General features: G+C 41.5%; 4 protein-coding genes across 8 annotated transcripts; 1 reads left to right on the top strand and 3 right to left on the bottom strand.

Moving 5' to 3' along the window:
- Positions 1-16,904: 16,904 nt before the first annotated feature.
- C4BPA (complement component 4 binding protein alpha) lies at positions 16,905-53,744 on the bottom strand. The gene is made up of 12 exons (XM_087437369.1): positions 53,674-53,744; positions 45,420-45,586; positions 44,287-44,469; positions 43,098-43,194; positions 35,484-35,569; positions 35,118-35,312; positions 32,995-33,177; positions 27,630-27,830; positions 25,405-25,593; positions 19,089-19,259; positions 17,865-18,040; positions 16,905-17,305 (listed from the first exon to the last, which is right to left on the bottom strand). The coding sequence occupies exons 2-12, from the start codon at positions 45,580-45,582 to the stop codon at positions 17,132-17,134; spliced, it is 1,818 nt and encodes a 605-aa protein (XP_087293495.1). The 5' UTR covers positions 45,583-45,586; positions 53,674-53,744; the 3' UTR covers positions 16,905-17,131.
- Positions 53,745-58,991: 5,247 nt separating this feature from the next.
- On the bottom strand, positions 58,992-68,633 carry C4BPB (complement component 4 binding protein beta). The gene is made up of 6 exons (XM_087418254.1): positions 68,576-68,633; positions 67,848-68,021; positions 66,510-66,686; positions 60,813-60,906; positions 59,733-59,859; positions 58,992-59,161 (listed from the first exon to the last, which is right to left on the bottom strand). The coding sequence occupies exons 1-6, from the start codon at positions 68,631-68,633 to the stop codon at positions 59,018-59,020; spliced, it is 774 nt and encodes a 257-aa protein (XP_087274380.1). The 3' UTR covers positions 58,992-59,017.
- A 14,530-nt stretch (positions 68,634-83,163) lies between these two features.
- Positions 83,164-108,704, bottom strand: PFKFB2 (6-phosphofructo-2-kinase/fructose-2,6-biphosphatase 2). 4 transcript variants are annotated; one of them, XM_087437345.1, is made up of 17 exons: positions 108,624-108,704; positions 107,505-107,615; positions 101,139-101,264; positions 100,531-100,627; positions 100,036-100,102; positions 99,825-99,899; positions 99,404-99,460; positions 98,366-98,490; positions 96,382-96,589; positions 95,800-95,946; positions 94,936-95,040; positions 94,036-94,165; positions 93,203-93,265; positions 92,875-92,939; positions 92,084-92,263; positions 85,913-85,921; positions 83,164-85,226 (listed from the first exon to the last, which is right to left on the bottom strand). In XM_087437345.1, exons 2-17 carry the CDS (start codon positions 107,593-107,595, stop codon positions 85,170-85,172), a joined length of 1,602 nt encoding a protein of 533 aa, XP_087293471.1. In that variant the 5' UTR covers positions 107,596-107,615; positions 108,624-108,704; the 3' UTR covers positions 83,164-85,169. The 4 variants fall into 4 exon arrangements, with proteins under 4 accessions (XP_087293471.1, XP_014638948.1, XP_004425142.1 ...); XM_014783462.2 differs by lacking the exons at positions 85,913-85,921; positions 92,084-92,263 and having other exon boundaries at positions 83,164-85,232; XM_004425085.3 differs by lacking the exons at positions 83,164-85,226; positions 85,913-85,921 and having other exon boundaries at positions 86,799-92,263.
- Positions 108,705-109,051: 347 nt separating this feature from the next.
- On the top strand, positions 109,052-118,071 carry YOD1 (YOD1 deubiquitinase). Of its 2 annotated transcripts, XM_087437360.1 has the most exons (4): positions 109,052-109,455; positions 109,915-109,999; positions 110,790-110,949; positions 111,989-118,071. In XM_087437360.1, the coding sequence occupies exons 2-4, from the start codon at positions 109,991-109,993 to the stop codon at positions 112,690-112,692; spliced, it is 873 nt and encodes a 290-aa protein (XP_087293486.1). In that variant the 5' UTR covers positions 109,052-109,455; positions 109,915-109,990; the 3' UTR covers positions 112,693-118,071. The 2 variants fall into 2 exon arrangements, with proteins under 2 accessions (XP_087293486.1, XP_087293479.1); XM_087437353.1 differs by lacking the exons at positions 109,052-109,455; positions 109,915-109,999 and having other exon boundaries at positions 110,497-110,949.
- Positions 118,072-118,597: the final 526 nt, after the last annotated feature.

Here is a 118,597-nt window from a genome sequence, read left to right as displayed (position 1 = left end):
TTCTGGTCTAATTCTGACTTGAACTATAGCTAAAGTCTAAACTCTGTCTTTCCCCTAAACCACAAACTCCTTGAAGTGAGAGGGTGGATTTTTATTTATCTCTGCCTTGCACAGAGAGGTGCTCAATAAAGGATTCCTGAATTTAAATTCAAAAGTATCCAGTGAAAATATGTTTTAAAGAAAAAAAAGTTTCATGTGCATCTCTCTCTTTGTACTGTTGTAAGTGTGTGTGTGTGTGTCTATATGTGAAGGTCAAATTTTACTTGTTATAAAGAAAGGTGCATCTTTAATAAGAAACTGACGTGATTTTGCTGTAGGCACCAAGATCCCCCTTCCCCACCTTTAACCTGAGTCATTACATCATCAACAAGTCAGTGGAGGGTAGTGGAACAAGACCAGTAAAAGGAGGGTGGGAGAGAGAGTAAAACATGTTCTCTCTTGACAGGTCGCAGCTGGGTAATGAGGGCGATGAAAGTCAGCCACACCTGCTCTGTGGTGAGGAAATTGTCACTCCTTTTCCTCAACCTCACAGGCCACAGCCAGAGGGCCATCCACAGAGGAGGACAGTATGTGGCCAGGACCTGGGCATGGGCTCTGGAGTCAGAGCCAGGCTGTGTGGGTTTGAATCCTGGTTCCACTACATGGCCTGTGTGCCCCTGGGCCAGATACTCAGTTCCTCTAAGCCCCCATTTCCTCTTTTATAAGGTAAGAATGATAACTGCACTTGTCTCTAAGAATCATTGAGAGAATTAAATAAGAATAGTCTCTGTACAGGGCTTGGCATGGTGCCTGAAACATGGTAAACATTAAAAAAAAAAAAAATGTTGGCAATTGTTAACTCCAGGGAAGAGAGAATTAGAATTGAAATTAGCATGGGATTCTGCTAGAAGCAGAACTCCTAGAGTCAAAACATCGTCATAATAATGACATCAAATAATAATGACTGCATCACCAAGGGACTTGAATGAAGCCCCGGTGCAGAGGAAAGCCCACTGGACTTGGGCCAGAAGCCCTTGGTCGGGTCTTCCCCGTAGCCCTTGGCGCTAGTGAGACCCAGTGCCCACCCTGAGCAGAGACTCTGTTGTCCACGGGGCTGTCCTGGGGCTTCTTCCTCCCTCACCCTTCGCTGTCTTCCTGGGAAGAACTCATCGACTCCCATGACTTTGACCATCATCCATGACTCACAGACCTCCGGGCCCAATTATCTCCTGTAGGTGCAAAACTTACATGCTCCATAAACTCAATTGTTATTAAAAATCTTATTCTGCCCTATTCCCTCCCACTGGTATTTTATAAAAGCTTTATTGAGATATAATTCACATACCATAAATTTTATCTACTTAAAGTGCACAATTCAGTGGTTTTTAGTATATTCACAGAGTTGTGTAACCATCACCACTGTCTAATTTTAGAATATTTTTATCACCCCCAAAAGAAACCCTGTACTCATTAGCAGTCATTCCCCATTTCCACCTCCCCCAGGTTCTGGCAAATACTAATTTACTTTCTGTCTCTGTGGATTTGCCTATTGTAGACATTTCATATAAGTAGAATCATACAGCATGTAGTCTTTTGTGACTAGCTTCTTTCACTTAGCATAGCGTTTTCAAGGTTCACCAATATCGTAGTACTTCATTCCTTTTTATGACTGAATAATATTCTATTGTATGTATATCCCACATTTTGTTTAACTGTTTTTCAGCTGATGGACCAAATGGGTTGTTTCCACTTGTGAGCTATCATGAATCATGCTGCTCTGCACATTCATGTACATTTTTTTGTGTGGACACATATTTTTGTTTTTTCTTGGGTATATACCTAGGAGTGGAATTGCTGGATCATACGGTAACTATGTTTAACATTTTGAGGAGCAGCTACACTGTTTTCTGAAGTGACTGCATCATTTTACATTCCCACCAGCAATGTATGAGGGTTCCAATTTCTCTACATTCTCCCTCAACACCTGTAATTGTCTGCCTTTTTAAATTTAGGCATCCTAGTGAGCATGCCATACTTCATCTTTTGATTTACATTTCTTTAATAACTAACGAAGTTGAGCATCTTTTTATGTGCTTATTAGCCATATGTATATCTTCTTTAGAAAAATGTCTATTCAAATCATTTACTTATTTATAATTGGGTTAATAGTCTTTTTTTTGTGAGGAAGATCGGCCCTGAGCTAACATCTGCCAATCCTCCTCTTTTTGCTGAGGAAGACTGGCCTTGGGCTAACATCCGTGCCCATCTTCCTCTACTTTATATGGGATGTGGCCGCAGCATGGCTTGACAAGTGGTGCATCGGTGCCTGCCCGGGATCCGAAGCGGCGAACCCCGGACCACCGCAGCGGAGCGCGTGCACTTAACCGCTTGCGCCACCGGACTGGCCCCAGGTTAATTGTCTTTTTATTGTTGAGTTGTAGGTATTCTTTATATATTCTGGATACAAGTCACTTGTCATTCTGTGGGCTGTCTATTCATTCTTGATAGAGTCCTTTGAAGCCCAGAAGTTTTCTCTTTGTTTTTTTTCCTGAGGAAGATTCACCCTGAGCTAACATCTGCTGCCAATCTTCCTCTTTTTGTATGTGAACCGCTGCTACAGCATGGTCACTGACAGACAAGTGGTGTAGGTCCATCCCCGGGAACTGAACCGAGGTCGCCAAAGTGAAACACGCTGAACTTAACCAGGAGGCCGCTGGGGCTGGCCCCCACAAGTTTTTAATTTTAATGAAATCCAATTTATCTATTTTTTATTTTGTTGCTTACCTATCTAGGAAATCATTGCCTGACCTAATGTCATGAACATTTACTCTTATGTTTTCTTCTAAGTGTTTTATACTTTTAGCTCTTACATTTAGGTATAAGATTTATTTTGAATTAATTTTTTATGCTTTTGCTTATTCTAACTACTTTACTTTTCACTCTCCTTTTACTACCAGTTTAGGTCAGAACGAGGGTCAGCCAAAGAAAGAAGTAGTTGAACGAATGAATTGACAACCAAAATAGTGTTATGTCGTGCTCAACCAGGGGAGAATAGAATTTCAAGAAAGAAGAGAATAATGCTAAATTTGGAAAGCAGGAGAGAAAAGAGGTGAAGAGGATTGTAGCTTCTTGCTTGAAAGACTGAATGGAGGGTGCCCAGTATCCCATTATTAATCAATAAAGATTCATGGTAGGTGGATGAAGTCTCCAAGGAGAAATTTAACAATTTTGCTGAATTTAGACTGAAAACCAGGTCTCCTGTATCCCACTTTCTCACTGAACCATCCCCTTCTGGGAAACCTGGCTTACTTACTTCTTCTACTCCCACATGTGAGAAGTGGGCAGAAAAACTAACCAACACACTTATATTCCAGACTCAGTAAAAACAACAACACCTTACCCTTCCAATCTACTTTTCACAATTCATTTCATTGGTAGGCATTATTATTCCCTCATCTATAGGTAAACAATTAAGTCTTCAAAAAGACTTCAAGTCACACAACCCCTTTTCTTTCTACCACAAAATATAGTAATCCTAAAAGGGTTTCTGATGAACAGACACTTGAGTTTATCTGTCGGCCTTATCCTTTGAATCCTGCACTCCTGGAAGCAACACAATACCAGCCTTTGCCCAAGGTAATCAGAGTGTTTAGTAAATCACTGACCTGCAGGTGTCTGAGCAAGCAGTAGAAGACTCTGTAGTGTTGTCTTGAGTTGTTTCCTCCAGGATGAAGTGCCTTTGATATCAGATATCCTTAGCCCCTCTCTACAACAGAATATACCATAACATCCTTACCTTAGAAGCAAACGCTCAACTGAAAACCCTTTGAGTTCCAGCAATGTGGTTAGTGGTCGGCTGGTCAGGTGAGGATGGGCGGGAATGGATAAGAAGTAGCAGTTAACTGTCCCTGCAAATACTTAACTTCAGAAGAGCTGCAGAATATATTTAATTTCCTCCTCCCTCTTGGCTGGTCCTCAAATTTGATAGCATATCCTAATAGTTTTTTTCTCTTTTGCCTACTGATAAATAAATGGCAAGCAATAGGATATATCAGAGCATATGAGGAAGCCATTTGTTGTAAAACTAATTCGGCCTGACCTTGTTTTTCCAAAAAGGACCTGTAGCCTCCAAATATTCATTGTAGGTCTGCTTTAAGCAATTAACATGTCCCAAAGAGAGCAAATGCCCTTAAGATAAGGATACAACTTCCCCCACACTGGCATTTCCTTAAGGATAAACATTTCTCCCTAGGCTAGGATTTGAATGCTGTGCTCATCCAGCCCCGCCCATAAGACAGCAGACCTGATACCTGCTGTGTCCATCAATAGCTATGCTGACAGGGCAATCTGGCAGGGCAATCTTGTGACTATTGTCATTGTGACATTGCAATCATATGTGATACGTGTTCTTTGGCGGTATATAACCGCTCTGTACACCCCACTTCTTTGGTGCCCTTCCTTCCTTAGGGAAGGAAGGCCCCAGACTATATGGTCCTCAAAAGTTAGCTCATAATAAACTCACCCCAATTTTGATTTATAGATTGGTTATGGATTCTTCGCATCAACACTACCCTTATGTGTGAGGGACAACTGGAAGGATGGTTCTACTGCCCTATCCAAAAAGGAACACAGTGTTCCTTCCACAAAAGTGTAGAACTGGAGGCTGGGAAAGCTGGGTCTGTGAGATCTTCATGTCCTGGAGCCTTGACCTTTTTTGCTGAAAAATGAAAGCGTAAAAACTTGCTACTCGTAACTCATCAGAATGTGCGAGAGTTGAAAGAGCTAGCTCTTATAATTGAGTTTAAACAATGAGTAAATGATCTCCACATTTAATATAATCTCACCAGCAGTGAACAGTGAATTTTAGGTGGGCCACAATTTTAGAGAGTAATAAGAAAGAAATTTCTTAAATTTATGCCACTTACTCACTTGTACTTGGGTATCTCCGGGCACAGGTTTTGTTTAGTGAGTAATGAGTGTTTGGCTGAGATCCAAACACTCAATTGCAGTGAATGATGGCAGTTTCCAGGCCAACACTCTGGTTTCAGGCACAGAGATATGTTAGAAATCTATTTTTGAGCATCTTATGACATGCAGGAAAAGATATCAAAAGAGGGAGAGAAATACTAAATACAAATTATACGTGGGTACTACAGATTATTCTCTCCATCCATTCTTTTTATAACAATAATATTAATAATGATAATAACAGTTTCTGAGCATGTCTATATGGTAACCTGTATGTACAACTTTGATTTGCTGACTCTCTGAGGTAGGTACTATCATTCTTTCCATTCCAAAAGAAATCAGACACAATGTAATACATATTGCATGATCCTATTTATGAAAAGAAATAACAAGTCAGCACTAAGCTAGTAATTAGGGCTGCATGCTTATTTTGTAAAACTATAAATAACAGAAAGGAAGTGATCACTACACATCAGGAGAGTGGTGATATTTGAAAAAAAGTAACAGTGCAGTGAGGGTGTAAGGCATGAGGGAACAGCTTCTGTAACAGGATGTTGTGACAGACTGGGGACTGGAATCTTTCCAGAGTAAATTAGAGATATACGTTGGAGGCGGATAGAAACTGAATAGCTGGATAAGATAAGATATGCTATAGTATTGAACCATAGTTTCCCACACGCTGAGTCATAACATATCTGTTATAGTTCCAAACACTCTTGAAAGACTTGGGTTCAGAAGTGAGACTTGATTAACACCAAGCACGTAGGTATATCAATTGTCCTCTAAAACCAAAGGCGTTGCTGGCAATTAAAGCCTGATACAAATTTTATCATTAAATATGTTTCCCCAGATACTAACCACAACAAAAGTGTTCTGACCGTAAGTGGCCTCTTGCTGGAGTCAGATCCTCTCAGGGGTTTGCAATTCAAAAGCGAGGGTAGTTATGCATTTGCTGATGAGATTTCCAGTATCTTCTTTCTAACAGGACTTCAGAAGTAGGGGTAAGCACCCCCCATCTGCTCACTGACCCTCACTTTGTCCTTGTGTCATTCCTTTGCTATCTACCCTCTGGCACTTCCTCCTCCATTGATCTCATTCTAGGCAATCCTCGAGGATTTGCTTTTACCTACTGGTCTTGTGTTTCAATAAGTCCCTTGGGAGACTCTTAATATCCATGAAGAGTCATATACTTTGGGAGTATAATGCTTTTAAGCTTGTAAAAGCTTTTAAAGCTTTTAAGCATTACATCAAAGGTGGAAACACAAAAAGGGAAAAAATCTTTAATGTGAATATATATATATATATATATTTTTTTTTCTGAGGAAGATTCACCCTGAGCTAACATCTGTGCCAATCTTCCTCTATTTTGTATGTGGGTCGCTGCCACAGCATGGCCGCCAACAAGTGGTGTAGGTCCACACCCAGGAACCGAACCCAGGCCGCTGAAGCGGAGTGCGTGGAACTTAACCACTAGGTCATGGGGCCGGCCCCTGAATATAATTTTTTACATTGCTCATATATCAAACACTATTAAGTAAATAGAAAGAATAATAAAAAGCTATTAAAAATAGTTAAAACATATATAACAATTAAGATTTAATGTCCAAAATAAAAGACTTCTTTACAAATCATTCAATAAATAGAACTATCAAATAAAAACATAAGCAAAGAACAAGAACAAGTAAATCAACAAACAAGAAATACAAATGCTCAGTGAACACTTCACAGGTTAGGTTACCTGTGAAACAGACTCTGCGGTGGAGGTTAGCCTGCAGGTGGTTCACTGAGGAGTCCTTTCAGGAACGACACCCATAAAGGAATGAGGGCAGGAGGATTGGGCAGAGGGAAGAGCTCAACTGGGAAGCAGTTGCATCAGAAGCTGCAGCAGATCCACAGGGCACGCTAAAGCTGGGATGGCCCTTCACAGATGTCCAGGATTGAGTCCCGGGAGCGGGGCCTTGGAGCAACTGTATCAACCTATCAACAGACGTGGGCTGCCCCCAGGGAGAGATCGCAATCTTGGGTGAGGCGGTTCCCGGAAAATGCCTTGTGTTTGTTAAAAATGCAGATTCCCAGGCCCCATGCCCTAATCAAATACATCTGGTAAGGCTGCAAGGATCTGGATTATTTTTTAAAAGCCCCAGGTGATTCTCATATGCAACAAATTGGGGCGCCACTAGTCTAACAGAGATGCTATTCGTTTATTTCTCTATCTGTTCCATGGTCTACCTTTTTTCAGAATAGGGCTTTAGTAGCTAGGTGTCTGGACATCAGCAGTTTAACTCCTTGCAAAAGCATCAGTCTCAACTTATGTTTTAGCAGATTAGCTCAGTTCTTAGGAAAGGCTGATGCATTTGGCTAGTGGAAGAACAGCTCTACAGTTGGTGATGGCGTTATTCACTCTTGCTTATGAAATAACCCAGGAGATAAATTTTAATCTTCTACTTTAACATTACCTATTTTAATAAGAGTAAATAAGGTCCTCTTTCAAAACTATGTTTTGTTTTATCAACTAGTAGGAAATGTATAATCATTGTATTTCCCATTTTTTTCCTTGACTGAAAATAAACTCAAACAAAATTACTATATAAATCTAAAGTTTTAGTGAATTTTCTGCTACTCTTCCAGCCTTTCCTCCTCCATAGATCGAACTCCAAGCAACCCTTGAGTGGTTTTGACTTTGATTTTTATTTTAGCAACTTTAAGTTATACACGCTGTGCCAGTTATCACTGTATTGCCTTTTGGCTCCAAATTCACCATTCATTACAGCACAGTGATGATGGACAGAATTCCTGCAGACATTTCTGCTTTGCAGTCAGCATGATGGTAAGCTTTCTCAACAGAGGGTGCTGGAGGACCATTGTGGGAAGGAAGAACTCTCCTGCTCTTTCCTGCTGCTTCAGGGAGGGTTAGCAGTGTGACTATGAGGATAGCCAGTGGCACTCCGCCTCAGCCGTTTGCCCAGAATGCACAGTCCCATGGCCACCTTGCAGCTCTGAACTGGCCTGGCTGTCACATTCCTGTGGTTCTCCTGACAAGGGAGCTATTCCAGGCCTCTTGCCAGAGGAGCATTCTGTCTACAAGCCCTTACACCTGGCCACCAGCTTGCTTGCCTCCCCTCTCTGCCTTGTAGGCTTGCCGGTGGATTCCCTATCACTGTGCACACCTGCGCACCTGGCCACCGTCCACAGTTCCTCTTGCAGACACGGAATGCGCCACTGCCCCTGTGCCAGCTGCAGGCCCACCTGCGTAGTTGCCAGCTGCAGCCCACTTATGCTTTGCCTGCATTCTGGAGGGCTGGTTTTGGCAGACCAGCTCTGGTCCAGGCAACTAGGGAACTTCTCTGGGGTCTTTGTTGTAGTTCCATTGAATCAATTCCAACTCCTAGTGACCCTGTGTACAGCAGAGCAGGACCCTGCCTGGTCTTTTTGCACCATCCTCTCACCTTCTGGCACTATATCAGACCAGTGCTCTGCTGCTGTTCACAGGGTATATATATTTTTTTAATAGGTTTCCTCTTTTTTTTTTTTTTTTTGAGAGGAAGATCAACCCTGAGCTAACATCCATGCCAATCCTCCTCTTTTTGCTGAGGAAGACCAGCCCAGAGCTAAGATCCATGCCCATCTTCCTCCACTTTATGTGGGACGCCGCCACTACATGGCCTGACAAGTGGTGCATGGGTGCGCGCCCAGGATCTGAACCTGGGACGCCAGCAGCAGAGCATGCGCATTTAACCACTGTGCCACGGGCCGGCCCCTGTTCACAGAGTTTTCATGGCCATTTTTTTTAGAAGTGGGTGGCCAGGTCCTTCTTCCTAGTCTGTCTTATTCTGGAAGTTCCACTGAAATTTGTCCATCATGAGTGAATCTGCTGGTATTTGAAATACCGTTGACAGAGCTTTCAGCAACATAGTGATAGGTAGCCACCACAGTATGACAGATGGTAGTGTGGTTCCCTGACCAGGAAATGAACCCAGGCCACGGTGGTGAGAGCACAGGATCTTAACCACTAGAGCACCAGGGCTGGCTCTCTGGCATCAAGAGGGTTGCAAATACACCTTTTCCAGTGAGGTCTAAACCCCAGGCTTGGGAAGGGACCCCCTTTGAAGTTTGTCCTTCATTGAGTGACTTCCCTCAGCCCTAGGGTACCATGTAGAGTTTCTGTATATTCTATAGTTACTCTTTTAACACGGTTTAATAATTCTTTATATTAAACTTCCCCTATTTAAATTATTGTGTAGTTTCTACTTCCTAACTGGGCCCAGAATGGTACACGCACGTTTTGGTGTACCTTAAAGATAGAGATAATCTAAAACTTGTAATACTCAAGCTTCTGCTTGGTATTGAGCTAGATGACATCACAGATGTCTAAGAAAAAATTGTTTCTTAAAACAAAGTTTTTTAAATTACATAAATTCATTCAGAGTGTTTAAATATATATATATATATATTTTGTGTGTGTGAGGAAGATCAGCCCCGAGCTAACATCTGTTGCCAATCTTCCTCTTTTTGCTGAGGAAGACTGGCCCTGGGCTAACATCTGTGCCCATCTTCCTCTACTTTATACAGGACGCCACCACAGCACGGCTTGACAAGCAGCGTGTTGGTGCGTGCCTGGGATCCAAGCCTGCGAACCCCGGGCCAACGAAGCAGAGTGTGCGAACTTAAATGCTACGCCACCGGGCCAGCCCCTAAATATATTTTTAATAAAGGAGAATTCTTCATATCTTTAAATCTGCAAATAGGCTTATTATCAGTATGAGAAAGTTGATTATTTGCCTTTAAATTGGTGAAAACATAGGACTAGGAACAGTAACTCCTGGATTCAGAGAAACTTTAGAAAATAACATGTCCCTTTTTAGCTGCCATAAATACAAAGTGGCAATTTGATCAACACAGTCTCCTCAGTTAAATTTTTTTTGTGTGTGTGAGGAAGATCAGCCCTGAGCTAACATCCGTGCTAATCCTCCTCTTTTTGCTGAGGAAGACCGGCTCTGAGCTAACATCCACTGCCAATCCTCCTCCTTTTCTCCCCCAAAGCCCCAGTAGATAGTTGTATGTCATAGTTGCACATCCTTCTAGTTGCTGTATGTGGGACACGGCCTCAGCATGGCCCGAGAAGCGGTGCGTCGGGGCGCTCCCGGGATCCGAATCCGGGCCGCCAGTAGCGAAGCGCGCGCACTTAACCGCTAAGCCACAGGGAGGCCCCAGTTAAAATTTTTAATGGCAGAGCATCTAGTTTACTAATTTCTTTCTCTCCATGGTTGTTAAACCTAGAATAGAAACAGTTTACTTAGTTGTAATTTATTTTCCTGTAGTCAGAGAATATTTGACAGCAGAGGGTTTGTAGTTGACTTCTCTTAGGCTGAACTAAACTTTAGAACCAAATTGACATTTCATATAACTTTATATGTTTTTTACTCATGGTATAATTATTTAGCAGTGCTGTGGGCAAACCTCTGAGGGAAATTAGTCATAGTGGAAGGTAAAACATTTCACTTAAAACAAGGAGGTGAATGCAAATGCTCTGCCTTCCAGGCATGGGAGCAATTATTTCCGGAAAGAATAAAAATTCTCTCAATGTCAATAGAGCAAAAGTAATGTGGTGGTGGAAATAGGCTAAGGAGTGAAGGGAGAAAATGTAAATCAAAGAGAATATAGAAGCAGTAACCTCCTCATCATGCATGGTAGAAATTCAGGTTGTAAACAAGCAGGCAAAAGACCGGAGGATCTTTCTCTAGAGAAACTGGACAGCAAAGGAGAAGACAATAATAAGCATGAGTGTTTGGAGAGTCCCCCCCGCCTTATGTGTCAGGAGATAGGACAGCCAAAAACTCAGCGACTCAAATCAGGTAGAACTTTATTTTTCTTTTATGAAAGAAGAGGCATGGGGCATTTAGGGTGGTCAGCAGTTCTGCCCAACATGGCCAACCAGCGACCAGGTTCCTTCCTCCTCGTTGCTTCAACCTCCTGTGGGGTGCTGTCTCCCTCGGCGTGGCAGAAGTTGGCCCACCAGCACCCTGGCAGCATTTCAGCCCTCAGCACGGGTGAAGAGGAGGGGGAGAGCAGCAGCTGCTTTATCAAGAAGGTGACTAGAAGTCACACCCATTGGGAGCTTGCTTCAAGGGAGGCTCTGGGTGAAGAGCTGTGTGTCCTGCTGATGTTTAAAGTGATGGAAGTGGCTCTGTTCCTTAAAATGAAAAAGGAGGTTAATATAGGAAAACAATTAGCAGTCTCTGTTATACCACAATTTAAGTAAAAATGCCTCACTGTCCCATCAGACTGCAAGTACGCCCACTGTCAGCAAAGCTCGTTCAGGTACACAGAACTTTAAATGAGATTCTTCAGGCCTCACTCTTAATAAAGAACAACTGACCAATGATCATTAACAAAGGTTTGCAGGGAGCAAAATAACACTTCTCTATTACAAATAGCTCCATGGAGACAAGAATGAATCCAGGTGGAAAGAACACAATACTATTTAAAACAAAAACAAAAACAAAAAAAGAAAGAAAGAAAAAGAAAAGAATAAAAATCTTTTGGAAAATGTTATAAAATGTTCTTAAAAAATTGAAAAATTCAACAAATTTTGGAATATAAAGCCAAAAAAGTGTGTGGAGATTTGGGGGTAAGAATGAATACAGAAAACCTAACAGAAGTAGATAGTCAACAAGGAGATCTAATATCAGACTAGTAGGATCTCCATGAAGATAAAACAGTGAAGAAACATTACCAAAGAAATTATATAAGAAAATTTCTCAGAACAGAAGAACATGAATTTATAGATGGAAAGGGCTCATCAAGAACTGGCATAATTGGGGCCGGCCCCGTGGCGTAGTGGTTAAGTGCGCGCGCTCCGCTGCTGGTGGCCTGGGTTTGGATCCTGGGCCCGCACTGACACACCCCTTGTCAGGCCATGCTGTGGCAGCGTCCCACATAAAGTGGAGGAAGATTGGCACGGATGTTAGCTCAGGGCCAGTCTTCCTCAGCAAAAAGAGGAGGATTGGCATGGATGTTAGCTCAGGGCTGATCTTCCACACACACACACAAAAAAAAGAACAGGCATAATGACTGAAAAGATAAAATAGAGCAATGTACATCAACATGATATTTTAGAACATCATGGGTAATGACTGTATCCTAAAAGTTTCCAGAATGGAGGGAAAAATCGAGTCAGAAGTTGGGATGTCCTCTGATTTCTCAATAGCTATACTGGAAGTAATAAGACAATGAGAAATTCCTTTAAAATGAAAGAGAAAATTATTTTTAACCCAGCCTTCTAAACCCAGCCAAACTGTCAATCAGGTGTGAAAATGAAGACAGTTTCAAATACGCTAGGACCCAAAATTTTGCTCTCTATACATCATTTCTCAGGCAGTTCCTCAAGGATGGGCTCTAGTAAAATGAAAAATCAAGAAAAAGGAAAGCATGGATTCAAGAACCAGAGAAAGTCACAAAGCGAGTCTGCAGATGTGAGAGCATCTGGTGCATTTAAAGTGTAGCAGACACTGTCCAGTGTCCTGTCATGTCACTAGGGCCCTACCACTTCAGCACAGTCTGGACAACTTCCAACTGCCAGTTCTGCTACCTTTTGCCCAGACTTTCTCCAGAACCATTTAAAGCTACTCCAATATTCACTTAGTAGGACAAATGGGAGGTAATTAACACCTCCAGAAGCAGATCTCAATTAACAGTTGTTGTGTTAATACCCCAGCTCCCTCGCCTTAGGTGATCACTCTGAGTGATCTTTACCAGTTTCCACTGGGATTAGGCTCTGGTCATCCTAACTGGCTAGATAATATATCCCTTACTGGCTGCCTTCCCTTCCCTGTCTCACTGCCCTACTCAATCCCGGTGTCTCCTGCATCTCCCAAACAAACTACTGACACTTTAATTCTTGTTTCAAGGTCTGCTTCTGGTGGAACCCCAACTAAAACCAAGTGGGAAGGTAGAGGGCTTTGGCAGAAAGGCCCACGAGGACAAGAGCGGAGTTAATAAGTATTTGATGTCTCTGAACGTTGGAACGATTTGAGTAGACTGAAAAATCTCTTGGAGTATTTAAGAGGAATTGGAAATAGAAACATAGAAAACTAAGGAAGCGAGCAAACAGCAGCACTAAAAAGGGCACTACCAACACCAAAATAAAATGAAAGAAAGCTGTAAGGAAAGGCAACATGCTCACAGAACACTACTGGGTTTACTGGTCATAACATGTAAAAGTTATCACTGTTTTAATAATAACTATTGTTTGTGCAATAACTACTTTGGAAGAAAGAGGGAGGAAAAGCAGATGAGTAAATTAGACGATAATTGAATCTTTCTTTGTACTCAATAGATAAATGGATAATCCATGGAAAAAGAAGAAAAAAATATGTTATCTAAAAATATGGAGATAAATACCAGGAAAAAAATGCTACAAGAGATGACAGTGGTTCTCTGGGACTAAAGAAAAGGAACTTTGCAGATCCAAATAGTACACTAGTTTGTTAAATGTACATATAATTTAAATTAATTTTAAATAAAGTTAATAGGTCAAGAAATAGTTGCACTTGTAATATGGTTTATAGTTTATAGAGCTATGTACAAAAATTAAAATTTCAAATGTGAAATTTAAATTTAAAGTGTTAAGAGAGAGAGTAGTGGAGTCGAGCTATTTATAACCACCTTTATTGTTTCCATATTTGTTTGCATATACATGAATTTATTTTAGATAATTTTTGAAAGGCATTTAAATAAGAGAATAAATTAAAGAATGAAGGAATAATTCATATCGGTGTGAAGATAAGTCTCTGCGCTGCTACTTAATACTCACAGAGGATGGTAAGGAAGGAAACAGGAAGGACTGACATTTAAAAGCCTCAGCCATTCCTTCTGTATAGCTAAAGAATGCAGCTTGAGGTAGATAATTCTTTATCTGAGCACATTAATAATATGAAAATACAGGGCCGGCCCCGTGGCTTAGCGGTTAGGTGCGCGCGCTCTGCTGCTGGCAGCCGGGGTTCGGATCCCGAGCGCACACTGAGACACTGCTTCTCCCCCCATGCTGAGGCCACGTCCCACATACAGCAACTAGAAGGATGTGCAGCTATGGCATACAGCTATCTACTGGGGCTTTGGGGGGGAAAAAAATAAATAAAATCTTTAAAAAAAAAAATGAAAATATAAGCTATTCAATTCTAATCCACTAGTAAAATGCTGTGGAAGGTGACTTTTCAGATAGTGGGAATCTTAATTTCATTTCTGAAAATGGGAAAAATTATTCTTTCCCAGCGCATCCCAATATCCAAACCAATTTCTCAGTATTCATAAAACATTCTTAAACACAGCTACAAAAATCTACCAAGGATGTCTATGTATGTAATGCATTTAAAACATCTACTATTTAATTATCTAATAATTAGTGAACTCCTTACTGAGTATAATTGCATACAGTATACAATGATACTATACAGTATCAAATTCAAATTGGTTTTTATTCTATTCTAAAGAAAACATGTACTATAGTAAAAAAAACAATAAAATATCATGATATAAATAATAAAATAGAAAATTAATTCAACTAGCATGTAACAAAATAAAATAAACAAGCAAAGTCATGTTTTAAAATTATTACGCAATGAATGAAGACTTTTCTGAGTGAGGTTTGGTGGCAAGGGAGGGAGATGAGGGTGCGTAGTCACTCTTGCTGGTGGGAGAAGGTAAGTGAGAACTCCTAAGAGCCAGTGAGTGAAACAGAAATTGCCAGATATTCATCCACATGCAACCCCAAGGAACTGGTCAACGTCCTCTCCTCCAGGCGCGTTGGTGTTGGGAGTAGATGGAGAACCACCGCAGGAGACACAGACATAAACACAACGGGCACCTGTTTGGGTTTCCTTTGCTTATGATTACACAGCTCCTGCTAACATCAGACAATGCTGGCAAATCATTTTTTTTGAAATGAAACATCTGCCCCCCTTCTTCATAAGGCAATGGCAATTATTTTTCCATATGTTCTAAAACATATTTAAAATTTTTCTTATAAGATATCCAGGTTCCTTTCCTTCCTCTCACTCAAACCCTCAATGAGCATCAGGATGAACAAGTTCCTCTCTTGTAAATCCTTCTAATATGGCTTTCCTAAGCCTCCTCAGCTCACCCGCATTCCAGACGGTATCTTCCACTTCCTCAGATCATATTTTTCGTGAATAATGTGGAGATGGTAGTTATAATACACAAGACATTTAAACAGTGAGAGCAGATGGCGATGCAATCCTAGTCACAGAATGTTGAGGCACCACTGGGGCTTGTGCTGCATCCTCATACTCCGAACCAAAAAGGGGAGCATCGGTATTTGTGATAGTGGACTGTTGACTTCTTGGTGAATTTCAGTTGTTTTCTAGGCAGTAGTAGAAAATATTTGATTTGTGAGAATTCAGATAGTAAGAGATACCAGAATAGGAACAGAGCCCAATGGGAGATGGAAAACTAAACAGCTCACTCTAAAAAAATGAGGGGAATTGCGTTAGGGGCAGCAAAAAGCAAACTGTTGCTGGGGTCTGATAAAGGGACGTGAGAGATTCGAGTAGGGAAAGAGTGATAGACTAGAACAGTGTGTCAACAGAGAGCCACAGAGAAAAGGCAACTGCAGAAGAGGCCATGTGTGCTCTGCCCATATCTCTGCCCCGGAGGTTACCGCAAGCAGCCCCATAGTGCATTGGCTACCAGTGTCTCTGCCTGAGGGTGATCCCAGCCCTCAGGAGCCTGCTCAGCTGGCCCGCAGTGTGAGTCAGATGTGCTTGGGAGTCAATGCTGCTGGAGCGAGTCTTCATCAACGAGAGGAGGGATTGGTAGATAAATACCCCAGGTCCTTGTCCTGGGAAGGACAAGTCCAAATTGTGTTCCATGTACTCTCAGAGGGTGGTCAGCATGATTGAGTGTCTGTTAGCAACAGCAATGACCTCCTTGATAATATTCCCTATTTAGTCACTCCTCCCTTTCCCATCTTACTATCCTACCCAGTCATAGTGCTTTCTGGGACCACCTCCCAAGGAAACTAGTTACCCACAAATCTTTGTCTCAGGAGAAACCCAAAATAAACATCAACCAAAAGGAACTCCTAGAGCAGGAGCAGGCAAATGGCTTTTAAGACCATAGATAGATATCTTTTGTGTTAAGTAGGTTTCTCTAACAGTTCAAGCCCCTCTGTTATATCTACAGTTCAGTGAAAGCCTGCTATACACCATTGCTTCATTAGAGGATGTTTGGACAAATTAAATGAAAGAGGCCAATATTCCCCATAGGGTTCTGTGCACAAAAGAGAGATGAGACAACCAAAGGAGCTGAGATATGAGTGAGAGAGAGATTTCAGAGGGTGCAAGAGTTGGAGGAAGTGATGAGTGGAAGGAATAAAAGCCTCCAGAATATCCCGAGATGTAAATGTGAGTGATATCGGGTTTCTCCTTATGTGTGGGATAGTTGCTTGAGCCATTTTACTTTGTTATTGAGGAAAATGAGGACCAAATCAGATGGAGGACTTGGGATGCACACGTGGCTGCTGTGTGGGCTTCACGTTCATCAGTCTTTCAGAGTTCAGTCTGGCAGGATGGAACAAGGGGGTCAGACACAAACATAAATCCCCTTCCTGTAAGGCAAAAGTCAAGAGGTAGCAGTAGTGAGGCGGAGGCCCAGCGCATGGGAGTTTAGAAAAGGGCCCAACTCCCTTCAAACGGGAGGAAATGGACAAGGCTTTCAGGGTGTGATGACATTTAATCCAAATACTGAGGATCAGAGTGATTTGCACATGTGGAGTAAAGGCAATCCAGGGCAATGTATCGGTGAAAACCCAAATCCATATTTCCAAGTACGGACTAGAGTAAAATAAATGTATTAACTTTATGTAATGGGTTTGTTTAGGGACCTCATTTCATGGAGTCCTAATGACCACGAAGACAAAACAGTTTTTGATATGTAAATTTTTTAATTGAAAAATATGTGCACTTTGTGTCCAGGAAAGCAAAAGCATGAGCCACACAGATGATCGATAATTCTACAATCTCAAAGCATAAACATTAACCAATTATCCTTTCTAGATATTTATTACCAGGAATGATGGCGCAAAAGAGATGGCAAAGTTGATAAACTGAAGGGATCCATGTTGTATTGAAGGCGGCAAGGCACGTTCTGCTCCCTCTTTTGGGAAAAATTACAGTGGCGACTTCAGAGTGAATTTCTCTTCCTTGCCTAACTGTTGTTGTAGTAGTTCAATCTCCAGATACAGCTTATACAGCTCCAGGGCCATTTTCACGTCCTCCGGGCTTGGGAGACACTTCATGAGTTTTCTGCCTATGACCACTTGCTCACAGCCTTCAGGGACCTCCTAAAAGAGACACAGGTGGTGAGTGTGGTTGAGTGGCTTCTCCCTAAACTGTGAAGCAGAGTGGGGGGTGCATTCTGACAATGGCAGGACCACAGGATCAGAACCAAGACCAACCCCAGGACTGGTGGGTGAGTGGGAAAAGCAGAAAACACTTTGGGGCCCACCATAGTCTTCCCCAGAGGGATATAGATCTGTTCTGAGACAGCTTCCCAGAAGGCCTCTATGGGGACAGAGGCTATTTCTGCTGACCATCCAGAAACAGAACACAGTACACTGTATAGTTTAGAAGAAGCAAAGTTCTGAGTCAGTACTCCCAGGTCTCTGAGACTCTCCTCACCCTAAGGCGCTCAGTTTTTCCTGTTCTCAAGTGAGAGCCAGAAAACTCACCGCTCCTGACTCCCCAGAGCGCTTCAAGTCAAAAAAGAGAGTTCCTCTGAATGCCACAGAAATGAACCCTGACAAGTCAGATCTCACCGTTGCTGGCGGGGACAGTGCTTTGGGGGAGGCACCATTTTTAGGGTCTGATAGCACAGGAACTTCCTTGAATTGTGCCACTTACCCACTCACACTTGGGTACCTCGGGGTACCAGGTTCTGTCCTCTGAGCAAGTGATACTTTGGGGACCAACCAAACCATAGCCAGAGTCACACTGGACGGTGACATTTTCAGGTGTAATATACTGATCCTTAACCACAAGGAGCTGTCCATGCTCTATCCGCGGTTTTAGACACAGAGCTACGATGGAAACACAATTTTAAGTAATCTGCAAATCTAAGAAAAAAGACATGACGACAGGCTAGGATTATAAGAATGAACTATAGTAGATGTTGCTAATCGTTTTATCTTTTTTTTTCATTTTGATAACAATAATATTAGTTAACATTTTTATTGAGCCTTGGCTACACATCAGATTTGAATTGAGCATTTTCTGTAACCATCTCATTTAAGTCTCATTCAGCTCTATAAAGTGAGTACTGTTGTTATTTCCGTTTTATCTAGGAGAAAGTAGAGATACAGACAGGTTAAGAAACTTGTCCAAGGTCACGGTCATAATGTTTCTAAATAAACATGACAGGATATAAAAAGGGCATGTGACCCCAGATTCTCAGCTAACAAAGCAAATATCCCTCGTATCTTGATGCCTGCAAGACACTGGGTATGAACTTTTCCCTCTTGCCTATCATCCTCCTGTGTGCAATGGAGACAATGGTGTCAAATCATCCCTGGAGTTGTTGAGGGCAAGGTGATATTAAACCTGTGTGTATATAAAAATCAGACCCGATCTTGCCTTCTCCTGATCCCACAACAGGGTGGCAAACTAGAAGTCCCCCACTACACACCTACATCAAGGCAAGTGGTGCCCTGCACAAGGCTCTGATAGATAAACCTCTCATTTATGATGTTTGGAATTAGCCCACAAGAGCCTACATTCATGCTAGAGTAAGCTTCTGTGAAAATTTTGCTATGGGCCACAGTTACACTCAGATAAAATGTGCCACTTATAGGATATTTCTGGAAACATATGAGAAACTAGGAATAGGGGCTGCCTCAAGGAGGCTGAATTTTGTGACTGGGAAAAAGAAGTAGGGGAGAGATTATTGCTTCTGCACGTCCCTTATACTTTTTTGCATTGGGTACCATCTGATTATAGTAATTATTTAAAATAAATCAAATCAAATCAAATGTTTTCATGCTGCCTCTGGCCGAGAAGAAACCTTACTCTGAATTCTATCATGACAGTTCCACCCACTTAGCAATGATCTGAAAAGGGACCTGAAGTTACCTTTACATTGAGGAGCTGCAGATGACCACTGTGACAAACGGCAGGAGAGTCTGGCCTGTCCAACCAGAGTGTATCCTTCGTCACATTCATATATAAACTCATATGTGAAAAGACTGTATGCATCAACTTCTTTATGACGTCCGTGGTCAATGGTAGGAGGAAAATTGCAATCTTGATGGTGGGACATAAAAGTGAGAGAGCATGAGCTTGTAGAATATATACAATAACACACCCCAGAACCTGTGTGGTTTGTAGGCTTCATTCTGTCCTGTCATCTTCTCTGCCCACAGGATCACTTAGCCAAACCCAAGACCTGTGCTGCCCTCCTGTAAGCCTCAGGCTGAGGAATCATTGTGGCTCTCCTATTAGACCACTCGGTGGGTTGTTGGCCCAATCCCCATACTGGGTCCTTGGCCTATGGGGTAAGAGCTATCATATCCAGGAAGGCCAAGTAGAAGCCATTGATACTGCCCACACCCCTCCCCCTTGAAGCAAAGAAAGTAAATTTAAAAAATATATCATGTACCAAGGAGTAGGGGGGAAGGGGGAAATTAGCGCAACTCTTAAAGATCTAAAGATGCATGAGTGGTCATCCCCATCGTATTCCCATTTACTTCACCAGTTTGTCTACTACAAAAACTAGGATTCTGGAGAATTACAGTAGACTGTTGAAAACTCAACAAGATTTTAGCTCTTATTGCAGCTACTGCACCAGATGTGGTATCTTTGTTAGAACAGATAAATGTATCTTCCGGTAAATGAGGCCACTGATTTAGCAGAGGCCTTCTTTTCCATCTCTATCAGAAAAGGTCATGGGCTGGCCCCGTGGCTTAGTGGTTAAGTGCACGCGCTCCGCTACTGGCAGCCTGGGTTCGGATCCTGGGCGTGCACCGACGCACCGCTTCTCTGGCCATGCTGAGGCCGCGTCCCACATACAGCAACTAGAAGGATGTGCAATTATGACATACGACTATCTACTGAGGCTTTGGGGAAAAAAAATGAGGAGGATTGGCAATAGATGTTAGCTCAGAGCCAGTCTTCCTCAGCAAAAAGAGGAGGATTAGCGTGGATGTTAGCTCAGGGCTGATCTTCCTCACAAAAAAAAAAAAGAAAAGAAAAGAAAAGAAAAGAAGATCAGAAACAGTTTGCATACACATGATGTATTTGCAGGTTTAACTCCGGGCTGTGGTAACTCACCTGCCCCTGTCATAATAGAGTCTAAAGATATCATGACCATCTGGACATCCACATAATATCACACTGATCCAGTATATCAATGGCATCATGTTAATTCTACTTAATGAGCAAGAAGAAGCTAGCATGATGTGAGATCATAGGAAAAAAAAATGTATACATTGGTCTCTGCTCCGATTCCTGGCATAGAGCTCCTAAAACCCGTGTAAATTCCTAAGTGCTAAGAGGACTAGGAGTATCTTTTGTTCTCTTGAGGTGACTCTGGGTGGGCTCCTGGATGGGGGCTGGTCCCCAGAAAGAACAAGCCATCATTAGAAGCTTGGAATTTTCAATCCCACCCTCCCCCATCCTCCAGAGAGGGGAGAGGGGCTAGAAACAGAGTTAATAATTGATCATGCCTACATAAGGAAGCCTCCATAAAATCCCCATAGTACAGATTTCAGAGAGCTTCCAGGTTAGTGAAGGAGAGTGATGCAACTCTACTCCACGGGGACAGAAGCTCCTGCACTAGGGACCCCCCCATACCTCATTCTATGTATCTTTTCATCTGGATGTTTACCTGCCTCCTTTATCATATCCTTTAATAAACTGGTAAACATAAGTAAGTGTTTCCCTGAGTTCTGTGAGCTGTTCTAGCAAATTAATAGAACCTGAGAAGGGGTCGTGGGAACCTCTGATTTGTAGCCAAGTCGAACAGAAGTTGTGGGTAACTTGGGGACCTACTACTTGCGACTGGCATCTGGAGTGGGGTGGCAGTCTTGTGGGACCAAGCCCTTAACCTGCGGGATCTGATACTATCTCCAGGTAGGTAGTGTCATAATTGAGTTAAATTGTAGGACATCCAGCTGTGTTGTGGAGAATTCTTTGGTGCGGGGGGAGAAACCCCATATATTTGGTCACCAGAAAAGTTGTGAGTGTTCTGAATGAGTAGTAAAAGAGACACACAGGAGAAACAGGATGTGGAGGGAAGGACTGGGTTTTTCCAATTTGCATGATGATGCTCCAGAGTATAGAAGGTAAAGAGTCAGGCATTTGCCACATCAGTAAAATTTTTAGAGGTTCAGGGGTCAGGACTTGCTAGGCTATCCCATCCAAACTGAAGTCAAATTATTGCAAATTGCACATCCCATCACGAAGAAGAAAGCACAATGCCTTGTAGACCTTTTCAGATTCTAGATGCAGTGTATTCCATACTTGGGAATATTATTCCAATCCATATGCTAGGTGACACAGAAGACAGCCAGGTTTGAGTGGGGCCATGCTGGCAAAGGACTGAGCGGCAGATCCAGTCTGCAGTGAAAGCATCCCTGTTGCTTGGAGCTTAGGACCCTACAGAGCCTGCTGTACTGATGGTGGCTATAGTAGCAAAACGTGCAAATGCCATAGACCCTCGACATCCTGACCTACACCATGCACTGCTGCAGAAAATTAGGTGCTTTTTGAAATATGACACTTGGCGTGTTACGTGGTCCTGACAGTAACAGCTCCTGACCTTGGGTCATCAAGTGACCATGTGCCAGAATCACTCATCATGAGGTTGGTCTACCAGACTCATCAAATTGTAAGGCCAGGCAGGCAACAATCCATTATAAAATGGAAGTGGTGCATCTGGGATTGAGCATGAGCAGGACCAGATGACACAAGCAAGCTATACAAACAGGGAGCTCAGATGCTCCTTGTGCCCATCAACTGTTGGACAAGTGCCTCTTCCTTCGCTCACACTTATGGCTATATGGGGTATCCATTATAGCCAACTGGCAGAACAGAGGAAAGCCTGAGCCTGCTTCACAGAGAAGTATTTTTGGTACATGTGTGCAAGCTAAAATGGATGGAAGCTGCATGAGAGTCCAATCAGGGGTGGTCTTAAAGACAGTAGTAAGGGGAAATCTTCCTCATAGGCAGAGCTTTAGGTGGTACCTCTGGTCGTTCTCTTTGTCGGAAAAAGAAGTGGCCTAAGGATACATTAAATTAGAATTCATGGCCTGGAATGAATGGCTTGTCTGTCAGAGCCCTTGAGGACAAAGATGGGAAGATTGGGCACGAGGAGATCTGGAGTAGAAGTAGGTGACTGGACATATGGGAGTGACTGGGAAATGTGAAGTTTTTATTTGGCATGTTAAAACCAGCAGACCATCCCCAATGGAAGAGGCGTTAAATAACCAAGTAGAAAAAAACATCTCAGCCAGTGGAAGTCAGCCATCCTCTGACATTGGCCTCACCAGCACTGTCATGAGAGGAAGAGGAGCAAAGCGGCTGTGGAGGTGTAAAATATGAAACAAAACAGAGTCACTTATGTCTAAGGGCTTTAACATGGAGCTAGGAGGCTATTAAGGAAGTGGGTCTTATGCACATCCTCATCGGGGACTTTTGAGCTGAGTCAAGGCACAAATATTGAGAGATCGCTGCAAGAAATCGGCAACTCACCACGCGGATGGGACTTTTGCCTCCCTCTAGCTGTAGCCTTAGCAATCAATTGTGTTTACCCAAGATTAGCTTTCCACAGTCAACCCCAATTAACATTCTTTGTAATCAAACCTCCCCCTTTTGCCTTTAAAAGCCCCTGCCTCTTACTCCCTAGTGGGACACTATTTGGGTTGCTACCTAAATCTATGTACCCCAAATTGCATGATCCCAAATTAAATGCCTCTCTGCTTCTCATTTTGGCTCTTTACTTTTAGGTTAACAGTGGTGTGGGGGATCAGAATTGGCCACTCTGAAATGTGTCTCTTTGCCTTGCCTTGATTATTTTTGAAAACAAAAAACTCTGAAAAGACCTTCGACTTCCCCCTAACTGCCTAAAAGAATTTAAGATAGAAGGCCTGTCCCCAGGGTAGGCCATCACCATAGACAACTCTGGGTATTGATAAACTGGGAGGGTCCTTGCTAAGCCCATCCTTATCAAAGTTCTGTTTACCAAACATTTGCTTTTCCATCTCCATGTGAATTGCCTTCCTCCCCTTTGAAGTCCTAAACCACTACCCCCAACACCTTCCTTTGTCTTTAGCTAAAAGTGCTATTTCAAGTGGCAGCTTTGGCCATTCTGGCTGAATTACCCAGTTTTCCTGGGTTTCTCCCATGTATACATGTTATAAAGCTTTGTTTGATTTTCTCCTGTTATTCTGTCTCATGTCAATTTAATTCATAGACCAGCCAGAAGGACACAGAGTGGGTAGAGGAATTCTCTTCCTCCCCTACAGTGGCGTGGATGGAGGATAAGCATGGGCCCAACAGCATGGATTCCCACTTACTAGGGCTGCGGTCACTGCTTCTCCATTCCGCCAGCAACAATGCCAAGTCCCTGATATGATACCATCCCTTGAGACAACCAAAAAGCCACTTGGTAACACGTTGACTATATTGGACCCTCTTCCACCTGGAAGGAAGAGATATCTGTTCTGACAGAAATAAACAACTATCCAGGTATGGGTTGGCCTTTCCTTCCTTCAGGACTTCAGTTGCACTGTTATCTGAAGGATTATAGAGTGTTTAAACAATTGACATAGGATCCCACTACATGCAACTAGAAGACTCACTCACAGCAAAAGAGATGTGGCAGTGGGACCACGGCCGTGGAATGTACTACTCATATTATAGACTGCATCACCCAGTACCTGCAGACCTGTTAGAACACTGGAGTGGCCTGTTAAAGGCATAGTTGAAGTGCCAGTTGAGAGGCAATACTTTACAATGATGGGACTTTACAATATTACTTTACATTATCTTCCAGAATGCAGTATTCACTTTAAATCAGAGATTGACCTTTATATGGTATTCAGTCCCCAGTAAAATAAAATAAAATGCATGGGTCCAAGAGATGGAAGCATGAGTGGCCCCACTTACCCTCATTCTAAGTGAGCTACTTGGGAAAATTGTGCTTCTCATCCCTGAAACTCTGGGATCTACAGATTGAAAAGTCCTGGTTGGCAAAGTGGGAACACTTCTACCAGGGGACATAAGAACAATTCCATTGATTTCTAAACTGCAACTAGTGCCTGGCCCCTTTGGGAGAATAATGGGAGAAGGGAGGGTTGTGTTTAGCATTTAAGTGCTCTTGGTGAGGGAGAGGTAGGCATTTCACATTGGGGAAAGTCTGAAGGAGGACCTGGAGGCAGCGGAAGAAAGGAAGCAAGTTCAGAAAGGCAGGTTCAAATAGATTTGGAGGGGTCTTGTACTGCAGGTTAAGGCATATGGACCAGAAGGAAGAGAAGAAAAGAGAATAAACACCAAGAAACAGAAGGCAATAATTCAAAAGTCTAGCTGATCTATTAGATGTGGCCTATTTTCACTGATTCAGAAAAGAAAAGAAAGCCAGGAAAGTCAAGACAATGGGGACAACCACTGGAGGAAAAAAGAGAACATTGTGGGGCCAGCCTCCTGGTGTAGTAGTTAAGTTTGGCACATTCCGCTTCAGCGGCCTGGGTTCACAGGTTCAGATCCTGGGCATGGACCTACACCACTTGTCAGCCATGCTGTGGTGTAAAGTAGAAGAAGATTGGCACAGATGTTAGTTCAGGGCTAATCTTCCTCAAGCAAAAAATGAGGAAGATTGGCAATAAATGTTAGCTAAGGGCTAATCTTCCTCAGCAAAATGAGGAAGATTGGGAACAGATGTTAGCTCAGGGCTAAGCTTCCTCAGCAAAAAAAAAAAAAAGAGAGAGAGAGAGAAAGTTGGGTGGGGCGCACAGGGGGGCACAGTGCACAGTGTTTTTTAACAAATTTATCCACTCCAAGAATCATGCAGGGTATATAAATTCTTTTACCTAATTTAAAACCTTCCCTTGGGGGCCAGCCTGGTGGTGCATGCCGTTAAGTGCGCGTGCTCCGCTGCGGCAGCCCAGGGTTCACCGGTTCGGATCCTGGGCGCGCACCGACCACCGCTTATCAAGCCATGCTGTGGTGGCGTCCCATATAAAGTGAAGGAAGATGGGCACGGATGTTAGCCCAGGGCCGGTCTTCCTCGGCAAAAGAGGAGGATTGGCAGATGTTAGCTCAGGGCTGATCTTCCTCACCAAAAACAAAACAAAACAAAACAAAAAAACAAAAAAAACACACTTCTCTTAATAATCTCCATCACTTTGATATGAAGAAACTTCTAAAATAAGATAATTCCATTAGCTCTTACCGTAATCACAAAAAGGTGTTTTGGGATGCCACATGCCATCTCCTTGGCAAGTAGCGGAAAACTTTTTTTTCTCAAAACATGAGTATGTAACCGTGTCTCCGTAGAAATAGCCACAGCTGTTGACCCTACTACCTTTTCTGTGTTCAAGGATTTTGCCATTCTTCAGCTCTGGTTCTGGGCAACATACCTCTAAAAAATAAAAAGGGAGGCTAATGGTTAGTAAAATCGCCCTGAGGAGGCTCCTACGGCTGACTCCCTCAGTTCCACCTTTGGAAGATCTCACCACTGAGGAGAGACTGGGGAAAGAGAAAAGGGTACTTGAGCCACTGGAGTCTGTTCTCCAGTCCCTGACATGCTAAAGACACCAACCCAGTCATCTCCCTCCAACTAAATATTTTCATTAGGAGGCTCCAAAATGAGAAGTTGGGTTAAACCTGTATGAAAATGTAAATTTTCAGAATTTTTCAAGAGCAATGACAAATAACATCCATCTCCTTACGGCTTCATTAGGGTTACATCATCATTAAGTTCTTTAATGGCTTGCACTTCCCCAGTTATAGGAGGAAGAATGTTCTCAAAAGTTTATATCTACCTGACAGCTACTGCGTAGATATAAATTTAAATTACTGCTTATGGCCAGGATTTTTCTTTTTTGGTGCCAAATTTAAGGGAAATAGCTATTCAAATTCATTCATTTTTAATGCAGTAAGAGTTGATATAGGGATATAATTTTTTATTAGTAGAAATACTTTCAGATAGAACTTGATATTGTTTGATGTAAGAGAAAACATCAGAACAGAATAAAATGCTCTATTCCCTTATCAGAAGGTTGGCCAGCACCACAGTGGGGTCTTGCAGGGATACTCAAATACTCTCAGTGCTCATCTGTTTATGAATTATCATAAAAATACTCAACATTTATATCATTTCTAAATTGTATCAATAATATTTATGTAATGCTTTGTTGTAGAAAACACTTTTAAATGTTTGTCATAAGTCCAAATTCATATTTAATCAGATTTTATGATAAGTTGGATAAATATCATTTCACTTCTACTTTTTAAATGGTTAAAAAAATATCCTTGATTAAATAATTAAGTCAATAAGACCATAATGGGTAAAATACATATAATTCAAAAATAGGTTTTTAAACATGTATAAACATTCATTTATATTAAAAAAATTAGTGTATTAATTACATGTCATTGCTTTTTATTCATTAAAGAGGATCCTCAAAGGCTTGCACTTATCAACATATTTAATTGGTGGCAATAATTTTTGTTAAATATATTTTTAATTCAGTCACTTTTTTAAAATCATTCATTCTATTTCCCCAAAATGAGTCTGAATAACTGCAATTAAACTTTAAGTCCTAAGGTGAAGTGAATAATCTTGCAATAGGTCAATCTAAACTACTATTTTTCATTATTTGTGCATTTCACATACTTTTCAAATTCTACTCTGTAGAATAAAGTTCCCTATATTCAGATCCTCAGTGTCTTTATCTCTAAAATGGCAAGGTTCTGACAGATGTGTGGAAGGAAGCATTTTCTCCCTCTGTTGTCAGTTCTACCTAGGCCCATAAAATTGCATCCACCTGTCTCTCAGCCCCTCACTTATTCTCGCAAAAAGAGAAGGGACGTCTCCTACCAGTAAGACTGCAGAAAGTCTCCTTTCTATCCTACTGAGGCAAGAACACTGGGTCAGGGGTCAGGATCTGTCTTCTAGAGGCAGGTCACAAGACCCAGGTGACGAGATCCAGCTCTTTCAGCCCGCAGTCCCATGGCTCAAGAGATCTGCGACACAAGTCACCTTGCAGCTGGTTGAGTTCAGGACTGTTTCACAGACTTTCCTTCTACCAAGGGCCCCAGAGTCTACAGTGAGGAGGAAAGGGCTGTGCTGGGAGTCTGACTCTGGCTATAGTTGAGCCGTATTCTCCATTCTACCTTTACCTGTAATGAAGCTCATACTTAATCTGCGTAATGTTTGACTTGTGTGTCTACATCTCATTTGATTCTGAATGGGGATAAGGAAAGGCTATAATTTCTCAGCTCCTCAAACTCCAAGACCTTTATGGTCCCTTCTGGCAATGAGTTCACTATTCTATTGAATTAATACAATTTTAAACTTATCTTGAGAGATAAAATTATATTCATTTAAGGTAGAAAATCCTAGTACATGCTGGACAGTGAATATATAAAAAGATTTCAAAAACAGAAACTCACCCTCACATTTTATGTATGGAGTCCACCTGAAATTTTCCTGACAAATCACAGTTGTAGGTTCATCTGAAGCAGGTTTATAGCCACGCTGGCAGTGGTACTTCAACACAGTCCCAACATCATACAGGTCCTCTTTTGTTGGCTGGTGATACCTAAATGGTTCCCAGGAGGCATGTGGGATGTCTGGTAAGTTAGTACAAGCATCTGCTCATAAACGAAGAACAAGAGAAAAGGACCCTGTTACTAGCAATGCATCGGCGCTCAATGGCCTGTCCTATCAAAGGGTGTCATGTGTTCTTCCAGCCAGGAACCAGCCTGCCACGGCTGATGAATCAGCCACACCAGAAAACACACATGAATGTCTGCCCAAATGTGTGCGGCACCAGAGAGGGTCTTACTAAGGGCGCTACCAAGTGGTTTCTGTGTGTTGTGCCAACTATCCAAAATGTTGATTCTCCTTCCTCTTCATTGTACTTCAGAAAGTTTAGTTTCTGAATTGAAGCATTAGGCTTGGTAGGTAGATACATTGGAGAACTGTTGCAGACAAATGAATGTAACTTGCTTGTTTCCTGACTGATTGGGGAAAATAAACAAGAGTCATTCCTCTTATCCAGATGACACCAGGAACTTTGTCATTTAAGGGCCTGACAAGAACAAACCAAGCACCAAGCATCTTTTGAGCCTAGACCCTGTGTCTTGTCCTCTTCACTCTTTTCTCATTCTACTGGTTCATATGTTATGGGAATATAATAAAAACATCTGCCAAGTTGGATGTTTATTACATTTTATCTTCAAACATTTAAAATGCTATATAGAGTAATATTCTTTTTTAACAGTTTTATTGAGACACAAGTCACATATCATAAAATTTACCCATTTAAAATATACAATTCAATGGTTTTTAGTATATTCACAGAGTTGTGCAACCATCACCCTATCCAACTTTACAATATTTTTACCAACCCAAAAAGAAATTCTGTACTCATTAGCAGTCGCTCCCTATTCCTACCTGCCCCCAGGCCCTGGAAAACACTAATCTACTTTCTCTCAATGTGGATTTGCCTATTCTGGACATTTCAAATAAGTGGACTTATGCAACATGTGTAACTGGCTTTTTTCACTTAGTATGATGTTTCAAGTTTCCTTCATGTGGTAGCAGGTATCAATACTTCATTCATTTCTATTTCCAAATGATAGTCCATTGCATGGATATACCACTTTTTGCTTATCTGTTTTTTAGTTGATGGGCATTTGGGTTGTTTGGCTATTAAGAATAATGCTCCTATGAACATTCACATAAGTTTTTTTTGTGTCGACAACTGTTTTAATTTCTCTTGGGTAGATACTTAGGAGGGTAATTGTTGAGGTATACATAGAGTATGGTAACTCCATGCTTAAACTTTTGAGGAACTGCCAAAACTCTTTTCCAAAATGATTACACCATTTTACATTCCCACCAGCAATGTATGAGGGTTCCATTTTTTCCACATCTCCATGTCTGATAACATTTGTTATCGTCTATCTTTCTTATTATAGCCATACTGATGGGTGTGAAGTGGTATCTTATTATTGCGAGACAACCACCTTCAAAGAAATACTAAAGGAACTTCTTCAGGCTGAAAGCAAGTGACACCAGACAGTAATTTGAATCCACACAGAAAAACAATGAGCACCAGCAAAAGTAATTATGTAGGTAATTAAAAAGGCAGTATAATTGTATATTTCTTTTTCTCTTAACTAATTTAAGCAGCAATTGCTTAAAACAATATGTATATGTGTTGCATTATTAAGGCTATAACACATAAAAATGTAATATATTTGACAATAGGAACACAAAGGAGGTAGGTGAGAACAAAACTGTATTGGAGTATGGAAATGATACCAGATGGTAACTTGAATCCACAGGAAGAAATGAAGAGAACCAGAAATGGTAAAAAGGGGGCCGGCCCGGTGGTATAGCGGTTCAGTGTGCGTGCTCCGCTTCGGCGGCCCAGGGTTCGCAGGTTTGGATCCTGGGTGCGCACAGACACACCGCTTGTCAAGCCTTGCGGTGGTGGCGTCCCATATAAAGTGGAGGAAGATAGGCACAGATGTTAGCCCAGGCCAGTCTTCCTCAGCAAAAAGAGGAAGATTAGCAATGATGTTAGCTCAGGGCTAGTCCTCCTCAACAACAAAAAAAGAAATTGTAGAAAGAAGATTAATATAATAAACTCTATAAATATATATTTGCTCTCCTTTATTCTCTCAGCTACTTTAAGAGACATGAAACATAAAATCGTATAAAGCAATAGTTATAACAATCTATTGTTTTGTTGGATTCTTGGGTGACTTTTTGTTTCTTCACTTTGATTATGTCATCTCATTGCCCTCTGGCCTACATTGTTTCTGCTGAGAAGTGAGATGTTAATCTTACTGGGTTTTCATTGTACATGATGTGTTGCTTTTCTCTTGCTGCTTTCAACATTTTCTCTTTATCTCTGGCTTTCAACATTTTGACTATGATGTCTTCTGGTGTGGATCTTTTTGTATTTATCCTACTTTGAGTTTAGTGACCTTCTTGGATCTGTAAATTAATGTGTTTTTCAGTCAAATTTGGGAAGTTTTCATCCGTTATTTCCTGATTGGTTTCTTGATACTTTCTCTCTCTCTTCTCCTTCTGGAACACGTGTTTGTTGAGCCATCTAGTGGTGTCCCATATTTCTCTGAGGCTCTCTTCATTTTTCTTCATTCTTTTTTCTCTCTGTACTTCAGATTGCATAATCTCAATCAATCTATTTTCAAATTCACCAATTCTTTCTTCTGCCAAATCAAATCTACTGTTGAGCTCCTCTTGTGAATTTTTCAATTCACTGTTGTGCTTCTCAATTCCAGAATTTCCATTTTTTGTATGTAATTTCTATCTTTATTGATATTCCCTATTTAATGAGACATTGTTATAATACCATTCTGTAATTCTTTATATACTGTTTTCTTTTGTTCTTTAAACATATTTATAATAGCTGCTTTGAACTTCTTTTCTGCTAAGTCTAACATCTGGGCCCCTTCAAAAGGCAATTTCTATTATCAGGTTTTCCTCTTTGTATGGATCGTTCCTTCCTGTTTCTTTGCATGTCTGATAATTTTTTGTTGAAAACTGGACATGTTAGATAGTATATTGTAGTAACTTAGGGTATTGATTCCCCTTCCTCACCTCTAGGGCCAGTTGTTGTTGTTGTTTCCTTGTTTGCTTGTTTATTTCTTTAGTGACTTGACTGAACTAGTGCTGTTAAGTCTATTTCCCCCAAATTGTGCAGCCTGTAATGGTGCTCCCAAGAGAGCACAGCCTTGGGCGTGCACACAGTCTTTCTACTACCAGGGATGACTATGGTTTTTTCTTTGTCTCTTTCCCATTAAGCTTTTGGTTGGTCTGCCTCTATTGGTGTTACTTACAGCTGTTAGTCTCCATTAATTGTTAGCTGATTGCTCTATTGTTTTTGACAACTCCCTGGGGCATAAATGGTTTCACAGTCTGATCCAATTAAAGTCAGGTCCCTTGGCAGGGGCAGGGCATTGGTAGTCTTTGAGGCTTGCTCCAAATCTCCCCTGGCAGAACTTTTGTGCTATGGATCAGGAGCTGGGGGAAACTGGGGAACTAATTCTTCACCAGCTGCCCCACCAGAATCCTTCCTATGGTATAGGAGCTGTGGGAAGGAGATAAGGGGGGGGGGGTAGGAACTGGTACTGCCACCAGGCTATGCCCACCACCAAAATAGATATTTCACAGCCTAGAGCCAGGAAGAATGAGATTTGCCAATGTTCACTGGCTGTCAAATTTACCCACAATAGTTCTTCCACTTTAGGAAGCTGGGGAAGATGGGAGGTGCCACTTGGCTGCTGAGCTCACCAGAGCAGCCCTACTGCAACAGAGGGCTATGCAGGAAAGGACTGAATTCTTTAACAGATGTCCTACTTGGATCTTCCTTGTATAATGGGAGTTGGGGTGGAGGAACAGACACTAATGTCTGGCTGCTACCACCTGAAGCATGGAGCTATGGCAAATGCTATTGCAAGATGTTCACTGGCTGCCAAATCCACTCCAAATAGCTCTTCACCCCAGGAAGCTGGGGGAGATGGGAATTGCCACTTGTGAGCCCACTGAAACAGTTCTCCCATACGGCTATTGGGGGCCGAGTACAGATCCTAGCTCTAATGTAATGGCCTCCCATGGTTTGCTCCAAGTCTCCATAGATTTTTTTGAATAACTGCTTATCAATTTCTTGTAAGTCCTTTGATCAATCTGGAGACTTTGAATGGTTTTCTTTGCTAATTTTGACCAGTTTAATAGATATCTCTCCAGGAGAGAGATTTCCCCAAGCTTTTTGCACCCCTATTCCAGAAGTCCCCTGGGTAAGGTTCTTGACATTTCATGAGGGTAGAAGTAAGAGCAAAAGGCATTAGTGGCTTCCTCCCATTTCCAGTTGTACGACCTTGTGCAAGTCACTTAACCTCTGTGAATGGGTTCTTAATCTATAAAATGAGGATAATAATAGTGCCTACAATTCTTGGAAGGATTCATTGAGTTAATTCTTGTTAGGTACCTAGACTAGCGCCAAGCTATCATTGTTACTATTAACATTATTTTTAATGATCTGCGTGAGTTTATAATTTCTGAGTGTTAGAATCATAGTTAGTCCATACAATACTTTTGTGCAAGTTAGAAAAAGACATTTTTTCCTCAGGACACTTTGCTATTTATCTTTCAAAATAATTATTGTAATATAATGATTTTGTTAGAACAAAATTTTCTATCAACTGTAGGAAAATTGTTGAAATAAATAGACTAATCCACAATGTCTACAACGTTAATGTCTCCTCTTAGGGATGGAGTGTGAACAATCTGCACGACTGTATGGAGTAGCCTTTCGTGATGTTATGTGACCTTGCACAACATATTGTATTGTTTTCTTTTCTTTTTTTTTTTAATATGAGGAGGACTAGCCCTGAGCTAACATCTGATACCAATCCTCCCCTTTTTTCTTGAGGAAGACTGGCCCTGGGCTAGCATCCGTGCCCATCTTCCTCTACTTTATATGGGACGCCACCACAGCAGGGCTTAACAAGCGGTGTGTCGGTGCATGCCTGGGCTCCGAACCTGTGAACCCTGGGCCGCCACAGGGGAGCGTGCTCACTTAACCACTGCACCACTGGTCTGGCCCTGCACAGTATAATGTAATTAGTCTTTTTTCCAAGAAAAAAAATAAAAGAAATTACTGATCTAAATTTAAGATTTACTGTGATTCAAGTGGGCTTAGGCCTACAAGTATCCCCCCCCAACATTTCTGGGTATCTTTAGATGCCAAATATGGAAACTACTTCAGTCCATACTCACTGAGCTCACAAATGGGAGGAGGAGGATCCCAGTTGTTATCAGCTTCACAGTGGATTAAACTGCTGCCGTTGAGGATATAGCCTTTCTTGCAATCAAACACAATAGAGTCTTTGTAAGAATAGAGGGGTCCAAATCCAGAGACAAAGATTCCATTTGGAACCTGTGGCTGACGACAGACAATGTCTAAAGAAGCATAAGAAAAGACATCTCAGTTACAAAAGAGAAATGGCAATAAGGATGTGACTGCTATTGTTGGTATGGTTCCAAGGAAGACCTACTACAAGTACATATCAAAGAGATACAAAGAAAACACTTTAGAGCTTAATATATATCCTTTCAGTTCCTAGGGACCTCAGCAAATTGAGGTCCCATCATGCTAGTTGTTGTGGATAAAGTCCTACAACTTTCTTGTCAAAAAAACCCTAGCAACATAGATGCAGAGAACAGATTGGTGGTTGCCAGAGGCGGGGCTTAGGGGATGAGTGGAATGGGTGAAGGTGGTCAGAAGGTACAAATTTCTAGTCATAAAACAAATAAGTCACGGGGATGTAAAGTACTGCATGGTGACTACGGTTAATAATACTGTATTGTCTATTTGAAAGTTGCTAAGAGAGCAGATCTTAAAAGCTCTTATCACAAGAAAAAAAATTTTGTAACTATGTATGGTGATGGATGTTAACTAGACTTATTGTGGTGTTCATTTTGCAATATATACAAATATTGAATCATTATGTTGTACACCTGAAACTAATATAATGTTATATGTCAATTGTATCTCAATTTAAAAAACCCCTAACAATATCTAACCCCCAAAGCCTGAATCCCAAAGTCCAATCTTCCCCTTATAATGGTCTACTTTCCTGGGTGATTTTAGTGTTGGGTCAGCGGCCAGTGGTAATGATGTGGTGTTCATGATGAAGAGGCAGCCAAGACATCAGAGCTCTGTGCCCTCACAAGCAAAGAACAAACTGCCCCTCCCCCAGCTTTCAGTCATCAAGTCCTGTGAGTCCTACACTTTAATTCCTTTTCAATCCCTCAACTTCTCTCCAGGCCCACTGCCATGACTGTAGTTGGAGCCACCTTCACTACCTGGCCGGATGGCTGCAGTAGGTGCCTGTGGGTGAAGCTTTGTCCCACCTCAAATTGTTGTCCGTGCTGCAGCCAGAATTCTCTTTCTAAAACGTAGCACATTTACTTCCCTGGTTAAAGCCTTTCAATGTCTCCCCTCACCTTCGTTTTGAACTCCTGAGAATGACACACGAGGCCCTTCATAACCTGGCCCTGCTAACTTTCCAGCCTCAGTCTCTGCCATTTCCACCTCTCGCAGTCTAGAGTCCAGGCATTTTGAACTGTTTGCAGTATCATGCTCTCTCAACTCCTGATTAGACTGTGTCCTGTGGTGAGTCAGAATAGTAAGTGATACTCTGTAGGCACTTAGTAGCAAAAGAAGATACTGTAGATTAGCAAACTAACAATATCACAATATTTCTTGTAGCTCAATTACTGCTTGCTTTGTCCTGTTGACCTTTTGGTGTTTAGTTGGTTCTGCTTGCCCTGTAGGCAATATGTGGTTGACATTACAATTGCTAACCAATATTTCCAGTTCTACTTCCTGAACAGACAAAAGATGATATTCCCCAGTTCCCCTAGAGTTAGGGTCTATACCTTACTACTTTTGGACAAAAGGCTGCAATGTAAAGTGATATGTGGTCACTTCCAGGCCAAAGTTCTTAAAAGCCAGGGCAGTTTGCTTTTCTTTCTTCCTCTACTGAAGAGATTGTGAAAGCACGGATACAGAGATGCCACAAGATCAAAGCAACCTGCATTGCTGAGCTGGTTGCTAAACTAACACCTAGACTACAGCTGCCCTAGAGAGTCTCCTGGGCATGCAGCAGACTCAGTATGAATGAGAATCAACTTTTACTTGGCAAAGCCAATGAGATATTGGTGCTGCTTGTTACTATATGCTGGTACAGCATACATAAGTATCAGTTGACCAAATAAATGACCACGTCACTGCAATAATTAATTTGTCTTTGAATCATTCCATTTCCCCCAATAAATATACCTTCCTTTTTCTTTTAAACAAACAACTCAAACCAGAATTCATCATTGTGACTTACTTTTACAAGTGGGAGGGCTTGGCCTCCAGACGCCTATTGTTTTATTCTCCACTGTGCAGGAAATGGAGGCTTTGCCTATCATTGAGAAGTCAGGGTCACAGCTGTAGGTGACAGAAGAGCCATATGTGTAGCTGTCTTCATCATCGCCACTGTGCTTCCCATTGCTGATGGCTGGAGGCGGCTCACACGTGGCAACTGGGACGAGCGAGTGAAGAGGAAAAAATAGTCAGGGAAGGCATCCTTACAAATCTAACGTTCACGATGCAAATTCTACTGGAGGGTACAAGAAGCAGCAAAGATGCGCAGGAGTTTTACGACCTAACACAGTTTAGGTTTATAGTCAAGTCAGAAAATATCTTTACTTACTTACACATACTGGGAGAGGATCACTCCAGTCAACTCCTTTGTCTTGGATGTCACAATGACTACTGGTTGAGCCAATTAAGATATATCTGAATAAGATAGGTCAGAGATTTTAGTGGAATTCATCTTACTCTAAACATAAATTGCCAATGAGGTTTGGACAAATGGAATTTTTATTCAACATTTAAAAACAAAAAAATAGTGCTCTCTTGATTACTAATTATCCTTTGGGCCAATTTGGAGCTAAATTTCATGACATCAAGGAGAAAGGCTAATTTGTTTATTTTTTCTTTTATTCACTCATTCATTTAAACCACAATATTAAGCTTTTTAGGATCAAAGATTTTAATGGAATTCTTCCTACTCTAAATTAAATTGTAGGCCGGCCCTGTGGCTTGGTGGTTAAGTGCGCGCGCTGCAATGCTGGTGGCCCGGGTTCGGATCCCGGGTGCGCATCGAGGCACCACTTCTCCGTCCATCCTGAGGCCGAGTCCCACATACAGCAACTGGAAGGATGTGCAGCTATGACATACAACTATCTACTGGGGCTTTGGGGGAAAAAAAAAAAATTAAATTGTATAAAGGGATCTGAACAAATAGAATTGTAACTCAATATTAAAAATGAAGCAATGTTTTCTCAGATACCACTTTCCATTGAGTACTCCATTCATTAAAATTGCATCACCACAATGAGGTGTGTGCTTGTACATCTGTTCTTTTACCTTGTAATCTATTATTGAGCACCTGCTAGATCAGGCATGGAGTTCATCCAGAGCTCAGGCAGAACAATGCAGGATAAAAGACTCTTTTCAGTGTGTTCTGCAGTTTTCTTTGGATGAGAGCACCAGCTAGATTACTGGCTCCCAAATCTCATGCCCTCTGGTTTGCAGCCTCCTTCTGACTTCCAGATGCTTGCCCTCTTCCCTACACCATTAACTGCCTGTTCACGACCCCCATTTTTACGGCTCTTGACAAGTCCTAAGCTTTCTTCAGTTTCTCTTACTGCCCTCTGTGTATTATGGTAACAGAAAAAAAAGAAAAAAACAGAAAAACAGCATTGTTAATATGATATCAAATTGTACTATCACCAAGGAATAAACCTACAGTGTGATTGGACACTAATGCAAATGTTCCCTTCAACAATTTAAGAGCCCCTGAAAATTATTTAATAATAACTTACAGAAAAATGAATCTTTGAATAAGATAAAATATGATCATTAAGCATTTTTTTATTTTTAAATTTCTTAAAAATGTAATTTTTCTAATCTAGCCAGGAAAAAAAATGAAAAGTATTGTCTCTGGTTATTCCAATAGGACACCCTAGTGTTCCAACAGCACCTTAGTTCTGAATCTTCTCACTTTCCCTCTTGGGAGCTGTACACAATAAGGCAAACAAGGGAAACATGAAAAAAATCAAACAAAATGAAACAACAACAAGAAAGATTAGAGAAAAAATGTTAGATATAAATGACAAGCAAAGGAAAATCAACACGTATTTAATTGGAGAAACTGAAGAAGGAACACAAAACAGAACAAAATATCTATTTTAAAATGTATTTCAAGTAAATGTTATGGACATAAAATACTACTTAGTCTACATTTTAAAATTGCACATCACATAGCAGCAAAAAATTGAACCAAATAGTCCATATCAAAACAGCTAAGAGTAGGATTATTAGATTTCAAAGATAAAGAATAATATCTTTAGAGAGGCAAACAAAGACCAAGTCCCATCTAAGAGTAAAAACTCCGGGTTGACACCAGAGTTCTGCACAGCAACATCCACCAGCAAAAGGTATGCAGCAATATCTACGAGATGGTCGAGAAGAGAAAGGATGAGCCAAGAACTTTATTCCCAGCCACATTATTTTTTAAGTATCAAGGCCTCGGACATTATTTGAACTTGTAAGAACTTGAGGAATAATTTTCACTGGGAGTTTTTTTTTTAGAAATCACCAGAGGACAAATTATAGCCAACCAAGAGATGACAGGAAAACTTTAGCAAAAACAAAACAAAAACCTAACAAATAAAAAACTGGTAGTGAACATTGAACATGTCGATCTAAGACAAAAGCAAAGGTGGAATTAAGAGTGACTGAATGAAATATAAGTGTTAATGAAATAAAAATATAGATGTTTGGCACTACTCTGACAGTGCTGAAATGATATAACAAAAAAGAGGAGATGAGGGAGAGAGTGGAAAAGAAAATGAACTCCCTCATTGCCTCATCTGCAAGAGTTGCAATTGAACTCAAGCTACAGACACATATGAGGATTTAATGTTAAATACAAAATAAACAATAAGATAATACAAATGACAGAAACTTACTGGTAGAAAAGATAGAGGAGGTGGGGAGGGGAGGGGGAGGGGAGGATACAAGATAAGTTTACTGTTGCTCATAACAAGGAACAAATTTAAACTGCCTAGAGATAAAGGGGAATAATGATATTATACAAATGTAAATGTATAAAGGTAACCATTAGAACCAAATTTTGAACCTTCCTAAATATAATATATATATAAAAATATATAAATAGCACACACATACACATACAGTCATGCATCGTTTAACAATGCAGATATGTACATTCTGAGAAATGTGTCGTCAGGTGATTTCATCATTGTGTGAATATTGTAGAGTGCATTTACACAAACCTAGATGGTGCAACCTACTACAGAACTAGGCTACATTGTAGTAATCTTCCAGGACCACTGTCGTATATGCTGCCCACTGCTGACTGAAATGTTGTTATGTGGTGCACGACTGTGTATACATATAGTACAAAATATGAAATAATATAACAAAACCATGTCTATGGATATCACTCATATCAATAAATGTAATTGGACTTAAGTTTCCTGTTGAAAGACAAAGAGATTTTAACTGGAACAAAATTCAACTCTATGTTGTACACAGGAGACAGACCTAAAAGTGTCTCAGATAGATTAGAAACAAGAGGAAGAGGGGCCAGCCTGGTGTCACAGTGGTTAAGTTTGCGCGCTCCGCCTCAGTGGCCTGGGGTTCGCAGGTTGGCACCCCCGGCACAGACCCACACACCGCTTATCAAGCCATCTTGTGGCAAGTGTCCCACACATAAAGTAGAGGAAGATGGGCCCAGGGCCAATCTCCACAGCAAAAAAGAGGAGGATTAGCAACAGACATTAGCTCAGGTCTAATCTTCCTCACCAAAAAAAAAAAAAAAAAAGGAAGAGCAAAGTTATATCAAGCAAATGCAACCCAAAAGAAAAGCAGGGATGATGATGTTGATATTCCAGAAACTGGACATCAGAACCAAGATTATTAAATTACACAAAGATGGGCATATTATAGTGTTAAAGGTTTGATTTGCAGTGAAGAGCTATAAATACTTATGTACCAAAAATGTAGCAGCAATTTTAACAACAGCAAAAAAATACATGGGACATAAGAAAAAAATCAAAATGTGCTGTTCATTATTTGTCAATAATTTGTGATATTTAAAATAATTATGAAATTGTTAATTTACTTAATTCTTATCTTTAAGCTTAAGACATATAAATTAAGGATTCAAAAGAGCTAATCAATAATAAAGTAGATTTGATGTGTATATATCAAACTCTGTATGCTACTAATAAATAATATACCTTCATTTCAAGTGCCTATGGAATATCAATGAAATTAATCATATATTATGGTGTATCCTAAAACCTCAATAAATTCTAAAAAGTAGAAATAAAACAAGTAATATTCTCTGTTGGTCGAAAAGTCTTAGCCACCAATGGAGGAATGCTTCTACCTTGGGACACAACAAGAGTTCTATTAAATTAAAGTTACCAAATTTAGCAAATTAAAATACCTAGGATAAATAACCAGGATGCCTAGTTAAACGTGAATTTCAGGTAAACAATAAATATCTTTTTTTAGTGTAAATGTGACCCAAATATTGCACGGGACATACTTATACTAGAATTAAACTGGCAATCCTGTATTTTGGCAACCCCAAATTGAACTTGTAGACTCATCAAGTCTGGGCCCTCATACAAATGAATGAACAGGCAAAGAAAGGGGTTACTCTCACGACTGCTGTGATTAACCCTGATTATCCAGGGGAAATTGCGTTGCTTCAATGCAATGGTAGTGAGGATGAGTATGTCTGGATGCAGAAGATCCCAGGGCACCTCTTTGTACTACTCTCATGTCCTCTAATTGAAGTCAATGAAAACTATGACAACCCAATACAGGCAGGAACGCTAATGGCCCAGACCCCTCAAGAATAAAGGTTTAGGTGATCCCATCAGGCAAGGAACCACCATCAGATGAAATACTTGCTGAGGGCAAAGTGAATATGGAACGAATACTAGAAGCGGGTACTTATAAATACCAGCTACAGCCACATGACCAATGGTAGAAACAAAGTCCATGAGAGTTATGCATATTTCTTTCTTGTTTTGATATATATATCAGTTAGAATATATAATGGAAGAAAAGATCCATTTGAAATAGCAAAAATGAAATGCCTAGGTTTAAACACTTCAAGAAATGCAAAATCTATGTGAAGAAAACTTGGAAACACTCCTGAAGAAACAAGAGAAACAGACTAAAATGAATGGAGCAGAACATGCCATCCCAAAACGTGCCGCTTTGGAATAAGGATTACTTTGAGCTAAACACACTTGAAAACAGTAGATGCAAGAAGGGCATTCTGACTTTTCCTTTCCTTCTTGAAAGCAGGAGTTCAAACTTTCACGTGAAGGATGCCCTTCCTTAGATCAGAAGGAGAAAACACTCTTATCGCCAGAGAGGGGGAGTTGAGACCAAGAGAAATCTGAACCGACAGGCCTTGTTGAAAATAACCCTTACCCTCCTTTAGCCTCTCCTCTATATATTTTACTTACTATTTTCCACAATTACTACTCTTTGTTCAATCTAATATATAGCACTTAGGCCTAACTGCTTTTTGGGTCTTCATTTTCCTGTGAAGGTGCCCATGTACATGTAAAAATAAAATTTGTATGCTTTTCTCCTATCAATTTGTCTTATGTCAACTTAATTCTCAGGCCCAGCCAGAGACCCTAAGAGGGTAGAGGAAAAGTTTTGTCTCCTCTACAGTAACATATTCTTGTCTAGGGAGACTCAACATAGAAAAAAAAAAAAATCTATTCTCCTAAAATTAAGTTAAAAACTAATCCAACACTGATTCAAAAATATGCCTAATATTAAAGTTCATATAGAAAAATAAACAGATAAATGTTGCCAGGAAAATTCCCAAAAAGATGAGCAATAAGGTAGATCTACCCATATTGGCTATTAAAACATATTATAAAGCCTCAATAAGTAGATGACCGAGAAATGTGTATACGAATATATAGGCAAAACAATGGCATTTCATAGAAAGTCCAAAAGTAGACCCAGAGACATATGAGAATTCAGTATAATATCCAAAAGCACTCTCAAATCAGTAGATTGAAGATAGATTTTTAAATAAATGATGCTGGGATAACAGGAAAGCCATATGGAAAAATATAGACTAAGATGAGTACCTCATTTGTTGTTTTAGTGCCTTGAGTCCACCCTGACTCTTAGTGCCCCTGTGTACAGCAGAGCAGAAGCCTGTCCTGTCTTTTTGCACCATTCTTTCACCTTCTGGGTGCTATATCAGACACTGCTCCACTGCTATTCCAAGTTTTTTGGAAGTGGGTGGCCAAGTCCTTCTTCCTAGTCTGTCTTAGTCTGGAAGCTCTACTGAAATCTGTCCACCATGGGTGACCCTGCTGGTATGTGAAATCCTGGTGGCAGAGCTTTCAGCATCATAGCAACATGTAGGCGTCACAGTATGACAACCGACAGATGGGTGGAAACAAACCCCCCACCCCACCCCGGGCAGCGAGAGCGCAGCATCTTAACCACTAGACCACTATCTACCTCATACTGTATACTATATATATTGACTCCAAATGGATCAAAGCTTTAAACATCAAAAAACATGAAAACAAGGAGCTTGCCCGGTGGGGTAGTGGTTAAGTTTGTGTGCTCTGCTTCTGTGGCCCGGAGTTTGTAGGTTTGGATCCTGGGCATGGACCTATGCACTGCTTATCAAGCCGTGCTGAGATAGGTGTCCCACATATACAGTGGAGGAAGATGGGCACGGATATTAGCCCAGGGCCAGTCTTCCTCAGCAAAAAGAGGAAGATTGGCAACAGGTGTTAGCTCAGGGCTAATTTTCCTCACATATACACACACACACACACACACACAAATATATATATATATGAAAAACTAAAAGTGGTAGAAGAAATCTAGGCAAATACGTGGTTTAAAATCTTGTACTGGGGAAGACCTTTCAAATTAAGACCTAAAATGTAGAAGCCATTTTTAAAAAGGAGATTGATAAATTTGACAGCATAAAAAACAGTTTGTCCTTGAGAAGAAAAAAAATGTACCAATAGCCAAGTCAAAAGAAAAATGATATACTTGGGGGAAAAGTTGCAGCTCATATCAGAAACAAGGGCTAACCCCTAATATGCCTAGGCTCATGTGTATGTCCTTATGTATATATCCTAGAAATTAAGAATAACAAGTTCAAGTTAATAGAAAAAAATCGGCAAAGGACATGCCAAACAGTTCACAAATAAATAAAACATCTCTTGAGCATATAAAAATATGCTCAACTTCACTTATAACAAGAGAAAAATACATTGAAACTATAATGAAATTTCATTTTTACCTCTTAAATTGGAAAAATTTCAAAAATTTGACAAGTTTTCAAAAGTTTGACAATATACTTAGTAGGAAAGTTTACAGAAAGAGACATTTACATACTTTGTAAAACCATGTAAACCCTAGGGAGAGCAATTTGGCAAGATTTTAAAAATTTTCAAATATATGTACTCTTTGATCCAGAAATCTCACTCTGGGAATTTACAGATACAAGTATATATGTACAAAATGATATATGTACAAGGTAATGCATCAGATCACTGTTCAGAATAGCAAAAGATGGGAAATATCCATGGATCCGTCAGAGACTGTTAATCTATGGAAGTCACACAATAAAATTCTACCCAGTTGTAAAAGGAAATTAATGAGGAACCTCTCTATGCACAAACATGTAAATATCTCCAGTATATATTGATAAGTAAAAAATAAAGCAAGATTCAAAACTACTTTTGTTATTGGAAAGGTGCAAAATAAACATATATACTAATTTGTTAGCTTGTATTTGGAAAGGAAAGACTAGAAAGATACGTAAGAAACCAATAAAAGCAGATCCCTGTTTAAGGACAGGAAGGAATGGGGTGGATGGTGATAGAGTGGAGGTGAGAATTCTCAGTGTATATCTTTTTACATCATTTTCACTTTTGAAATATATGAACACAGTAGCTATTTTTTTTTGTGAGGAAGATCAGGCCTGGGCTAACATCTGTGCGCATTTTCCTCTACTTTATATGGGACGCCGCCACAGCATGGCTTGACAAGCAGTGTGTCGGTGCGCGCTGGGGATCCGAACCTGCGAACCCTGGGCTGCCGAAGCAGAGCATGTGAACTTAACCGCTGCGCCACTGTGCCGGCCCCCACATTAGCTACTTTTTAAGATTAATTTAAAAAAAGGATCGTTTCTAGATGGCCTCACACTCACCCTTCTGAACAGCTGAATTCTATTCGTGATCCGAAATAGAGATCTGTCTTACTTATTTGCCCATTATGTAATTCTCCTGGGTTTCTGCAGCGTTTCTCTGAGAGAAAAATTAAAATGATGATTAGTGATTCCAAGTACTCACAGATATGGCGTCAGAAAAGAAGACTGATTGATTAGCTTCAACCTCTGCTTCCAGAAAGACCCAGGGTTCAGATTCGAACTTATTTCTTATATTGACTCATTGAATTTTTATTTTGGAGGAAAAATGAATACAAAGTTTGCTCTCATCTTTTTCTGGTACTTTTTACCAGTAGAGAAAAATGCTCAGTTAAATCACTTTGGTAATGGAGTCTACAGTCCAGGATTTAAGACACTGACCAGGGAGCCACCTCCATTCTATGTCTGTGGCATGTACGTTGAACTTAGGCCGCTCAAAAATGCATGTCTTTGGTCATAAAGGGAATAGAAAAAGATTATAGATTGATACCTTACAACTGGAAAAACATCCTACAATGTATTCTCAACTGAGAGTTTGAATCATAGCATCTTCTTCCAACACAGCAGATATTTGGGTGAGGTTTCTTTGGAAACTGCATTACCACTTTCTAGCCACGTAACTTTTTATAATTTTGTAGAGAGGGAGTCTGGTTTTCAATATATTAAAATTGAATTTGTAGTTCATTTCTGAAAGAAATGTGTACTGAATTACATTGTAAAGGATAGACTTATTTTTCAATGCAATTAGGTAGCTCTTAATCTTTCTCTTTATTTATTTATTTGTATGTTTGTTTATGTTTTTCAAAAAGTGGCACACGTGTACATTGAAATCAGTAACTGACAAACTGGATGGTTTCTTAGTGACCACAGATTCTTATTTGCATTCAGAAAGCTTAGTTCCTAAGACAACTTGGCAAAGAAAGAAAATGCTCAAATAAGAAAAATAAATGTTGGGCCGGCCCCGTGGCTTAGCAGTTAAGTGCGCGCGCTCCGCTGCTGGTGGCCCGGGTTCGGATCCCGGGTGCACACCATTGCACCACTTCTCCGGCCATGCTGAGGCCGTGTCCCACGTACAGCAACTAGAAGGATGTGCAGCTATGACATACAACTATCTACTGGGGCTTTGGGGGGAAAAATAAATAAATAACATCTTTAAAAAAAAAGAAAAAGAAAAAGAAATGTTGATACTTACTGGTACAGAAGTTACTGTATTGCCACATGCCTCTGGGTTGACAGGTAATCTGAGTCCTTGAACTTATTTTACTGTAGCCAGGGCGGCAGGCGTATTTCAGAACAGTTCCAGTTTCAAAGTTTGTCTCGTTCAACTCATTTATTGGAGAAGCAAAGTATAGAGTGGGTGGGGGCCCGCAATCACCTGGACACCAACATGACAAAGAGCACTGAAGGTTACAGCCTGGACGCAGCGTCTTAGTGTTTCAGTAGCATGACTTTTACAGCAGGAACCGTTCTTTTTTCCTCTAATCAAGAAAAATAACAACTTCTATTAGCCCCACTGTTCAATGAATCCAGGGAGTGATCAGTAATCCATGTTTGTCGATAAATGATAATGATAAAAGGCAGAAATGTTTCTACTCTACTATCATATGAGATAACCTATCTTAAAAAGATGGCAGGCATGATTACATCAGCCTATTAGGTTCCTCATATCTTCTGAATCAGATGTATCTGGACAAAGCCAGAAGTCCCTACAATTTCCTTCAACAGAAACATCATTTCATTAATAATAACATTATGTATTGGCTGCCTCAGGGAAGGGAAACTGAAGGACTGGGAGATGGGCAAGTACAACGTCTTTAATTTGCACTTTTTTGCACCTTTTGGATTTTGAATGATACGAGGGAAGAAGCATGGAGCCCTTGAAATGTAAACATCTTAATCCTGCTTTCCTTGCAAGAATTAAAGATAGGACCAATTTACATTTTAGGAGCCCCAGGAGAAGTATACGCTTCCCTTCTCCATTCTGGGTAAAGCCACAGGCAGGGACAATTGTTCAGTCAGGCTGATAGATAATATGGATTTTTTCAATTCATGCTTGGGAGACTGATTGTTTTGGAAATTCCTGGAGAAGAAATTCTAGAGGGAAGTGTCTAGAAAACTGTCTCTTTTATGGGTAAAGCAAATCCCCCGAAGTTCCAAATAATTCTAAATCCCCTTATTTTCCAAGTTCCTGGTCAAATAAACTCTTTGTTGCTGAAGCCAGATTTCTGCTAAAAGCTTAGTCATCTCTTTGTTAGTCTTAAAAGTGAGTGAGCAGATGATCTTGTATGTTTGTTGCCAATCTGAACTTGTCTCCCCGTTACTCACCAAGAACAGTAGCCAATAGAGCAGTGACCATGGTCATTTGGAACAGAGTTGGATCAGAGACTCTCCACAGCCTGGAGAAGAGCCAGGCTGCCATTTTCTCCTTTCTATGAAGGGTCCCATTTGGAGCTCTTGGGGGTTGCATGACCTGATGCTTCTCCCACATTTTTCTGCTGAAAGAACTCAATTTAATAAACAGTCATTGAATTCCTACTTGTCATAAAGCACTAGGATAAATGGTATGGGATCCACTTCTTCAAGGATATTACAGCCTAAAGTGGAAGAAAAGACGTGCACAAATGTTACAACACAAGACAGTGAGTTTTAGCCTCTGTGGAAACATCCTGTTCAGGGAGAGATTAATTCCAAGTGGAGAGATGGGAGGTGGCTGTATCTGAGTTAGGTATGCTGTAAAAGTTAGAGAATGCATGCAGGGCAAATTGGGGGAACAGTAGATAATACCTCAGTTTGGCTGGAAAGTAAGGTGTCTGAGATGGGGATATGGTAGTTAAGGAGGGGGCAACCTATAGGTGTGTCTGAACGGGATGTCAGAGTCAAGTTTGGGAATTTACAGACACTACCCTTTGGGGAATAAAGAGCCATTGTTTTTTCGTTTGGGATTTTTTTTTTTTTTTTTTTTTTTTGGTGAGGAAGATCAGCCCTGAACTAACATCTGCCAATTCTCCTCTTTTTGCTGAGGAAGACTGGCCCTGGACTAACATCCATGCCCATCTTCCTCCACTTTATATGGCACGTCACCACAGCATGGCTTGACAAGCGGTGCGCGCCAGGCATCTGAACTGGCGAATCCTGGGCCGCCACAGCGGAGCGCGTGCACTTAACCGCTTGCACCACCGGGCCGGCCCCCTGGATTTTGTTTTTGGTTGTTCGTTTTTATGCTAAGGAATGACACATTATTGTGCTTTAGGAAGAACACCATGGCAGATGTGTACATGATAGTATGACGTGAACAGAGAGAAGAAAGAGGGAGGCTGATTAAGAGGACTATTGCAGTTGGCCAGGTGAGCCACAGTTAATATGTGACCAGGGAAATGGCAGAGGAGTTAGAAAAGAGGGAACAAATGTAAAACAAAACAAAACAAAAAGGCAGGAAAGTGATGAGTTAGAGAAAAGGAGTTGGACCCATATACATAGTTTTGGGAGTTCCTCATGGCAACCGTCAACCAAGGCAATCAACCATCATGCAATTTGCAGTTTTGAAAAAAGAGTTTTGTATATAGAGATGTACATGCATCTATATATGTAGATACATATAAATATATAAAGAAAAAGAACAATACATGTGACAAATGTTCCTTCATTATTTAATCAGATTATTTAAAGACTTATTTAAAGCAAAATCATGAGGGACATTTTTCTCTTCACCTCCACTCCCATTCTCTTTGGAAAAAATGGTATATCTTAAATTCACATTAGCAGGGGCCAGCCCGGTGGCGCAAGCGGTTAAGTGCGCACGTTCCGCTGCGGCGGCCCGGGGTTCGCCGGTTCGGATCCCGGGTGCACACTGACGCACCGCTTGTTAGGCCATGCTGTGGCGGCGTCCCATATAAAGTGGAAGAAGATGGGCATAGATGTTAGCCCAGGGCCAGTCTTCCTCAGCAAAAAAGAGGAGTATTGGCATTGGATGTTAGCTCAGGGCTGGTCCTCCTCACAAAAAAAAAAAAAAAAAAAAAAAAAAAGAAATAGTCCTCATTCTCAGAGGAATATGTGAAAACTCCCAACGAAATATTGAATTTCATCTTTCATTCTGATACCTCTGTTAGATCCAACTGATTCTACATGCCCTATGTGTCCATAATTCATACTAAGCACACATCCATTTACATAAAGGGAGTCCCCTCAATATTTTCCTCAAAGATGTTTCTGTCCCACATTATAGGGGGGAAAAAAGTTTATAGTGGCCTTTCATGCTATGTGGAGGGGCATAACTTCTCCATTGATTAATGACCGATATAATCTTATCCTTCCAAAATTCAGCTCTGAGGAAGCCATTCCTCTACCTGCGGTCAGTTGTGAGCAACTCCATCTCACACATATCCTATCTCATGAGCTCTGCACATGGCTGCTAGGACAGTTCTGCCAAAAAATAAATTCAACCTAATGAAAAACTTATCAAATGTGTTCACATACTAAGAACATGTTTACAGAATTTGTACTAAATGAATGGAAGTGCTCTAAAGAGGTTGAGAGGAGCCAGGACCAGTGTTTTGGGCCTTCACATATCCCCTTTCATTTTTGTTTCCCCGTCTCTCTTTTCCTAGGCCCTCCTGGTCTCTAGTCTCTCCTCTGTCTGCTGGAGCGATCTGATGAGGCTGGAGGCAGCTGGGGGTGAGGCAAGTTCCACATGATGAGACCAGTCCACTAAGTCATCCACGAAATGTACCAAATATGATCAATTTCTCCCACCCAATAAAAACTGTTATGAACTATAAAAACTATAGGAATGAGTTTAATTTTTGTTAAGTCTGTAGATCTGGTATATTTATTGAATTTCAGTGAAATTGAAGAAAGAGATTTTAAAATACCAATATGTTGGCAAAACAGAATTTGAGTACAAAAAATCAAGAGGATAGTAGTGTAAAGTGCACATTTCCCATATGAATTGTTGCAGTTGTTATGATAGTCACAAGAAAAATACATACATTGAATATACTCGGGAAAATATTCATGAATATACTAATAAAAATACAGCCATAAGATTAAATCTTTACCTTTAAGAAATTGAATAAAAATACTTAAAATGCTGCTACAAAGAACTTATTCACTAGCCATGTTCAAAAAGAATATATTTATAATCACTGAGTATATTCAAAATGAATATTTCTTAAAGCAATGTTCAGTAAATTGATAATTTGATAAATTCAGCAAATTGATTGCAGTGAACTGATCCTTCAAGAATCTGCTTCTGGTGATGAGGTTTTCAGAGTCAGGTCTGAGCCCCGTGCTCTGGCTGGACCTGCATCCCTGACAGTTCGAAACACTTTCTAGCTCCTGCCCCTGCCCATGTCATCTGCGCTCTCACCCTTCACTCTTCAATTCCTGCTCATTCTGTCGGTTTCTTCTCCAGTGCCCCCTCCCGTTCTCCAGGCCAGTCTCCATATTCTGGTTACAACCTAGATTCTGGCTTGGCTTCTCACTGACATCTGAGGTCTATCTTCCCCAAGACCACAAGGTCCTTGAGGTCACAGGGAAGGTCCTGATTCATCTCTGCCCTACATGGTACCTAGCACTGCCTCACACAGCTAAAGTGCTCCGTAAAAGCTTGCTGGATTTACATTAAAAAGCACCTAGTGATAAAATATGTTTTAAAGAAAAATAATACGGTTCCATGTCCACATCTCTCTTATAGTGTTCATTTTTATCAAAGTCAGATTTTAACTGATTTTAAAGCAAGGCACACTTGTATCTTGAGGAAAACAGACCCCAGCGATTTTGCTCTAGGCTCTTCCCCATCGTTAACCCTAAGTCATCATATCATCAACCATTCCACAGAGGACATTAAGGAGGGAAGCGGTAAAGAAAAACTAGTTCTCCTCTCTCCATAGCTTATGACAGGAGATAAAAGGCAGCCACACATACAGACCCTACACTGTGGTGAGGAATCTGTATCTCTCAGCCTCACACCGATGCCAAAGACACAGTGCTGGGGACACAGGACAACAATATGTGGCTAGGCTCCAGGGCATGGGCTCTGGAATCAGATCCAGGCCATCTGAGTTGAATCCTGTTTACACCTCATGGGATCTGTGTGCCCGTGGGCAAGATACTCAGCTCCTCTAAGCTCCTCTAAGCTTCAATTTCCTTTTTATAAAGTAAGAATGATAACTAGACATGTCTCTCGGAATCACTGAGAGGTAGCTTCGCTTGGTGCTTGGATGGCACATAGTAAACATTCAAAAGAAACGTTAGGGAAGAGAGTGATAGAATTGGTGCTGGAATGTGACTCTGACAGGACCAGAACTCCTAGAGTCACAACATCGACATAATAATGACATAAAATTATAGTGACGGCTGCATCCCTGAGGGACTTGAATGAAGCCCCGGCGCAGAGGAAAGCCCACTGGACTTGGGCCAGAAGCCCTTGGTCGGGTCTTCCCTGTGGCCCTTGGCGCTAGTGAGACCCAGTGCCCACCCTGAGCAGAGACTCTGGTGCCCACGGGGCTGTCCTCCCTCACCCTTCGCTGTTTTCCTGGGAAGAACTCATCAACTCCCATGGCTTTGACCATCATCCATGACTCACAGATCTCCAGGCCCAGTTATCTCCTGTAGGTGCAAAACTTACATGTTCCGGAAACTCAGTTGTTAATAAAAATCTTATTCTGCCCTATTTCGTCTCATATGTAAATTCTGAGTCATTCAGACCTGCCTCCTTTACACTTGTGGCTAACTGGTGGAATTCTAGTGCTTAGCCTTAAAACTGTGGACCTGTCTAAAAGCTGGTGAAAGAAATCTCAGCAAGATGAGGAGGAGATATTTTCTCTTCCCCTGCAGCTGCAGAAAAGGAGATATCTGCATCATAAAACTGACCTTGCAAATGTTATTTCTAACTAAGGAGTAGTTCCTGGACTTTAGAGATTATTGCTTTGCTACTTGAATGTGACATTTAACCCTAGAAAAGTCTATAATTCTGACTGGTTATCTTAGCAAATTGTTTTTTGTCTGGGATAATATTTAAGTTAACGTTTCTGTTTTTGAAAGTTAGAGACACTTGAGTTTTCTTTGCAAATCTGGAAATAAATTATTACACATTTGTCTTCACTTGCAATCCTGAAAGTCAAGTAAAACTTTTGGATCTGTTAGATTTCCTTTTTTTTAATTTCAGCTTTATTGGGGTATAAGTGACTAAATTTTAAGATATTTAAAGTGTACATCGTGGTAATTTGACACGCGTACACATTGTGAAAGGACTTCCTCTCACCATCTAGTTAATTAACGTATCCATCACTTCACGTATTTATCCTCTTTCTTTGGCAAGATTATTTAAGTTCTACTCTTTCAGCAAATTTCAATAATTCAATATGGGGTTATCAATATAGTCATCATGTTTTACATTAGATCCTCAAAACTTGTTCTTATAGCTGAAAGTTCGTACCCTTTTGCCAACCTCTGTTGACTTCTCTTACCACCACCCTGCACCTCCCCCCACCCACCACCCCTGGCAACCACTTGTTAGATTTCTTATTTAAGCAAAAACCTTCTTTAAAAAAATGTAAGTTATAATTTCCATTATAACTTAATCCCAGATCAGTATTTCCAGCTGCTTCATTTGTATCTCTCAGGCACTTGGAATCCAACATACCCCAAACTGAACGCGCTGTCTTCCTTCCAACACTACTTGACCTCTGTGTTTTGGCCTAGCTAAGCAAACAATCTCCACTCAGCTCCCTAGACTAGAAACCTGAGTCATCCTAGCCTCCTCTCTGATCCCTTTTCCATATTCAGTCACTAAGTCCTGTCACGTTGGCCATCGAAACACTAGCATCTGTCACTCTCCTACACCCCACTTCCATAGTCCAGGTTTAGGTTCTCATATTTCCCTTCACCCTACCCTAGACCACTGCAAAAGGTTCCAAACATTTTGTAAGCCGGCTTCCAGGTCGATGCTGTTATATTCCTAAAAAGGAATTTACTTAAAAAGAACAATGGTCCCCAAACCTCTCCCAACTCGCCCTCTGCTTCTGCTTACTTAAAGCGCTGAGCTTCAACCTCATGAAGGTGCTTACCCTTCCCAAAGCACATCCTGGAATTTTTTAAAATACCTGCAAGCATTTGCATATAATGTCTCTTGTGCATGAATGCTCTTACCTCCATCCTCCCCTTGATGCACTATCCAGTCAAATGTCACCTCCTTGGTGAAGAATTGCCCAATGCCACCAAGAAATATCAGTCTCTTCTATGCTCCCCTAGTATTTTGACAATAACTTAATTGTAACAGCACATTGTATGGTAACTATCTATTCACTTTTGCCTCCTAAAATACACTGTAGGTCCCTTGAAGACAAAACAGGTATGTATTCAACTTTCTAGTTCTAACCTCATATTGTAACTGGCATATAATAGTTATCCAATAAATGTGAAATAAATGAAACTCAATTTAGTTTTATCTTCAGAGTGAGAAGTACTAACTGCCTTACTGAGGACCAAATGAAATATTGTGTGGGAGGTGCTTTGTCAATTTTGAAGAGACGATACAGTGATTCAACTCTTTTTGCTAGTTCTCAGGATGTGTGGTGGTTCAGTGGGCCAGCTGTAGCATTTGCAGTTCACCATCACTACTCCCTGCGGTCCCCGAGCAGAACCTTCACAGGACTCGGAAGACCACATAGTATGGAGATGGAGGACAAGCCTTGTAAGTTGAGGAGACCTGAGTTTGAGTCAGCAGTATAGCAATCTAATTCTGTGATCTTGAAGAAGCTACATCAGCTCCTTGGATCTCAGTTTCTCGTCTCTAAAAGCATGACATTAAACTTAGGTCATCTTTCTATTCCCTACAAAGTCTAGAATTGTGTAACTGCCACTGAAAAGCTCAGACTTCCTTAGCAAATGCCCTCATATTTCAATGACATCATCACCTTTAAAATTCCTATAGAAATAAAACCAGCTCAAGAATTATAGTCACAATTTTTTTTTTTTCATGAGAAAGATCAGCCCTGAGCTAACATCTATGCCAATCCTCCTCTTTTTGCTGAGGAAGACTGGCCCTGGGCTAACATCTATGCACATCTTCCTCCACTTTATGTGGGACGCCACCACAGCATGGTCTGACAAGCGGTGCATTGGTGTGCGCCCGGGATCTGAATCCTGGCTGCCAGCCGCGGAGCACGCGCACCTAACCGCTATGCCATGGGGCTGGCCTCAAAAGGTCAGATTTTTTTTTTTTTTTTTTTTTGCTGGGGAAGATTTGCCCTGAACTAACATCTGTGCCAATCTTCCTCTATTTTTTTGTTTTTTTGTGAGGAAGACCAGCCCTGAGCTAAAATCTGATGCCAATCCTCCCCGTTTTTTGCTGAGGAAGATTGGCCCTGTGCTAACATCCATGCCCATCCTCCTCTACTTTATATGGGATGCTGCCACAGCATGGCTCGATAATCAAGAACTATAGTCAACATGGAGGGTCTCTTGTGAAAATACTGTTGGCACTTGTCAGTGCAGTACACTTGGGGAGGCGCTGGGAAAATCCTCAGCCTCCAAATTTCTCCTTCCATTAGGCATTACTTTTAAGTTAGTGTATTTATTTTGTCTAAACTTCCCCTTTTAAAATTCAGATACCTCTGGAAAGGATAATATTTCTCTCCAGCCTCAGGTGGAGTGTCTCCTTGCTTACATGTGCACTTTCAACCACATCACTTTCAGACTCCAGAAAGAATTTGCTTCCACACTTTCCCCTCCCATCCTAGAACGTCTTTATCTCTCTATCAGCTCCTTCCTTCTGTGCTCATATTACATTCAAATGCATCTCTACACTTAATAGAAACCCTCGTTGATGCTTCCTCCTCTCCTGGATACTCTCCTTTTCATTCTCCTTGTACAAACTATGTTTAGAGACAGAACAGCGGTCAGCAAAGAGAAGAGTGGTTGAAGAATTGAAATGAGGACCAGAATGGTACTACGTCCTGCTCAACCAAGGGACAGGGGAGTTTCAAGAAGGAAGACTAATCAGCATTGCCAGATTCAGAAAGTGAGGGAGAGAAAGGAGCTGAGGACAGCAAAGGCTTCCAGCTTCGGAAACTAATTGGAGGCTGGTCAACATCCTTCTAATTATCAAATCTAATGCCAATGGTGGAGGAGATGTGAAGGGGTTAACAAAATCTCCAAAGGAAATTGCACCAATTTTCAGAATGCAGACTATGAAAACCAGGTCTCCTGTGAACCGCTTTGGGAAGTCTGGCTTACCTCCTGCCTCAGCTCCCCTATGTAGAGATATGGTAAAGGATCGATGAAGCAATACACTCAACTTTTAGATAGAATAGCGAGAGCAGTGTCTTACTTCTTTCTGCTTCTCTTTATTTTATTAGTCTGCATTATTATTCCCCCATTTATAATCAAAAAAATTGAGGCTCAGAAGGAGTTAAAAGTACTCTTCAAGTCACACTACCTCCCACTGCAGAACTCCTGAAAAGATTTCTGCTGAAAACATCCCCAAGTTTTTGTCTTTGTTTTATCCTTCTAATCTTGCACTCCTTAAAGAGTCAAACCCCAGCTTTGCCCCTCAAGGTACCCCAAGTAATCCACTGACCTGCAGGGAGCTGAGGAAGAAGTAGCAGACTCTATCACGCTGCCTTGGGTAGTTTTTCAAGGAAGAAAACAGCCTTGATCTCCGATAGTCCTAGTTCCTCCCCAAATCAGAGCTTACTGGAATACCCTGAAGATAACTAGTAATTGCTCCACCAAAAAGTCCCTAACTTCCAGCCCTGTGGTTGGCTGGTCAGGGCCGGCTGAATGGAAATGGATGGGCAGAGACTCTCTACTGGCCCAGTGAATGATTAACAGCAGAAATAAAGCACCAGTGTTTACCTAATCTTCCTCTTCACTAGCCCTCATTCTTGATAACATGTTGCAATAGTTTTTCTCCTCTGCCAACCATTTCCCCTAAGTGAAATGGTAATATAAATTTGACGCCAGAATTCTTTTTCCTTTTCATAAACACAAGAGGGTTATACAAGATGCAATCCAGGGGCCGGCCCCGTGGCTTAGAGGTTAAGTGCGCATGCTCCGCTACTGGCGGCCGGGGTTGGGATCCTGGGCACGCACCGACGCCCCGCTTCTCCAGCCATGCTGAGGCCGTGTCCCACATACAGCAACTAGAAGGATGTGCAGCTATGACATACAACTATCTACTGGGGCTTTGGGGGAAAAAAGGGAAAAAAAGGAGGAGGATGGGCAATAGATGTTAGCTCAGAGCTGGTCTTCCTCAGCAAAAAGAGGAGGATTAGCACGGATGTTAGCTCAGGGATGATCTTCCTCACAAAAAAAAAAAAAAAAAAAAAAAGACGCAATCCAGCTAGCCTGGAAACCTTGGATCCTGCAGGGTTCAGTCTAGGTCCACAAAAAACAATCCACTTTCCGTGATGCTAGGTCCATCAGGCTTTCCTGGGGCTCAGGAACTGATGACCTTGCCCTGTGCTGGTCTCTATCCCGCCCCAAGAAAATACAAAAGGTGAGGAGTTTAACACATTTACTGAGTTCCTGCTCTGTGCTGAGCTTCCTGGGCTGTATAAATGTTAACGACCACCACCACCACTACTACTGCACACTGGGCACCAAATGACCTCCAGGAGGTGGTCTATCATTGAGAGTTGCTCAGAAGAACGCAATGATGGACTGGCCATGTTTGTTATCACATAGATCTAGGAAGGATCCCAAACCCTGACATTATCCAATTAAGCTATTAATCCTGAGGATTAAGGTTTATGTGCTCAGGAGATTGCTATTAAAGAGCAATTCTTGGGCCGGCCCGTGGCTTAGCAGTTAAGTGTGCACGCTCCGCTACTGGCGGCCCGGGTTCGGATCCTGGGCGCGCACCAACGCACTGCTTCTCCGGCCATGCTGAGGCCGTGTCCCACATACAGCAACTAGAAGGATGTGCAACTATGACATACAGCTATCTCCTGGGGCTTTGGGGGAAAAGTAAGTAAATAAAATTAAAAAAAAAAAAGAGCAATTCTTCCTGAGAACTTCACTTTTTCTGTAATAAACACCAAAAGTCCCATAAAGTTTTCAGAAAAGGAGTTGAACCATAGCACAAGTTTTGACAGAAGATATGGGATTTGAGCTAGGCTGTGAATGAAAAGTGGAAATTATTAAACGAAAATGAGAAAGGTATTAGAGGTAAAGAGAACACGGGCCAAGTCACAAAGATGAGACTGATTGGCTGACTTGACAAGAAGGAGCGTAGAGGATTCCAGATTGTGCAAAGTCTTAAGACCCAAGCTGAGGAAATACCACCACCAAGATCAAAGTTGGGTCTTCAAAATACCATTTCCCAATCTACTGGAGTCCTTTTCTTTACTTTCCACAGTGACTGTTCCAAATTTTTCTCTCCAGGTTGCCGTGTTGTCTTACTCTCAGTACATGATCTTGCCTCCTACTTTACTAAAAAAATCATTCTACATTAGCTTCTATCCACCTCAAATTTTCTCTCCTTATTCACTTCTGTTTCAGAAGAGATCTGTTTGTTCTTTTCCTTCCTTATTTTCCTTCTGAAATGTTCCCTCAATCTTGCCAAAATATCAAATTTCATTTTTCCTCTGTAATGAGAGGCTGAAGTTCTCAAAAGATTCCTTCTCATTAATCACTCCGTGCCCCTCCTGTTGTTGCCTTCCAATCTGGCTCCTTCCCACCCTGTTGACTTACCTCTCTGGGGCACACCTTTATCTCCAAATTCAAAATTTCTTTAACTCATCTCATGATTTCTCGGCAGCCTCTAACACTGCTAATCATTTCCTTCCTGAAACTAGCTTCTCCTTTGGCTTCCATTACCCTAATCCTTCCCGATTCCCTTATCTCACTAATTGCTCTTTCTTAGTTGTTACCACCTCTTCCTCCTTTTTTTTTTTTTTGTGAGGAAGATCGGCCCTGAGTTAACATCTGGCAATCCTTCTCTTTTTTGCTGAGGAAGACTGGCCGTGGGCTAACATCCATGCCCATCTTCCTCCACTTTATATGGGATGCCGCCACAGCATGGCTTGCCAAGCGGTGCGTCAGTGCGCGCCCGGGATCCGAACCCGCGAATCCCGGGCCACGGCAGCGGAGCGCGTGTACTTAACGGCTTGTGCCACTGGGCCGGCCCCTCTCTTCCTCCTTTTCATCCTTAGGTACAGATACATCTCAGGTTCTTCTTTTTTAAAATTTTCCCTTCACATCTTTGATTCTCTTACCTGCCCTCATGGCTTTAACTACTCCCTGTGAGAGAATTGCCTCATAACTACATTTTTATCTCTGACTGCTCTCCCCACCTCAGACTTACATTTTGGGTTGCCCATTAGATGTCTTATAAGCACCTTATGTTCAGCACACCCCAAGGGGAACTTCTCATTTCCTGCCCAGAAGCTTCACCTTCTGACTCTGACATTAACCCAGGCTCCCAGGAATGGAATTTCAGACTCACCTTTAAACCTTTCCCCTCCCTCATCCTCCAGTGTTCAATCAATCAGTTGACAAGTTGTTTTTATTTGATTTTGCAATGTCTCTCCTGTCTGCTGTTTCTTTTCTCTTTCTGCTGCCACCAAACCAGTTCAGGCCATCCTAGTTCCTCTGTCTCTTCCTCCTTCCACCTGTACTGCACACTGTTGTGGGAGGAATCTGCTGTGTTCTGTCCTTGCCACTTCCTTGCTTGAAAGTCTCCCATCTCTACTCACTGCCTGCCAAATAAAGTTTAAATTCTCTAACATGCCCTTTAAAACCCTCCATAAGCTGGCTTTAATGTGTCTTTCCAGCCTTGTCTCTCATCATTCCCATGCTTTATCCAGGCCAATCCAGGCTATGTGCTATTCCCTAGACATGCCCTGTCTTCCCTACCTCTCTGTAGCACCTTTATTTATTTATTTATTTTTAATTTTATTTATTTATTTTTTCCCCCAAAGCCTCAGTAGATAGTCATATGTCATAGCTGCACATCCTTCTAGTTGCTGTATGTGGGACGCGGCCTCAGCATGGCCGGAGAAGGGGTGCGTCGGTGCGCGCCCAGGATCCGAACCCAGGCCGCCAGCAGCGGAGTGCGCGCACTTAACCACTAAGCCACTGGGCTGGCCCTGTGTAGCACCTTTAAAAAAATTATTAAAAACTCAATTTAAAACATTAAAGAATTTTAAGAGAATAAACACCTGTAATTTCACCGTTCTAAAACAACTGTTTTCTTCTCTGCCTCGTATTGCCCAGTCCTTTTCTACAAGAATAAAGGTTTTAAATAAATGCTATCATAAGTACTTGTTATTCTGTATTCTATTTTTATTTAAACATATTTTTAAGATTTTCTGGTCATAGTTATCACTGTAAAAGGCTGCACTGCATATGATGTACCATAATTTATTAAACATTTTCCTAAGATTGGATATTACAAATGTTCACAAGGTCTTGCTAGTATATAATGAATAGCTTCAAATCACAATTATTTTGCTCCAGTTAGATTAATCCTAGGAGTGGATTTACTAGGTTAAAATGTTTGTGACTCTCTTACTATGTTTCTCAAATCTTTTTTCCACTTGGAATGTCCTTCTCCCTAATCTTTGTCTCTAAATCCTACTCACTTTCAAAGGCCCAAATAACTGGGACCCCTTTCTTGACAGTTTTCCTGCCTCCTCCTCCTCCCAGACAGAAGTCATCCTCCTCACATCTGCGCTCCCATAACACGCTGTTCAGTGCAAGATGTTTATTTCATTCTAATCACCCCGAATTAATGGTATGTACATACATGTCTGTGTCTATTAACAGACTGGGCTACTTGAGAGTCCATTTCTTTTTTATTTTTTTATTTTTTTATTTTTTTGTGAGGAAGATCAGCCCTGAGCTAACATCCATGCTAATCTTCCTCTTTTTGCTGAGGAAGACCGAATCTGAGCTAACATCTATTGCCAATCCTCCTCCTTTTTGTCTCCCCAAAGCCCCAGTAGATAGTTGCATGTCGTAGTTGCACATCCCTCCAGTTGCTGTATGTGGGACGCGGCCTCAGCATGGCCGGAGAAGTGGTGCGTCGGTGCGCGCCCGGGATCCGAACCCGGGCCGCCAGTAGCGAAGCGCGCGCACTTAACCACTAAGCCATGGGCCCAGCCCCGAGAGTCCATTTCTTATTCTCCTTCATAACTTCGTCTAGAGACTTTCCATTATTTCAAGCTCTCCTATGTATTTTGCCCAGATTTCCTGTGTTTTGAGTAGAAGTCAGAGTGAGAGATGGGGGGCAGCTTTTCATAGCAGCTCACTATGACATCTTGACAGGAAAACCTTAGGATTCTTGTTTCTTCCGCCCTCTAAAAAAGGAGAAAAAAATATATTCACTTGTGTTGCACCATCTCAAATTTACCATGCAGGGCTGGGTTTCACCCAAAAGGCAGTAAGCAACATTACTGCAGGAGATTTGGAAACCTGGTTTCATAAACAGGATGTAGGGGACACCCAGGAGAGAATTTGGGTGCAAATTCTACTTTTGTCTCAATAGGTCGTTCTAAGAATACAACTGTTTTGTGCCTATTTTCCCAAAAGGAGAGGCTAATTTTTGCGTTATAAGTTTTGGTGGACTTGAGGTTAATTTTTGCCTTATCATTCATGTATCATATTAAAATATGAGGCACAACCTTAGCTGTAATTTGAGCTTCCCACCATCCTTAAAGACAGGAAATTAAACCCTTCACTCTCCCTTAATGTGTTGCTAATTCTGGTCTTAGACAACCATCACACCTGGTCTTTCCACATTCTGAGTGCAACACACGCACGCATGCACACACACACAGTGCATTATACAACTGCAGCTGGTTCCTATGAAGTTGCATTTCAGTCCAATGAGAGAAAAACCTGAAACCAATTTCAGAACCAAGAGAAAAATTTATTCATATGTGTATTTCTATTACCTAGTCTGCTTAGTTACAATGTCAGGGTAACATTTTTGCTGCCAACTCAGCTTTCTTCATTTCCAGAGAATATTTTAGTTCCTCCATTGTTAAGCCATTTTCCTGTAATCTTTGCATAAATTTCTTTACAGCTTTGCAAACTTCCTCACTCTCCTGAAAGTCAAACTGTAGAAAGAAAAAAATTTTTAAGTTACAACTTAAGAACTGAGACGCAGCTGTATACTCTGAGGCCAGTGGGTAGTGCTTAGGTCCCTGAATGGGGCTCAGAACCAGCCTGGCTTAAGTAGAGGCCAGAGTCTTCAACATGATGAGTCACTTAAATTTTCTAGCTTAAATATACTTATTATTATCCCAGTAATAAACATAAACTAAAAGAGGAGTCTCCATGAAAATTGATCTAGTCAGTGCTTTTTGGAGTCTAGAAGAATTTTAGAGATGTTTCACAGCAATACTTTTAAGTCTAAGATATGAGTTTATGCACCTTGCTGTGTAAAGTACACGAGACAGTAACTCCTACCAACAGGGCCTCATGAGGTAATTGTGACGATAGTGGCAAATGGGAACTTCCATTTGTAAAAATGTGAGTTAATTGTTTATGAGCCCCATTCTACAATCAGGCCAAGGCCAATGCATTCAAAGACATCCCAGATTGAACAGATATCTACTGAGTATGTGCCAAGAGCAATGCCAGGCCCTGGGGATACAGCCGTGAACAAGATATACTTGTGCTACTTACAAGCGCCTTCTCACACTCAGTCTGTGGAGCTGGTGTGGGAGCTTCTTGGATCAGCTCACAGACTGGAATTGCACTGCTCCACTCCCCATCAATGCACTGTTGGTGCTGCGTGCCCACTAAGTGGTACCTGAACAGAAATTAGAATGGCAGCAACGCTCAGTCTTTCCACCTTCTGAACTGGCAGCTAAGGCTGGTTTTGTGTAGTTGTATTCAGTATTTCATACTGTGATAGAATCCCTGCCTGAGCCTGAATGCATGTGTAAGTTATCTCGTGTTACAAAACAGTAATAAAGTAAAACCACTCTCCCGGGGTTGGAGGGGACTCAAGCAAAGAGTCAACCCATAAAACATGGAGAAGTTAGAAATTCTGAATATGTGTGTTTATGCACACTGTTTTTGGGTGGGGAGGGTGAGCGAAGAAGTACTTCATCATTCAGTAACTTAAAAAAAGCATCTGTCATCTATGCTCTAAAAAGGAGAAAGCTAGAGATGGCCTTCAAATAAATCTTAGAGAACTAGCTAAAAAGGAGCTGCAGATTTTAATATGAAAAACATGAGAGTTGACTGCCAAGTCTGTTGGAGGTATATAATAAGACTGAAATGCCAGTGAGGCCACGTGACTCTGAGTTAATAAGATTGAGGCAAGAAAAAAAAGAAAAGGCTAGGAGATCTGTGAGGTGGGTGACCAGGCAGTCTAAATTAAGGTTAGACTTTAAATAGGGTGGTTTTAAGGATCTATACTCTAAATTCTTCTATTTCTACACTTCCACATGTTCTGTATTTCTTTGAGTTTTTTGTTCTGAAATTCTTTAGAAAAACATACATTGTTAATATTTTATCTTGTCTTAACTAACAGAAAAAAATGATATTGTAATTAGGACAAATATGAGGATCAGTCTTCTTCTAGGGATAGTGGAGAGCTGGCAGTGGGCTAAAGCACCTTTCGAAATCAAAATGAGCTCAGAATCCTGAAGCAGGAGGAAACCAGCAGACTAAGTTGAGACAGACTGGGTCACTCCCAAAAACAATGGTACCAGTCAATGGGCAAGATCTTGTATTTGAAAGGCTGCATACACTTACTTCTCTTCACAGTAGTAAGTAATGGTAGATCCTGAGCTGAAATCTCCTCCTTCAAAATAGCCATGAGCTGGATTCCCAGGAGGGCCACAGTGTCCTGAGAGACAGAAGTATAGGTGTGACAGTTGTGAAGTCTGGTTATGCTCAATTAACAGCACCCCTAAGTGCAACTGGCTATGCCAGCACCGTCTTCACAGCAGCACATGTGGGATCTGGGGACATGTTCTCTGTTCATTTCCTTCTGGTCAAAATCATATTTGTCCATGGGAAAGACCCTCTCCCCTAGCTCATTCTGTGAGTCATTAGTGATTTGAGAGTACTTTCTGATTGGCAGGAGCTTGAGGAAAGGAAGTTTAAGTTGTAGAGATGCTAATTGTCAGTGTACAAAAAGAGAAAAATTAGACCATAGGTAGAGGTGGAAGGAGTAACTCCCTGAGACAGGCGATAAGTAGTGTGAGCTCAAATGGAGGCTGACATCACCTGTGGGACAGAGTTGTGCAATGTGACCGCTTCAGAAAAAAGGAGAAGGATGGGAGGAGAGAGGATGAGTCTGTAAAATTGTGGAAAGAGACTTGGATGAGGTACTAGATGTTGTGAGTGTTGGTTCTGCCTCTTCCACTAACCACACGGCAGTGAAGCAGCCATTTCCTCCTTCCCAGCTTCCTCCCCAACCTATAAGACGAGCAGGTTAATAATAGTATCCCTAAGGTCCCTATCCGCTCTGAGATTATTTGAGTCTAAACATGTTGATCGAGATTTAGGGCTAAATTAAGAATAATTATGTAGATGTATATTCACTGAAACATAAAGTTCTTCAAAACAAATAGTTGAGTAAAAACAGCCAAGCACGGAAGAGTATGTATAATACTATTTCTGTAAAACATAGTTATATACAAACTACATATGAACAGAAAACAAAAAAGCCTGAAAAATTATATATCAAGGTACTCTCTTATCCCTGGGTGGTAGGTTTGTAGGTAATTAAATGTTTTCTTCTTTTATTTTCTGTATTTTTCTACAACAGAGATGTATTACTTGAGCAGTTAATAAATAACTTTTAAAAGGTCAAAAACTGAGTTCAAAAGCTGTATAGAGGACAGAAAAAAAGAACTTGACTGAGTTGATTAAAGAACTCCAGTTTAGACAGGGTTCTTCTGGTGACTTTTAAGAGTACAGTTTTGAACTGAAGGAGATGACGTGGGTCTTGGGTCTAAACAGAAGAGAATCTGCTTTATTTAGGAACCTAGGGAGCTTCCCCTAGAATTGAGCAATGAACTAGCACTAAAAGACAGAGATCCTGCATTTTTGAGCTAGGATAGGAACTATTGAATTAAAGGAGAGTAAAATAGAAAAGGCCTGGAAGAAATAAAAAACCTGTGTCAAGCTAATGATGTAAATGATATTATATGCTTGTAATTTAACTGCATATAGTATATACCTATGTTTTAAGTAACCCCAAACTCTCTAAATAAGAATATATATAGTTTGTGATTTTGAACTGTATGTCTATTTATTATTTTAATGCTACTGCCAAAATACATCTGAAGAGTGATATCACTTTCTGTCACTGACATAAGCAGCTCTCATAATCTCTCATATCCTGAAAGATATTAGATGAAGTAGATTTTTTAATTTTTTGCTAATCTGATTAGCAAAGAATTTGTATGTAATTTTAATAACCACTTCCGTAACTATTAGTAACATTCAATATCCTTTCATAAATTTGAGGAATATAAATGCTGTTTGGGGCTGATTTTGGAATTGTCCATCCTGAAAATTTGCCATTTTTCTATTGGGTTGTCTATTCCTTACTGATTTTAGGGCGTCTTTGTATATTAGAAATATTAACTTTTTAGCCATCAAATATGTTGCAAATATTTTCTTCAAGTCTATTATTATCTTTTAGTTTTTATGATGTCCTTTAATATGTAGAAGCTTGACTTTTAAAATTTAGTTGAATCTGTCCATCTTCTTCTTTTATGACTTCGGGTTTTATGTTACCGCTTCCAGGAAGACTTTCCCCATTCCAAGATAACAAACATATTTTCTTACATTTTCTTTAAGAATGTAGTAATTTTGCTTTTTACCTTTATATATTTAAATTCATTTGGAATTTATTTTTGGTAAGGTATGGGTAGAGTTCTTTGTTTTTTTCTAAATAGATAATTATCCCATTACCACTGAATACAGACTTTCCCCACTAATTTAAAATAAACTGTTTTACTTTTCTGTGTCAGTACTTAGCTATTTTAATGGCATATTAATTATAGTATCTACAATTTGCCATTTTAATGCTATTTCACTTATAGTAACTTTGCTGTAATCTTACTATCTGATAAAGTGTCTCCTTCCCCTTAATTCAGCCAAATATATACATTACTCATCATTTTCCAAAAAATAAATTTACAGGATGTCCCCTTTCACCACTCCTTTCAACATAGTACTGAGAGTTCTTGTTAATGGAATAAGGCAAGAAAGGGAAATAAAAGGTATATATATTGGATATTGGGAAGGAAGACATAAAACTGTCTTTGTTCACAGATGACATGATTGTCTATGTATAAAATCCAAAAGAATCAACAAAAATATCTCCTGAAATTAATAAGTGATTATAGTAAGGTTGCAGGATACAAGATTAATATACAGAAGTCAATTGCTTTCCCATATACCAACAATGGAATTTGAAATTAAAAATACAATACCATTTACATTAGCACCCAAGGAAAATTAAATACTTAGGTATAAATCTAACAAAATATATAGAAGATCTATATGAGGAAAACTCTAAAACTCTGATGAACAAAATCAAAGAAAAACTAGATAGAGAATTATTCCATGTTCATGGATAGGAAGACTCAATATTGTCAAGATGTCAGCTCTTCCCAATTTGATCCATATTGAATCTTCAATGCAATCTCAATCAAAATCTCAGCAACTTATTTTATGGATATCTACAAAAAAGTTTATTTGGAGAGGCAAAAGACCCAGAAGAGCTAACACAACATTGAAGGAGAAGAACAAAGTTGGAAGACTAACACTACCCGACTTCAAGACTTACTATAAAGCTACAGTAGTCAAGACAGTGTGGTATTGGTGAAATAATAAACAAATAGATCAATGGAACAGAATAGAGAGCCCAGAAACAGACTCAGATAAATATAGTCAATTGACCTTTGACAAAGGAGCAAAGGCAATACAATGGAGCAAAGATAGTTTCTTCAACAATTGATGCTGGAACAACTGGACATCCACATGCAAAAAGGTGAATCTGAACACAGACCAAACACCTTTCACAAAGATTAAATCAAAATGGATCACAGACTTAAATGTAAAATACAAAACTATAAAATTCCTAGAAGATAACATAGGAGAAAACCTTGATGACCTTAGATACGGTGATGCATTTTTAGATACAACACTAAAGACATGATCCATGAAAAAAAAACTGATCAGCTGGAATTCATTAAAATTAAAAACTTTTGTGCTGTGAAAGACATATCAAGAGAATTAGAAGACGACCCACAGACTAGAAGAAAATATTCGCAAAAGACACATTTGATAAAGAATTGTTATCCAAAATATACAAAGAACTCTTAAAACTCAACAATAAGAAAGCAACCAAATTAAAAAATGGGCCAAAGACCTTAACGGACACCTCACCAAAGAAGATATACAGATGGCAAATAAGGATATGAAAAGATGATCCACATCATATGTCACCAGGGAAATGCAAATTAAAACAACAATGAGATGCCACTACACATCTGTTAGAATGTCCAACATCTGGAACATTGACAACACCATATGCTGATAAGGATGTGGAGCAGCAGGAACTCTCATACACTGCTGGTGGGAGTGCAAAATGGTGCAGCCCTTTTGGAAAACAGTTTGGCAGTTTCTCACAAAACTAAACATACTCTTACCATATGATCCAGCAATTGCGCTCCTGGGTATTTACCCAAAGGAGCTGAAAACTTATGTCCACACAAAACCTTCACACAATGTGTATAGCAGCTTTAATCATAATTGCCAAAACTTGGAAGCAACCAAGAGGTCCTTCAGAAGGTGAATGGATAAATGAACTGTGGTACACCCAGAAATGGTATTCAATGATAAAAACAAATGAGCTATCAAGCCATGAAAAGACATGGAGGAAACTTAAATGCATATTACTAAGTGAAAGAAGCCAATCTGAAAAGGCTACATACTGTATGATTCCAAGTATATGACATTCTGGAAAAGGCAAAACTATGGAGACAGTAAAAAGATCAATGGTGGGGGTGGGGGTGGGGAGCAGAGAGATGAATAAGCAGAGCACAGAGAATTTTTAGGGCAGTGCAAATACTCTGTATGACATTATAATGATGGATATATGTCATTATACATATGTCCAAACCCATTGAACGTACAACACCAAGAGTGAACCCTAAGATAAACTACAGACTTTGGGTGATTATGATGTGTCAGTGTTGGTTCATCTTTGGTAAAAAACGTACAGTCTTGGTGAGTGATGTTGATAATGGGGGAGGCTATGCATGTGTGGGGGTAGGAGGTATATGGGAAATCTCTACCTTCCTCTCAGTTTTATTGTAAACCTAAAACTGCTCTAAAAAAATAATCTTTAAATAGATAAATAAATTTGCAATATCAGATATGTACCATTCCAAATGAGATTTTAAAATTAATTTTTTGTTTCATATTTTTTAATTTAAAATTATGGTTAGGATTGCATTGTAATACCAAGTCTGCCCATCCAGGATAATCGCATATCTTTTCTTTTACTCAAGTCTTATTTTTTGTCCCTCAGTAGATTTTCATACAGGTCTCATGAATGGAATTATTTTTACATTTCAATATTCATATAATAATTATTACTAAAAAGTAAAACTATCAACTTTTTAATATTTATTTTGTATCCTAGAATGAATTTTTAGTAGAAGTTTTTAATCTTTTAAGTATATTTTGCAAATAATGATATCCTGTGACCTACCAATCATTCTAGGAATCCACACTATAGAAATAACAGCATAGACACAAAGATATATGCTTGTGTACACAGATATATGATAACATTCATTTCAGCATTGTTTATAATAGCAAAAATATGAAAATAAAATGTGTTCATCAATATGAGAGATGTGGAATAAATTATAGCATATCCATGTGCAGTTATTAAAAAGCAGGAGATAGAACTATATACACTAATCTGAAAAAGATTCTCATGTATATTATACATGAAAAAAGCAATTAAAAATATATAGCAAAGTTTTATTTTTGTAGGTATATATGTGTGTAGGTGTGTATGTGTGTGCATTTCAACTCATTTCATTTAATTTTGCAATGGATGAGTTGTGGGTTTTTTTTTTTTTCCTGTTTGTGTATTTTGCAAATAAAAACTTTAAGTCACTATCTTGGAATTAAAAAAAAAAATAGTCACATGCCCCAAACTACCCAATTTGGACCTAGTAGGACAGGAATCCTACTTGAGAAAAGACAAAAGTGCTGTTCGTTTTGTTGGCATACGTCACTTGAGTCGAGGCTTGGCTCTGTGAGCTCCACTTGCTTCTTGGCTACACACTAGATCTTAAGCCCTTCCCAGATACAGAAAAGAGGAAAGCATCACAGGGATGCGGTGAATGCCGAGGGTGTCACTGCTGATAAGTATCTTCGGGATTTGTGCTTGTTTTTCTTATACTTAACTGCTTTTGCAGACGGGAAAGGGTGGCACCCAGGTGTGGTCCTCCAGGCACTGGCTCCAACTGCTGCCCTTGAGGATGTAGTGCTCATTGCACTTAAATGTGATGTTGTCATTCACACTCACAGGCCCCAAGGAACTGAACTCACCATTCGCCAGCACAGGGTTGGGACAGTGGCCGACTGAAGAAGGAAACAGGCAGTGATCTGAAAAGACTAGGCTGAAGCCCACCACAGCAATGGCTACACCTCCTCAGGCTTCGCTGAGAAAACAGGAAATTAGAGCTAAAACTGCAGTTTTTAATAGTGTCTGGTAACGGGTACCAAACTGCAGCAACGCAGGATAAGAAAAGACTGGGTTGGCCTAAGTGTGGCAGAAAAGGTCTTGGTTACACACAAGAGTGACAACTGGCACTTGAACTTACTAAAGGTAATTAAGCATAACTGGAAATTACCAAGAGCATGTTCATCATCCTGTTATGTTAAGCATTGCTCAAAATTCTTGAGCCTATGTTTGAGGCAAGTATTTCCTTCCCTTTCATCCAGCCAAATATATACGTTACTCATCATTTTTTGCTTTGTTTTGTTTTGTTTTTCCCAGTTGGAAAACTAGGAGAGAATGCAGAAGGATGCGAATTTGGTCATATGAATAAAAAATAAACATATTGGTGTGCTTTACTCTAGGTATAAAGGAAAACTAATCCAACTATTCCTAAAAATAGTGATAATAAAGAAGATATGGACTAATTATTCTCCATCTCTATAGATATCACAAATGTTTTGTGAACTTGAGCAAAATACTTGGACCTCAGTTATCACATTTGTAAACTGAGAACATAAATTTTTCCCAGTTCAAAACTTAGATGATGGACGAAATAAAATGATATGATATATTTACTTCAAAGTAATAATAATGTAAAGCAGAATTATAGGTGAAAAAAAGATTAGTGATGTGTTGATAATTGTTGAAGCTGGGTGATGAGTACATATGAGTTCATTTTACTTTTCTGTCTTTTTTGTATATGTTTAAAATTTTTCATAATATAAAAATTTTAAAGCAGTATGATATTAAATAAATTAGAGCCAAAAAAAGTAATTTTAATATATGGAAGATATTTTTCCTTCTTATAGGGGTGATTGAGTCTATTCAATTAAATTAATACTGATCAAGAGCTGATCATGTGCCTTCTAAAAGAACTTCCACCACTAGAGAGCTTTAAAAATGGATGCCTGGAAGTTGAGAATTTCTTTTTTATAAAGTTTGAGCATGGCCTACTGGAGATAGGACGTGAAAGAACACAGTGGGCTGATGAGATGGACAAGAAGCAGAAAGACCAAACCTACAGCGGCACTCGGGAGGGGAGCCATTCCACTCCAGAGAGGCGTTGCAGAAAAGGGTTTTCTCTCCTACCAGGTGGTAGCCCTGGATACACAAGTAAGTCCCCAGGATTTTTCCTTCCATCTTGTTTGCAACAAATATGCTATTGTCCACTGGGGGAAGTTCTGGACAGCTCTCTGCTGGAAGGAAAAAGAAAACAGATTCACTTGGCATATCATGTGCTGTGAGGAAGCCCTTATCAGATTCCCCCTCCAAGTGTATTTTGTTGGATGATTGATTCTGATTCCTCGTACTCTTCCAGGTCCAGGCCCTTCCACATTCCTCCCTTCCCAAGGATTCCCAAAGTTTTGTTTTCAAAAGGATAACAGCAATTTCACTCAAATTCAGCCATAAGTTTTCATTCCTAAAGAAAAAAATCCCCTTGCCAAATAGCAGTCCTGGAGCTTATAACAGATAAGACCTCTCGAGATTTTGAAATTGGTACTTTTTTTGCTCCCAGAACAGAAGGGGAAAGTTAACAGATAACCACCCACTTCATAGAGCAGAATCATCAATAAATATTTACTAAGCCCCTATTGAGTACAGATCATTTGGCTAAGTAATTTGAGATTTTTCTAAAAAGGAAATACATTTCATTAATTTAAATTTCATTATGATCCTAGACAGAATACCTCATAACCCACAAACCGATATCAAGTGCCTTGTAAACTGAGCTTAGGAAAAGCATACATACCATCTGAGGCAGAAACCAGCCACACAACCACAAGACAGCACGCAAACCGAGAAAACATCTTGTGATCCATTGCTTGACCCAGGTTACAATTAACCCAGCCCAGATGCCTGGTTTGGATTAAAATAGATCTTCTAACACTGCTTAAGATCAGACCAACCACTTCCCTCCTATGGAAGGGTTGTACTGATTTCCCTTCTCTGGAAATGAAAAAAAATCCTACAACAGGAAACAAGAACAGCTGTAAGGAAGTTGGTACAGGGAGGGGCTTCTCAAAAACACAAAGAGCTGGTAAAAGAGCTGCCAGTTTTAAAACTCAGTTTTAGAAATTGCCCAGGTTCTGTTCATGCAAATCCAGTGGACCAGTCCCTTTGAACTGCAGGCTTGTCCTTCCACGACAGACTTGGGCCAAAGGGTCTTGCCACGACCTTCACTCTGTCAATATTTGCTGGTGTTTACAGTCCACCTTCTGCAACTCTTTCCAGTACTGCAGAGACAGAGGGTGCCAATCCCTGGCGCTTTCCCAAGTCAATCCCCACTCTGGGTGCCACCTCCTCTCCCTTTCTCAGATATCAGATATCTGAAGGCTGTAAGCAGCACTGAAAACTGAAAGCTTAAGAAGTAAACTAACCTTGCCTGTCTCTGACCTTCCAGATTTATAGCTTCCCAGCAAGGAGCCAGTCCTGACTGACTCCAAACTGGAGAGGAACTCCCAAGTCCTGCAGTGACACATTGTCCTCGTGTGCCAGGCCTGCACCACGCTTCCCATTCTGCGGGCCTTCCTGGGGCAGGATTTGGCCTGAGTCCAGAATCAACCAAATGAACTAAGAGAGAGATGAGGGGAATGCTTTGGTCTCAGGAATTAAAGCATTAAAAGTTGCCTTTAGGCTCCCATAGCTTCTTGTTCATGACTGTTACAGTAATTAGCTGGTTGTCCATGCTCCAGTTATAAAATGGGGGTAGAATTCCTATAAAATTTTAGGTTTTAATAAAATAATATTTTGTTCATGTCTTTCTCCCACACTAGACTGTTAACAGCTTTATTTTCAGGGATTATGTCTCATTTGGGTTTGTATTCCCCTCCTCTGCACTCCATAATGCAAAGCAGAATTGTCTGCTAAACAAATAAAAGCAAAGTAGGTAAATGAAAAGAACACAGTCACCCAGAAACTCTACCACAGCCGCTCAAACCCATATTGACAATTTATCAATCATTGTACACTGTGTTTATGGTTTTTCCATATCTTATCTTTGCTCAACTAATATGTGAGCACCTATACTGCAAGCACCTTTTAAAGTATAATTTTCAAAAAGTTAATAATAGGGCACTCATGTAAATATAAAATGAATATGTGTCAAAGATTTTACTCAACTCATTAATTAATGAGGGAACCATTAAGATGCTATAACTAATTCAAAGAAGAATTTGAGGAACAGCGATTTATACAGTCAGTCAGTCAAAGGCGTTCTGAAATGACATTCCTAATGATGCAAAACTGCTTAATACCATACGGGGCAACAAACTGTAATATTTGGAATCAGCTTTTCTAACTGATGGAAATTAACTGAATCTACGCTGGACAAAATTCATTTGCTTTGCTATGATCAGGAATTATTTGCATTGTTCTCAGAAAAGAATCATTTGCATTCCTATCCATTCTCCACAAATTAACTTCTACTTTTACCAAGTTGTAAAAAAGCCGAGTTAACAGAAAGTCAATCAAAATTATACACCCACAGGGAATCAATAATCCCAAGAGGGTCTGCTAAACAATACTCAATAATCCACTGGAAAATTTCTCCAGTGATCTCTTTTTGCCTGTGTCCAAATTTTGAGTAATTTTTTTTAACACAGCACATATTCTACTTCCTGAGGAACACATGTTCCTCAGTATCTAATGTGCATGGTGTTTGTATAATAAATAATAAAAAAAGTGAAAGACAATTTTGTTTATTCCTACATAAACATGGGCACAAAATACAGCATTATTACAGGAAATAATTGCAAATAATTCTTCGTCTCAATGGCTTATTTCAAATTCAGAATTGTTAGGACTTTAGAAAGGTACTACATTGATTATAATATTGTCTTACTAATATTTCTCCCTTAAATGTAAAAATATTCACACTAAGTGGGATAGAGACTATAACAATCCTCATAAAGTTCAGGTTAGGTTTTGCCGTCAAATAAATTAGAAGAAAACTTTGGTTTCAAAGCTTTTTGGAACTACATATAAAGGATTATAGGACTATATATTTAATATATTATAGATTATAATACATATAGGACTATATATTATTATGAGTGTCCAAGGTTGGATAAATTAATAAATTATAATAAGATAATAAATTTGCAGGTTCTTCTAGATCTATGAACATTAAGGACAATTTGATCTAATCCAGATTGCTTTCTGGAGATCTAGGGTAATAGGTCAGGTGCAGAAATTGTACTCAGAGTGGTTTGATTGCTTTACAAAAGAATAGGTAGACAGTTATTAGTGGAAGAGATCAGGAGGTGAGGGAGGAGGGTAGAAATACCAAAGTCAGCAATGCCTAGGCTGGGGGAAGAGCTGCGGGCAGTTAAAAAGGGTGCACACAATGTTGGGTGGTTGTGAGATTTTAAGAGAACTAGGAAAGATGATTTTAGAAAGTTCTACAGGGGGCTGCCCTGTGGCGTAGAGGTTAAGTGCGCGCGCTCCGCTGCTGGCGGCCCGGGTTTGGATCCTGGGCGCGCACCGATGCACCGCTCGTCAAGCCATGCTTTGGCGGCGTCCCATTTCAGTAGAGGAAGATGTGCACAGATGTTAGCCCAGGGCTAATCTTCCTCAGCAAAAAGAGGATTGGCATGGATATTAGCTCAGGGCTGATCTTCATCACAAAAAAAAAAAAAATTCTACAGGACGTTATGAATGGATTTTCTTTGGTCTTCGTCAAGATAATTCAGAAAAGATTTAAATTGCTTCGTCAGTTATTTTTTGTATATTAAGTTGATGTTTCTTGAATACCTCACCAAGGAAAACCAGGGCCAGAACAGTAGCCTTTATGCAGATTACCTGGGAATAAAACTAATATACATTTTTAAAAGGTCAAATTGTTCACAAAACATTGTAGAATAAGCTTTGATTGTGAGTCAATAGTGACACGCACTATGGCAAGTCAGACTGGATGAATGAAAAATACTCTCTTTAAGTGATGGCAGCATAACTCTACAAAGACAACTGCTCACCTGTTAGATCCCTTCAGACTTGCTATGAAGTCCATATTACCTACTGAAGCAGATTGCTATTCATTCCCAGAATCCATTCCATCCTTCTTCTTTAGTAATTAAACCCCAATTATAGCCGGCACAAGGCCACCTGGAATTAAAAAAAATACATTTCCAGCCTGCCTTGCAGCTACATATAGCCCATTTGACTAAGTTTTGGCCAATGGGATATGAGCATTAGTGTTGTGTACAAAATCTAGAAAATATCCTTAAAAACAAATTGGTGTACCGTTTTTGCTCCTTCCTTCTGACTGGAATGTAGACACGATTCCTGTGGTTTGAGCACCTATATTGCACTATGAGGTAGAATGCAACGTATTTTGAGGATGATGAGTTAACATGACAGAAGGATCTGAGTCCTTGGTGATTGAGGGAGCTCCATTCCACTCCTAAGCTGCTTATGTCCACACTTCATTGTAGCTGAGAGTGACCTTCTGTCATACATAAGGTGCTGTCATTTTGGGTTTGCTGACATCTTAAACTGAAACCAACTCTAATCTGAAACACTGATGAATGTAAGAAGATAAAGGTCAACTAGTGTCTGAGTGAAATGACCCAGGAATTTAAATTCAGAAAAACAAAATTTAATAGACCTTATTAAATTGTACCCTGATACTGTTTCTCATCCCATCCATAAATTTTAAAAAGGCAATGGATGAAAGAGAAGAGAGAAAGTGAAGTGAAAACTGAATGTAAACAATAAAGTAAGCAGATCATTAATAAAGAAAACCCAATGGATAAACAAGCTATTCTCTGAAAGTAGGCAGGATGCTTGGTGAAGGACATTACACTTTTTGAGGCTAGGCCCCATTAGAAATGTTGCTTCCCAAGGGTTCCTGTTGTTAAAAAAAGAGATAACAAGCCCAAAATGGAGTCACTTGTGCTAAGCCGACATCACCAAACCAAGACATAACACCTAACCTAATTGCAATTTCAGCTTCTCAGGAATGTGATCTTAACCAACCTGGAATTACCTGGTCAGCACTAGTGAGGTGATCCACCTGCTAGGCCCCTGCCATCCCCCAGAGGAAGGTAACCTTGCCTGAAACAATCAGCTCTTTGCTACAATAACCTCCTTGTCCTGCCCTCTTCTGCCTATAAAAGTCGTTCATTTTGTATAGCTCTTTGGAGCTTCTGTCTGCTAAATGCGATGCTGTTCAATTCATGAATCATTGAACAATGCCACTAAGATCTTTATAATTTACTCACTTGAGTAATTTACTCAGGTGACAGTGGTGGGATCCAAAGGAAACTTCTGATGGCTTCAGGGCCAATGAGAAACACAGGCATGGTACCTGCGAACCCTTTGAGATCCCTGTCTTTCTTGCCAGTTCCAAGAGCAATGGGTAAGTTCCTCTCAGCTCTGAGCTTTGCTCTCTTTGCATTGAGCTTCTGATCTAATTGGCTTTCCAGTCCAGGGCTTAGCAGGTCAGCTTGGAGTTAGCAGATGGTTCCACGTGGAACCTGAGTCCCTTGCCCTTGGTTAGTCCACAGTTCCCATTTGTTGAGGTCTGCTGGTTCAGTCCATAGTTCCACATCGGGAACTACTGGTGGTGCATATCAAAGGCCTCTTCTTTTTTCTGGCCCATCTGCAGCACCATCTCTTTGGTTACTGCTGGTGTCCACAGTCCCATTTCTCCCATGTTAATGTGCACATGAGGTAAAGGCTATTGCTAACAGGAATCTCAAAAGCGAAAAAGCCACAAAATTGGTGGACACGGGCCTAGCACTTAAAAGCTGTTCGAGTGCTCACCATCTAACTCAAAGACCCCCATGTTAGGATAAGTTGGTCATGGAATAGGTTAGACTAACACTAGGTCACCTGCCAACCTCAAGAAAATTTCCATGCAATGAGGTATGCTGTAAAACACCACACAATCCCTAACCCAATGGCACATCCCTCTTAGGTATTAGTTTGGCTCCAAGAGATGCAAGGCTTAGCTAAAAAAAATGGGATCCTTAAATTCCAAAGAGTCAAGCATGCCACCTTCTGGCACATTTGCTCATTTTATATCCAAGAACTATGGCACCAGAAACTATAAATATCTATAAAAATGGCAAAATCTTACTAAAAACAACCTAGAGTTACAATGGCCATTATGGAGAATGTTCCAATTAGTCAAGATCATTGTTTTGTGTTCTGAGAACTTGCCTTGTAACCGTCAGGTTGGGGCCCCAAAATATAGCCTGGCAGAAATGTGGGTTTCACCCCATTTATGGCTAGATATGGCCAACTAGAAATGTGGATTGCACCCTATTTACAGCTACATATTGCTGGACAGAAATGTGGGTTGAACTCCATTTGCAGCTAGGATCCTACTGATAAATAAATGACAAGCAATAGGATATATACTGGAGTACATGAGGAAGCCATTTGGTGTAAAACTAATTCAGCCTGAACTTGTTGTTCCAAAAGGGGTTGACGTGGCCATTGAGCATGCATTGTATATCTGCTTTAAGTATTTACTACATCCCAAAGACAAGAAGAATGCCCTTAAAGATAAGGATGTAACTTCCCCCACATTGGCATTTCCTTAAGGATAAGCATCTCTCCCTAGGCTAGGGATTGACTGCTGACCTGCTGTGTTCATGGGAAGTGGGGAAATGCTGTGCCAGCAAAGCAATCTGGTGACTATCGTAAAAGCGACATTACAATCGTATGTGATATGTGCTCTTTGACGGTATATAACCACTCTGTACACCCCAACTTGTTTGGAGTGCTCCATTCCTTTGTGAAAGGACTCTCCCAGGCTATATGGTCCTCAGATGTGGCTCAAAATAAACTCACCCGAATCTTGATTTTATAGATTGGTTAAGGATTATTTGCATCAACACTACCAAACTACTGCCAGCCCTCAGGGCAATTCATTTAAGAAGTGCACTCAAAAGCAAGGGTTCCCAAATCAAACAAACAGAATGGGATACCTATTTTAACTGGCATGCAGAAGCCTCCAAAAGGCTTCAAAATTCCAAAATTGCATCATTGAAAGATTCATTGTGTGGGAGACCAGGACTGGCCATCCCAAAATATGTCTCTTTGGCATGAGGATTATTTTGGGCTGGTTACTTTTAAGAAACTGCAGGAGGGAAAGAAGCTCTGAAAAGTAGAAGTTACCCTTTGTAAGAGACATTTACATTTATAAGGGAAATCTCCATTTGTAAAGGTATCCCCTCTCTGTACCAGGAAGAAAGGGGGATGACCTTATCTCTAGAAACTCTTATTAGTGCGGAAGGTGAGGACTTAAATCTGCATTCTCTTGTTTACTGTGCTTTCTGGTAATCTCCCATAGCTGACTCCACCCCCTCCCCACAACCCCAACATCTTCCTCTATCTTTAGCTGAAGTATTTAAGGTGAGAACCTCTGCCATCTTGTCAAGAAACTCAGTTTCCCTGGTTTCTCTCATGTATATATATGTTATAAAGCTTTATTTGATTTTCTCCTGCTATTTGGTCTCATGTCAATTTAATTTGTAGCCCAGCCAGAAAGGACCCAGAGTGGGTAGAGGATAGTCTTCCTCCCCTTCAACTGAGGAAAGGCTAATGAAAAATTAAAGATAGAAGAGGTACCTAAAACAAAAGGCTTTAAGACTGATGTAACTCCTACTGCTCCCTCATCCTTTATTTGAGTACTCATCGTAGTAATCCTCTCTCTGAATTGTCTTTCCACTCTGAAGAGACTACAAGACCATACACAAAAGTCCACCAAGTTAGTAGCCTTACAGACATCCCCATATCTATCCTCAAGTAGGCCCCCCATATGGGCTCCTCCCAGAGTTGGTGGGACTCTGAAGGATTTTCTGGTAGACTGCTACGTTATTCCCTTAAACAGCCACGGGGAAACTGAAATTAAAATTAATGGAAAATCTTGCTAAATTCTGATAGATACCAGAGCCTGAAGATGGGATCCTGGGAAAAGTGGCAGAAGCCAGCAAAGGGTGAGAATTCTTACCAGAGTCAGCTATCCCAAATCTCTGTTTCTAGTGCCTGGTTGAGAAAAGAAAATAAAATTTCATGTTGTCCCTTCCTTTGCTGTTTGTCCCAGCGGAAAACTGACAATATATTTGAAAGGATTTTTTTTCAAAGTAGCTTTGTGGTCAGAAGTTGGCCAAATTGGAGGCTGATATTCAAAGCCTGGTAGGAACTTTTTAGGCCTTCTCCCCTAAGCCGGAATTAAGAGCAATGTCCTTATCTTACAAATCTTTGCAAAACCAGAAATGTGGCTCCAAAAACGATTCAATGTCCACCTATCCTTACCAATCCTAAAACTTCCCCTATTTTTCTCAAAAGGCTTGTAAGTATGGTAAAAATTCTGGCCTTAGGGAACAAAATTACTCCTTGGAGGAACTTGCATTCTTTCCCTGTGACTTTGAGATGTAAATGTTTTACCCAGTCTTCTCCCCTCTTATCTAAACCATCACAGTTTATAAGACTAAAGAAAAAAAAGGAAAAAGAGGCTTTTAAAAAAATACAAATTGCTATAGAAGCTCCCTTGTCCAAAATCTAGTCCAGAGCTTCCATAAGAGTACTTGTCAAAAACAAATGCAAATCTTAAGTATCTTCTCCACAAATATTAGTAAGAAAAAAAAAAAAAAGCTTTAGCCATCTGAGCAAGTAAACTTAACTTATTCCAACTGTTCTTCTACAAGCTAGTGAGTTTTACATTATCATACCCATCTCACGGCTAAAATTTTAAAACAGAAGCTTTAAGTTCTCTGTTTACATCTGTCTGTATGTTTACGTGTATCTATCTATCTATCTATCTATCTATCTATCTATCTATCTATCTATCTATATGTTGTAGATATATGGTATTTTCTATCTCTGGATGGTATTATCAAAATTAATTTGTAAAAGACCCCTATTTAATTAGCTTAAAAATAAACAAGTGCTTACATAAATTAAACACTAAAACTGTCCTAAAGCTGTCAGAAATATAGAAACTAACCCAAATGTATTTCAAGTTCACATGGTCTAGGATTAATCTTTAGTAAATAAAAGCTAGTTTAAGTTTGTTGATTTAATTAAAACAGGCATGTCTTTAGATATGCATTAAATATAATAATTTTATTTTACCTAGGTTTACTAAAGGTCAAATAAGTTCACCTTATCTCTCACAAAATTTGTCAGCAAGAAAAATAGCTTGGGGGGCTGGCCCCATGGCTTAGGAGTTAAGCGCATGCACTCCGCTACTGGCAGCCCAGGTTCGGATCCCGGGCACACACCAAAGCACCACTTCTCTGGCCATGCTGAGGCGGTGTCCCACATACAGCAACTAGAAGGATGTGCAACTATGACATACAACTATCTACTGGGGCTTTGGGGAAAAAAAGGAGGAGGATTGGCAATAGACGTTAGCTCAGAGCCGGTCTTCCTCAGCAAAAAAAAAAAAACAAAAAAAAAATTGTTTGGGATGATGGCTGACTTTGTCTAGTGTCTACTGAAGTTTCTGTGGGTAGTCTAAACATCATTGTTGATCAGAGGTGAATTAAATAGATGTAAGTGAGGTAAAAGTTTCTAGGAGAACTTTACAGCAAATAATCATGTTTTATGGTATGTCTACTTAAATAGTTTCCCCAAATCTTTTTGGTAATTGAAAATTTAGAGTTTTGCTAAGTTAAATTAAATGATGAATAGTCATCGAATATCTAGATTATATCCAAATTTAAAAAAGTACTGGAACATTACTGAACACAGATTTATCTACTTTTGGCTTCATATTACTGAGAAACTTAAAATCATTGGGTCTATTAGTAAACTGTTTTGTGCCACATTAAAAAAATTTTACTATGATGAAGAATATACTTCCAGAAGCTATGAAATGTATTTAAGTCTACCAGTCCACAGGTTGGTAGTGTAAGAGACAGTCCACAATTGTTTACTTTTTAATTTTCACTAGAAATTAAAGTTTTAAAGGTTAAAAATTCTAATATATGTAATTAAAGATACTAGAAATAATAAGAAAAATATTTATGTATGGAAGGAAAGTAGGATGTGTGCTTTTGATAAGAGAATGTATGAGAAATGGAGATGCCTTTTTGTTGAGGAAAAAGAAAATAATTTTGCCATAAAGTCAGGCTAGTTATTTCAAAATGAGAAAGAGGGGGAAAAAAACAACAACACAGGACTAAATGGTAGAAGGTTTGTGGAAAAAGAATCTTGGGAAAGGAATTCTATACATGGTCAAGTTGGATACGATTGAATAAATTTGTATAAGGATTTTAAAAATAAGCTTTAATAGCAATAGTGTACTTATATAAAACTAAACCTTAATTTTTTTTCATCTGCTGAAAGGGCAAGTTTTCTCAGATTATTAGTCTGCTCTTACTAAGAAATTTTAAATGAAGATTTTCCTTTAACTTTTAAGTATTCTGCCTAGAAAACAGAGATTCTGCCTTTTAACAACATAATTTCCTGTTGTCTTTATCAGGTCTTTGCTTACTTAAGAAAACTGAGTCTTCTCTACTAAAAGAGCTAAGCTGTTTTTTTTTTTTTAAACAACTATTTAACATTCTGTATTTGCCTGTGAAGTCTTTGTCACAATGGTTATACGGATAACTATGTAACGTTTCACAGTGACCTATGATCCTATTTGATCCAGTGTTTTAAAAGCTTTTGACAGACTTCTCCAAAATCAAATTCTAAATGAAGACTTTTTGACCTCTAACTAACTTTGGGATTTTCCAGAAGGCCCTTGGAACATCTCAAAAGAGTTGTTCTCTCTCCTTATAAAAAGAGAAATGTTAAACTAATAATTAGGCTGATTTGATATGTTAAATTACAAAGGAAGCATTGTAAAATAAGAAGTAATATTTTACGTTGTATTTGTATAGGCATGTAAGTGTTGCAGAAATTGTAGGAAATTCTGGAAAATCTGATATTTCTTGGTATTATGCTATGAGTCATAATTCCAGTTATTATTGTAAAATGTTGTATATCACAGAAATAACTACATTTGCTTACCAAATGAACTCTGAGCAATCTTTAACAATGGGCATTTTTAAGTCTTTTGTCATTTCCAGATAGTTATTATTTTACTCTGATGTTTTTGCAAAACATAAGACTTATGAAAAAGACCGTACCAAGTGCTCTTGACCACTGACACTGCTGCAAAACTAAAAGGCACTGAACCTTGAGTACACATCTCACAGCTGAAGAAGGCTCCACCTGACATCTGGTCTGTGGAAACTCTGGAGGCCTCCAAATCAAACTGACTAGGAAAAGAAGTAGCTGACATCAAAGTAGACTGCTTCCACCCAGGATGCCAGATCAAGACTCCATACTTTAACTAAATATGAAACCCACTCTTCTTTTCTTTCCTTCCTTTACTCTGGCATTGGCCTGGAAAGATAACACCATCATCCATATCTTCCAGGCCATTGCTAAGGGGGGTAACACTTCAGATTGCTGGATTGGTCATCAAAAGCTCTGACCTGTCCATGATGCTAGAGATGCCCTGGTCTTCCCTGTGACCAATTTCTCTTCTATTCCCAATGTCACCATAAACTACAATCAATCCCCCTTAGAAGTCACTTACAGAGTCTGACTTTTATGGCCAGAACATTCAGTGCCTTGTTTTTACCTTTCTCTGATTGTAACTGTACTTGCCCAATTAGACACAAATACCTATGCAAATCATAGTATATTTGCACCCCATGTTCTCATGATTATCTAATCAGATCTGCCCCTAATCATGAAAAAATCTCACCAGCAGCATACATCTTTGCAAGGAATTTAGAACAATTTTCTATTTCAGGCTAAGAGATTTACTTTCCCAATGCACTAAAAACCTAACTGACCCCTGGCTTGAACAGGCAAATGCAACAATGCTGCAAATGAATCCACTAACAGTGCCACCTTAGTGGGAGTGGTTTGTGCCAACAGGATGTATCTTTGTCTGTGATGATTATCATTCTCTTTGGGCCTCTGAATGCCTAAATGGCTGGCACATACCTGGGCAATGCCTCTTAAGTTATCTGTGCCCCTAACTGTTCACAAAGAAACTGAGATACCTCATTGGTCAACTGCCCTGAATTGACATCTTCAAGTTAGAAAAGACCTACCAGGGGGCATTCAGCATTCAGGATTCCTTTTCTTTGGCAGGTTCCTACTCCCTGGTTAGGAGTAAGCCCAAATGAGGCTACGATCAGGAATCTCTCCCTAACTCTTGAAAGCATTGCAGAATCTGCTGCTAAAGCAACAGCTGCGCAACAAACATTCTTAGACCCTCTGGCGGAAGTTGTTCTTGGTAATGGGATAGCCCTTGATCATCTTTCAGCTGAACAAGGAGGCGTCTGTGCTGTGGCCAACACCGCCTGCTGCACCTGAATTGACACTTCTGGGGAAGTTGAGACTCAGCTAGACATGATTACTGAGCAGGCCACTGATGTAAGAAAGTGACTCCTTCAATGGGGTCTTTCCTTGACTTATTTGATTTTGATTGGTTTGGATCTTGGGGACCATGGATCCTAAGTGCACTCCAGACATTGGGGATTATCCTGCTTATAATAATCATAGTATTCTCCCTGGTGTGCTGTATTCTATCAGAAGTTTTATATGCATGTTTGCAGCAGCTAACCACCAAGAAAATGATCTCCCTAAGACTAGAACATCAGAAAAGAACGAAGAAAATGGCTGACTTAAAAAATGTGAACCTGGGGCCTGCTCAGTGGTGTAGCAGTTAAGTTCACACGCTCTGCTTCGGCGGCCCAAGGTTTGCGGGTTTGGATCCCGGGCACAGACCTACGCACTGCTCATCAAGCTATGATGTGGTGGCTTCCCATATACAAAATGGAGGAAGATGGGCACGGATGTTAGCTCAGGGCCAATCTTCCTCAGCAAAAAGAAGGGGATTGGCAATGGATGTTAGCTCAGGGTCAATCCTCCTCACCAAAAAAAAAAAAAGTGAGCCTGAAATCATTACCTATGAATACCACACAGGGTTCAGCAAAAACTGCAAGAACTTCAGAGCAGTAGCTGGGAGCGGCACTAATGCCTTAAATTTTGATCACATCTCTCAGCTAAGCTGAGAGTCTGATCAAAAGGGAGGAATTATTAAAAACGAGACACAGGCCCAAAATGGAGTCACCCGTTCTAAGCCCACATCAGCAAACTGAGATTTCATACCTAACCTAATTGCAGTTTCAGCCTTTTCCCAGGAATGTGATCTTAACCAGTCAATCTGGAATTGCCTGGTCAGCACTAGTGAGGTGATCCACCTGATAGACCCCTGCCATCCCCCAGAGGAAGGTGACCTTGCCTGAAACAATCAGCTCTTTGCTAGAATAACTTCCTGGTCCCACCCCCTTCTGCCTATAAGTCTTTCATTTTGTACAGCTCATCAGAGCTCCTTTTTTTCTGCTAGATGGGATGCTGCTCAATTCATGAATCATTGAATAAAGCCAATAAGATCTTTAAAATTTACTCAGCTGAATTTTTTTTTTTTTAACACTATGCTTCTGAAATTATTTCACTTAATTGCAAGCAGAAACTCGCCTATAGAATCTGACCTAGTTTTCACAGGTAAGGTATTGCATACAACCAAAAAAGGGTATTTAATACCTTTGGGAATTCAGAAGGGCATTCCAAAGGGAGTTGTTCTGCCTGTAATGATTGAAGTAATGCAGCTGGCATTGGCTTGATGAGAATAAAAGAAGACTTTGTGCCTTGAAGTTTTCAAGAAAATATTACTCTCCATGATTAGTGATGCTATCTTACTATAATCCATGCAAATTCTTAAATATTCCACAATGTCCAGTAAAAAAAGTGAGCATTTCAGAATCCCATATATTCTCCTCCTTTGCTTAAAAACATCAATATCAATGGATGTCTCGATTTATTTTTATGTCAAAGGAAAGAAAGGGAGGCATGTGTGTTCTGTGTAGATTATCGTCTAGCTCCTGGTTTCCTACCCTGAGGTCCAGGGATGGGTTTCACGAGGTCATGACCCCCCTAAACTGTATGCAAAACTTATGTGTGTCTACCTTTTCCTGAGGAGAGAGTCCTTAGCTTTTGTCAAATTCTCAAATGAGTTCAAGACAATGAATGTAGGTTGGATGGTGCAGAATACTTCGAGACCAGAAAGCATGGGAATAGGCTGGTCCTAGACTGCCACAGGAAGTGCCAGCGGGGTTGTCACCAACAAAGGCAAGCTAGTGAGCCTGAGGGCTGACCCCCTCACAGTGAGTCCCCAGTGAAGACCCTGGAGAGGCTTAAGACACGACGTAATTAAGGCTACAGAAATAAAGCAAATAATGACCATCACCCAACACTGGAGCACTCTCTGAATACCCATTTTCTAATCCTGATATCTTTGTTAAGTTTCCAGCTAAGTTACATGTTTAAAATGGTAAGTTATATGTTTGTTGGGCCCTCACTGTTACCAATCTTATGATTTGCCTTGCTCTCAGGTATGTGCTCTGACAAAAACTCCCTCACTGTTCAGGTGAGTCACTCAGCAAAGGCATTTGTTCCTTCACCTAACTGTCACACAGGGAGAATGATCCCAGACACTCGTAGCCTTTCTCCACAAATGATGGCTGGATTGCTGAATAAGATAACACTCGCAAAAGAGCTCGGAGATCTTTCTGAAGAAATTACACCCTTGACCCCCTCATTATTGTTACTCCGCCAGATACACTGCTGAAGCTCAGTATATTTAGGAACACTTATAACCACTCTCTCTCAGTTTCAAACTTGGGGAATTCATAAATTATTTTCATGCTATCAAAGCCCTTGGACTTGTAGAACTTGTAATTGCTCTACTGTTATTATGAACATTTCATTTCATCTCTATTGCTACTGACCCTAAAGAGAGTGTTCCAAGTTCCTTTACCACAAACATTTACCTAACTGTTATCTACTAATGGTTTTGGTCAAGGACATTCATAAGGGGGAAGGTATCCCTAGTAGGGAGGGATGGGTTACAGACCTACTGTTAACTTTTTCCTTCCCAATAATAAACCCTAGAAAGAGGACAAGGGCTTTGTTTTAGTCATTGCATGGCAACCAATAGGTGATCATTAAATGTTTTGAATAAGTTAATAAAGCTCAAGAATGTTGCTAACACATGGCAGTAATGGTCCCAGAAGTCTTCAGAAATGCTAATGGAACTCAACAAAGGCAGGAGTCAGCAAGTAAAACCACCCGTTGGAAATATATACAATCTAATACTTTGAGAATCATTTTAAAGAAGCTAGTTTCAAACACATTTTGGATGATGTTACTAATATTTTGTGTATGTATAATGTACCAAATGTCACCTTCTTTTGTGTGTGATTTTAAAAATTAATAGCATTTTTTAATTAAAAATAACTTTTATTGTATTTCTTATTATAAAAACAATACATATTACTCACATATATTAGCATGATTTTATTTATCCAGGAGATAAACTTTTCTTCAGAGAAATGCATCTCTTGATTTATACTTATAATAAAAATCAATGAGAAAAAGTTTTCAAAAGAAAGCTACTATGCCTTAACACAGTCATTATCCTTTCACAGAAGACAGATACCTATATTCTGGAAATTTAATTTAAGGTGATACTGTGGACATTAGACTTAAAAGCTCAAACTACCTGAATTCCTACCAAAAAACTGACAACACAAATTACCTTACATTCTAATTAAATACATGCAAACACTAACATGAGGACTTAAAAATACCTTGCATGGATGAATAAATAACTAGATAAAAACATTTTCTGATCATCAAAAGACAGTGTATTCAGATGCAGAAAGAAGCCTGCACCATGAGAACAAAAATCATTACAGTCCAGCACGCTACAAGCAGCCAGGTGAAAATCGCCCGCTGCGGAGCAGTCAGCAGCCTCTCTGAAGGCAGCTTTGTGGGTATAAAATCAGCTCCTAGTTGCTGGATGCTGCACTGCCTGCAGCCCAGCTCATCACATCTTAGGTAACAGAACCCTGCATCAAGCACCGTATAAAAGAACCGTTTGGGAAAAGTTGTGTTTCACTACTTTCCTTGCTACTTACCCTCTTGCCCAGCAAGCGGGCATCTGAGCGAAAGGGACAAAAACTTTTTTAAAGCTAAAAACTTACTATCCTTAAAAAAAAAAAAAAAAAAAAGGATTTTGCTTGTATGATATGATATCCTTTGGAGCTTCCTCATCCTCCTTCAGGAGTAGTGACGTATTAAAATCACATCTACAGAGACATATTTGTACATCTGACAATCATTGATCTAGGGAAAAATTACCCAGCTTATCTCCAAGGGAAACCAAATGACTAACGCATTGAGGGCTTGGTTCCCTCCTCTTCCCCGATGTCTCGCATGAGAGCCCAGTAGACCAGAACAGTGACAACTAGCTAAGAGGCAGGCATCAGAGACCAGCTGCTTTTGAAGTCACAGCCACAGCTTTCTTAGAGAACATATCACCGTGACAGACCCCACAGAAGGACATGTCTCCCTGGACCTGTTTTGAAACCAAAAGAACTCCCTGGGAGAGTTGATCCCCCGGGAACTTTCTTTACTTCTTCATGCGATGTAAAAGGCACTCTACTTTTCCCTCCAGCCCTCGTTCCCAACCACTGGAGAGAACAACATTAGCCCTCTTCAGCTATGAGAGGCACACAGTATCAGACAGAAAATACACTAGCTACAAAAGAGAACTTAGAAGACAGGTACCCATTTTCGGGAGCCTTGTAGTCAGATCCTGCCCTCAAGGGGCCTGAAACAAGAAAAACTTCTCTAAACGAAAAGGTTGCTACTGACACTGCTCTTCTATTACCACAGAAGAGATGTTTTAGGGACTGAAATTTCTCAGGTATCCTCCAATCACCTGGTGAATTTGTCTCTTGTTTCCAATGTGACAAAAAAGTGACTGCTAACATATGTATACTGTACTCGAGCCTGCTCACCTGTAATGGATGCAGAGACCAGCTCTCACAGCACAGCAAAGGCTTGCTGGAGTTCAGCCCTCCCACTTGGAAACAATTAAATCCGACAAGGTGCATTTGCACTTTAGGCAAAGTATAGCCAGCCAGGGACAGAGTCACAGGTAGGATGCTAAATGCTGAAACAGAACAAGATTGGCCAACCTGGGCCAAACCCAGCAAAGGGATAACAGAAACTAATCAGTTCAGGCTGTTAAACATTTTGAGTCACAGGGAAGTTAAATTTTTCAGTGTAACTAATATTGCCACTAGGCATGAGAGGAAGAAATGTGGTGATGTTTTTCCAGGCCTCATTTTGGTGGCTCCAAATATCCAATCCTCACTTAACTTCCTGTTCAAGCCCCCGTGGAGCCGACATCCCAAGCTTATCAGCAGATCCCAGTGCCCCGGAGAGGTCTGGCCCCCGCCTCCACATCATCAGGAGAGCAATGTGAGGGACGCTGCAGAGGAGTGCCTGTGCACAGCCAGCACAGCCTTTGCCTAGGAGCCAGAGAGGAAGAGAAACAAAGCCGTTACACCACCACAAGTGACGAAGGAAAGTGGAGCAGAATCCCTCCCCCACCCTTCCACTGCTCCCCCAGCGTCCACACCCCCGCATCTCACACATGCACAGACACAGTGCTGTGCCGGCACACACCTCTTTACTCTCAGGAGTCAGGCCAACTCTAACGGCATCGTCACGGGCTTCCTTCCCTAACCTTGTGACCATGTTGGACCAGGCGCTTCTTTCAGACCTAGACCATAAGCTACATACCCAACACCTGAGGCAGAAGCCGGAGGGCACCCTGCGGTAAAAGGGGAGCATGTAGGCTACACGAGCCCAGAGACCACACCAAGAAAGTGACACCGTGGTCAGGACTCCCTGGCTCCTGAGGAGGGTCTCTTCCACTGCCGTTATCCCAGTCCATGCTGAAATCAGTCATCAGAGCAGAAATCAACTTCTCATAAACTGAGATTTCACATTTTACCTTGTGAGAAATTCTTCCCCCTAGAAGTTTCTCAAACGTTAAATGTGCATCTGAATCACCTGGTAATCCTGTTAAAATGAAGATTCTGATTCAGTAGGCCTGGGATGGGGCCCCGCTGTCTGCGTGTCTAACAGCTCCTGGTCCTTGTTAGGGAACAAGGAATGAGCCATGAGAATGGTGACACAATTCCACCTCTATTTCCTGTCCCAGAAAAAGTTAAATGCCGTTTTATCCCATTGGCTGTAATCTCTTTAGAAACAGCAGGTCATATTTTAGAAGGAACAGCCCACTAAATTCTAAGAGCTCTCCAGGGTTTTTCTTTACAATAAACAAGGAGTTACATGTTGCTAATGGGAGTCACAGCACAGTGTGGTCAAAGGTAATTTTTTCTTAATTCTTGTAGAGGCACCAAAAGTACACACAACTCCTACTGAAGTGTGTGTGCCTTCCATCATGTCCTTCCCATCTTCCCCAGAAGGTGGCGGAAGAGAGCCATGCCTACACTGTGAACCGGCTTTGGCTCATGAGGCAAAGTTTTGGGGGTGGAGGAGTGGGTGGAGAACACAACCCAAAATACAAAACAAAAAACCCAGAAGCCTTCTGATAGGTTCAAGTTACTCAACAATTTTATTTACCCATTCTACACACACACCAAAAACACATTTCAAGTACAGTTATACACACCTTATGTGGATCTGAGTGGCATATTTTGATATCAATGTCACCAGATTAAACCAGAATGCTGCTAAGCACTTAAGTTTCTTCTTTCAGCAGAGCTGTGCCTGGGAAATCTGCAGGATACCTCTAGTGCTTGGGTTCCCAATTCAACCCATTCCCATTCAACCCAGCGGTGCTCAGCCCACTCCCAACCCCTCCGAAGGGCACAGCTGGTGATGAGTCCTTTGCTTTTGCCACAGCAAAACCATCACCATATCAGAATGAGTTGATCTTGTTACTTCAACACAAGAAAAAAATGTACACGAGCAATTCAGATACAAAAACATTGAGTAGGTAAATAGTGGTCATGGATCCCCAGTGAAAGGCTTACTGGAAAGAATACTTCTGTCAACTCTTAAAATCAATTTTTGAATGCAAAATTTCCTTTGCACTTTTATTTATTAGATTATGAGTAAGAGTCAAATGCATGGCAAACTAAAAACAGCAGCATTATCCAACGGAATGCTACATTCTACAAGAGGGACGCTGAGGACACAGAGGTTCAGAAACGGATGGTGAAAGTCAAGTCCTGCCTGAAGTGGGGAGCGGTGGCATGGCTTCAATGGGGGTAACAATTTCAGGCTTTGAGCAGGCATTTCTTCAGCTGAGTTTACAAAATATCATACAAGTGATGTACAACCTTCATTTTCTACAAAATGAGAATTTGGCTGCTACTCTCAAAGAAATGTCTATTAAAAATCATAGTGCACAGAACATCCCCCTAAAGAAAACATATAGAGTGTTTACTTCCTTTCTTTGTAGGACACATGCAATAGACAGAGAATTACAATAATGTGCATACACTACCAACTGGTATAATTAGAAACCAATCAGATTGTCAGCATACGGACCCTACTAGGGTCTGTCAGTCAGTCAGCAGAGAGACCCTACTAGAGTCTGTCAGTCAGTCAGCACAGGGACACTACTAGAGTCTGTCAGTCAGTCAGCACAGGCACTCTACTACAGTCTGTCAGTCAGTCAGCACACAGACCCTACTAGGGTCTGTCAGTCAGTCAGCTTATGGACCCTACCAGAGTCTGTTAGTCGGTCAGCACAGGACCCTACTACAGTCTGTCAGTCAGTCAGCACAGAGACCCTACTAGAGTCTGTCAGTCAGTCAGCACAGAGACCCTACTAGAGTCTGTCAGTCATTCAGCACAGGGACCCTACCAGAGTCTGTCAGTCAGTCAGCACAGGGACCCTACTACAGTCTGTCAGTCAGTCAGCACAGGGACGCTACTAGAGTCTGTCAGTCAGTCAGCATACGGACCCTACTACATGTCTGTCAGTCAGTCAACACAGGGACCCTACTACAGTCTGTCAGTCAGTCAGCACAGGGACCCTACTACAGTCTGTCAGACAGTCAGCACACGGACCCTACTACAGTCAGCCAGCCAGCACACGGACCCCTACTACAGTCAGTCAGTCAGCCAGCACACAGACCCTACTACAATCTGTCAGTCAGTCAGCACAGGGACCCTACTACAGTCTGTCAGTCAGCCAGCATAGGGACCCTACCCCAGTCTATCAGTCAGTCAGCATATAGATACTACTAGATATGGTCTTCCAGACAGTATGAGTCTAAATTAAATTCTAGGACATACTTCTGATGTCTGTGTCACCTCTATGGGAAGTCAGAGATCACTCCTGCCAATGTTGCAGCCTGACTCAATTGTTACATATTTTTAAAATTAAAATATTTTAAAACACAAACAAGTCAAAATGTATACTGAAAAACCTGGCTAAATTTATCAAATTTCTTGAAAACAAACACAACAATGGCTTCTGGGCTGAGCAAAGACAATGGAATGTGCATAAGAATATATAACCCAGATATAGTTCTCTCAATTATTAGACATTTTCTCCCATGTCCTTTGGGCACCCCAAGCACCAGTTAGCTTCTTGGGAGCTCAGATCTCCTGCTCACAGAAAAATCCTAAGATGGATTTATTTCCAAAGAGCTCTATCACGTTTCTTCAAAATGCCAGGGCCTCTGAAGATCAAACGTGGGTTGCAAAAGGGAACACTCAGAACCTCACAGGAAACACTCAACCGTTCAGTCGGAATACAAATATATTGTATTCCTAACTCTAACTTCTTGGGGGAAAAAATAAAAAAACCAACAAACAGAAACCAGAGACAATGATATAGGGCAGACCCCTAGCAAAACGCATATTTTAAAAAGATTTTCTTATTCCACTTTCCACTGAATGTAAAACAATCCTCTTACGAAAACAAAACCAAAGACAACACAGATAAAAAGTAGGAGCTAAACTCCAGTTGGAGGATTAGGAGACAGGAAGAGAAGCTAGTTCTCTAAATCTGCTTTAGATTCCTCTTTCAAGTCCGTCACAGAATTCCTCATTCAGCTCTGAAGCAAGAAAAAGAAAATAGAATACACAGTGATTTTCCTTTGCCCATTTTATACCAACAGATTAAATGCTAAAGCCTTCACCTATTTCTCCCATAACATAAAGCCTCAGCACAAGGTACTCTGGAGTCCATCCTTTCTTTGTAGGATTTGTGATACAGACATAATCAGCACTGTGTATATACTACCAACATCCAGTCAATAAGAAGGCGGTGAGAGGAGCACAGGAAAGAAAAGGTAGGAAGTAGGACTTCTCTAAAACTTGCAGTAAGAGCTCTGTTCTATTCTGTATTCCCCTGGCTCTAAAAACTGAAAGATACTGAAACCCTTGCTGTTGTCAAGTTCTAATTTCTTGTGTCCTGTGTGAGAATAATAAGACACCTCAGGCCCCTCTTCTGGGGAAACAAACAAGCACAGGGGACAGTGGAGAAATAATCAGCAGGCTGAAGGCCAGAATGGACATCCCAGAGACCTGTGTCTAATGCTGGGATTTATAACAGTAACATAATGCCAGTTCGTTAGGGAATTCTCCTCTCACTAAAAGTAGGTACAGCCCAAATCCAAAGTCTTTGGCTCAAAATGCTCCTTCTTCTCATTCATTAGCTCTGAATTACTCGCACTACACAGTAGGAGAAAAGACCAGATGAATGCTCATTTGGGCTAAAGACACCACCAGCCAAGCAAAGTCAGAGGAGGCAAGCCTGTAAAAGTGCCACCCAGACCTCCTAGACCATAGCTCATTGTCACAAGGGCGGGGACATTTCCACCTCCCAACTCTTTCAGTCTCATAGCCATAGGCCAAAAGAAAAGTCAGGAGAGGTAACCTATACTCCACTTGAATGTCACACTTACAGACTTGATGTGCTGCTCTTTCAAACATTCATTTATTATAAATTATATGCCTTGTCTCTAAAACAACCTTCTTCAGGGCAGGGACATTTCTCCTACTTCTGTGTATGCTTCCCCCACCACCAACTCCCCCCAGCCCAAAGCCCACAAACAAAGACACTAAGTACACATTACGTAACGGCTACACAGAAACAGCAGGGTACTTTACATCTTGGGCACAATTTTGAGCAGAATCTAGGCAAGCAGCCTTTGGAAACTAGCTGTGATGTCCCACTCAGCATGGAGGAATAAAGAACTCAGGGTCACAAGTCAGCTGCCGGTGATGATAACCTTTATCACCTATAGGTTATATCTCAGTACCTCTCTCCAAGGTGCTTAAAACTCCCCTACTACTCAAGGACAACTATTTATGTAGTGATTTGTTCCACACTGCCCTGCAACATAAAGGTTAAAGATGGGACCAGAGCCTAGAATACCCTCTAAAACACAGCAGCCTGCCTTCAAGGGGACACCTTATTTAAAATGTGATCTGCTCAAACGTCTAACTCCAGACAATTGTCGTTTCAGAGCCATGAGGAATTCAGAATTCTTAGGTTGACACTTTGTCCAAGGAACTATCCCAGTATTTCTCCACCCAACCTCATAAAGCGGAGTTCTAACCTGGAGTAAGAATCAGAATCATCAGGGAAGCTATGTAAACAGACATGTGTCTAGACCCCAATCCCAGAGATTCTGAGTTAATATTAAGCCTAAAGTAGACCCAGGCATGTGTACGTTTCAAAAGTTCTAAAGGGGATTCTAAAGATACTCCTAGATGAGAACGATGGCAAAAGGTCTTCTGTTACCAAACAAAAACACCCGTGGCAAACAGCTAACTTGCTCTCACTGGTTACCTCTAACAGACAAATGGATAACTTGAAGATGGGGAGTCCTCTATCTCTTTTAAAAATCTCATGAGAACTCTAGACTTGCCTCAGAAAAATGCACATATATCCATATATATGGATAAAACATATATCCATACGTTTTGCATACAAATTTGGGGGGGAGGAGATGCCATCATGGGCCCCCAAGGGGCTAAGAATCCCTGCTCTCAACAATTCCTGTTGAATCTTACAGAGAAAATGAAATGACGGAAGTGAATAGGTAAATGCACACGGTGAAGAGCTGGACCCCACAGCGTCCCAAAGACTCCTCTGCACATCAAGATGAGATAAGAGAATACTCCAGGGAGGCTTTTCCATATTTGGAAAAAAAACTGCTCATGCAAAAAGACTTTCTTAACTTAAAAAGGAGAGTGTGTTGAAAATTACTGGAAAATAATAAGCATCGCGAGGGAACTCTTTGCCTTTTGCCTTGAGCAATTCAAACATCAGTGGTGACTCCTGAATCTAACTCTGTCCTTCTAAACAGCTCCAGAGGTCAGAGTCTTTGACAGGAAACTTGCTGTGGTTGGCAGAGAAGCTGGGAGCCACTGGAGAAAAGACATGACTACCCTACGAGAGCCCTGCAGGAGCTAGAGACCACCCTCCTCTCCTAAACCTCACTCCACAGCCGCCAAAAGGCCTATGCCTGGCTCTGAAGTGAAGGATACAAACCAAGATGTTTCCCCCACAGTGAAAGCCAGCTTCCCCCAGGGCATCCAAGACTTAGGACTGTTTCTCATGAAAGGAGGCAAGAACTCTCAGCCCACGTATGCTTGCAGGCTCCAGAGCATCTGTGAATGTTCCGTAGCCTGGGCTGACCCTAGCAGGACCTGGCTTGAGAGGAAGGGAGAAGGGAAAAGAATGGCTTCCCCGGTCCAGATCCATTTAGGCCCACTGCAGAGAGCATCAACGGAGCCTAGACTTCTCTCTCACCAACTGCCCCTTCCCTCCGACAGACACCACAATGACAACGCCATGCACCACACTGGACAACCCAAAGGGGCGATGAGAGAATGGGAAGAAAGCAGGCAAGTAAGGACTGTGAGTCAAGCACACCTTGAAGAGACAAAGGTGAAGGGAAAACGGGCTTCTGTGTGCCCCTCCACCCCGCCACCCACTTTACCAACACAAGGACATTAGCGAGTTTAGACACGGGGGGACAGACAAGAACCAAGTGTATGGGGCATGCCTCAGCCTCAGCCCCAGCTATGCCAATCGCCCCAGGGGAGTGCATCCCTTTTCCTCCTCCTCCAGACCACTCCAACTGAGCACCTGGCCCAAAACACCCAACTTGTCCACTTGCCCCTGGCAGGGAGATGTTTCACACTGCAGAGTAGCTTAGGTTGGTCTGGAAACACATGACCACACGTTCTATGTTAAGACCCATGGTGGGGGGTCAAGGGTGGAAGTTGGAAGTTAAATGATTCCCTGGTGATTAGAAACAAGGGCAGGAGGCTAAGGCTGGAGGGAAACACACGGTCACACCACCGGAATGCTGACTTGGGTCTTCGGCTGGTCGGCCCCTTCTTGCATGTCCAGGGCACGGAGAGGGCCGAGGGGCTTGAGGGGCCGGCTCCCAACACTGTAATTTCTTGGACGCCTTATCGTATCCGAACTGGACAGAGGCGTAAAGCTGTTCCTTCTCATCCTTACAGGGGTTTGATTCTTGGGGAAGTTGTTCTGATTGGAAACGGAGGGACACCACACAAATGAAAGCCAAACCAAAGCTCACTCATAAAGGTTAAATAATGCTTGTAACCACAACAGATTCCTCCACTCCTGCTCCTCGGCAGATGGGGTCTCTCATAAGACATGGGCCACGGCCTGGTCCCCTCGCCCCAGGAAGCTAAACGGTTGTAGAGGGAGAAGCTCCTTGAGCATCATACTTCAAAGCAGGAATCAGGCCCAAAGAAAGGAGGGTGCTTATGTAAGATCACAGAGATCACCAGGACAGACCTAGGAACAAACCCACACCCCTGGACCCCACCTTATAGGCTCCTCTGGATCCTGCTTGCTAAAGGGAGTGCTTCCTGGGGGAAAATCTGCATCTCACTTCAGCCAAACACTTCCCATATTTAACTTTCAAGGTTAGGACTCATGAAAGAGGTACTAATTTTACAAAATAATAATTCCAATATCTCTTCCTTTTGGAAGTAAGCAGACTACATGGGACATGAGTTTTGGATCTGTTTTCCTTTTGTACATAAAAGAAACCCCAGTCTCTTCATGCCAGAGATTCAAAGACTCAAGGTGACAGGGAACCTGCGTGTTCATCGTGGCAAAATACTTACAGTTGGCTTGTCACGGTGAGTGTTCACAGCCTCCACATTGAGTTTAATTGTTTCCACTTTGCACCCTGAGAAAAAAGAGGAGAGAAAAGAGGCCTTCAGGAAAAAAGCTCAAAAAAATTCCTTAGTTTCACTGTGAACGCATCCATAAAAGAAAGTATGTATTCCCAAATACATACATACATCCCTTTAAAAATGGAAGGCATTGATGAAACTTCCGTGGTATACAAGGGTGAGGGAGTCGAATTTCCAGACAAACTTCAGAGAAAATTCAAATATCCTGACCTTCCTCAATCCCCTCCTCCCGCCCAGCTCCTAAGCTCATAGTTACCGTAGGCCACAGGAGTAAGTTTGAAGATGGTATGGAGAGGGCACCTCAAGTACGGTAGCTCATCTGAAAGCAAAAAGACCGGGTGAGGGAAGTCTCTTAGTATTATGGAGGAAGGCCAAGTTAGTGGAAGAGAAAAATCTAAGGAGCTCATGAGTTTTTTTTTTTAGCATGACCTAGAGTTGTACAACTCCTCCCATAAACCCCAGACAATTATCAAGATGGCCACTAAAAAGCCACCCAACCTACGGGGTAGCTAAGGAACAAAATAAGTCCATTTTACATCCTTCCAAGCAGGCAAAACACAAGTAGGTGCTGTAGCCAGGGCCCCACAGAAGGGAAGATTGTGGCCCACCTGGCTACACCAAAGGCCATTCTGCAGGCTTCCCAGCAGCTCAGGTGGATCAGGAAGGGAAGGAAAGTATCAGAGAAGGTAGCAGCCTTCCTTATGGCTCTACCCAGAAACTGCCCTACCCTGAATCCAAAGGATGAAGATGCTTCTAAGATACCACCCTCTTTGTAGCCAAAGTAACAAGCTGGGAACGTTCAACCACTTTTCTGATGCTGCCAGGAGTGTCAGCTCGATGCGGCCCTCTAGCCCAGCAAGACCAAGGAGCTCCAGCAGCAGCCACCCTCCACTGGGGGCTTTTGTACGAGCAGAGTAACTTCAGCAAGGAGATAGCCAGTGGCTGCTGGGAGCCCCACACTGCTGCCTGTGGAATGTACTCCAATGTGAGTGGAAGAGGGGGAGGTCCAGTTGCCACGGATCCTGGTGCCACCCCGAGTCCAGGCCCCTCTGCATGGATGCGTCCCCTGGCCCTTCCCTCAAATGGCACCTGCACCCTTATCCAAGAAGTAGGCCAGGAGGCAGCGCATGACGGCCTGGTGGGAGACGACGAGGACGTTGCCCTGACGCTCCAACTCCATGATGACGGGCTCCAGCCGCTGCACCAGGTCCTGGTACGACTGTGGGGGAAGTGAGGCAGCTGGTAGGAGGCCAGGTACAAGCTGGCAGCCAAGTCAGGGGCTGCATCCAGAGTCAGGAGGCCAATTCTCCTTCTTGCCCAGCTGGCTTTCCTCCTGGAGGCTCAGCGACTTCACGTCGCCTGCTAACTCCCCCCAGCCCTGGTGTCTCTTGAGAATATTCAGACCTTTCAAGAGCAACATTCAGACTGAGAAAACTACAGGTCAAGGTGAGGAAATCTGAATTCAGCCTGTGTTATTTTTTCTTCCCTCAGATTAACAGGCAGAGTGTAAGTCAAGAAGAGGCTCCTAGGGGTTTCCCAGACCTCTGCCGTGCTGTTTTATCTACCTTTGCCTCATACATCCCTAAAACATGAAGCCATTTAGACCAGGAAACAGTCTAAAACACCAAAGATGAAAGGTAAATCATTCATATCCCATATATTTACTTGGTGCCTATACCTGCTCAGGTGAGGGTGGGATTGAGGGAATGGAATGAAAAAAAGCAGTAAAAAAGATCATGTTGATTCTACAATATACTCAACACAGAGGATATCTTGTCACCCCTTTCCCTGGAGATCTTAACAAATTAATGAGGCATTCCACTGCCTAACCTGAATTAAAGACAGTATGGCCCAAAGGCAGAGGATAAACTAACTCATGCCTTGACTACCCTTTCTAGATCCCCAAAATCACACTCAATTCTTCCCCCAAATTAAGGTTAAACCCCCAGCAAAGGGCTGGGCAGTCACCCCACATGAGAGGACGCTCACCTCCCCACCAGGATATCGATACAGATATTTCTCTTGATCTCGAAGTGCAAACTCATCTGGGTACTGCTTCTCAATCTCTGCATAGGTCATCTCCTCACACACCCCCTGCAAGGAGCCACACTGGCTTGAAGAGGCAGACTGAACCACACAGCCCCACCCAAATAAAGCGGGTGACACTGAAGAACACTAGCTTCTTTCTAAGCGCCAGGCACTGTGCGTGGTCCTCTCTTGCACTGCAACTGACTGGCCAGGGTTTCTGGGACTGGTAGGTGCTCCAGCTTAAGCTGCCGCTTTCTCCTACTACTGCTGGGAATAACACAGGTCAAGAGAAGTCAGCAGGCTCAAAGGGACAGGCAGCAGGGAAGGAGGGGAAACTGACGCGGATTGGAAAATTTCTGCAGAAGGCATGAAAGGGTACAGAGGAAGGAAAGAAAAACAAATGCCTACTTTTGTGCTCAAGGACAGAGAAAGCCAAGAAAAAATACAGAAAGGACTTTTCCAGAATAGCTGACCAAATGATCTAAGCAGAAATTAAAGAAGTGAGTCCTTAGCTATTTCTTTTTCCCGAGAGGAAAATATACAGAGAAACCAAATGGAGTTTCACTCTCCCAGGTGCCAGGGAGGCTAGGCCAGAGACTGGTTTGGGTCCCATCATTGCCCAGGTGCTCAAGCAGGCAGGAAGCCTCAACTAGGGGTGCAATTGTTCCCACTTCCTCCCCAAACTGGCCATAGATTCAGCTTCCTCAATGTTTCTCCTTGGTGGTTCCAATTTTCTAAATAAAACTGCCCACGTCATGACTTCTGAGTTTCTGCCTGAATAGGAGACTCTTACTGGCTTTTTAGCCATCGGAGCTGCCTACTCACAGCGTCAATCTCATTCAGAATCTTCCACTGCTCATAGGTCACCCCCAGGGATTCAGCGGTCTGGATAGTCCTCTTTAACTGGCTCGTCCATACTTTGAGGTCTGCTATCTCCTGTTCCTCCAGAAACTTCCTTAGAGCCTGAGCAAACTGGGGTTTGAAGTAAAAATTTTAAAAGGAGAGAAACACACACACACATATACACATACAGCTGCTAATTTTCCCTATAAAGGACAATGTGTATGACCATAGTCAAAATCTGAAAGGTGCTACCTTGTTATGATAAACCCAAGAGGAAATGAACTTCAGCTGGAGCCCCCTTACTGTGCTAAGCACACAAGTCATGCCCAATAGACATTTGATGGCTGAAGGATCACAGCAGAAATGGTTCCAAGTTATCCACACTCAATACAAAGCTAGAATCAGCGAGCAAGAAAACATCTGTAGTACTTGCTTTGAGTATCTGAAACCACAGCCTAAGCCCCAGTGGGATTTAGGAAGAAGTAAGGGGATAAAAGAGATGACCTCCACCACGCCCTTTCGACTCTAAGCCTAACAAATCCAGCCTGATGGCTAACTACTCACCTGTTTTCCCCGCACCGAGAGGCCAGAGTCACCCCCAATCTTCCCCAAGAGATTGAACTCGCTCTCTCCGTGCCGGCAAAGGTAGATGGTGCGAGGCTGGACGTGGATGTTCATGAGGTAGTAGACTATCTTGCTCTGAATGTAGTCCTGGACTCTGTTCACTAAAAATCGCTGGCCCACGTTTATCACCTTGATGAAAGAAAGATCCCTGGAACAGAGAAGGTAAAAAAAAATCCCCTGAGTATGAAAACCTGAGGATAACAGTAGGAGGGGAAAAGATCTCCATAGTTACTTGCAGGCTCACAGCAGCTCCTCCTCCTCTCCTGTCATACCCCCACCCACATTTCAGGAACCAAATGGTAAGGGATGGATTACTCCTCACAACCAAGATGAAGTAAAATTTCTTGACCTTCTAGTCAGTCAGTTCCTTTTCCTCGGAGCCTGTACTGTGCCACGCAATGTGGATAAGTATGAAAAACAGAATTCAGGCTTCCCCTCAGGGCTGGACTAGACGACCCGAAGATTTTGCTAACTCTGAAATTTGGTGAGAAGCACAGCTCCCATCTGAGGTGGTCAAGACTTGGCCAGAGTACAGCATCCTCCAGCAGCGAGGGAGGGGAGGGGGGCAGAACCACAGACAGAGATCTTTATGCATTCTGTACAGCCACCTAAATCAAGCCTCTCTCAAAGGCACTTCCATAGGCTGTTTGCTTCGTGGCCATCATGGAATTTTTCTTATTATAAAATTGAGTGCTTATTCCAAAAAAATTTCAGGAAAAAAAAAGGTAAAATGATGCAAATAAAAATCACCCACAACCCTACCACCAGAGATAACATCTATAAACACACACACACACATTCTTCTAGAATGTTTTTCTAGATAGGACTTTGGGCTAACTGAAGAATACACTGTTATGCCACATCTAGGGCAGTGGTTTTCAACTTCTGTACTAAGGAACACCTCCAAATACTAACATTCTAGGCAACACATTTGAAGGAACTGAAAGACTCAAAACATTAAGCAGACCACTGAAGCAATTTAACAGTAGGTATGCACACCTGTCTCGCCATTCACTTGGCTGCATGGCTGTGTTCTTAACTGAACAGAACTGTTAACTGCCCCTGCTGCGTGCCTTTCAAAGGCCTTATTCTCACAGGTTTCCACGTGCACACGTCTTTCTTCAACAGGGACGCTACATTTGGTATGGTTCCTATAGCTCACACACATCATCCTACATCACACTGCTGACAGACACCGCTACAGTGCTAGCACTGATCAGACATCTCTCTGAGACTATCACGTTTCCGAGGACATATACATTATATCACATATGCATGTATATACACATATATACATATGTAATGTGTATATTACATACGTGTATACATAATGTAATCTATATAATGTGTATATATACACATATGTATTAACATATATATTACATATATACACACATACACACTAAACTTTAAAAATTTATCAAAAACTGATGACACATCTCTGCGGAGTGTCCTACAACACCCTAGTTCAAAACTGTTGATCTGGAGGAGTGGCTCTCAGCTGGGGGTGATTTTGCTCTCCAGGGAGCATTTGGCAATGTCTGGAAACATTTCTGGTTGTCACATCTTGGGAGTGTTACTGGTATCTAGTGGGCAGAGGCCAGGGATGCTGCTAAACATCTTACAATGCACAAGATGGTCCCCCACAGCAAAGAATTATCCAGTTCAAAATGTCAATAATGCTGAGGTTGAGAAGTCTTGCTCTAGAGGATAGAGAGGAAGAATTGATGATAAAAAACACTTCAGTGTTCAAGTAAAGGATTCAGTTCACATAGAAGCCACAAATCCTCACCTTGTTTCTCTGGAATGAGTAAACATTATAGGTCTGGATTGTCAGAAGTAAGTTTAAGGACAGAGGGAGAAAGGCTCTTTCTCAGATGAGCCTCCTGCCTCAGGCCCTTCAAACCATGGCCTTAAATCTTACTTGTCATAGTTGTCCGGATCAAGGGGTTGATAGGTAACTTTGTAGCACTCAATTCTCTTTAGGAAGTCCTCCATCACATTCTCCCTGTTCCTTTCAGGGTAGTCAGGGCTCGACACCTTTACCTCCTGGAATCATAGGAAGAGCAGGGCCTAGTTAGACGTCTGCCCTTGACAGCCCTCCTGCAAATAGCCACTGCTAAATAAAGAAAAGGAAGTCCATGAAAGTGGCCTTTCACTGGAGCACTGGCAATCCCCATTCATCAAGCAACCCCTCCCCGTCCTGTGACCCTGGCAACCAAGAAGGGAAAGACAACTGGGGAGTCATGTGCCTGCCCTTGGCTGAAGGGCAGCAGCAGTCACGCAGCTGAAGCTGCTCCTGAGCCCCAATCCCTTTACGTAGCTTCCTGGGAAAACAGAAGGGGCTTCCATTTCTCCCCATGACCACTCAGAATAGAGTGCTTAATCTGAGGCATGCCTGACTTGGACCAGATGCCTCTTCCTTAGACAATCCCAAGTTCCTACGTTGCTGAGAGAGCACTACCACGATACCACGCACGGACGTCTGCTCGGCACAGCACAGCACAACCCGTCAAGAGGGCTTATGCTGGCCTATGCTGTGACCACACAGGGTATGAGGTGTTCAGTGCATAGAGTGCTGACCTGAATGTTAGACCATCAGTGGACAGATGACCTTCCTATAAGGCGGCCCTAACAGATAACGAAGAGTCTGATCTGCTCTAAGTACATACCTAGGCCTCAGCACCCAGCTAACACCCAGGGCCAGGACTCCTACAGTCTAAGTCTTGGCCTCCATTCAACAGCTAATTCTTACTTCATTCCTTAAAGCCTCCGTTTCCTCTCCCAAAGGAAGAGTGTAGAAGTACAAAATGGTGCTCTGGCAGATCAAAAGCTCACTCTGTGACATTAAACAAGTCTGTTTCTTTCTTTCATTACCCAGTTGACTCTCCTCCCTCCACCACCCACATATACACACAAGGCAAAGGATAAAGAGGTGGTGGTACATAGGGGTGTCACCCACCAGGATGTTGGCAGCGATGACGTCGGGATCATCACAGACAGATTCCACAAAGAATACCTGGCCAGGGAGAGAGGGCAGTGATAAATGAGTCAAAAATGGCCAGGCCGTTAATTAAGAGCACATGCTCAAACCTGCCCCACCCCAGCCACCATCCCCCAGGACTTTCTTTCACGCAAGTGGCCTTCAAGCCCTCTTCATTTAAAAATAGCTCTTACCACGTCCCCAGGACCTCAGACATAGAGGCTAAGGGTCTCAGAAAGGACCTGAAAGAAAGCACTCAAGGATTGGGGGTTTGCCCCAAGAGAAGAGAATCAGATATACAATCCTATCCTCACCTACCACGGTCAAACAGATCCACATGTCCCTGCTAACTCCCTACCTCCACTCATCCCTTCTCTTCCAGCATGGAGTCAGATCCTACCTTGAAAGAATTCTCCTTGGCAAAGTTCAAAATCATGTCCCTCCTCTCCCTAGTGGTATTGGTGGCATCAAACACCTGGGAAGAGAACCCACAGGGTAGATGAGTGGGGACCGAGAAATGTAATCCCACCGAGGTGAACCCAAGGTGGGGCTGTGCAGCCAGCTGCTGAAAGGGTAGAGATCAAGAGAGGGAAGAGGCAGGTAAGGCTTACCGCAATCTGCCCACTCTCCTCGGTGAGATACGCCTTAACATCTTCCAGGGCCACCAGAGCACACTGTCTGCCATGAGAGCAGAGGAGATCAGCAGAGTGGAGCGAGACCGAGCTCAGCGTAGCCAGAGACAAGAATAGCTGGGTTGCTATAGCAGTCACGTCCCTTCTCACTTAGGTTTCCCACTGGTCAAAATTTTTCCCTAACTAGACTTTTCAACCACCCCCACTGAGGTTTTCATACCATCGTATATCTTTCCCCTTCCCCCACCCCACGCATATATCTTATCCCTCAGTAGGCTGAGCCTACAAGCATACATGCATCTTCCTAAGCCCTATTCTTCTACCAACTCAAGCCCACAGTGACCAGTCTAGCAAATAACTTCCACTTAAAATCCCCACAGGATACTTATTGAAAGAAAAACCAAGCCCTATCACATCCAGTCTTGTGATGGCCAAGAAAGAGCTGGCCCGGAGGTCAGGCCTGAGAAGACTCACTTGCGGATCTTCATGGCCTCCTCATTGTCGTGCCGGAAGAAGTCGTAGGACTTATAGGACTTGACTGCTTTGCGCCGATACACCCCAAGGTTAAACACTGCAGAAGACACCAATACCCTTCAGCAATGAAACATTACAATGGCCCCACCAAAGGGGACTTCTTGGTCTAATGTCACAGTGGCCAAGGGGATGGGAAAAACACCATGGTATGTTGGGAACAACAACAGTTTAGGAGTCAAGTTAGGTTTGAGTTCAGACTTACTAGACCTTAGACAAGTCTTAAGCTCTCCGAGTTTCAATTTCCTCAACCACTTTGGCTATTTCACAGGGAAACTGCTAGGATTAGACAAGATGATGGCTATGTAAGGGCTTTAAAAATGTAAAGCCCTATGCTATCAAAGGCGTTGCCTCAAAACTAGGCCAATCCACCCAGGCCAGGAGGAAACAAATCTGTGAACAGGGAATAAATCCAGTAAATCAAGAAGCAACCACTATTTCTGCCAGGAGCACCCTTAACCTTGATGCCAGGGAGAATAAGTCTCTCAGAAGCCTGTGAGACCCAGGAACTGATCATTTCCCTTCCCAAGGAATGAATGGCCTGCACCTACCTTTGGTGGGTACCCCAATCCAGTTGAGGTAACGTGTGAGTTTCTTGGACACATAGGTTTTGCCCCGGGCTGGCAAGCCAATCATAACGATGAGAGTTGGAGAGTTGGTCATGTAAGATGCCCACGCTAGAGGAAGAAGAGACAGAGCAGAACTAAATGACTAGGGGCCGAATAAGGTTTATTCACTGTCCTAGGAACCTCATAGTTGTAATCTCGTACACCTCAGTGAGGAAAGGGTTCAGGAAGACTGGGGAGGCAAACTGAGGAGATACAGGGTGAATCTTCCTAAAGAGAGTTAACGGGTCATGTAGACTTCCAGAAAGTACCCAAACCAAGACATGTCTTCCCCACACGTCTTCAGAGAGGTACCCAAGGTGGAAAGAGGAGGAAAAGTGGTAAGGATTAGAAAGACAGTAACCATGGCACCTTCCTTAATGTGAGAACGTCTAGTAACTTGAGAATGATACAGCTGTGAAGGAAGGTCTTATGCCTGGAGATCCAACCAGTGCAGAATTGAGCTGGCTCCTGTAATAGGTCCAACAGAGTTTCTATCCTAAGGATCCATCTGCCCCTTCAGAGCCACAGGCAAGAATCAGCTTGCCCACTGCAAAAAGAACCTGGCCTCAAGCTGTTTTGGCCTTTGCACTTAGGACATGAGCTTAAGCCAGAATTTCTAAACCATAGTGAGATTCAGACTGTGGCAAAGCCTACTGACACAGGTTCTGACTAGATCTCAGGAAGCTGCACGGTAAAGCTAGCCCACAACAGCATCACGGCCAGCCTGCCTCAATGGCCCATATGAAAGCAAGATAACTTAGAAGGAGGAACAGTCATTGGTCCACCTTTCCTTAGGAACTTATTTCAGGAATGCTCATTTACAGAGATAGGTCTCACTGGACAGGCGGGGCAAACTAGAAGCTCAGAGGTCAGTCAGGTGACTTGCCTAAGGACCCACGATGAGTCATGGGAAGAGCTGGCACTAGAATCCAGCTCTTATGTTTCCTTGGCAGCTTTTCACCATAAAAAGAGCCCGTGATTCCTCATCAGCTTGCTGACAGGGGCTGGCTCCTTCCTGCCCATCCCGCCACAGAGGACCAGTGGGAGAGGGACTGCTCTGCTGCCAGACACTTTCCTGGGCCCAAGACCCACGCTGAGGTCATCCGGTGGGGCTCAGGCTCTGCTGGCTCCTATGAGGAAGGCCCTGCACAAGCAGGGGAAAGGGAAAGAACCGCCCGCCTTCCACTTCCCAGCACTGCTCTCCAGAAGGTGCCCTAAAAGTTGTGGCTGCTTCTCTGTCCTGGGGCAAGGTGACCCTGAAAGGCTAAGAAACAATTCAGTAAAATTGAGGTACTTGGATGGGAAAGTCATTTTCATCTTTTGAGAAAGGAATATAAAAAGATCTCAATGCAGAAGTGGGCACAAGGGCCTGGGTAGAGAACAGGCCTCGGAAGGAGGAGTTTCCGAGGGGTGTTTGGCAAGAAGTACTCGGAAGCCAAAGAGTGGGCCAGTGGTGAGGGAGGGGTGGATGTCCAGACTCAGGGTGAGAGGGCTTGGCTTTTAGTCCTTTACGCACTGTACACACAGAAAATTCCCGGACCTGAGCAGGAGTTCCTCCAAGGTAGGTAACGAGCAACATAAGTGATTTTCAGCTCTGTACAAATAGGGAGCACGAAGGCAAGCAAACGCCACCCTGCAGCCTCAGTGATGGTTCATCCCTGATCTCTGACCCCTAAGAGGCCGAGCTCCTCTGCCTGGGATCAGCTGCCTCCGGTTTCAGTAGGAAAATCCTCCTGAGTTTTTACTTTCTCTGGCTCGGCGACGCACTCTTCTCACTCACTTTCTCTGGCTTGGCGATTCTCAATCCCCTATGATTCGGCTCATTACCTACACTTCTAGGCCTGCTTTGTCCACACCTTCCAGCCCATTAGGCACTTCCCCCGAAAGTCCTGTTACCCTCCCTGAAGCCGAAAATGAACTGACAGTTGGGAGCTGCTCTGAAGCCAGCCAGGGAACCAGCTGCTCCATGTTTACCAGATGGACAGAGAGTACTAAGAACAAAAGAAAACACAGGTCACTAAGGACTCCCCACAGTGCCCTCCAGCACCACACCCCCACACACCTGCAGCAACCAGGGATTCTCATTTTCCAGAGTACAAAACTAAACCACACTTGCTATCTTAAATTGACACATCAGCAAAACTAGGAACATTCTGTCCTGCCTGTTAAAAAACAAAACCATGGGCCTGGCCCTGTGGCCAAATGGTTAAGGTTCCACGTGCTCCGCTTCAGCGGCCTGGGTTCACAGGTTCAGATCCCAGGCACAGACCTACTCCACTCACTAGCCATGCTGTGGAGGTGTCCACATACAAAAAAATAGAGGAGGGGGCCGGTCTGGGGGCATAGTGATTAAGCTCACGTGCTTCACTTCAGCAGCCCATGTTTCACAGGTTTGGATCCCAGGTGTGGATCTACACACTGTTCATCAAGTCATGCTGTGGCGGCATCCCACATACAAAATAGAGGCAGACTGGCACAGATGTTAGCTTAGGGACAATCTTCCTCAAGTAAAAAGAGGAAGATTGCAACAGATGTTAGCGCAGGGCCAATCTTCCTCGCCAAAAAAAAAAAAAAAAGAAAAAAAAATAGAGGGGGATTGGCACAGATGTTAGCTCAGGGCGAATCATCCTCAGAAAAAAAAACCCCAAAAAACAACAAAAAAACCACTACCACCAAGACCACAACCACCACCACCACCAGCACCTTAATTTGAATAGTAGATACTTCATGCTGACTAGCTTCATTAACAGTGTAACATATCCCTTGACACATAATGGAAAGCTGTTGTAATCCTGAAATTCTCTTCTGCCTTCTTTACACAAAGTTTAACTCACTTTCTCAATCTTAAACTTATTCTCCCTTCATGAACACACTGAGGGGAAATGAGGACTTGATAACTTCCCTCCTACAGAGAGAAAAACTCAGGCCCAGAGAAGTGAAGAGCCTGGCCCACATCCCACAGTAGAAAGTCAAGGTCAGAGCTCTGACCAGACTCCTGGTTTCACGACAGCCCACTCAGTCCCAGCCACCAGTTCTCACCAGCACCTGACGGAGAGAGCCAGGTGGTAAGCATGACTATGCTCTCGGATCTCGTCCCAAAGGGTGGTCTAGAAGGCGCACGATTCCCGGCCTTTTCATGGCCAAGGTCTTCTCCCACTATTTCTTTTAAATAGGCCCAATATTTCTGAACTATGCTGCCCATTAAAGTGTGTTTCATTAGTAGTATCTTCTTTTAATTCACCAGAAGTCATAAAACTGCCCATTATCTCCTGCTGTTTGACTGATAGGCATGAAATATCCAAATTCTGCTGCCAAATACTAAGAAAGTTAATGTTTTAGTTAACCAGTGCAGCTATAGTTGGTAACGCCCAATTTCCATCAAGCACTTTGAAATATTAAAAACAGCTAATATACAACTTTTTAGGAGAGCAAATTAGTAATGCCCATTAACATTTCAAATGTGTGTCTCTCTTCTCCTATTATTTCTGTAGGAAAGGCTGCTAGTACACACATGCAAAGTGTCTGTGCAAGGATGCTCACTGCAGCGCTGTTTGTGATGGTGGAAAACTGGAAACAACATGAATGTCCATCAGTGGAAGGCAGCATATCCATACAGTGCAATACCATGCAGAAAGAGGTAAATGTGGATTTACTGACGTGAAAAAATGTCCACGATACAGTAAGTTAAAAAATAAAAGCAAAAGGGCAGCAGAACAGAGCATGTACAGTGTGAACCCATTCCATTACTAGGATACACCAGAATAAGATGTCGGGAAGAATCAAACTTAACAGGGGCAGGAGAATCGTGAGAGTTTTTTACTTTTCACTTTCTGTATTGTTTGAATTTTTCATGAACACATATTGCTTTTGTAATTAGGGCAAGGTACACATGGGAACTTGCCTGTTCCAGACCTACTCAAAATATCAAAGAATAAAAGAAACAAAGAAAAAAACCAAGTAGGGCTTCTCTCACTGCCAATTCCTGCTTTAACAGAGCCCTGAAACCATAATCTGGCCACATTAAAGGCACCTCAGCCAGCACCTCCCCTTCACCCACACCCCTGGAGCAGCTGAAGTTCCAGTAATGCTCCTTTGGAGGTTTTGGCTCCCTAAAGTCACCCTTTAGTCTCCCTAAAGTCACCCTAAAGTCTCCAGCTCAGCCACTTCGCAGAGTCGAAGGCGGGCAGCACAAGTGTAATCAGCAGCAAGGGGATACCGGTGGAGCTATTCATAAAGCAACGTCTGGGGGTGAACACTAGGCAGCCAGGGAAGCCTGTTCCAAGATACAGGCAAATAACAGAAAAAGGAAATAAACCAACACATATTCTCATAACTGTTTCTCCTTTAACTACGGCTACAACAGTCTCATAGTCCAACCCATGAGAGAAGAGAATGGGGTAAATGCATGACAGTGGCTTTAGGACAACTCAGATTCCAGTTGGGGAGAAGAGAGTGGAGCTTGGAAAGGAGAAATCAGAGCCCGGAGCAGGAATTAGCCTAGAGCACAGGAAAGAGACCTGAGATTACCACTTTCATGACTAATCAAAAGCCCTCAAGACAGAAAAACCACAGAAGAGGTAAGAAGGCAGATAGGAGATTCCTATGGAGAATAAAGCAGAGCTAGGAGGACAGACACAGGGCATTGTGCAGAGTCGGAGATTCCCACAATTATCAACTCCCCTCTCCCACAGCTCTCTGCTCTCTTTTGGATCAAATGTCCTAGTAACACGAGTGCACCTCTCTTTAAGATGTGCATCCCATACCCCAAAATCTGAGTTACAATACTGTTAAACAAGAGGAAAAAACATTCTTTACTGAAAATATAATTCTTCACAGGGCACTTAAATAATGTGCTCCCAGCACAACGTTTAGAGCATAATTCAATCTATATATAATGTTTCAGGAATAAATACAACATGCAAATAGAGTCACTAGTGGAAAATAACACACCTTAGCTGTGTGTCCAACACTCTTCTAAGTGCCTTCCTATATTTACTCGTTTAATTCTCACATCCCTCTGGGGGGAGATACCATTAGCGTCCCCATTTTATAAAGGAGTAAACTGAGGCATGGAGAGGAGCAACTTGTTCAAGGGCACCCAGCTAGGAAGTAGTAAAACCAGGATCCAAACCAGGCAGTCTGACTGCAGAGACTGCACTCAAACATCATACTATACTAGTTATCTCCCACAGGGTATTTGCCCTTGGTACCTGGCTCCTGCCCTGGCAGAGAAAGGAGACCCTAATCACAGAGGTGCACCAACCCCAGGATCACATCCAAACAAGCTGACTCTGCAAAGCCCAAACCCCAGCAAGCCTCAAGGGTGCTGGTGAAAGAGATTATCACCACTAATCATGAGACTAACAAGAGCCTAACATCAAGGTCGAGACTCTAGGCAAAGCTTTGAACAAGAGATGATCCCAGGTCTCATGATGGTCTGCTTTTCCACCTGCTGATATATATAACCACTGAAGCGAGAAGAATAGACTGACAGGGTTCCAAAGGAAAGGTGCAATCTGGAAGCAGGGGCAAGGGTTAGCATTCCTTGAGGTTCCCCGAAACATTTGGGGACCAGCTGCCCAGGACCTTCTGGAGTGGGCTATGCAGGCTTGCAGCCTTAATGATGCTTAGGCATGCAGAATCATGCGGACAGGGAATGACACTTCATCTCTCTGCAAACCCACCTGCTGTCTCTCTCTAAAAGATTGGCATGAAAATGCTCCTGAGAAACCTGTCCCCAGAGGAATGAACTTGCAGGGAAAATAGTTTATAAAGTGCAAAGGCTAAACCTGTGAGAAAGTAAGGTGCCCCAGACACAGTGAGGAGTCAAATGTCATGGCGGATTCCCCCGAGGCCTGCAGAAATGAGCTACCGGCTCTGATGTGCAGTTTCTGCAGCAAGCAGCACCCTCACCAAACTTAGCCCAGGACACAAAGGGAAACTGTTAACAGTATCAGCTCCAAGCAACTCCTGCACCCTGCCACTCTGCCTTACTCCTTGTGTGTACAACAATGCTTACCTTAACTTTCAACATCATTCAAGTGTGAAGATACCCCCAGAAGATAGAGATTCATTTAAAGAAAGCAGTAAGAAAATGCTGGGCTACACCAGCAAGCCAGCCCCAAGGACAGACATTTCACGGAGTCTACTTGTTTCAGACAGAAAATTCTGCTTGTAGACTTTGTTTTAAATTGTCATGTCAAAGAATTATTTCTCACTCCCACCAAGCAGCAAGCAGTTGGATTGTAATCTATTTTCCAAAGACAAAATCCTAGGAGAGACCAGCCTCTCCTCTTTCCCAGAACTCACAACATTTCTTCTCTGACATTCGAAGACTTGAGGTTTTGGTTTCACAGCTATTGTTGTTCTGTTCTGAGGAAGATGTAAAATTCCCAGACATGGCAGCTCTTCAGGAGATGTCTGGAAGAGACAAAAGGAATGTAAGGAAGGGAAGGAAGGAGACATCCCTCAAAACATTCAGTGGAGAGGATCAGTGTGGTACAAGTGAAAGAACTCTGGGCCAAGAGTCAAGTCCAGCCCTTTCTCCCAGTTAATAGTTACATGCCCTTGGATAAGTCATGAACCTCCCTAGCCCTCTGTCCTCATTTATAAAGAGAGTTGCACTAGAACTCGCACTTGTAATGCTGACAGTTTACACTCACATAAATTATCTCCTTCAATCCTTCCAATAATCCCGTAATAAGGCAGATTTTGCTACCATTATTATTTCTCCCCATTTTACAGATTGAAAAACTGAGGTTAATCAAAGTAAGTGGCTTATCCAAGTTCCTTCCTGACCTCAGATTCTAGTTTAAGAATGTGGGGAGAGTAGTGGCAGTTGGGGGTGGGTGAGTTTCGAATAGATCAAGTTCATTATCGTAAAGTAATTGCAGTCCAATGGTAGGATTCAGTCCTGAACAAAATGAGAGAAATAGGGAAACCTCAAAGATGTTCCCTGAGGGAAAAACTGTAACTGGACCCTGAGACGGCCCTAGCACGTCACCATTTCTCCTCTGGTGTTATTCTCCAGCCCCTGCTGTGCACCTTCTCCCCATCTATCCCTGGGGCACAAACAGGTGTTAAAGGACTTCCCCAAGGTCACCTGCAGAATAAGGGGTAAGTCCTGACTCGAACTAGGGTAGGAGAGCACCGAGCTCACTTCCCAAACCCAGACAAGGGACTTGTGAGGACGAAAGGTCCTATTGCTTCAAGGACCTTGCACTGTCCTTCCACTGACCACACAAATCCTCCCACCCAAACACCAGCGGCAGCTCCCAGCCCCTGAACGTCCGCATTCCCGACAATGCCCGGGGGCAGGCACGTCCCCGGAACACAGAGGGATCCTCGTCCCGCACCTCATCCGGGTGCACGCAGCCCCCTCCTCCCGCCCGCCCGTGCCCTCCCAGGCGCTGTACAGCTGTCGCTCACCCTATGATCCCTCCTAAGATCCCTCCCGGCAGTGGCCCCGGCACTTCCCCCCCGGCACGCGGCAGACCAGAGCTGACAGTGGCCAGGGACCGGGTACTCCAGTCACCGGCAAATCACGTGCCCCTGCCTGGCTCCGCCCACTCTCGCCTTGGTCCTCACCTGGAGAGAATCTTCGACCAATCGAGCGCCCGCAGGCACCAGGGGGCGGGGCTCAAGTCAGACTCGCTGACGCCAGCTCCATAAGGAGCATGGAACTGTGAAGGGAAAAGATTAGAGGCTCCCAAGTTCCCCAGCGCTGTCGAGGTTGGTTGCGTCGTTGCTTGGCAACGAATAGGGCTGGGGGCGGGATTAATAAAAAGCATTGCGTTTTTTCCATACTCTCGCGAGAGTGGACTAAGCAGACTTCTTCAGAGGGTATGACTGGTGACAGGAAAACCTTGCAGAGATTAACGCTTTCTTCCCTGAATCCCAGCGGGATCTCGTTAGATCTATAAATTGGAACGTAAGCTTTAGAAGGTGCTTTGCTAGAGTAAGCTACCACAGCACTGGAGCTGATGACACCTTTAGGGTGTTTGCATATCCTTCCCATAGGTCAGACATTGTAACTAAGAAAATCACTACTCTCATCGCTGAACCAGGAGCTCCCCTGGACCCATCCAAATCCTCCAGCGGACGTCTAATCACCTTCTTTATTCTCCCTCCTACCTCCCACGCTATACCATCTGTTATGGTCAACTTGAAGAACCAAAGAGAAAATTGCTCCAGCAGAAAATTGGGTCATGAAAGGTGGGAAAAGATGTACAGATTCCATATAACTTATTCAGAAGTTAAGGTGAGTTTGCATTTTCAAGTGAACTTTTCACAGTTGCACCCAGGACCGTTTGATGCTTGATTCTGTGGATAAAGCCACTCTACACAGGGTAGGACTTGCTGTTCTGAATCCACGATGAAAAAGAACGATGAGTATTGGCTTCTTGGAAGAGAGAGTAATTCAGAGATGTCTTTATTCCTCCTTCACCCGGGATTAAATTCATCCTTCAAAACAACTCAAATAGTATCTCCTCTTTGGAGCTTTTTACAACTCCTAGTATGTTATAGGCGCCCTCTCTGTGCCTGTACAACTCTGTCTTTATCCATTCAGCAAGTATTTATTGAGCACTTATCTGCGAGGCACAGTCCTTAGTTCTAGAGATACAGGGTTGAAAAAGGTCACATAATCTAGCATTACCACGTGGCTGTGAAATTCAGTGGCTATGCGTCCTTTACACCCCACCCTCTCTCTCTATTACAGTGAGTACTTGTTATTCTGAAGGCAGGAATGGAATCGTCTTCATATTTGTATACCCAGGGCGGGAACTGGAATCTGGATGACACAGGTTAGTCCTCTTCATTCCTCCCCCATATACTGCCACCACCTGAATGTAGCAACTGCCCTGGGCCCAAATGCTGACCTCATACTGTGCTTTCTGATGTGGCAAATGGACATTGTCAGGTTGCAGTCTCACGGAGGAAAGGCCAGTCGGCCAGCCCCTTTAATCTCAATGAGTCAATGTTTGCTGCAGCCATGAGTCTAGTCACGAGTACCTGATTGTTTTTGACAGGTCCTTTGACTCACTGACCATTCTTGGCATTCGTTTAGGTTCTGAACTATGATTCTGTTTCTCCCGGTGTAGTTTGGAAGCCCCAACTTAATGATTTCTGACCTCACTAAGTGCAAGGTTACATTCCAATGTACTCGATTCAGGAACTCCTTTCCCCGCCCTCTTCCCTTAAGCATATATGCTGCCGACGCGGAGGGCACCTCACTCGCTCTATAGGTAGCAAGACCAGTCGTACTTTAGGAACACGGATAAATCTTCATTCTTTGGCTCCTGAAGGGTGGGGGCGAAAACTTGTCACTTTAAGAGAGTTCACTCTTAAAGGGCTAAGGGAGAAGCTGCACCAAAGTATCGCGAGAACTGTGACCACCAGCGACTTCTCGCGATGTTTGGCCCGGCAAAGGGTGGCCATTTTGGAGTCCAGCCGGCGGCTGGTTGCCCCGGCGGCGTCTGCCAACCTGCTGCTGGGACCAAAGGTGGCTCCACGGGTGTCTGGCCCATGGGAGGCCGGACCGATACGATGTGGCGGCTCCGCTGCAAGGCCAAGGATGGCACCCATGTTTTGCAGGGGTTGTCCAGCCGGACCCGGGTGCGAGAACTCCAGGGCCAAATTGCCACCATCACCGGGATCGCCCCCGGCTGTCAGCGAATCCTCGTCGGATACCCGCCCGAGTGCCTGGATCTTAGCAACGGGGATACCGTTCTGGGGGATTTGCCCATCCAGTCAGGTAAGGGAATCGAGGCTGAGGCCAGGGAAAGGACTGGGAGGACGGAGAGGGGCGTGAGGGAGAACAGAGAACCAGTCAAGGTAAGCTGGCTGTGGGTCGGCTGGAGGCTTTGAGGACAAGGATAAGGATAAAGAACAGAGAACTCTTAACGGAGGCTGGGGCAAGTGTCTAGCAGCTCCTTGACTTTACACATGGTTGAAAGAGACAGGGAGGGCCCAACCTATGTGAGAAGCCTTGGAGTCCGCCCTTCCTCCGTCTGCTTTCTGGTCCACCTTGAGAACGTCTCATTCATTTTATTTTCCCTCTGCGTCCAAAAAAGTGTAAAAAAGTGGGACCTGTTTTCTCTGTCCTGATGGTTCTTTTCCCCTGTATCACTGAAAGATGATAGCAGGTCTGAAGGATGCAGGATATACTTTTCTTTTTTGCTTTCCTGGCTTGTTTTTGCAATCACCTTCATATATATTTACTTTGACAGTTAAGTATACTTATTTTAGAGTTTGCTTTTACACATCCACTAAAGGCACTTTGAAGTTCTGAACAACAGCAGTTATTTCTGTCCAGTATTAAAATTTGAACAGCAATATTGATAATTAAAAGGTTTCCGCTGTTGTTCAAAGATCCTGTAAAAACTAAACAGGGTGCATATGTTAAATTTCAGAAGGAGGAGAACCCTCTAGTGGCCTAGCCTATGATAAACACCTTCTGGAAGATTTGTGCTTTTAACATGAAGAGAGCAAGCATAAGGAAATTTTGTTCTTGGAATGTATCTTTTTAAGTAAGTATAAAGGTGTATAATCCAGGCCGCTTCACTAAATTGGGATGCAACCTAAAATGTTTTGTTCTTTGTTCTGTTTTCATCTTTATGAAGATTCATTGAACAAGAAGTGTTACTGGTTGCTTGTTTGCAAAGCTGTGTTCTCCCAAGTAACCCCAGCTTATACTTTAACTCCTTCTGTTTGTAATTTACAGACTTGGCTAGTGAACACTCAATTTCACCTATAATTTGTGTGCAGTTCTGGATTTGTTTTATTTTTAACAGGCGACATGCTGATCGTTGAAGAAGACCAAACCAGGCCCAAAACTTCACCTGCATTCACAAAACATGGTGCTCCTAGTTACGTCAGGGAAACTTTGCCTGTGCTTACCAGAACCGCGGTCCCAGCAGACAACTCTTGCCTCTTTACCAGTGTGTACTATGTTGTTGAAGGAGGAGTCTTGAATCCAGCTTGTGCCCCTGAGATGAGATGCCTCATAGCAGAAATTGTAGCAAGTGACCCAGACTTCTATAACGAGGCAATCCTGGGAAAAACAAATCAAGAGTACTGTGACTGGATCAAAAGGGATGATACTTGGGGAGGAGCTATTGAGATATCAATTTTGTCCAAATTTTATCAATGCGAAATATGTGTAGTGGATACACAGACAGTAAGAATTGATCGTTTTGGGGAAGATGCAGGATATACCAAAAGGGTCCTGCTTATTTATGATGGCATCCACTATGATCCACTTCAGCGTAACTTCCCTGACCCAGACACCCCACCTCTGACCATTTTCTCCTCTAATGATGATATTGTTCTTGTACAAGCACTGGAATTAGCAGATGAAGCTAGAAGAAAGAGACAATTTACTGATGTAAACCGCTTCACCCTGAGATGCATGGTATGTCAGAAGGGATTAACTGGACAAGCAGAAGCAAGGGACCATGCCAAGGAGACAGGCCATACCAACTTTGGAGAAGTGTGATCTATGCATGATGAGGATTGAAGCCTACTACCTCACAGATCCAGAAGGCTCTGGGTTTTCCAATAAGCTATTTGTAACCCTAAAGAACAAAAGGACACAATGCTTGAACCATCCTTTTAACTTAAAACCACTAAGACACTGAAATTCCTTGTTAAGATTAAAATTAGTGTGCAAGTTTACAGATGTGTGTCCACAGTGGTGATACATGCCCTCTTTCTGCTGGAGCAACAGAATAGGTGGTCCTTGCCGTCTACTGACGCTAACCTGAAGATTGAGTTTTAGTATTATAAACTAGCACCCAGCAGCATTAAGTTGTAGAAGAAAACAACTTCATATTTTGGGTTGTGCAGAAGGCTTCGTGTGAGGTCACTGGACATAAACCACAGTGTCTCCAGTAATTGAGTCCTTTAAAAAACTCTGAGTGAGTTAATAGTTTCTAAATTATGAATTGATTCCTCAAATGAAGATACTCAGAATTGTCAAACCTGATTTTATATTGCGATTTGGTATACTTTATAAATGTGTACTTAACCAATTGTAAGTACATAAATAATTTTTACTGGGATGAGTCTATTCCTTGAGAATGTTACCTAAAAACAGAAACTGATAGTGCCCAATTTAGGATTTCTAGAGTATGAAAGTAGAATGTATGAGGGGAAAGGTGCCTGAGCAGCTTACTGAAGCTTTAAAAGAATGTTGGCCTCGTGTTTTAATGCAACTCATTTATTGATTTTTGTCACGTCGAATAAAATTTTAAAATTAAGCAGGGTATTTTTTTTTACCTGAAGTTCCTTGAAATTTGAGTGCTCAAATTTTGCTTTTTTACATAAAGATTTGTCTAGAGGAATTTAATTTCCTCAGCTTTTTGTTAAGAGCACTTCCTCCAACTCCTAAAAAAAATCTACATCTAAAGTGATAATGCTGTGCTTTGGTTTGGTTTCTGTGAGATCTTTTGCTTACCTGAACAGTATTCGTTTTCATGCTAGCCTTATCCCGCCATGAATGCTCTTTTGCATAATTTCACATTTCTGCAAATTAGCACTTTGCTTATCCACGATCTTTTACTTTGACTTTGAAGAATTCTAAAGCAATTGGGATAATGTTGAATGAATTTGTTTCACTTCCAAATTATGACAGTTTTTAAATCCTTGCCTTATTCAACTTTCTCAGAATTCTACTTCTTAATATTAGATGCGTAGCCATTTACTTCGTGAGCTAATCTGCAAGGCACACCCTCTAAAATTTGGCTTCACTATGAAATCTTCCAGGTAAAAGTTTTCTACCTCTTTTCTTAATTCTTCTGAAGATCAGGGATGCTAAATTATAATTTGTTATGTGTTATCTCACATAATGTGAAGAGGCTTAATGTTGTGAAGTTTTGTTATCTTGGTCTCATTTTTGATTAAATATTTCACTTAGAAAACCAATGGTATACTTTAAAGCAGTTATATCTCTTTCAGCATATCTTCTTGGGAAACGTTTTAAAACTGAAATTTACTTTTAGCGCTTGCACTTGGTGGAGGTGGCCACATAAAATTAAGGAATACGTAAAGAATTTAGGAGAAAAGTACCTTTAAGGAACAATTCACAAAGTATGCTTGAAATCATTAGATGACATTTTTTAGTACCTTTGTAAATTATTATGGTCAGCATAACTTAAAAGTGTTTAATTTTCTATTTTACTGAGCCTTAAAAGTAATAGCACTTGTGAGCTTGCTATACTTAGTGTTTGCCAATCATAATGTGTACAAATGAATATGATTGAAAATCTCTTTGTACCTGTCTGTCAAGGTTTTTGTGTTTCTTGTTTCCCCCAGAAGATATTAAGTTTAAAACTGTAAGTTAAAAGTATACTACTGAGTAACATCCATCAAATTGAGCTTTATGCATCATTATTCATAAAGCTTGCCCTCCTTCCTTAGGTACTTCAGGAGCCAAACTTGACATTTGGTTACTGGGAGTTTAGAGAAGTTTATTCATGCAACAAATATTTATTGAGTAATGTATAACCAGGCATGTATTGATGTGTTTCTCAACATAAATTTCTGTCATTTTAAAATTGAGTATATTTTATCTACATTGGATTAATTTAACAAATGGAAAGAAATAGAACCTGATATTTTATAAAATTAAACCCTTTCATTTTGTGTGTTTTTGTTTGAGTATTTAAGCTTATACTTTTATGGCAAATGTCTTAAGTATTTATTCAGGGGATCTTATTTTATTCTATTATACCATCTAGGTTGTTCATTCACCAGTTGAACACTGATACTGAGTCAAATCACTCTCAATAATGACTTTTTAAATTAATCAGCTGCTGAAATTCAGTACTAGTACTTGAAAGTAATGCTCTGATCATGGAAAATTCAAGATGAAGCACTGTTTGCAGACCATTTGATTTAATTATTGAGGATTAAAGATCTAAATTTGTGCTCATTCTATGTGGTTTGTTTTTTTTTTTTTGGTGAGGAAGATCAGCCCTGAGCTAACATCCATGCTAATCCTCTTTTTGCTGAGGAAGACCAGCTCTGAGCTAACATCTGTTGCCAATCCTCCTCCTTTTTTTCCCCAAAGCCCCAGTAGATAGTTGTATGTAATAGTTGCACATCCTTCTAGTTGCTGTATGTGGGACGCCGCCTCAGCATGACCGGAGAAGTGGTGTGTTGGTGCGCGCCTGGGATCCGAACCCGGGCTGCCAGTAGCAGAGCGCGCGCACTTAAACCACTAAGCCACAAGGCCCGCCCTAAATTTGTGCTCATTCTAAACTCAAGCTTGTAAGCCTCACAGAATTTAAAGATTTTTTTTTACCTCCTTAAACTCTTGAAATTAGTTTATTAATTTGTGTAAATTCTAGTCTTGAGAATTTTGAAAACCTATGGATTTAGTATTTGCAGCAGGATTAAAAGAAACTTTTTCTTAAATTTGCACTTGATCATAATGAAACCCTTCTTCCTATTCATTCAGTTTTTGACCATAAAAGGGTTATTTTTTTAATTAAAATGAAGAAAGTTTACATTAGTGGCACAGTGAAAGAGGATTGTGCTTTCCCGTCCCCCATTCCTGCTTTCCCTTACTTTTCTTTCCCTTACTCTTCTTTGGATTTAAAGATTAGCTATAGGGCTATGAAGATGCACTTCTAGATACAGTGATTTCAAAAGTTAAAATTAATATCCCTGGGAATTTTGTGATGTTATAGTCGTATGAAGACATCATGTGTTACATCTTCTGTTAATGTTTCATGGTTGATTTCTTAATTGTTTCCCATGAATGAAAAATAGGCACAGTCAAGTGGTACCCTTGAAAGTTTGGCTGCTGGTCACCTTGACCCTGTTGGCAAAAACTAATGTTGTCATGCCACTTGATTATTCCATGAAGTTCAGGTCTCAGCAAAATCATAATCAGGATGAATTAACATATTATCTATCTATATTTGCCACTGAGTACCCACACCTAACATGCTTATCTACCTTATTCTGTCTTGTGTAGGCATCAAAACATGTATGTTGCAAGTTGCCCTAGCTAAACGTAGTTTTTTATGTCTTTTTTGAAAAAATTAGAATGGAGAGTATGCAAGTTAGTAGCAGAGTGATTTTTTTTCTTTACGAATCAGGTGGCCTTTCTAAACTTTCATATATTAAGATTTATGTTCTATCATGTGTTGAGACACATTTGTTATTATTTGCAGCACTTTAAAAAAATATGAAGTAAAAGTTTACATGTTAGCCCTCTCCAGGGATCTTATTAAAGACATTAAAATATAATTCTTGAGCTGCTAACAATCAGCTCTTCTTAATCAACAATTAGCATCAGTACATAGTGTATCCAGTGGTATAACATTCTGGTGTTTTGATAACAGTAGAACTCAATTTCAGTAACTATTAAGAGCATGCTCTGTGCCCTAGCATTCAAAATGTTACTTATTTCTATACTGTGATTGTTCTTTATCATTCATTTTACAGTGCAGTATTCAAATTTGTCCTTGTAGCACAAAGATGACAACTTTGAAAAGATTCTTTAAGCTCTTGATTTGTTTCTCAGCAAACTTATTTTAAGGGAGCTGATTTTTGAGTCAGAGGCCTTAAAAATGTCATATATAAGCAACATCATTTTTAAGCCTAAAGTAAAACACTTGATTTGAATAAGCTAGTTTAAGTAAAGATGTTTTCTTACTAAAAGAGTTATAATAATTCGTGCATTTCATCCAACTTAAAAAGAATGTAAAACTTCTCTGTAGGAAAGGGTTTTATTTTTTTTTTCTCCAAAAATTAGTTGGCATTTTGTTTACAGTGCTTTGAATATTTGACTTTGAAGAAATTATTATCTTGATGTTTAATTGTGGCGTGATGATTTAAGTCTTGGTTCATATGAATTTAAGGAGATTGCTAACCCTCCCACGCTATTTTAGAGTGAAGGGAGAAAGGAGTGGGAGGATAAAGGACCATTTAACCAGAAGAGATTCTCAAATGGATGCATTCCTAGCCATGAATTACGCTTTTCAGAAAATTTTTCAAGCAATGCCTTTGTGTTACCTTAACCATCCTCCCGTTTCTTGGCATAGGATGTAGCAGGGCCATAACTGAAAAGCTTATCATTGAAGTATAAAACCACGAATATAAGCATTTGCCTTTTTATACTTGTTTTTGAAAATGCAAACCTACATCTAGGAGTTTAGAGATAGTGGAGATAGATTTGGTTAAGTTGTGAGTAAACAGGTTAACCTAAGAAAGGTTTAGAATTTCTACTAAGGTTACATGAACCTGGCTTTATAACTGATATAGGATATGTAGTTAGTTGCAGCCCGTAAGTACTTAAAAGGACCAGGGCACCTAATTCCTGACAGTTTTCCATTTCACCTTGGTGCCATTCATGACGCAAGCTGTTTAAGAGTAACTTTTTCCTTTAAAAAAGTATTGAGTTCAGCTTAAAATACAGAATAAATATGTATAGCTTGTCAAAAGGGATAGAGAATGACAGTAGTCCTATATTTCCTGTATTGATGTAGTACAGGTGGAAATTCCTAAAGCAGGGAAACCACAAACTGTCAAATTTAGATCTTTAGGACATGACTTGAAAAAGTAGTAGGAAAAGGCAAAACAGAACAAAGCTCTTTTTCTTGACATAAGAAAATGTTTTTTCTCAAAGAATATGGACAGTGTTTTCTTGTTTCAAAAATGTTCTTTTGTCTATTTGCCAGCATTTTTTCAAAGTAAATGCACTGCTGCTTTACCTGGGAGATGTCTGATTTCCTTTTGTACAACTCTTATGTGATTTTGCCATTGTCATTAAAATACATTAACTTTATTTATGAGGTGTATGATTTTAAATATCTAAATGCTGTATGAAGTGACTTGTTTTGAAGGAATAAATGAAGTGAAAATATTGTTGTCTGAGCATATTTTGGGGTGAGGGCAGAGGGCCAGTGAACAGCTGCTACACTCAAGTTACATATTTATTATCAAAAGCTAATAGGTACTGCTTTGACTTGTGTACCAAAATCCGTCAAGGGGGAGCCTTAATGACTTTGACAGGAGAAACTAAAATGTTTCTTCTTTTTAACACCGGAGGGCATTTGACATTTCCCTTCCTTGACTCCAGATTTTTCTGGTATGCAGTCAGCTCCAGAAAGTTGCTATTCAGTGTCTGTTGCTGACAAATTGTCAAAGTGGGAAGACTGAATGTTCCCTTTTATTTATAATAGGCTTAGATCTGTGTGAACTTAGATCTGTTTGGAAACTGCGACATCTCTCTGGGAGAATTTATTTAATCTTTGACAATGTCAACATTTAAACATTTATTTGAAACAGCACTGGAGTTATTAGAAATGGCCAGAGTTTAGGCTCTCTAACTAAATTGAACTATTTATCCTTTCCTTCTCATTAGAAGCTTAAAAATTATGGAATTGGAA

Source organism: Ceratotherium simum, chromosome 2 (genome assembly GCF_057802395.1).
Source record: "Ceratotherium simum simum isolate JZ-2026a chromosome 2, ASM5780239v1, whole genome shotgun sequence".
In the NCBI taxonomy this organism is placed as follows: Eukaryota; Metazoa; Chordata; class Mammalia; order Perissodactyla; family Rhinocerotidae; genus Ceratotherium; species Ceratotherium simum.
The sequence above is the reverse complement of the archived record's forward strand: the minus strand, read 5'-3'. Positions and strand labels throughout refer to the sequence as shown.

Bases quoted from the DNA above. Each gene is read 5' to 3' on its own strand.
- C4BPB (XM_087418254.1), bottom strand. From the start codon at position 68,633: ATGTTTTCTCGGTTTGCGTGCTGTCTTGTGGTTGTGTGGCTGGTTTCT. The intron at 68,022-68,575 runs GTATGTATGCTT...TTTTCCTTCCAG, and splicing joins GCTGGTTTCTGCCTCAGATG to CAGAGAGCTGTCCAGAACTT. The intron at 59,162-59,732 runs GTAAGTAGCACA...TTCTTTCTACAG, and splicing joins CTGAGTGTGAGAAGGCGCTT to TTTGACTTTCAGGAGAGTGA.
- YOD1 (XM_087437353.1), top strand. From the start codon at position 110,607: ATGTTTGGCCCGGCAAAGGGTGGCCATTTTGGAGTCCAGCCGGCGGCT. The intron at 110,950-111,988 runs GTAAGGGAATCG...TATTTTTAACAG, and splicing joins GGATTTGCCCATCCAGTCAG to GCGACATGCTGATCGTTGAA.
- PFKFB2 (XM_087437345.1), bottom strand. From the start codon at position 107,595: ATGTCTGGGAATTTTACATCTTCCTCAGAACAGAACAACAATAGCTGT. The intron at 100,628-101,138 runs GTAGGTGCAGGC...TGTCTTCTGCAG, and splicing joins GATTGGGGTACCCACCAAAG to TGTTTAACCTTGGGGTGTAT. The intron at 92,264-92,874 runs GTAAGTATTTTG...GTTTCCAATCAG, and splicing joins CTCACCGTGACAAGCCAACT to AACAACTTCCCCAAGAATCA.
- C4BPA (XM_087437369.1), bottom strand. From the start codon at position 45,582: ATGTGGGAGAAGCATCAGGTCATGCAACCCCCAAGAGCTCCAAATGGG. The intron at 43,195-44,286 runs GTAAGTATCAAC...TTTTTCTCTCAG, and splicing joins ATACAGTAACTTCTGTACCA to AGAAACGCTGCAGAAACCCA. The intron at 33,178-35,117 runs GTAAGTCACAAT...ATGCTTCTTTAG, and splicing joins AAGCCCTCCCACTTGTAAAA to ACATTGTCTGTCGTCAGCCA.